General features: G+C 42.7%; 3 protein-coding genes across 3 annotated transcripts; 1 reads left to right on the forward strand and 2 right to left on the reverse strand.

The window, feature by feature from the left end:
• Positions 1 to 58,417: 58,417 nt before the first annotated feature.
• DLX2 (distal-less homeobox 2) lies at positions 58,418 to 59,727 on the forward strand (the record flags this gene model as incomplete). Its single annotated transcript, XM_080346954.1, has 3 exons — positions 58,418 to 58,742; positions 58,970 to 59,157; positions 59,422 to 59,727. The coding sequence occupies 3 exons, from the start codon at positions 58,418 to 58,420 to the stop codon at positions 59,725 to 59,727; spliced, it is 819 nt and encodes a 272-aa protein (XP_080203080.1).
• Positions 59,728 to 67,575: 7,848 nt separating this feature from the next.
• Positions 67,576 to 69,603, reverse strand: DLX1 (distal-less homeobox 1; the record flags this gene model as incomplete). The annotated part of the gene is made up of 3 exons (XM_080346839.1): positions 67,576 to 68,278; positions 68,561 to 68,760; positions 69,291 to 69,603. The coding sequence occupies 3 exons, from the start codon at positions 69,601 to 69,603 to the stop codon at positions 68,024 to 68,026; spliced, it is 768 nt and encodes a 255-aa protein (XP_080202965.1). The 3' UTR covers positions 67,576 to 68,023.
• A 3,960-nt stretch (positions 69,604 to 73,563) lies between these two features.
• Positions 73,564 to 121,367, reverse strand: METAP1D (methionyl aminopeptidase type 1D, mitochondrial). Its single transcript, XM_080346808.1, has 10 exons — positions 121,287 to 121,367; positions 94,828 to 94,994; positions 92,180 to 92,329; positions 88,599 to 88,747; positions 87,864 to 87,906; positions 83,988 to 84,151; positions 75,540 to 75,637; positions 74,965 to 75,012; positions 73,968 to 74,046; positions 73,564 to 73,806 (listed from the first exon to the last, which is right to left on the reverse strand). The coding sequence occupies exons 1-10, from the start codon at positions 121,324 to 121,326 to the stop codon at positions 73,728 to 73,730; spliced, it is 1,017 nt and encodes a 338-aa protein (XP_080202934.1). The 5' UTR covers positions 121,327 to 121,367; the 3' UTR covers positions 73,564 to 73,727.
• Positions 121,368 to 121,896: the final 529 nt, after the last annotated feature.

Below are 121,896 nucleotides of genomic sequence, written 5' to 3' on the forward strand. Positions count from 1 at the left end.
AACCTCATATTTAAGTGTGCTTTTGTAGCCGATAACATGCAACACAGTGTTAATAACAGAACTTCCTCCAGTTGGTACGCGACAGCACTGAGATGCAGCTTTCATGTTGGGTGATTTTACTCTCCCAGTTATTCATGATTTGCCTGCTAATGCATTAAATGACCCCACTGAAGATGTGCAGCCCAACATCCCTGGACTCAGCAGACAGCCCATCAAGCTTCCCAAACTACTTCTCTATTGACATTGTACCAAGCAAATGCTTCTGTGTACTTCCAGTGAGAAGTCAGAAAGTGAACTCAGATTACAGTACCTTTAGAAGGTGTTTAAATTTACTCACTTGCAAGTGATGTCTAACTTGCAGCATTCAGGAGTAGTGTATGTGTATAGAGGCATGATACATAAGGCATGATACAGGCTTAAGTCTGACTGAAGCTGTTCATACAAGGGTATCCCAAGATTTGTCAGTCAGTTGAAACAGATAATGTATTACAGAGGGGTCAAACTCATTTTCATTGGAGGCCACATCAACCTGGCTGTTGCCTTTAAAGGGAAGTCCTAAAATTGTATTTAGCCTTTTGAAGGCAACTGCCAGGCTGATGTGGCCCCCAATGAAAATGAGTTTTGACACCCCTGAACTATTAGCAAATCCACTGACATCCAGAGCCAGTCAAGTTTTCTGGTGTGAATTCCAGGTAAGGGATAGTTAAGCAGCATCCTGATGATCTCAGGCATTCAAGAAGCATCCTGGGTACAATGCTATCACATGAAGTTTAGTCTGTTAGTCTCATAGGCTAATTTAAAGGAAGTTTAAACAAGAAGGTAGGTAAGGTCCACAGGTTTGCTTCATGACTCAGATTGCAACAACAGGGAAAAAAATAAAAAAATCCAAGTCACAGAAGCAGACTCTGACTGTAGCCGTGAGAAAGCTCAGGAGTGCTGAGGATACTGAAATGGAGAACTGCACAAGAGTGCTTCTGTCTGTCATAGTTTCTTGTAATAACTGCAGAACACAGACCAGCTCCATGCTAAGTGCTTTAGCCAACACAAGTCCACAGAGGGTTGCACAGTAAGACAGGACTTCTGGGAGGGGAAGGGTGCAAGGAGGCACAGAGCCAAAGAGGAAGGTGTTGGGTGAATCTGGAACATGCAGCCAGACCATGAAGATCCACTCCCTTAAGGACAAATGAAGTGGAGCAGGATTAGGAAAGCTCCTGTGAAAGGCCACTCTTCAAACATAGGAAAATGAACAAGAGCAGCCTTGGGAAGTCTAGGAGCATGCAACAGACCCAGCAATGCACTGATCTGGTATAAATCTCTCAAGACATGCTTTATGACGGCTGTGACCAAAAAAAAGCCTCTTAAAATGTACAGGTTTTTAAGCCAGCCTTGTGATTTGAAAGCCTGAGTCATGTACTCCAAATGCCAAGAGTTGGCAATGTTTCATGTGTAGGCAACTAAACAAACACACAAGTCGTGTGGGACTTCCATACTTCCCAGATATTAATTATATAAACATCTAAAATAATTAAAAAGGACCTGAGCTAGAGTCTAATTTTCACAAGCATGTAGAAAAAAACATTGATATACAATTTGCTTAATGCTGCTTACCATCCTATAATTTCATTTATGCAACACTGATTCATCATTGCGTTCTTAATTTTTTATGAAACTCAAAGGAGAAAAGAGACTCCAGTCTTACTACCAAAAGAAATATGCTCCTGTTTGCAAAGATCTGTCACTAAGCTCCATCCTATAGAACAAGTTATTTTGATCTTCTTGTTTTCGTTGCTTTCATTTCATTGTTCCTTGCACACAAGGAACAAAATTTAGAGATCACTCCTTGTTTACAATGAGCTAAAGCAGAACATAAAACATTCTTAAAAATTGAAGTGTATCCTTTTTCCCTCCTTGGACATGCATATACAAAACTGTGAGGAGGAGAAACATGTACTCTATTGTTACCTATAGAAAGAACTGTGAAAAGGGATTAATTGTTAACAATAATAAAATTGAAAAGGCAACACCTGCTCAAAAAGTCTCTTGGGGAGATTTACTTCTTCAGAAATATATTATGGGAATAAGTTAAGATAGATAATGGCTAGTCATGGGATGCATAAAAAACTGATTATACCTTGTTCCAAATCTCTGGATTTCATGACTGACATAAATCAAGGCAAGGCATCAGCTTAGCAAGTCTTGAAAGACAATAAAAACACCACCAAAAGAAACTGGCATTTAGAGTTAGCAGAGAATGTTGTGTCCAAAAAACACCAGATGCCTTTATAAAAATAAGGTATGTTTTGCTAGGCAATGTCTGAAAAGTTTCTGCAGCCAAATGGAGCTTGATCTTTATTTAACAGTTGAGCAACAGAGGTCTTTATTGTTTAATTAAACAGTCATTGCAACCCACATTTATTTAAAAGCCTAAAATGAAGTGATTTTGCTGCAAGGCAAGTAGGTGAAATGGAAAGGGTTTATTCATATAAGGCTAGGAGTCATGAATGAAGCAATGGTTTTACCATAAAAAGCATTTGCTGCTAAACAAGGAGTTACTGTGGAACATGAAGTCCAGACTAGCTAGTTTAACAAAATGGCTCTTTGATTTGAAAACCATTTCTGCACCACATTTATGGAGGGACATTTTGCTCTTGTTTTCATTTGTAGTCACTAGTCCTTATGTCCATCAGGATGGCATCCCTCTACCAGGCATAACACATCTACCAGTAATTCCTAGACAACAGCTGAAAAAAAATCTGATTTGATTTGGCAGGGAAGCCATGGATTTTTCAATTATTCCTTTTATTTATACACTCTCTCTATTAAAAATAACACTACTTCCCCCTTTCCAAGCAGTCACGTGCTCCTCAGACAAACACAGAAAACGTTTTGCAGATAATGTGACTCAGTAGCTGCCTTTGAAGCCAACAAGCCTATTTCCTGAAGCACAAACAGTGCTACTTTTAATGTCCAAGCCAAGCCTCAAACTAAGTGCCTGATTTTCCTGAAATCCCTCAAGCTGCAGTTGAACCCATACATCATCTTTACCTCCAAGCACCAGCCATCTGGCTTGTGCATGAGGAGGCAACCAAGCAGGCTAAGTGTGTAGAGGGCAAGGGGATGCCTCCAGCCTGGCACAGCCTGAGGGAAAGGCATCTCTCCGTGAGAGACCAGCCTTGCTTGCCAGGGCACATGCCAGTGGCTATGCACAGCCCACTCACAGACATGGCTCCTCTTCAAGGGGTTGAGGTGCCCCTCCAACTTCCCACTGTAGGACCAGTGGGGAAAGGTCCCCTCATCTACTGGGTATCCTTGCTGCTGTTTTCCCGGCAGAGTCCCTGTCACAAAGGAGGGTCATACCAGTCTTTTGGTTGCTCTCTCCCCACAGGGCAGCAGGATGACACATGACTGCAGACGTGGAAATGGACACAATTTGATTTGGGTGCAAAGCCAAGAGAAAGTCCATGGATCACCCACAACAATACCAGACAGAGACTGGTGTGCATTTTGGAGTCTCTAATGAGCATAATTTCATTAAGCATGCAAAACCTAATAAGCACAAAAAGGAAATAACCAGGCACTGTGTAACAGGAAACACATCAGAGTGCTGCCTAAACTTGAGCTGGCTGGGAAGTGAGCTATTGTCAGAAGCCCAGCGTTTCAGAAACTCTGATATTACCAACTGCCTTGAGCAAGCATAGTGTATTGGCAAAAGACAAACAAGGAGATTGGGTTGATTATTTCAAGGGAATTAGCTCAAAAAATGTCTGAATCCTAAACGTGCACATCCTACAACACGTTGTTGTTCCACTGAAGTGGACAGAAAGAGTAACATGTCAAGTTAAAGGATGGCTTCATTTACAAATAAACATAAACACACACATCTCTCTACATACACCTGTTTTAAATCTGACCGGGGATATGCATACCTCACTGAAGGCATTGTGACTTAATTCACACAGGGTGCATCCTTATCTTCATTTTCACTTCTTTTATGGTCTTCTGTCAAACTATTACATTGCAAAAAGACAACAAATTTGCTTTTACATTCATGGGGAATTTTTGTTGTTGTTATTGTTTTTGTTTGTTTGTGTTCTTTTTTATTATTATTATTTTTATTTTTGTTTTGTTTTGTTTTTTCCTTTTTTTAAGTCCAGAGAATGGAACTGGAGATCATTTTATTGCCAGTTTGTATAGTCGGCTACAATTTATGAATGGTACTGGACTTGGGTTGCGTTCTGTCTACAGGTCAAATTAAATGGATTCATTCTTCGTAATTTTCCAAGTGGCACTGGCATTCTTCATCTGCACGGGACATGCTCTGTTCTAGGAAAGCACTTTACAAAACATTTCCATTCCTGCTAATGTAGTTTCAGTTTCCTGATCCCAGCCATCCTGGAAACTCGTGTGTTGCAGCACGCAGCCCCATCTGCCTTTGAGCTTAAACCTCTGGGCAACCTGCCCACACCAGTTCCTCTTCCCTCTGGCTCCTTGGAACTGACCTATTTCCCTTCACTGGCATGACATGGCTCAGAGGTTACAAAACTCCCCACTGCAACAAATCTGAGGCCTCCCCTGAAGGAAAGGTAGTTAAATGTGTTTAAGAGAAGGTATGGATAGCAAAGCACTAACTACAGACTTGCTAAACCTCCCCTATTATTTACATCATAACACCCTGTCTTATCGCCCTTTTTTTCCTTTTCTGTCTTCATGCTAGAGAAATATATGGTTTTTCATTTTGTGTACAATCTAAATAAAAAATTAAATGCTAATGCACAAACATATCGGGGCAAATAAAACCATAAAACTACTGTTATTTCCCAGTATGAGTCAGTGTGGGCATGGGAATTTCTAAATAGAAACAAAGCAGTACAAATCAAAACATGCCTCCTAAGAGCTGGTGTTGCTCACTGGTAGTCAGCAGAAAGGACACCTTTTACCATTTAGAGATCACGTCAGTTCCATCATTTGGATCTGAAAACTTACTGTGCAGACTATTGGACATGGAGGGAAATCCAGATATAGATACTTATTTCTTTCATGTTCCTACTGTGAAATAGCAAGGCTCGGTGTATCAGAGCTGCATACAGAAGGCTCATTATAGAAGTGACAACTATAATATTAAACTGAATAGAACGATAATATAATTCAAGAAATCTAATTGCTACTGTGCAGGAAATTCATTTTCTAACAATACACAGCAAAAGCTGCCTCAATCACTAAACAAAAATCCACCCCCTTATAATTTTCTTTCATTTTCAATTTTATAAAAATGGCCTTAACTCCTCCTATAGACATCAACACTTAACTAGTCAATCAATCACCACATCTGCTGTCTCCATTGTTATTCCTTAAATAAAAATGTGAGTACAAGAAAACATGTACTGACTAGAATCTACCAGGAGCACATTAAAAAGTATTCTTGTAACAAATAAAATAGCCTTCAAAAACTGTCAATAAAAATTATTCCATCAGAGGAGAAAGAAAAGTTGCAAAATTTACAAATAAAGTATAAATCAGCAAGAAATAAAAATCATCTGAATGTAATACTCCCCTGAAAATAAAAATCCAGCTCTTAATACCTCTGTATGTTCAGTATTGTGAAAACACCTTGCCAAGGAAATCAGTATAATTATTCTTACTTTAGAGATGGTAAAACTGGAAAGATCTCAGCAAAATCAGAAATCTGCAGATTAGTAGAAAAGCTGGGAAAGGAAATCATATATTCAGTGCAGAGTTTTGATTTTAGACCTCACCTTTGCAACAATACCGAACAGATCAAAGACCAATTTCTAAATATTCTGTACTAACATCAAACATCGAATATAGACCTTTTTATTGCCAAGATTTTACTATTCTCACCCCTTAAAAATCAGACACACAGAGAAAAATGACCCAAGACAAGGGAAATGTAGGAATATTAAATAATTTTTCTACCAGTGTGCAAGGTAGATTCCAGATTCCAATTGCACATGAGAAGAATCATGACAATCATTTATCAGGTGTACTCCCCTCTTCATCTGTAGGTTTAATACTTCCTTACAGATATGTCACCATGGACCAGATTCATCTGAGAAATGTGATAATTAACACACAAATCCCTGACAATACATGGTGGGTTTGTATTGCTTTATGGTAATAAAGGGAGAGATTTTCTATGTAGGTGCACCAGCAATTCTCCCAGTGTAACTGACAGCAGTTAGGAGTCTGCATCCCACAGCAGCATATCTCCAAATTATTTAAACAAAGCTTGAAATACAAGTGGAGATGCCATCCTGTAGAGGTGGAATAAAAGCTATCATAGGAAAGAAGGCTGCACCTCATTTTGGCTTTGCAGGATATGCTCGTCAGACAATATCCAAAACAATCCTTGTTTCAGAGCTCATTGTGTGACATAACCACATAATTAGTTTTTCAATCTGCAATTTCTTACTACAGGGATCTATCCAGCCCTGCATGGCATGGCACACACAGGCCTGGGGCTCCATGTGCAAGCAGCAGCACCCAGGGAGGGAGTGTCCCACACTGCAGTGAGGTGAGCATCACAGGCTGCCATGGGGACTGTCCTGCAGTTCCCCACGAAGCTCCTCAAAGCCAGGACTGATGCAGCCATTATCCAGTACCATGTGCAACTGAGAACAGCATTTGGCATTTTGACCTCAATGGGCTACATAGCACCTGATCTTTATTTCATAGTCATGGCAGAAGACCATGCCGATAAACAGCATGCACAGCATTTTTAAAGTTGATAGCACCACCCTTTATGAGTCAATACAGATATAAAACAAGGTCTTTTACAATCGGCCAAAACCTGTTTTCTTGAAGGAAATCCTGATCGTATGAACTACTTACTAAATCGTCTTTTCAAAGTGTACCATGTATTTTTTCCACATCCTGGCAACAAAAAGGGTGTTTCTCATTAAAAATCCTAACTTCCATGTTACAAAATCATGAACGCTTTACAAGGCATAGTCAATGGGATAGCAAAAAGAAATGGACAATTCCCTTCCCATGAAAAAAGCAGCATCTAAATATCCCAGAAAAAGTTTCTTCAGCCAGCATCAGTTTCCTGAGAGCAGCACACACTGCAGATGGGTTTGTTTTAGCATTTTAATACAATGCAATAATTTGAGATAAATGTAACACTTCAGACTATCTAAATCTGCATTGTATTTACCTCAGGATTTATGCTGGGCCAAAAAATGTCCACTGGTCTAGTGATTTGATAAAAGTTGTGCAGCAAATCTTTTTTTAGCCAGTCTTGGAAACTTTGTTGTACTACTTTATACTTTGCCGTAGACATCACAGCAACAACACTGCAGGTGCTATCTGGAAATGGGTAATGTGAAGGTGTTTACCTCCACATGATTCTTTAGAAATATCAGACTGTAGCTGGACCCACTACCAGCTCCATTTCCCCATGACTCCTCCATCTCTGATGGTAGTGTGTTAGACCAAAGGATCGCCTATACCATTAACCAAAAAGGAACAGGTTACGAGGATGTGTCAGTTCCGCTGGAGGATGCACAAAGGCAGTTGGATTTAGACAGATTTTCTTCTCATGCCATGTATCACATCCTGACCCTGCTGCTGGGCAGGGTATCCTGCTACAGGGTGGAGCATTAAATTGTTCAAGAAAAACACTGGCTGGCAGCCAATGGAAATTTCATGTTTTATGGATCACACATATTCTACCATGATTCATCAGCTTCAGCAGCCACTGGTGATGTGTATATGTGGCATGTGCCACAGGGTGCCACAGGATATATTTTCTACTACAGTAATACTTGCCTATGATATATTGTGTCCTTTCTAATCTGTTCAGTCTAGGCTTAGCTAGAGGCAATAGGAGGATCTAACAGCAGCCTACAGCTATTTCAAGGGCAGTTATTAAGACGACGGAGCTAAACTCTTCCCTTAATAATGTGGGACAACAAATTGCAACTGGAAATTGAGGCTTGGGAGATTTAAGCTGGATATGGGGAGGGGAAGGGGGGAAGAAATACCTCCAGCAGGAGGCCACCCCCCTGGAAAACCTGGAAGAGGTTAAACTGTCATCCTTTGAGGTTCTCAGGATTCAGTGATTCAGGTAGACAAAACTACAGCTGGCCCAATGGCAATTGTTCTGCCTCAAGAGGGATGCTGGACTGCATGTCCTTTCCAGGCAACATCCCCATGACTCCACAATTTTATGCATCCTTAGTCAATGTTTCTGACTCTCCAGCCTGAATCAGAAAGTCATTCTTGCCTTGGACTGTGTTGAAAAGACAGACATGTTTAGACACCTGCAAGTGCTGCAAGATACTGCAGTGTGCATCCTCAGAGTACAACATACTGGCCAATAAATATAAGATCACGATCTCAGATGTTAGTCTGCAAAGTTTCCAAAACTTTGAACCAGATTAATCAAAACAAATGAAGTGCTGAAGAACACTGTGTTCACCAGACATAATGGAGAAACACGCTTCTACAAGCATCAGCCTGAATCCGTGAAATTAATTTCCTTCAACCAACCTTGGAGCCAACTTTGTCACCTTTTTCTCCAGATTACAAGTTGGATTCTTCTCATCCTCCCTAATACATGCATGCATTTAAAGAGGAAAAATCACCCTCAAGCTGAAACCTTCCCTTACACATTTTTCACATTGATGAGGAAACAAAAGGACAGAATATATATGTCACTAGTACACAGAAGAGGTACTTTGATTTTATAATAATGAACACAGTATTAGCATCGGTTTAGCATATGTTTAACACAGGTTCTTTTTGTCTTTATATTTAAAATTTAGATTATCTTTTATACATTTGTTGATTGTCTAGGGGTGTATGAGGAGATGGGGTAGGAACCCCAACAAGCATGCATCTAGCTTTGTATTTATGTGCATATGCAACTTCATATTCTTTTAATCCCAGTAAGTTTATAACTACATGCCACTCAATGTGCTCTCTACTGCCGAATGGACCTTCTTCAAATGCACAAAGGCAGACAGGCACTGTGCTGTTCTGACTGAAGTCAGCAGGAGTTGCCAATCGATTTAATTTGAAGCCGGATTAGGACTTCCTTGGAAAGCTTACATATAGAGAACCATGTACTGTAAAAATGTAATCCTTTAGGGGGAAAAAAAAAAAAAGTAATAAAAATCTTCCATTGAATAAAGAAAATGCACACGATTAACTGAGGTAATCATTTAACAAGCTTGACAGCCAAAAGTAAATAATTCTTGGGCAAAGTTTCTGGGATGAAAGGCTTCACCTGCGCTTGTATTCAAGAGCAGCAAGCTGATTGACCTTATGATACTGTGGTTTCATTTCAGGAGCTGCCTTCTCCTCCCCCCAAGCTTTTTTCTGAATTGCATGAATATTTCATGACTAACTGTGCATACCATGGCAGACAAAGAGCTAATAGATTAGTAATTTGACCCGCTATTTATTTGAGGTGCCCCAAACATGCAATGAAAGAGACTCTGATTTTTCTTTAGAATAATCATGAAATGGAATATGGTTGATACTAGAAACTTTATCTTTACTTTAGCTGAGCTAATTGCAGTAGGTAGAAGAGACAAAGAGGGTGGTAAGAATTCACATCTGGGAAGGAAATCACTGAGCAATAGGCATGATAAAGCACTATCTTAATCACTGCAGTAAACCACTGAACTTAACTGAATTACCTAGAAACCTTGTTTATACTGCTTCTGCTAAACTTCAGCAAAAGATTCAAAAAAAACCACAAACAAACAAAAAACAAACAAAAAACAAACAAAAAACAAACAAAAAACAAACAAAAAACAAACAAAAAACAAACAAAAAACAAACAAAAAACAAACAAAAAACAAACAAAAAACAAACAAAAAACAAACAAAAAACAAACAAAAAACAAACAAAAAACAAACAAAAAACAAACAAAAAACAAACAAAAAACAAACAAAAAACAAACAAAAAACAAACAAAAAACAAACAAAAAAACAAACAAAAAAACAAACAAAAAAACAAACAAAAAAACAAACAAAAAAACAAACAAAAAAACAAACAAAAAAACAAACAAAAAACAAACAAAAAACAAACAAAAAAACAAACAAAAAACAAACAAAAAAACAAACAAAAAACAAACAAAAAACAAACAAAAAACAAACAAAAAACAAACAAAAAAACAAACAAAAAAACAAACAAAAAACAAACAAAAAAACAAACAAAAAAACAAACAAAAAAAACAAACAAAAAAAACCACAAAACACCCACACCCCCCCCAAACACTAAAAGAATAAGTGACTTCACATTTATACCATAGAAGTTTAAGGGAGGTTCTTTAGTTGCACAGTTTTCTTACCCAGATTATGAACGTCAGTTAAGATTTGTGGGGAAATCTCTTAAATGACATGTAAAAACTATTGTAAAGCAGTTCTTGGAAATAATCTCTAAAGTTCAAATTATGACTGAGGGATCTTGCTAGTGAAAATCATGCAGCTGTTAGACAAAGCACAGTGGTTTTGGATAACTGAGTATAAAATGGAGAGACTTCATTCATCCCTTTCTTTCCTGTCCCTAGAATAAGACCCACTAAGGAAGACAAGTGAAACAGTAGACTGGGATGGAAGGAAAAATATTTAACTATTAAGCCATTTTTATGTATTTAAAAGGTAAACAAATTCATACATGTACACTCTGAAGCAGAAGAGAGCATTTAACTGAGCCAATTTTTTTTAAAGTGTATTACCCCACTGTGTAGCCAACATCCAACTTCAAAAATTAATGAACAAGTTCAGACAACCAGAAATTGCCAAAAAGAGTGGCTGGAAAATGCTGCACTGCAACATTTAGAGACCCATTTATGCATCAGCACATACCCAGGGTTGATCAGGCACTTTATACCATACTGAGGGTAGTCAGAAGTAGTTATGGCAAGTAACAATTCTGACGTGTTTTGGCTGGTATTTAAATTGTAGCTGGACAAAGAAAAGAAAGCAGTTATAGCTTAAAGGACCTGGGAATCTCAAACCACTTTGGTTACTACAGGAGAAAACTTCAATCAAGCAGTACAGAAGGAAGTACACAGTCCTGAAACTTTCTTCCAGTGTGTATGTGAAATAAATTGTAAGGGGCAGAGAGAGGAGCTGTCAGAGTAGAGATGTGCTAGCTCTACCAGACAGGCTCTGGGAATTCAAGATTTTGTTTTCTGTCTCTTGTCTTACTTATTTCCTGAATGCAAACAAGTAATTTCTCTTTCTCTTCTCTTTTTGTTCAGTAAAACTGATATTATACCATCTTTTGTGCCTTTCAAATGCACAGCAGACTGAAAGGTGGAAGGAAGGAAGCCAAGGAAAGAAAGAAGTCAGACTGACCCTCTCAGCAGATTTGTAAAATGGGAGAAGGTAAAGCTATTTATTCCTGTGCCAGGCTGGTGTGATCTTGTGGCTGACTGACTGGAGCAGGAGGCAGCCAGCTCACAGGCACTAACATGCTGGATGTATCATCAAACCCAACTGAAATGACAACACTGCCATGATTAATGGACACCTCCAAACAACATACAAAATAGCTAGGGAGAGTAATAATAATTAAAAAAAAACCAAAAAAACAAAAAAAAACCCACACCACAAAACAAAACAAAAAACAAACAAACAAAAAAAAACCACGACGAAGAAAAAAAAAAGCGGGGGGGGAAACTCCCATTCTCAAACTGTCAAAAAAACAATCTACTATAAGATATACATCTTGGATGAGAAGATGGCCATCCTTCTTTCTTTGGGCATTGAAATGTTTAGTGAAAACAGTACAAAACTTCTCCTGAAGCAAATTCTCACCCTGGACAGAGCAATATGACAGCATTGTGGGTCATATTTAGAAAACCTAGAAGATGTCTGGCTCAAAATCCACCCTCTTCCCTGGCTAATGGCAGCAGCACAAGGCCGCAGCAGCCCTTGGTGCTCAGTGTGCTGTGGGTGGCTGCCATAAATCAAGCAATACTTCAGCTTTCACCAGTGCCATTTCACCTCTGCCTAGTAATCCTTTCCTTCTCACAAAAGCTACTGACTTCTACCATTTCAGTAAGGCAACATGTGAGTAAACAGCAAGTTCCTTCTTAGCCCCAAGGTCTCTCTTGAACCTCTTGAGTTATAACATTTAGCACTTCATCTTTCAAGTATTTTTTCCAATACCTATTCTATACCTGCTGGTCTGGTCTTGATTATAGGAACACATCATTAAGCCAGACTCATTTTAGCTGTTACAAAAACATTTAAGAATATGTATATCCAGACTTTCAGAGGAGAGCGCTTCTCAAAAAACAAACAGATCAGCTATTTCAGATTTAGAGTGCAGTGCTTTGCTAAGTAATGCTCACTGAAAATCAGGACAGCAATGGGTTTGTGCCACAGCAAGTCAAAAGAAATTTTCTATGTTGTCTCAATATACCAGCACATTTAAGATGCAACTCAAAACTCTGTTGACATTAGAACTGTTTAATTCTATAAATGATCCTCCATTAAATTATAGTAGTGGTAGCTGTAACAGTAACACCATGATAAACAGTAAAAAATATAAACACTTCCACAGTCTCCTTCAGCTCCTAGTCTCACATTATTCTACATATTACCCTCTATTTTGCAGGAAGAAAACAGAGGTGCTGCCATGTAACACCATTTGTTCAACAAGGGCCAGTTGTAGGTCTTGGACATTTCTCTGTTATTGTCTAACTTTCTTATTTTCTCTAATGGGCCATTATATGCTCTACAAAGAATTTGGCAGTTTGATAGTGCTTCCAGCTCTAGCAGCTTCAAAAGATCTGTCACATAACAAAGAGACATTCAACATCTCAGAACTTGGGACTGGCTGAAGCATAACTTCTGCTGATGAGAGGATTCTGAAGAGGTGTGTAATAAGCCAGCCATGTATCAAAGAACAGGATCTACTCTTTGGTTCTCAGCTGTTGAGCAGTAAAAAACAAAAACAAACAAACAAACAAAAAACATATAATGGCGAAACACCTTCATTGGGCATCCTTCCAACTTCTGCTCCAAAAAGCCTGGAAAATTGCTAGAAGCAGCTCAAGTGAAGAGGGCTATGTGTCGGGAGTACTCAAAGTGACCCACTGTGCTTGCCTTTGATCACTCTCACTTCTGTTGTTCTGCAAAGAAGATTGCATCAACATCTTCTATTCAATCTGCACTAAGGTGCCTGCAACATAGCTGAAGCAAAATCACAGACTACATGTGAATTCTACATCACCTTGAAATACTGCGCCGAAAGCTTTATCATTGATTTCCGAAGGAAGATCTTGGTAATACAGGCAGGCAGCAGCAAACAGACACAGGAGACATTTTCCAAACAAGTAACAAATTTTGCAGCTCGGTTTCAGTGCAGAGATTTACCAGAAGGCCCCAGAGCCCCCGTCCCTTATCCCATCTCTCACTCACGCCCAAGCACTGGTACTACTCTTGTTACTAACACTGCATTCAAGTTACTTTCTGGTAAGAGAGAGCTGTCTGTCACAGCGCAACAGTGAAGCAGGAGGAGATGGACAATGTAGGATATAAAAAGAAACACTAAAACTCTTCCTGCAGTTGTAGCATACACAATCGGCAACTATTCCTTCAGAGCATCTGTACTTCAGTCAGCATCCTTCATTTCCACCATGTTACTCACACAGGGAAATGATGGGGCAATGAGGACATACACTAGTGCAAATAAACCAATCCACAAAATTTGTACCAATCTGGAGGGAAGCAGAGCTGCAGTTTGGCTCTGGCATGCAAAGAAAGTTTTACATTGTTGAGATTTTTATTTGGGGTTGCAGATCACTGTCAAAATAACCTCAGACTGAGCCACTACCTACCACCTGGCATTGCTCCAGTGCTCAAGAACTCTGCAGACAGTTTTGCTCTTCTGGCAAAAGCAACACAATGAAATAGGCTGAGCTGTGCAGAAGACAAAATTATTTTGAGAATCAGCTGGATTGTGAAATGTCACAAACCACACTGTTTCTTAGATCATGACCTCTAAGCAAAAGTGCATAGCAACATATGCAAACCTGTATATACACACAGTTGAAAAAAAATCCCAAATAAAACATTCCACTACATACACTTCTCTCTCTGCAATAGAACAGTGAAGGAGAGCATAGCAGATATTAGCCATATCACTTCATTTACTACTGCAGGATGATCAGACACAGCAATGATGAACATAGATTAAGAATCTATACAATAGAAGAGACAACTTAAGCAAGTTTTTTACACCCTTTTACACAAATAGCAATGTTCAACTTTTCCAACACCTGATCTTCCACTTTGATAGTACTAAGAGACACATCATTTTATTAAGAGTCAAAATGCATATTTCCCCCATTATTCCTACCTAGAGTTGTGGTCTGAAAATACTAGCTTTTTAAGCAGCACAATAAGATTATTTTTTAAAATGCATTTATAAAGCAAAGAAGGACAAGATTGAAATAATATTTCCTGCACATTCATCATATGGTTACCTTCACCTTGTAGAAACGTAGCATTGCCATTCAACAGAAGCGCTTAGTGTAAAGAAAAGGCTTATAAAGCCATGTCTGAGCATGTATCACACCCATGTTCCTTCTAATAAGTCATAGCATCTTTATGACACCCTTTCAGAAGGGCATCCTCAATTCACTTAGGTAATTTCCTACCTTACATTCAAAACATCCATTTCCCCCAAGGACAGTCTGATGCTGAGTTTGGAGGACATAATGAAATAATTATGGTTAGAATATTAGCACCTACACTTGCATCAGAAATTAATTTCCTTTTAGATGCATATAATGTCGGTTAAAACTCCACTTCTGTACATGAAATATGTACTGATGCTGAAGAACAAAGCACCTCATTAGCTCTCCAAGCACAGTGCACTGCAGTTTGCCTTTATCCAATGCATTCCTTGCAAGGCACTGGGTGAGGGATACAACAATGCCTGAGGCAGAGAAATGCAGAGAAATATTATCAACATCCAACCAATACCAGAAACAGAGTTTTGCCCAAAAATATTTGTCATTGGTATTTCCATTAATATTAAAGGTGAAGGGCAAATGGAACAAACTAATGAAAAAAGCACTGGTGAAGTATAGGAATATTACCTTTGAGTTAATATCTTCATAAAAGCCACTTTTGAGACACCTCTCTGCCTCATCTAGGGCCACAACCCAATAGGTAATATATCCTAGGATGAGTCATGGATCAACAGGTTGCAATATGAATTTTTCAGTCTTAATAGAGAGTGCAATAAAACACTAATAGCAAGAGGGAGAAAAAAATACTATTGCAGTCTATAAAGCATTTTAGTGACTTTTCTTCATCTGTGACTGTTCTAAAAATCGTAAAAATTTACCTGCTGTACAAGAGAGGTTTCTGAAAGAAGGCCCACAAAGTCTTTGTATACAACTCCAAAGTGATGCTGGTAACTGCATCACCAATCAGGACTGTCCAATCCTCAGTGCTGCAGTGGCAACAAGATTTCTTGCAGATGAGCTAAGAGCAGATTCAGGAAATGGGCATCTAGGGACTGAAGCTATTAACTTGACTCCAGAGAGTCCTACAGCTGTGCATTGCAGATTAATTCCTCCTCTAGCCCTATCTGCTCCTGTGAACTGGAATAAGCACCCTCTGCAAGGGTCATTCTAAATGACCCCTGTCACCCTCCAAAATCTGGAAACCTGCAAAGCTATTCTGCTATGTATCAGTTGTCTAGGAGTTGGCATATAAAGAAATCCACCAGCACTACAATAGGAAATGCATTCCAGTGCTTTTGCTGCAGGAATTCAACAGCTGGACTTCCTGAGTAACCTTAAATAAGCTACATTCTCCTGTCGCTCAACTGTCATCCTCCACTTGTGGGGGTGCCAAGAGGTATTAGTACTCCTGATACTGAGATACTGACAGCCCGATGTGGCCAAGTGCCAGCATAATGGGACCATCGCAGAATACCCTAATCCTGTGTGCACAACACTTATTTGTAAACTACCTTTCTTTCAAATACTGCCGTAATTATTTATCAATCCAGTCTCATTTTTGCCTATTTATTCTGCCACTTTCTGCTGTGTTTCAGAGGCTTCTGTATATAATCAAGCCACAAACATGTTTTGCTTTGGTTTAAATTTTGTTTAATAACTGTTTCCTCACTAGCTTTAAACAAAACTAATGTCACATACACATAGACGTATACACAAAAAGAAACCACTGTTAACTCTGTTTTTTTTTAAAGAAGACTGTTCAATTATTACATCTTGTAATTAAAATAATTTAAAAAGAAACCCAGCCATCACAAGGCACAGAAATGCAGAAATCATGCCACTCTGGCACAGAAGACTCCTACCTTTGAACTAAATTTCCTACCACCAGGAGTGTTCAAGCAATGCATTTTTCCCTTGCACAGACTATTTGTGAAATTCTCGGGTGTTTGGAAGTTCTAGAAGTCTAGTGGGAAGGACAAGCTAGAGGGAAAGAAGTGACCCACAAATCTGTGATGTGTTATGCTGCGAGTCAGGCAGGACAGACAACAACCAAGTCCCACTTCCCAAGAGCCTTGCCCACATCCCACGCCCCAAAGCTGCCAAGGAGGGTCCGCAGCCCAGCGTGGCAAGGACACAAAGTGGAGAACAAGCTGCCTTAGGGCTGGATGTTTCTGGTGTTACAGACTGACAGGCAAGCTTGTCAGGACATAATTCATTGTCCTAAAGCTTGAATCATTCACAACAAAGGATGGTCGCAGGACAGTATTTTCAAGCATCCCACTGCTCTAACAGTTCTTCTCTGTGTGTTTTTTGGGCCAACAAGGCAGCCCCTCTCTTGAGCACTCTAAGTAACTCACTCTTTGCTGGCTGAAGTTAATAACATTTCCATAGACATCTGTGACCCCAAGATTTCTCCCCTTGCTCTTTCGTGACACTAGGGGCACAGGAAGACTATTTCCTAACAATAAGCCAGAAAAACCAGTTACAAACCAAAGCCAAACAGCAAATCAAACTCTGATCTCCCTTTCCCTGCCCATCTTTTGCCTTCAGTTTTTTTTTTAATCAGTAAGCACAGCCAAGAGAGACCTTTTCCTTGTTTTTAATTTGCTTATTTCTTTGTTTCTGACAGAAGAAATACGTTCTTCCTGCAGGAGAACCAACTCCGCTCTTCCATAAATAAAATCCACTTGTGTAGATAGAAGTTCCTTTAAGACGTTTCCTAAGACAACTAATTTTAAAAATGGAAGATCGGAAGAACCAGAAGCAAAAATATTTTGTCTCACAAAGGTATTGAGAAGCAAGGACATTTATTTTGGTAAGTTTTCAAAGGAACATTTAGGTAATATGAAGCCACTACTTTATGTGAAGCACAGTAGTTGACAAGCATAGGGTTAAACTTATCAGTAACCTACTGAAGCAGACTAAAGATAAATTTACTCAAGTGCATGGTGAGACACTGTTAACCAAATATTGTTCTTTCCTGAATAAATGCTCACATACAGAAACATATCACCTATTGCTGTGCTAGGCAAGCAGATTTCAATACTGAACATCCCAGCGATTTACAGAGGCATGTGTTATAGAAGAGAAAACACACAGATGGCTCTTGTCAGCACTATAGAAGGGTTTGGCAGAAGACCTGAAAAGACAGGGAAGCTGTTAAGGGTGAACTGAACATACTTGGTGGCCCTTTCATACCATATCTGAATTATGAACTACAATTGTGAATTAGTCCAAGTCCATATAAGTTCTTGAATTTCACAGAAACATTTAGTATCTTACCATTTTAACTGTATACTCTTGTTTCTAAAATTTTACTTTGAATTTCGCATGGATAAAAAAGAATTGTTAATTTCCAATAATAATTGTGCACCCAAAAAAAAAATAAATCTCTGTACATGTCTCTTTCTGTTTTGTATGAAGGATTTGATGTGTGAAATGTCACCATCCCAAGCTCTGCTAAGAAATAGAACAAACTAGACAATTGCAATTACACATTACAGAAAGTGGAAGAAAAAAAATCAGTGTCAGGCACACAGAAGTTATTCACAGTGAAACAAAAAGAAAATTAATGCCCCTCTGTCTATGGACTGATGATAGGTTTGCCATGATTGTTTTTTCCCCCTGGGAGATTATGTCTCTCAGGAGGTGACATCCACTTAAGGGACAATGAACCACTATTTATATAAATGTCCATCAAGGAAACTCTCTAAACAATTGCAAATATTGACCGACATGCAGCAGATTAATTTGGCTTCACTGTCATCAGGATATATCGTAGGCAGCTATTGTGGAATAGCAGATCTTTTACATTCATACTTGACACATCACAATTGAACATAGAATTTCCATCAACAACAAAAGAAGCATTTAATAGTCACTTTGCTTCCCTAACAGAGACATATGCCTTCCTAATAATGTAAAGGCAAGCAGGATTTTTTCTAACAAATACTAACAGATTTTTGTCATAATACTAGACATTACCGATGTAAACAGTACAATCCCATGCTAACAGTAGGTTTCTGCTTTCTGTCCACACAGAGTATCTCCAGTAGATCCCGAAACACAAATCTGTGTTCTACTACAATAATTTAAGCGTAAGGGGACATAAAGGTCTATAACGTGCAGAAGCATTTTCCTCAGTTGCAAGAGCTACTTCAATGTGGAATTTGTTTATTTTAATACAGCAAGTCCTTGAATTCAACTACAAAGCAATTACAACAGTCTCAGTTAAGGAAGTGTACGATGCCATGGCAAAATAGTACTGAGAGGAGCATATTGCATCCCACTGCTGCCTCTGAGCTAAAAAGATCACAAGCTCCGCCTCTCCTCACCTTCACAGCTTTCCTTACAGAACTGTAGCTTTACAACCATGGGACAAACAGATATTTGTCAGACTTACTGCAAGACATTCATTGCCATGGCACAGGCAGGACAGTATTTGGAATAGGATCCAGAAGAGTAACTAATACCTGATTTTTGGAAACACCAAGCAGGTACAGTTTCTTTGACCTCTGCACAGTTTTGGATGTTCAACACCTGAAAACCAGGCCATGAGAGGAAGTCAGAAAACAAAACCACACAACCGCTTTGTCTTTCACTTAGCTACACCCTTTTTGGGTCTAGTTGTTCTAGCATTGTACCCCTAATTTGCATTATACTCATTCCCATCTGAGGTTTAAAGGAAGAGTGTGTGTGTACACTAGTGTTAAACAGGAGGATGTAGCAGCAGCAGGAAACTGATAATCAAAACATTTTTATTTTGTAATGCATTTTAGTTTGTCATCAGGCCTTAATTTTGAGCAAGTTTCAGAGTTGTAAATCCCTGTTTTATTCTACTTACTTCACCCTTTCAAGCGCTCCAGCAGGAGAGAAGGAAAGTTGTTGTGAAGCAGGATAATTAGGGACTTAAACTGTAATTGTTAAGAGCACTGAGCACAAAGGCAATACTAAGACAAGCTGCCTGAAGCTTTTTTGGCTGTGGGAAGTGGTGTTTCCAAGGTAATCACTTTCAAACTGTCCAGCAAGACTGCTGGGAACTCTGAACAGAGAGGGATGTGTAAGCCAAAGTGTACTTCCTGAAAAAGAGAACATGGGCATTCACTGATGATTTGTAGGACTTCCATGTTTTGTCTTAAATGCTTATTTCTAGCTTGCTGAAAGTTGGAAAGCTGACCTCATTGTGAACATTTAAGATCCTTCCCCATCACATCCTGAACCTTGCAGTTGATTTAAAAATCAGATGGGGGTAAAGGAAAATAACTTGAGAATCAATGAGATGCTAATCAAATTCGATAGAGACAGGTTGATTATCGCCTATGTAGAAATACTCAGGGGTGAAAGCGCAAAGAACCACACTTTTCCCACAAATCAGATAAATAAATCGTGCTTTCCTGCGTCAACCCCTTGTAGCAGCCCCTTAGGTGTCAGTGCTGCTGTTGTGTGTGCTGCAGGAATACAGCCCATCACTCAGCTGCTCTGTCCCTCCATGTGACGAGGATGCAAGCCTGACAGCGACTATACTTAACTCCTGGGTTCCACACAGAGGTTGTGCTTTTGACTCCAGAGATCCACAGCAAAGCATCCGGTCTTCCCCAGGATAGCAGTTGTTACACTAATCTTATGCCTCCCTGTGCTAATTGCTGCATGAACAAGTCATGGTAGAGGCAACTCCTGCCCCACACTATCTAGCTGTTAGATTATCCTGCTATGAAAAGCTGACAAAACCACACACATCATTTGCAGATGGAAGGAGGTGACATAAAAAGAAGGGTGACAGTAACAACAAAAGGGCAGATGCTGGTTTCCTGACCAGCAGCAAAAGAAGAGGGGTGTATGTTGCAGGAGGTGCCCTGCACTTTTCACATGGTGACATGGCACAACCCCAGCCTGCTGGGGATGTGTCTGAATACTGCAGGAGGGACACCACAGCCTAAAAATTACTCTGTCACTCCAGCATCACAACAACACAGCTTCCCTGGAAAGAGCAGTGTTGATTTGCCTCCTCTTTGCTGTGTTTTCCACTTGCAGAAAACTATCACACTCATCCCAAGGTATGAAAACAAACAAACAAAAAACCCTCAGACACAAGATGCAGTCTCATTTTAGATGATGCTTAGATTTTTCCATTTTATGTGAATCAAGCCATGCCACAAAATTATCTAGGAGTCACATAAAAGGTTTTCAGCTCATTAACAAAAGTTGTCAGAGATCCCATTTGCACAGGGCCTATGGATACAGTTACACAAAGGTGAAAGGATCTCCAAAATTTTTCCTCCTAATGCCCTCCACCCAAAGCTAGAAGTAACTGTCTTTATGTACACAATTTTAACTGTATTTCTATGCACAGGCTGCACAGGGCATTTCCCACGTAATATATTTTCTCAAGCCTATGTATCCTAGCCTCAAGTTATCAATTAACCCTTTACCTCAACACTAGAAAAGTAAACAGCTAGTAAACAGCTTACTGGAATTTTCTCATCCTAACCAAATGTGAACCCCCATTATAAGGAGAGAAGCATGTTTTAGAGCTAAGAAGCCTTTGTTAAAGACATAACAGTTGCCATGACCTCTCTCTTCCTAAATTTATACAGCTGTGAGTTCAGCACCTCAAATTATCTCAGCTGCCACTTTACCCAGTTTTGGAAAGCACACTCCTGCATTTCTAGCATTTTTTGTCCACTTCAGTTATTTAGAAGTTTACATTAAAAACCAAACAAACAAAAACAACAGCACTCACTAGAATGTGAACAAGTCTTAAAAGTATTTAAAAGATACTTGAATGTCTTCTCTTCCCACCTCTAAAATTATTGGGGGGGGGGGGGGGGGAGTGTGTGTTGTTTTTTTTAGTACCAATGAGTATAGAATACAGGTTTTTTTCATGCTTAAAGGGTCCAACTCTATCGGATTTAAAGCACAGCAGAGACAAGATAGACTGTAAAATTGTAGGCAGTCTTCATTCCTTATTGACATCTTTCTTGAAAAATGGTAATCCTTTAACCTTGCAACATCATTTCTCAGGGGGCTGATTAAATGAAAAGTCTGTTTTGGTCAATGGTAATTATAGCTGCAGACCTCAAGGTAACCTTTAGTGCGTACATTCTGCCTTGCACACAATGCCAATTAAATGGTTGACTGTCATTCCTTAGGTTCATTTAAAATTACATTCTCTTGGAAGATAAACTCTTGCCAATACAATTTACAGTATGTCTGTCCAAACTGCAATACCCCACTAACATTTATTTCTTCCAGGTCAAGAAAAGTTGAAAGAAGATAAAAAAATATATATCTAAAACTTAATTTGTAAAATATATTTTAAATTGAGGAAATGTAGGTTTAAGACATAGGGCAGTTTGAAGTTTTTTCCTTCCCTTCATAGAGGGGTTGTTTGGGTTAGAGTGGGGTGGGTTTTTTGTTTGGGATGGCTGACTGGGTTTATTTTGGTTTGGTTTGTTTTTAGTTTCCTGACATGTATCATTTATCTCTCTTTCTGCATAGCTAACTCTTCCTCTGTTGCTCTTGTGCTAAGCTAAACCTCTCAGAGGTTCAGAAAAGCATTGATCTTTTAAATTCACAGTGTCTCAGGCCATATAACGTTCCTCTATCTTGCCATCAGTGTTGTAGTTACAACATTTTAGGAAAAACTAATTTGCAAATTTGTGCCAGAGAGAAATCAAAGAACTTACACAAGAAAGTTGCCGTAGAGTAACTCAGGGCACCAGGTCACAGACCATCAGTTTACTGACCTTTGCCTTCCCACACAGGAAAGCCTAGAAAGTTTGTATCTGCTTTGTTCTTCCCTATCAGTTTTACATGAGTGAAGTATTGGAGGTTGGTAACATGTTTCTTCCAGCCACCTCTAATAGGAAAACAAAGTGAGGCCCCACTGTTTTCCTAACAGTTTCACTTGACAGTAATTTGAGTACCAATTTCAAATTTCTCACTGAAAGTGTTTGTTCTTTACTCTTTAATAACAATTCTTCAAAGACAAAGCAGATTTTAAATAGTTTGTAGTTAATTTTGTTAGGGTCTGCTTGACTGCTAGAGATTCTAATACCATTACATTTATACTCCATTCTCCACTATGCACAAAGAAATACTGTACTTTACAAAAGACAAACTTGTGAGTCAAGACAGGAGTCAGAGCAAAGGGAACATCATTTCAGAGCACAGCCCTCCTTTCAATATCTCATCACAAACATATTGCCAGTCTCATATGGATTTTCTGTTGCTTTCAGTCAAACTTGTTCCAGCTGGCCTAACACAAAAAAATTATTTCTACATCCCTATCTAGCAATGCCCTTTGCCTAGCTGTTTTTCTGTTACTGCTTCCCATTAGGATAATTACATAGTATGACTTCTGTCAGCCTAGATCAGCTTCCATCCAGAATACCTTTATTCATATTATTTTACCTCCACTCATTACTGTAACTCTATGTTTTAAGAATTTTAAAACCTATTAAGTAGCACAATATCACAGAAGTCTGCTTTGGGGGATCATGGCTTACTGAATGAGAAATTTGTTATCTAATTTATGGTGGTGATCAAAAACAACGGCGTAAAACCTCAAAAATATTTAAAAAGCAAACACAGAGGATCTAACCGAATGAGATTAACAGGTATTTGACTCTACAACACTGACAGCCAAATGTAAGCATGATTATGAACATAAAGTGATCTTTTCCATTAATGAAAAAAGCACCACCTTGTCTTAAACTCCCAGTTATGGTTTCCTCTTAACACCTTCCCCCAAAACCTATCTTCAATGCCTCAGCACCTTTATTTATCATTAACATGGAAAACAGTACTACCAAGTGAATCTCCAGAACTTCCTGAAGTGCAGAGATGATGACACACATACTGTTTGTCTTTTGTTCACTTGTCTTAAGGAAAGACCAGACACTCACTCATGGTGAATATAAGTATAGAGTAGTTCATCACCAAATAATGGGAGGACATTTCCTGTTCCCTTTTACTCTACTACAATCTATCAGTTTCTGTTGATTTCATCTCTTTGCTAAATGAATTTTAAAACTACAATGTAAACATTTTGCTAAACAAACTTCCTTTTTTTTTTGCTACATGCTCTTTTCTCCAACAAAACAATGGGTAAACATAGGCAACTATAGCACTTGTAAATTCAGACTTATGTTTTTCAACATGTGACATTTTTCAAACACTTCCCAAGCTTGACTGTGAAAGACACAGCCATATTTATAGAAGTGCTATAGGTATCAAAGATGCGCTCCTTCCACTGTAAAAATATTTGAGCCCTGTCATTAACCAGTATATCCTATGGGTGCCAACATTCTGCAGAAATTGATATTTTTATTTTACAATCCTTTGTAGTTTGAAATACATCACTTCATATCATATGTTTGAGAGCAAACCACCTCTCAAACAAGTTAAGTATGTTTATCATCAATATGTTTAGTCCTGTTCACACATATATATGTGATTAAAATAAAGCAAGCCTTCCAACCCCCAACATAAGACAAATTATCATAAAACCAACTGTATTTATATTTCATGTAATACTTAAACATATATATTTCAATTGAACTATCAGGAATAAATCTGCAAGACAGAGTAATCTCTTGTTCATAATCACACTAGTTTCAAAGGTATTGGAGGAAACTGTTTCCCATGTATTTACACAGATCTTCCTAAGTGCTTGGTAATAATCTCCTAACACTTCCGAGAAAAGCTGACATCAATGGCATAATTTCACAGATCACATCACCACCCCTACGACGCTGACAATAAGGATGACCATCAGCCATGTGATTGTTATGAAGCCCTAGGTGAGGAGCACTGTTCCCATAGCAGGGGGCTGGGATGGTGGCAGGAGTTCCCACAGCCTCTGCAGTGACCACCAGGTTTGCTCCCTCTTTCCAGCACAAGACAAAAAATTCCCAGATTCAACCCATGCATTAGGGACTGGAACATACACTACACCAATTTTAGAAACCGGCATTTTAGCAAAAATGTGGGAACATCACAGAATGAAGATGCTTGTTGTGTTAAAGCAGTCAATGCGCCCCTGAACCAGAGTGGCAGCAACAGAAAGGCCATCACTTTGGAATTCCTCATAGATGCTGGTTCCCTTCTAGTTCTTCAAATAATTTATAGGTTTAATAGGGGTGTTCCCCCCACCATTCTCTTCATTAAAATCATCTCACCACCACCAATATACTACTCTATTAAGGCAGGTTTACCTGGGTAAACTGAATAAAGAATAAGTAAGTGCCTTGATACCAGAAAGAGAGGCTACATGGAAAAGCGGCATCGCTGTAATTAAAATGGAAAGTGCATTTCCTCAAAAATATGCTGGCCAAACTTCCTATTCCTTCTTTTGAGTAAAAATGAATTTGCATACATTAAGAGTTATAAAAATAATATTTTAATAGAAGAATCCACCAAAAATGTTTGAAGAAAATACCCTCTTGATCAAAAAAAAGTGCTAATGGCAATATTTACTGCATTTTTCTCCATTTCTCCAACTTTCCTTTGGCAGCATCTCTACAAAGAGACTGAGAAAATTTGGCAATATTTCATATCACTTCATGTCTAGATAAGTTTAATTTTCTTTTCATAAAAGTGAAAAGCACATGCATCATGCATAAATCGGCTGACATAACTGAAATGACGACACAGTGACTGTTCCTCCTCCATTAAAGCAGAGTGGGAGCTCCAGCAGTACTTTCAGAGGCTTGTGGGACTTGACCATGAGGTTCTCAAGATTACACATCTAGAAGCCTCCTAAGTGCACATTAGTTGACAAGAGGTAAAGCATCACATCCTAGTTACTACTAAAACAAGATGATGTTCCATGAGCCACTGGAAATGTGATGCCTGGTTTCCTATAGACTTGTCCCAGATTTCTTAACCCACTTAGCCCAAGCACTCTGTTCAGCCAGACAAGCGACATATGGGCCATGGTGTTTCACAGCCACATGCGTGCCAGCTGACTGGCCAGTGCAGGACACACGTGCTCATTGACCAGCTGGTGGATGCCTGGCAGAGGTGACTGGGGAGCCAAGATGTAGCTGCCTTTTCCTCAGCAGGAAGCACTAATCAGGCTGTTCTCTTTTACCCAGCTGCTGTTTTTGTTAAATTTGTAGGAACTTAGGTATATCTGAAACATCTCATTCTCTGTTAAAGCAAATAGGTTCAAAAGAGAAAGAATCTGACAGACACACAGTGCAAACATACACGTTTCTTTGCCATTGCAAACCTGGCTGTCCATATGCCATCAGCGCCCACCACATATCTCTAGCTAATTTTCACTTTTTTTTCCACTTGTATACTTTTTGATTTCATTATCACAAATGCTACCCATCCTTACTAAATCTTGCCCTACTATTTTTCACTGTCTTGAAACGCTCCTCCTTCTGTTTAGAAAACATTTCTGTTTCCCTTTCAACTAGGCTTAATAGGCAAGTAGCAATCAGACAGTGGAAACACATTAAAAGCATAAAATTAATAGAAGTATAGTAATATACTTCACATTTGCCTTATGTGTTTCAGATTGAGGGATTTTTATAGATAAGATTTATATGAGATTTGTATGTATGTATTTTAGATAGAGGGAGAGAAAATACCTGTTAATCATGCCATTGTTTAACCACAAATTCTGCATCTAATTGTTTGTTCACTATCCTGCCATGTTGAGCACTCATACGGCTACAGCTCTTTGGCACTATTGTATTACCTTCACTGAACAGCAGTAATGCAGGAACAACCTTGTGCCCAGTTGCTGAGTGTTTCACGGAACAGTTGTCAGCATTTCAAGCTCCGAATCTTCCCCAATGTGACACAGGACAGCCTGTGCGCAGTCTGCCAGTACCGCAAGCTTCTTGCTGGCCCCCATCAATCATGGTGTAGTTTACATATCCTTTTAGAAATAAACACTCTGGAGTTTAGGCCCATCATGTAAGGCCATAGAAAACACATTGCCAGGTTCATGCCTGCTACACAGTAGGCATTTCCATAATATAAAATGTTTATAATATTTCCAGCAAATGCAGTCAAGCATGCATTTCCAGAATTGTGTGAATAAGGGTGATTCTCCAGAGCTGATATAAGCAAAAAGATGGCTCACAAAGCTCATAGGGCTCATATCTGCTGACATTTATAACAGTAAGTTTTGTTATTCAAATGTATAGCATAACTGAATGCAATTGCTAGACCATCTCTGACAACCAAGTCAACTGCAAAAAAAGTGCCATTTTATAAACAAATCCATATGAAGATACATTCAAGATGTAGCAATGACAGATTTGCATGATACTGGAATATTATGAGCAAGCCACTTTAAGAAGACTGCAGACTGTCGAGATGATTGCTTTAAAGTTACTAGGTCCAAACTCTCTTCAGAATAGGTATGACCCTGATGTTCCCACTGTATAAAAGACCAGATTCTCTCACTTCAGAGAAGGAAGAGAGTACTCCCAGCCAGTACCTCTCTAAAGGCTGGCCTGGGGTTATGATACTTCCATGAAAACATCAGCTCAGTGCTTGGCCACCACCAAAAACCAACTGAGTTATTAACAAGAGAACAGTGAGCAAAAGACAACATTATATTGCCGAATAATTCCATACTTTTTCCAGACCTTGAGCACAGTTCAGACTAGTCCCCTTATCTCGGCAAGTGAAAGGTTCAGAGGAAACAACAGGGAAGAACAGAGGGCTGGGCAGGTTATGGTTCTTCAGCCTGGGAAAGTGATGGCTTCAGGAGCAGGTGGCAAAAAAGTGGAAAGGATGAAGAAGAAGTTGAAGAACATTGTTCACGGTCTCTTCTGATATTGGAGATAGGGTCCAGCAAATAAAGCCAAACAAAGATGCAGAGCATTTGCTCACACAGCTGACCAAACTGCAGTGATCTGAGCCAAGCTGTGCCCTGCAGGCATTTAAATAGATCTAGGGTGGTGTGGAGGAGCAAACACACACTTGGAAGGGAGCCTGTCTTGTGCTGCTAGACAGACAAAGCACATCAAGCTCAGGAAACCATCGTGGGCTCAAAACAGAGTAGGGCAAGCTACCAGAGGAGGAGAGGTGTGGGGAAAAGGCAGTGCCATGTACATTTGACACTTTTCCTATGAGTTACAGTCATCATTGGCCCAGACAGGCTGTGATAGCTGCCGCTGCTTCCCTGGGTTTGTACTCACAAGCTGGCTTGCAGCACAGCAGTAAACTCACTACAGATGCTTTCTAACTCAGGCTCAGCCCTGTTGGTTTTGCTGAAGTAGTTAGAAATTGCCATGAATAGAAAATGTTGCCCTAAAACATAGTTACCAAGGCCTGTCCTGGCTGTGTTCTCAGTGCCTGCAAAAAGCTGAGGCCACAGGAGGCAGAGGGTGAGGGAGGTGGGACACAGAAACAAACTACCAAACCATTCACTTACAGTTCTGAATAAGCCAAGCCAGATAAAGTAATAACATTTTCCAATGTGCTGTCAGCTAAAATGGGCTACCCAGCCTTGAAAAAATATTTCGCCATTTCAGTTTTCAGAATGTCATAATGATACAACTCCACACTCGGATACCATCCACTTACTGATCAGGCCAGATCTGCCGGACTGCTGTTGCAGAGCAAAGTCAGAGCAACTCCGCCATACTCTCAGAAAGTGTAAAAGTAGTAAAGCAGGGAAGCAGTCCTAGCAACTCTTATTTTGAAGATGCAGAGAAGAAAAAAAGTCCAGGAGGTACTAGAGCATTTCCATTTGTAACTGATAAAACTGAAAGCAAAATACTTATACTGCCCACAGGCACATCAGCAGATCTCCTGCCCCAACAATTTCCAGCCAAAAACCATCATAGCACCACTCAGCCACACTCCCTTCTGGTCCAGCATTATCAACTGCTTTGCACAAAGCCAGGCTGATGTGGACTGGATTATCACAACAATTCTCTACAATACAACTCAAATTCATCAAAATAATTTTACTGCTTTACAGGAGTTTTGTACAACCCTCCCTCCATGACCTGTTGCATAAAGAGAGTGCAGCTGTTTCGTCCTTCCACCTGTAGGTTGTTTGTCTTCTATTATAATATTGCACAGGCAGTTTCTTTTAGACAAAAGCATATAGCTATATTAAGAAATCTTGTCACTATCCTAAACCCAATGCATAACTATTCTATATATATTTGATACACACTTCCCACACTTGTGAAACAAAAATGTTACCAGACACAGCAGGCAGACCCAGAAAAAACATGAGCCAACAAACCTGTGTCATAAGCCTTGAAAATCTACAGAGATCCTTTTGGGAAAGGCAGAGGCGGCCAGGTGCGGTCAGTGCTTGCATGGGAGGATTTCCAGCTTTCTGTGCCACCATCTGGGCAAGGCCCACTTCTGTTACACCACATGCATTACTCACTGGGTGATAACTATCACAGCAGCTGTGATGTCTGTGCAATATCCAGGGGGAAAAAAAAATATTACAGCAATAAGTCATTAGAATGATAATTCTATCAACTTTAAAGGATGTATACGACTCTCAAAAATGTATCAGCTGTTAAACTCAAACTCCTCCTGCAAGTTACAATGCCTGCTATGCAGCTGACATCTTTGGAACATAAAATAAAATTTCACACTGGAACATTTAATCTCCAGTGGAAGCAGATTACTGCTGTATCTTCCAATAATAATTTCAGCTGATGCAGCATGATAGTCTTTGTAAGAAATGCGACCCTGACTTTGAAATTAGAAGCCAGCTGTGAACATTGCCTTTTGAATACAGGAGGTTATTTGACTCTTATCAAGACCGATAAGGAAGTTGTTTGTCTAGAGGGAAACACAATACAGTAGGATGTTGGATTTCAGACTCCACTTCAGATAGAATGAATATTCACATTGGCTGGAGAGAAGAAGAAAAGCTTTTTGTCTTATTTTTAATAGCTCCTAAACCCACAAAAAGCATTTCTAATTCCTAAAACATTTCTAACACCATCAGTACTGCACGCTAGCCATGAGATAAGCACCTGCATTTCCCCTTGCCAGTACAGTATCATTTGATCTTACTGGCCTAAACTACAGGCACAAGACATTACAAGCTCTGCAGCTCACTCTATTCATATGCCATTCTGTAGCCCCGCAAGACGCTGTACTACCTCCTAAGCACACTCACAGGACATCACAGCAAAACTTGTCCATTTTGCCTTGCAATCATAGGAAGAAAGGGTTCAGGCCTGCAAAATCCATTTCCCAGCAACAGGCTACAGCTGCATGGCATAAGCTTCTATGTGTTAGGGAAATCAATCCTACCGTCCCTAATTACCAGAACCACACACTGCTACTTTTCATGAAACCAGTATTTCTTTTCCCTGCTTCTGCACAAGCAACTAGTAAGGTTGATAAGCCTCAAATGCTAGTCTGAGGACAGAGAGATACCTTGTGTTCAGAGCAACTTAAAGAGGACACAGAAACAAGCTGTGCTTGTACAACCACACTACAAATGGACACACAGCAACATGCACTGTGCTCAGAACTTTCAAATAAGAAAAGACATTTTCATGAGGTTTCAAGAGGTTTACCTCACATATGTTAGCAATGATCAGAAGAGGACTGATAATGGCTCAGCAACCCTGTGACAACCAACAGCCCATACTGTCAGAGATGTGCTAGCCACCTGTCCAGATATGGTTAAAGTTCAGGGTTGGCACAGATGTCCTGCATGTTTGCAGTGCCATTAGTGCTATGCTGTCTCCACCACCTGTCAACACTGGAAGTGTTCCTGAACTAGCTGCAAGGTTTGAAGAGAGAACCGCATGCCGTGTGGACAGTATTAACAGGATGTCTACAATACTCCTATCCCTGCTGTTTCAAGTAGGGCAGTAAGTTCCCTACAAGCTCATGTGGATCCTTCTGCTGCACTTCACTGCATCAAGGAAGTTGCTAGAGGGAAACCATAAAAGTAGCTTAAAACAATTATTCCAGCTCCATCCAATATTCTGCTCTCTTATGTTCTCACCTCAACAAAACTGATGTGTTAGAGGGACATTTTAGATATTGAAAACTGGGGATCTGACTCCTCCTCTTACTCTACTCACAAACACATGAACTTTAAATTCTGTTTAAGGAACTTCTGCTTCTGGCAGTCACAGAAGCTGATCCCACTTACTTCATGCTGTCTTTTGCTGAATCTTATTTTCTTGCTGGGAGTCTGACCTTGCTTATGGCCAGTTTCTTCCATGTGAGCAGGCACAGCTACAGATGATTGTAAGCGATACTTTTTCTTTATTCACAATTAAACAACTTCATAAACAAATATTAAAAATTCACACAGATTTAGAACCACCAAGTTCACCAAAAGCCCGGACATTCTCTAATTTCAGTTCTGTAAAAAAATGTGGGCTCAGGGAAGAAAAAAAGGCAGAAGCAGTGAGACAGGTACTACTCCGGCTCCCAGTGCTCAGAGGCTTAGGCACATACCCCAGCCAGTCTGCTGCAGGCAGATCTGCCACCATAGCACCAGCCTCCTCTACCACTTAGTGCCTCCAAACTGGTGGCCGATGAAGAGAAGTTGCAGAGTTGTAGTATTTTCTGAACCTCTACTATAGTATTAGTACCTAGTTACAAATACAGTATCTGTGTTCAGATCTTTGGCGGGTTTAAGACAACCCTTTATTCCATGTTCGTGGTATAGAAATCATACCATAATATTCAATAATTTGAGTTATTATACACTTGATAAATGTATACAAACCACTCATAGCTTCCCATTTGTTAAGTCTACAGAACATTCCAGGTTATACTTCAATGTAAATGCAGTCTTTTAACTATGAATCAATCACTTTCATCTTTTGTCGCAAGTATAACAGCAGTGAAGTATACAAAAGCTACTTTCATTACAGAAGTATAATAGGAAATCCAGTAGAGGACACCTAACTGGTAATTATATATTAATATAACAACTTTAAAAAGTTCAGTATGCATTACAACAAAGAGAGAAATGGAAAGCATTTCACTATATCAAAGCAGTTGTTTCAGGTTTACATACCAGCAAGGGCTAATTGTATTGTATAGTACAAAGTGACAATGAAAGCTGTTCGTTATTCATATTTCTACAGAACCCCAAAAGCTGAAGCAAAGAATAATCATCTACATTCATTTAGGTTTATTATTTCTAATAAAATGACTCATTGAAAAAAGTTGATTAGACTACAGACACACCCAAAGAAAAGTTGTATGTGCAACCTCAGGTGACTCTCTTTGCATGCTCGTTAGGCTATAATTCTCTAATTATATGACTGGAGCATTGTTTTCTCTGTTGCACTCCTCCATTTAGTATTTGAGCATTCAGTATTTATTTTTAACCTCTACAGTAAGTATGTAGCTGATGCTGCTGTCACTCACTCCCTCTAAACTACTGAACCCAAGTTACAGAGGAAAATTTCATTCTCATATGTCCTAAAAATGCTTCACTCTGCATTTAACATATGTTCTTTTAACATAATTTCTTCAAATGTGATTTCCTAACTCCTAAAAAAAAAAAATAAAACTAAATTCCATTATATGGAACCAATAAAAGCCCCATTCAGAAAAATAATTTCCCTGAAATGTATGCATACAAGTTTTCACCCTCAAGCATAGATCAAACATAGAAAATATAGGCCCAAAATATTAAAATTTGGTAAAGTTATAAGCATCTGAAAAGTGACTTTTTACAGGGAAGTGCCAAACATCTTTAATTTCAAGCAATGCAATCAGCTCTATTGTTAACACTTAAGTATATACGCTGGATATAGTACTCCTGTACTTCGCACACTTTGAACACTAAGACTGCAGTTCTCATGCTTGACAACCAAAACCAGACACTCAAAATCAAAGCATATGACATAATGAACATTATTTATCAAATGCCTGTACCATATTTGTTGCTATGAACAAAGCACCTACGAATTTATTGACAGCTAAAAATTTACTTGTTCTTGACCACAAAAGGTAGGTATGCTTGACTTTACTTTCAAAAAACACATGCCATTTTATTTGTTATATAATTCATTGCTAAGAAGACATGTCCTGTAATAATCATTATCAGTTTCCATAGGTGCATCTGCAAACAGAAAATCATGCCTAGTCCACATTTCGCAAGAGGTCATCTGCCAATGGCCATTTTTCATAAGTAGCTTTTGTCACATATTTCATTCTTATAATAATGACATTATGGCAATGTCTGGCATATAGCTCAAGGCAAACAGATACAAATTCTCCTTGTGGCAATGGAGAAAGAGGAGAAATCATTCCCAATCTTCCAAACACACTGAGGTTAATGAATTAAAATATTTTAAGAGTCAAGTTAGCCTAATCTTAAGAAATCCTCCAAAATATGGGTAGCTTCTCCTAAACTAAACCCTCCTGTTTCATTTCCTCTTCATCCTACTATGTTCAAGCTGAAGCTTTGGAAAATCGTATTTATATTGCAACACTTTTCCGCTTGCTAATCTGTCTTTTGCAGAGCCATTCTGATGCAAGGACAAAGCTACCACTGAGGCGGCTAGTAGTAACATGTCACAAGGGAAAGAATAAAACACCCTAAGGCTCTGTAAAAGCAGCCCAAAATTTCTATTCATACAACAAGCTGGACCAATGGCAAAATACTGATTTTCTGAAACACTGATTTGCATCAACAGTAAAGCAATTTAGACATGGATTTACAGTCTTAATAACTGATGGGATGAATGCAGAATGAAACAGACTAGGAACATGTGCTTGCACGTTGTACCATGCCCAAAGAACATTTCTTTCCCAGAACAGCATCCGCCAGGCCTAGGAAGCTGATTCATCATGATATACGTGAGTCAGATGCCTATTACGAAGGCATCATTACTTACTTCTGTATTCTGAATCATATTCAAAATGCACACACAGCACAGGAAAAGCATTCTTATGCCATGAGTAAGATAAGCTCTTTCAGCATGCAGTCACTATCAAAATTTTATTTACACACAAACCAAAAAAAAAAAAAAAAAAAAAAAAAGAGGAGAAGAGAACCAAGGGAAAATAAATTGCAAACTAGTTTGACAATTCTGATTTCATCAAAATACTGATAATAATGTGATATTTCTCATTAAAAACAAAAGTAGCTTCCCTGCAAGCTGGCTGGTTACCCAATAAACCTAACTGTGCTGGCTTAGTGACTTCAGCCTTTGTTCAAATGAGACCACAGTCCCAGCCAAGCAGTGCTATGGACACACTTCTCCAAAGGGCATACTATAACATTTTCTGTTTCTACAAGATTCATTCAAATAGGACAGCAGCACTTCCTGGCTGCAAGAAGGTAAAATAAATAGATATTAATATTCCATCAATATACGATACCATTAACATGCAAAACTCAAAGCCTTATATCAAGTACTCCCAAATTTTATAATGCTGACATCCATAGAAGGGATTCGGCATTTTCATATATTATATCCTGTCCTAAGGTCCATTCTGTCATATAGTTGTCTCATAAAATATTAAGATAATTTGGCTATGCTAACCGGCAAGGAATAGCAAGGGTCTGAAGGAACTATTGTCAGTGCTCCAGGTTCAGATGACACAAATGCAACAAACAAAACAATACTATCTTTAGTAAAAAACAAGCTCATTTCATTCCAAGGCACACTCAGGCTATCCTAAATTTCTAGAACATTCACCCACCACAACAGCTTCTCGTCTTGCACTGCTCTCCCAACCTGCATGCCTAAGGATGGGATGAGATGGAGTCCTGATACAGAGCCCAAAGCTGAAGTGCAGACACTGTGCTTGTAGACTTCCTGAATGTGCCACAGCCAGAACAAAAAGGAAAAGCACAGCTCTTACCCACAGTGTTGCAGAGGAACAACCCAGACCAGCAAAAGACCTTATAAGCCCCTAGGACTGTTCTCCCCTCTCAAACAAGGAAGTCAGCTTTGCACAGGCATCCCCAACAGCCTCTTCAGTAACTACCTCAAGGTGTCCAGGACTTGGAGGTGTTACCACAGCAGGTAGGAATCAGCTGTGTTTAGACAGGTGTGACAGCAGGCTACTGCTTCACAGGCTGTAGCTGCACCTGGACCCCTCACTGCAAGACAGCAGCACTATGCAAGGTAGGGCAACAAGAGTTAATGCAGAGGGGAACTGGTGGGTAGATTAGTACTGCTATTAGTACTGCTATTCCCAGACTAAGAGGGTTATTTAAAAAGAGAAAGAAGAAGTCTGACTCAGAAACTAAATAAAACCACAGAGAAGTCTTAATGTGGCAGAAGTGTTAATCAGAAAAAAAAAGGCAGTTTAAGGAAAGGATCCCTTCAACTAATTTTGCTGCTTGAAAGCTAAGTTTGGCAGAAATGCTGCAACAACTACTTTGTGATAGTATTGTTCTCCTCCCTGTAGAACTATTTTTAAAGCCACATACTAATGCCAGATTATGTTTTGCCAAAGGCATCACATTTCCTTACAGTGTGCCTGCTCCTTCTTTAAGCCATTCCCACTTGGGCTTACCATGCCAGGAGATAGCAGCAGTTGTCTCTCTCCTCTGCAGAACCAGCCAAAAGACCTTCCCAGAGGGGAAGCAGCAACTAGCAGTTGCTAAATAAGAGCTTCACAAAATAATTACGGATGGGCTTCTTCATGTAAATTGTTAAGGTGCAAGGTACAGCTTGTAGCAAGTCAAGTGTTCTGCATCCCAGCCTGCAGAGAGTGGGCACCAGCCCCCCGATGCTGCAGGACTGAGGCAGCTTACTGGGAGTAACAAGTTGCTCAGCAAGTAACCCACTGCTTTCTTCAAACAAATTGTGTAATTAAGGGAGGCAAATTGTCCTGCTTCATATGAAGCAGCCTCCAGAAGGCAAACATTCACAGGACTTCACTTCCAGCTTTTCTTTTGATAAGGCTGCAATGGCATATTTCATTCAATACAGATAGGCTTGTGTCATTTATGAACGATGGAAAAACACTGAAGCAATTAAGACTTTTCCCTATAAACTTCTCAATAACTGCTTCCCTTCCTTCAGAACCCTGTCATTCCCTTCTAAATCAAAATACAGGGCAGCAAGACAACCTGTGCTTTAAGAATTTCTCTTAGAATATGACCACCACTTCCTTCTCTGGACCACAAAAGAAGTCCAAGTTTAATTTAACCTTAATTTTTTTTTTAATCGCTTATTAGATGAGAGTGTTCTTTTGGAACTGTTATTAGGAGCTCCTGGTATCAAAGTCAGGCACTAAATTTTTTCAAAAGTAAAAGCAAATGTCCCTGTATCTAGAACATTGTTGTACACATAGTGTAAAATACATGCAAACATCCCTGTAAGAGTGGATACCTGAAGGAATATTCTGTTTCCACGAGCTTATTGATGAAGGGGCTGTAATGGTTAGTATGCAAACATTGTGGTTCCTTTAGGGTTCTTCACCTTAATGGGACAAACTATGATTGTCCCATCAGCCTACGATTGTGAAACAGAGACAGTAACAGCTAGCATTCTTACAGATGAGAAAATATACAGTATCACTAACGTAGGATACATCCTACACACAGGATACAGTGTTATCCCTAATAACGCTTATGCTCACCAATAGATAGCTGCTTTATGACAACCTTGTGTCAGCTGTCCCTTGACTCTTCATCTCTTGCATACATATGACCTTCTGGAGTCAAGTGAAATTGTTGGTATGCTCTAACAATTACTTACCATTGCTATGTTGTGCACAGAAGGCTAATTTTTTGGTGACATACAGAGCTGAGGGCTGTCTTTCCTCAGTTATTGCCATCACTTGCCTCTCTTCTTCCAAAGATGACCAAGGGACATGATAGCAGCCTGTATAAAAGAAGCTGTGTAGAAAATGACTATTTGGTCTCTCATAAATGGTTTCATTCACTAGTACAAATTCTCATCAGGTGCCAGAATTTAAATAAATAAAAAGGCTTTTTTCATGTAAAAAATACTTAAATGTCTAAGCTTTTAAGCTTCCATGGTATCCTGTGTCAAAAATATAAACGCTTTCAAAAAGTTATTAGGCACGTTCTCGGAGGGTAAGTCTATCAGTGGATAGTAAAACTTACCAGTTCACATGCAACATCTCACTTCAGGATCTCTCTCAGCTGCTGACTGCTTCACACTGCAGAACATAGAAGAGGGAATCTGTAGTTCCCTTACTTTGTTTTTACATGTCTCCCCCAGTCTGTCACTGGCAATTGCTGGAGAAAGCACCCATGTAAGCCTTTTAATTCCATGGCCATTCCCATATTAGCGTTCAGCCGTCCTTTCAGCACGTTTACTTTTCAGCATCCATAGAAACTTACAGCTGTTCATGCCTCTATTTCTAGAGGCTACTTAGAGGTTTTCTAAATCTCATTATCCCATATCCACAAACCATATATGAGAAGTAGCCTTTTAGAGCAATTTTAAGTCTTCAGTGCCTTTAGTATAAAGAATACAGGCATGAAATTATTGACTGAGATAGTCAGTACTTCATTATTAACAGCTGTAACAAGAAACAGGGCCATATTTCATTGCTTGCATTTAATTTGCATTTGGCACTTCTGCAATAACTCCTCCATCCACATAAAAAAAAAGAAAAAAGGCATGGCACCCCTGGCCTTCTTCCCCATCAAAGCTAAGCACAGCACCTGCACTCTTCAACCACAAAACACTAAATGAGAAACTGCCTGGACTGCCTGGGACATGGGTCAGTTGGGAATTATGAACCCAGACTCCAATTCAGGCAGTGAGATGGAGCTGGCTGACAGTGGACTGGGCACACTGCATCAGCTGGGGCCTCTAGACAGGGCACCATGCAGCAAGTTCACAAGTAGCACCAGGCCACACATTATAAACATACAACACAAAATGAACCAGCAAAAAAGGATCCAAAGATGGCATGTGCTAGAAGTCATGTTTACAGATAGCAGACACAAGTGAAGGGACACAAAAAACAGGGCAGCCTATAGACACCAGTCTGGCATTTTTCTGGATGCTGAGCTTGCTGAATCATGGAAACTGCATTAAATATAAATGATAAGGAACAAAAGCTGAGATTCCCAGGAAAAGAGAACATTTGATAATTCATCCAGTCTGGTCCCCAATGCTCTCCTCTAGTCACTGTCCCTAATTCATCTTTTAGATTAAATCAGAGTAAGCGGCTGCAAAGGCCCATCTGTCATATTGTGTGGGCTATTTCTGAATGACCTGAGTGTCCAAACCAAAATGGTTTCTGATTCCCATCATTAAGCTAAAGGCTCTTAATTGTACTGCAGACCATGATGATATTCCAACTGATACCAGACTGGAAGACTCTCAGCCTGAACACACAAGTTGTCAAGCAGAAGATCCACTACATTTAGTTTTTGGAGATTTGAGGCAAAGAAAAAGGAAGTGGCTTTTTTCATACCATACTAAATGGTCACCTAACTCAGCTGCAAAATGTACAATCACAGTCCATCTACCCAGATCCCACTATGGCCTTAGTCACAAAATCACACTTCTTATACGATGGAGGTTTCTTCCAGTATTTGCTGTTGTTCAGTAGGATGAATCCTATGCTATCACTACTAAATGTAGCGTGTTAACTATTATGAACTTTTTAGTTTTCAAAAGAAAAAAAAAAAAACAAAAAACAAAACAACAGAAAAGAGAAAGAAATTCTTAACATCATTATAAATCAAAGGTCCTTCAGTTGTGATTCAGAGTATGGATACTGGGAAATGCAATTAATGTTAACATTGAAGGTCAGAACAATGTGCTTGTGTTAGAAACACCTTCACTTTTAAGCAAGTGCAGGTAAATAAGAATGCATTACATTAAATGGATTCTGTTATTTATCATAGTAAATAGGTTGGACTGAGTTCATACCATGTAGAGATCTAGGAAGTACTTTTCTGCCTCTTTCCAAACTACTCTCTATCTCCACATCCAAAAGTAAACAGACATAAAAGCCAGCTCTTACCCAGCTGGTGGCCTATCGCTATTATTCCGACATCAGTTTCCACCTTAAGCCTGTGCAGCAGTTTTCTTTCAGTCTCAAACTCTGTTTTGTCACTGGTCAGCAATACTGTTCGTTTAATGATTAACTCAGTCAATTAGCACCAGAGTCACATCTGAACATTGTGGAAAAAGTCACTATCACAAAGGCTTTATTTTAAACTGTAAGAGCAAACAGTTACTCACAGCTTAGGTGAACACTAGTCAAGAGATAAAAGTGTGTGCAGTCCTTTTAAAAAATTAAAAAAAAAAAAAAAAGGAACAAAAACCAAAACTTAAAAAGCTTTAATCAGCTTTGCTACTTAAAAATCCATTTTCCCATGAAGAGGCAGCAAGAGATTAAAGCATACCTAAAAATCCACATAACAACTCTAAGGATAATAATCTGCTAATATACGCTCCAGCATCTTAAGGGCAGCTTATTGCTACACACATCCATCGACATAGATTCTAAATGAGACCAGTCTGCACCAAAACAAGATGCACCAAGCAGCTCTTGAAAACAGCATAAATGTAGCTGGCTATTTAATATGAAACCTCTGATCACCTATCGCAGAAGAAAAAAAAAGGGCAATCCTGTTTTGCAAATCTGTTAAAGTAACTCTATGCATCAATACCTATTTACTGATGGCCTACATCTCCTTGTATCTGTCCAGCACAAGGATAATGCGACTGGGGTCCCTAACTGACTCTTACGTGTCTGGATAATGCAATTTCTAAAAAATAAATTATTACAAATGGAAGCAGACTCTTCTGGTCATGGAGATTTTATATCGCTGTCTTCAAAACAAACACAATAAAATCTTCCTGGGAGTACCCGAATTTCATCTGCCAGTCAATCACAGACAATGCAGTAGTCATCAGCCTTGTTGTAGCTGTAGCTCCCATGGTGCTGTGTGAACATCATTCTGCTGTTTCTTATTTCCTTTTTTTTTTAAACATCAAGAGTGTGGATAAAAACTCTCAAACTCTAGACAAAGCAATTTAACCTTGTTCAACTGGCTGCTGGTCTTATATGTCCACAGGTGGTCAATTTTTGTGCCAATAGCTTGCAGGTTGCTCTGTCTGGGATAAGATGAAGACATTGCTCAGCTGAACAGCAATTTTCTTTCCTACATTTAAGCATGCCCAAGCCGCACCTCTTGTCTTTCCTTTAATCTTGGTACAGAGCTGGAAGATAAAGTTTAAACTAGAACTCTGTCACTCATTTTAGCTCCATACACACCCCAAGCAGCTTTCCACAGATGGTTCAGACACTTCAACCATTCAACAGAATGGTTGAACCATTCTGAACTGCTGCCACGGTCTGGGAGTGCACCATGGCAGGTGCTTCCCAGCTCCTCCCCAGCCTTCTTGTACTCCAGAAATACGCTGCTGGGAATACACAGCGTTGCAGTCACATTCAGACCAAGTGAGATATTTTGGCAACTAGAGACACTAAATGCTAATTTCATGCCCTTTTCTCTCCTCTTCATGAATAGGTCCAATATGGGGCATTTTCTCTCCTTGCCAATTCCTTTACAGCTGGAGCAAAAAGGTGGCAGCCTCTCTCTGAACTGATTATCATTGCCGCACACCCAGCTCTATCATTTCGTATGCTTTACACACTGCCCTCTGATCTGGCAACAGTCCTGAGTACAAGCTAATTTACACCTTCAGCATAATGGCTTTTGTGTCTTCTGCTACTCTGGAATATATTACATGCAGCTGAAACAGAAGTTCAGCAAGCCACTGCCTGCCATCATCTTGTAAAAACAAAAAACAGGCAAGAGAAATAGATTGATTAAATTTTTAGATGGCTGGGTTTGTTTCCAGACCTTCCTGAGCCCATTTAACAGCTCCTTGCTGTTAAATACTTCTTTCCTGCACACCCCTGGAAGTAACCCAGGGAAGGATACAAATACCAGAGATGCAAGAGATGCAGCATTTCAGTAATAGAAAAATGCTTCTGTGTATTAAAATGTCTTCACTGCATAGAATACGTTTGTACTTTCCTTACTGAAAGAAAAATACATGCTCAGTTCTGTCTCTCCAGGGAGTGCATAAAAGTGCATAAAGAGGCGGGTTTAAACAGCTTACTGTTGAAATCTTCAAAACAATCCTTACAGCTCAAACCTGTGTTCCCAAGTCAAAGGGAAAAACCATGGGAGGAGGAAGCCAATTCTCCCTTTTTCCCTGCCTCCTCCCCAAAAATTTGGAATACATTTCTCACCTAAGTCCTATGCCTCAGGCCACACAATTGCCTCACACTGCTTCTTGGACACACCTTAAGGTTTATGTAACACCATGTGTGCCAACCGCTCATGAAAATGTACTACTTAAGAGCACCTAGGCTGTCATTTCAGTATTAAGCCACACAGTTTACCACTAGTACACCAACTCCCGCACACAAGGAGTCAGTACAGCAGAGGATAGAGCAACCAGGGCAGCAGGACCACCTCTCTGGGCCACAGTGCCAGCCTCTGCCAGGCTAACGTGACCACAAACCTGAGGTGTTAGTGTACAAGGACAAACTCAACCAGGAGAGAAACAGAAAATAGCTGAGGGGCTTGGCTCACTACAGAGAGCCCAGGCTGAGCACCCAGGCCATGTCCAGAGGTCTACCTGCCTATCCCCACCCTAAGCAGGAATGTCTCAGAACTGGTTCATTACTGATTCAAATGATCAGGATGACTTTACGGTTGCTTGGGCAGGTTTGCCCTTTGTAGCACAAACACAAGGCTGTCACACCTGTGGGATCCCAGCCAGCTTCGGGACATGAGGACATACCTTTGCACCGCTAAGCAGTGGAAAATTATAAAGGAAGAGAAACGCCACCTCCAGTGTCTCCATCGTTCTAACTCCCCACTCGCACAGCAGACTAGCTGGGCTCAGTGACGCAAGTTACTGGCTTTTAAGAGCATTGGGCATGCTTCTTCCTGCAGAGGGAACATTCTGCCTCCTCTCGTTTCCAGCGTCCCGCTTCACTTTACCTGTTCTGAATAGCACAGGCACAGCATGCTGACTGCAGTTTTCACATACCGGGCTCTAAAGAAGACTCTGTATACCATAACCAACTCTTAACAATATGCATACGAAAAACTATTTCCAACTAGTAAACAAACCAGACTCATACCCTACTCAGCTCCACCAGCCTCCTCTATTCACAAACAAAACTGGCAGTCACTGCAACAGAGCAGCCAATTTCCACAAGAAGTTTGATCCCCCTGAGCTGGATATTCATTTCCACAAACCCACATAGATCAAATCTAGTGTAGCCAAGGATAAGCACCCACAGCTGTGCGGTACCGCTGCAGCGAGACAAGCCAAATTCACAGGGCTGCAGCTTCCTTATTTTGTTAAAGAACCTTAACTTTTCAATGCCATGTTGTCAGGCACTGTGATGCGCTGCTTAAGTGACAGTGCTTAAATAACAACAACAACAACATGAAATTAATAGTTTCACTCTTCAAACCGAACAAAGCAAGATACAGGATATAAAATTAAGTGCTCTGACTGACAGTACTAAGTTACTGATCCAGCTCTTTGAACCCAAAAGGAGGGCTGCCACTAACTGAAATAAATCCCCAGTTACTGGACTCTGTTAAAGGTCTACCACTACCAGAGACAGCTGTCCCTGGTCAGAGTATTCGCAGTATTCCAGAAAGATTTTCAGTCATTTCCTGGTAAATAGTCTCTGCTTACTGACTCTGTAGGAATATATCAAATCTTAACAGGAAGCCTAGCTGTGCCATCATGCTTCTTTTTTAATAATGGAAAAGCAAATAATTTCCAAATAGAGAAATCTTTGGCAGTGATCTCAGAGAAAAGAAAAAATATTTTTCTATTTTTTTTGTTATTATTTTAAATGGTAACATGGTATTTAAATGGTAACAATGTGACTCCCTAACTTTCCTATTGTTGTTAATGCTTACACTACTCCTAGGATTCCTTCAAATTATAGTTTATTACACATTTTGTAGCTTTGTTTGCTAAGTAAGTTGATAGCTAGGCTAAGTGTCAGATAGTGACCAAGACAGATGATCTAATGGTTCCCTTTGTTTTCACCATTAAAAAGTTGAAAAAAAAAAAAAAAAAAAAAAGGAGATGTAAGGTCACTGAATTGGACTGTCTGAAATGGATTTCATGACACAGACCTTTCAACCTCTGAGACCTCTGATTTCAGTATTTGGTTCCACAGTTACATCTTTGTTTACAGCACAGACATCCTGGGACTCTCCTCTGTAACCCCATGTGAGTCCAGGCACTGGTATGTAGGACAAGACAGAGCCTGCCAGTGGTTAAGGCTGAAAGGCAAGAGTGAGCTTGAATGAGTCTCTCCTGGAGTCAGTACCAATGTGCTTTAAGGCCCTGCCAGCACAGCACACACAGCCTCTGTTTCCATGACTCAGTGCTTCACCCACGCCTCCTGGGTAGGCTCCCTGAGGAACATGGAGAAGGCCCATCTAAACCCAATACAGACAAGAAGGAAGACAAAGAGGTGCTGTAACACCAACAAGATGTCTGTGCTTCAGTCAGAGCTGGTAAGCACTAACACAGGTAACCAAAACTAAGTAACTGCTGCTGTAACAAATAAGAAAGAAACTGCTGTAAGCAGTTTGAAAGCTGTGCTCCTGGGAACCAGTAGCTTACTAGACCCATAGTCCAGATCATCAGTAGTGGTGGAGTGCAATAAAAGCAAAGCTAAGAAAAACCAGGCATTTAATTAGAAGTAGGAAGCAGGCAACATGTTAGCAAATATGTAAGAAAGCAGCCTTGGGTAATTAGGTGACAGAGGTATTTCCAAGTCCCTTTCTTTCACAGCCTAGGGAAAGAGGTTAGAGCTCCCAGGTTGGCCCTACTCCACCAACCAGAACAACCCCAAAGACACCGGGGGAGCCATGGTATTTTCAGTCTGTACATCATACTCCCGAACCTATAGTGATGCTCCTGAATGGTCAGTGATATCTTCAAATGGCCAAGAATCTGGCCCATAATAATCAACAGGGAAGGTAGTCATGAATGGCAATCACAGGAAACCACTAAAGACATTACTACATAACTCACCCAAATACCAAGGGAAAAACAAGTGTTTCCTAAAAATTTAATGGGGAGTGCTTCTCAAGGAATACATACATCCAGCACCTCCCATCCTGACCTAGAGGACACACTTCTCCCTGAGATAGCAGTAATGTCAAGTTAGTCAAGTCTCTAATTAATTAATTGTGCAGAATTTATCAACTCTGATGTTTTTCCAGGAATAACATTATTGGGAGTTACAGCAAAGGTGTCCAAGTTTCCTGACACTTCTAATGCAGTTCAGCATTGCTGGCCACGAGTTCTTGTAATTTCTTGTTGCTGCTCCTCATTCTCTCTCAAGAGCTTTGCTCTCCAATAGTTCTGACCTGACAAAGAACCTCCTTCTCTCTGCCTAATGTGTCACAGGGGGGCTTAGATTATCCATACCTTTTCTTGAGATGCATCTTCCCTCCTGCAAAAAAGCTCCGTTTAAACAAAAAACAATCAGGCCTTATTCACATAACAAAGGCTGTTTTGAGATTAATATACATTGTAGAATGCAGATTGTTGCATTCTTGCAACATAAGCCACTTCTCTTACTCTTCTGTGCTGCATCCATATGTGGGATGTTTAGTACAATGGCCTCATTGTAATCACACAACTCTGGCCTTGTGTTGGAAAAAAATTGAAGAGAGCTACCAGAATTGCAGAAAGATCAAAGGTTGAAGCCAGGCATTAATGACCTAATAGGCAGAGGTCTAAAAGTCAGCAAACCCCCTACCCCTGGAGGACAGTTCTTAGTTCACTTGTTGTTTTCAGATTACTGCTGCATCTTTGTCTCTTTTTGGTTCTCATTCCATATTTTTGTAGGAGATCTACAGATTCTCTCACTTCTTTAAAGTGTAAAAATCAGGATCCTAGAACTTCATTGCTTCTCACTCATTGCTCTTTTGCAGTTACACAGTGACCTCATCTGAGGCTTCTAGAAGCCTTCCAAAAGGCAATGTGAAACTGTGGTGTTTCAGCCAACAGCAGCTGTGGTTGCCTGGTACTACTACCAGCACCTCAGTCAGCCTTAGAAGCAAGCTTACTGATCACGGGTATTGCTTGTCAGTTTGAACACTATCAGCAACAAAAAAACCCACCAAAGTCTTAGCAGCTAAACAAATAAACAAATGCCAAAAAAGTCTCCTGTAAAGTTAAACTGGAGTGCTCATATAGCACTTAACTAAATATACATGCTACCGCTATCTAAGCTGTACAGGGAAGAGCAAGCTGTTATTTTCTGCTGCATAGCTTCCTCTGTAATATTGGAATGTTAATGTTCTCTGTCCAATAGAAAAGGTATAAATACTCACTGATAATAAGAATTGTGAGATGGAAGATGAAGTTGTCATGGAGTCGGGTTGTTCTCAGGGCAGTGCTAGAGTTTTTGAATGACCTCAACCTCTTAAGTTTCCTGAACGCTCCAGACTATTTTGTAAAACAGACTCCTGATTTTCCAGACAGAAGATAATGTTTTGAAGAAATTACTGCTCTAAGTTCTTATAGCTGAAGTCATCAATTATTTTATTGTTGGCTTTAGGTCCAGCCACTGTTTTGCCTAGATATATGGACACATGATGTAAGGTCTTTGATTCTGCCGCAATAACTAAGACGTATTTGAAGTAAACACCATTGGCATGCACGAAAAAGGGAAAAGTGCTCTACATCTACATAATAAATAAGCCATTTAATTTTGTAAATTGAACTTTTTTGAGTTAAAATATTTGTGAAAACCGTCACTCTCAAATCCTAATCAAGCAAATTTTGGAGGAATAAATCCAGGTAATCTATGTGTACTAGACAGCTGGAAACATCAGGTAAGAAGGATAATACTTCTTTTAAGGAATTTGGCAGATGTATCCCAGTTAGCTAAGGAAGAACAAGTTTAGAAAGCTTCTGCTCCTTGTTGTGACTGGTGTTTAGTCAAAATTGGCATTAGCTAAACACAGCAAGTATTAGTGAAAGTACTCAGGCTCAACAGCTGAGACAATATTACACCAAGGAACAGAAGAAAGAAATTAAACATCCAACCATCCACTCACACCCACATCAATCTCCATCTCTTTGATGACTCAGCCAGTACTTAGCACTTCATCTATGATAAGCAGTGTATAATCTTGTTGCACAATGGTGTAGCCTGTTATTTCTATAAGTCTTCTCCTCTCAGAAGTTTTACACAACCATGAAGCAGTGTTGTGGAAAGCATGCTGGCAGCAATACAAAGATCTCACTGATGTGGAAGCCAAAGCCTTTATTATAAGCTGGGTGGTCAGGCTGCCAAGTAATGCTGTTTGTTAATGCTATGCATGACTAAACACTGTTCCTCTATGCATGATCTTTAAAGTTAATACTGTGTTTGATGGAGCAATATGTAGTAATAATAGATAATATTTCAATTAAGTAATCCATAAATGGATAGCTATGGTCTGCTATCCTAAGAAGGGATTCTACTAAAATGTAAATCCCAGTTTACAGTATTTGGTCCTAGAGATAGCTAGCACCTATCAAATCAAAACAATTTTCAAATCATGTGGGATCCAGATCTTTCCTTGGGAACCCGTCAGTAAAGATCACACTAGAGTTCCGTAACAGTGCATTACTCTTGTTTTAATTTTCCTCACCTCAGAAGAGGCTGTAGCATTAGGAGGCTACTGGAGATCAGTCACATCTCACACAACACAGTAAATTATACAGAAAACCACCACAGGGGAGGAAAAGAATGGAGACTAAGGAAAGCCTGCACAACCGTCACAAAGCAAAGAGGTTTCTTCACCTCCTTTCACCCAAGCTGAAGGCTCCCATAGTGGACAAGTCCCACTGGCTTTGCCCACCTGTCTCCATGAGGCCAGTGCCCTGCCAGGATGGACACTGGAGCAGTTTGCCCCACATGGAGCAAGGAGCACGGTGCAGAGCGCTCCTCTTCAGCTGTTTTGGCTGAGTGGGAGGCTCTCCTGTGACTCCCGCCCAGTGGATGCATGCACCCAGAGCCAGAGGCAGCACCCCAGGGAAGTGAGCCCAAGTGGGATGAAGTGCCAGTCCCTGTGACTTTACCCAGTTCATATGCCCCCTACCCTAACTCCAGAGATGGTTTGGCAGAGAAATAATGTTTTTGCCTAAAAACTATGCTGAACATGACACACAGACAGACCAACAAAACTATTGAACTTCACAGTTTCTGTATTCAGCATTATATAAGACCAGATGTGAAAATCTGGCAGAGGATTTAATTTGTAGACCTTTGCACTATGTTCACAATGATTTTCCAAAGTCTTGTTCTCACAGAAGACCTGATGCTGGAACTTTGGAAACAATAAATTAAAGTTTTTTCAAGCTCAGGTGAAGTGCTAATTTAGGAAACAAGCCAGGAGGAAAGATTTTTAAGGTAGCATTTATAAATCTACAGTGCAGCCAAGTGGACACAGGTAGAAAGCACTTAGCCATTAATCAGCTTTTCTGTTAGTGCAAGAGATGCTGCCGTGCTCCAGTAAGAGAGAAGATAAAAACACACCAGACACATTTGATAACAATGTGGTTTTGAAGTTTCAGTCTCATGCAGAAGAAAGTTCAGGCATTGCTCTTCTTCTTGTAAGAAGAGTGCAAATACCTAATGCAAATAGGGAATCAGCCAGGGATGTTTCTCTTCATAAATGTTGTGTGCAGATTCAGTCCTAACACTACCTTCAGGCGATCTCCTGAAGGAACTGTATTCAGTCTGTAAAATCCTTCCTATTCTCTCCGCAAGTTCTGCAGAGGATTGACTGAGATTTCCTGATATTAACTTTAAGCACAATTTAAAGCTGCTTGGTAAAACTGTTAAAACTATTTCTCACATTTTTCATGAAGACTGCTGTGGTTTACACCGATTCAAATTTCAGTCGTCTGTTTTCAACAGTGCATAATGGCAGGGAGTAAGGACATGAGAGTATATCAATGTTACTGCAAAAGAGATTTTTCTGCCAGCTTTATAAATATACAGCTTCATAAGTATTCACCTTCAAATACCACCACCAGGGAGAAAGTCAAACTTTCCAGAACCTCCAGTTAAAACTGTCAATGCAAACCCCACATTTGTGTATGTGAATGAACTGAGTATTGCTATATATCACTTCACAATTAAGCAACAGATATGATGTACATTTGCTTTTAAAATGTCATGTTACATATAACTTCTTCCTTAACAACTCTCATGAGAATGTGGTCCACCCTTACAGTAAAGGAAATAACAGTATAAGAAAGAATGGATACAACAATGAGAATTTAAGATTAACAGAATTTCAACAGATCATGCATCACTGACTTCCTGGCTTAACAACAGACACTAGACTTGTGTTAAAGACAGTATATTAGCTCCATCAAGTGAGCTGCTGTCAAAAAACGAAATGCACAAGAGGCAACAAGAAAACAGCTAGTTGTCAGACATGTTGCTTGAAAAAAAAAAAATCAAGGTCCAATTTATTTACCTCCCTATAATATGCTTAAGTAACTGACGGGCAGCACATCAGGCATACAGGACAGAAGCTTGCAGAGCAGCGTATTTATTTACCTTTGCTATCAGTTCACTGGGCAAATCACCAATGGCAAGACATTTGTTGAAGCTTGTATTTCTTTGAACAACTGCTAATTACAACACGAGGTTATTAAGTCTCTGCAGAACTCAAAAACTTAACTAGTTAACTAGGTCATGCAAACCAGTGACCAACAAAAACACATTTTCATCTTAAAGACAGATGCTCTCACAAACTGCTAAATTATCCCTATCCGATCCTCCAAAACAGTGAGGACAATTTTAGAATTCAAAAGTATTTAGCGTCTTCTTCATACTTAACAAAAATACAGTTCAGTAACAGTAAAGCAAGTTCTTGTTCAACTTAACAGTGTTTATGCTTTAGGTTTGATATCATTAAAAGCAAATCTCTGGACTGCAAAACACATTATTCCTCCACCCCGCTTGAGTGATGACAGTGCTCTCTCCTTCACATTCCCCCTCCAGAGCCAGATAAGTTTCACGTTCAACAGTACTCTTCTCCCCTCCCCAGCTCCCCAACCATTGATATAAGAACAGAATTTAACACACACATATGCTACTCACCTGGCAGCCACAGCTAGTTACCAGTTAGAGGAATGCTTTCTGTCATACCTATTGTATCTTTCCAGAGTTTCCCAGGTAAGGTCTGGCTTCGTCACTGGATGGAAATGTGCCATCTCCTGAAAAAAAGTGGTTTTTTCTGACAATATGGTTATGAAGACACCTTCCTATCTGTCTCTGCTTCTGGGTTTTGCCAACACCAACACTGGACCAGCTAACATAAAGGCCAATAACCTAGACACCCAGTGTTCCCCACTTTGTTTTTCTTTCACCAAGTCAAGCTGGCTGATGACATGGCACACATCTCTTCTGGTCACAAACAGCAATGTCAAAATCCCCATTCCCACAGCAAGCTGATGGCTGCTATACTCCAACCACAGCAATGCTGCATTCCTGTGTCACAGAGACACACACAGAGCAGAAAGAGCCATGCCAGTGATGCCATACTGTAAGTTGAGGGCCTGAGACTATATTTCTTATTGCTGCCTTCTTCTAACTATGTATAGAGCCAGATACACAGAATGAGATGTAGTAAGTGACCTGGACCCACTCAGGCAGGAACTCAATCTCCTGCCTCATTCCTAGCAGGGAATGAGGAAAGCAGGGCATTTATAAACTCTAGGCAGCTGTCTCTCTCACGGAAAGATTGCATTAATTATTACCAATTCCAGAAGTGTATGCATATACAGGAAGAAAAAAGGAAGGCAGCAGTCAATGGGACATTAAAAGTATCATAAAGCACGCATGCAACCCATATACTATATAGTTTATGTCTGAAGGGCAATTATGCCTCCAATATGGGCTGCCTCATGTTGTTCAAGAACAATTGTTCACAGTCCTTCAATTAGAGCACAAAAGTCCCCTGCCTTTGAGGTAGTGCTTTTCTTAGCTGTGGTGCAGTTAGTAATGCACTTACTCTTTCAGCACTAAGATCCATAAGACAGGTTTTTTGATTAGCAGCACTGCAGGCTCCTTACAGAACCTGACCACTCCGAGTCCAGCAGCCCAGCTGCCCATGCATCACCTTCCCAGCCTACAAGTAGCCTGCACACACTACTGCAACTCCAGCTTTTCCAGTCCAGAAGCACTGTAAAAGTTTTATCTACTCAGTGATCAGCTTTCAGCATTGGATCATTTCACATCAGTCAACGCAAGAGCTGAAAGACTCTGTCCAAGTCAAGATTTGCAGTCTCTGGATACATAAGAGTCCCATTGTTTTGAACAGTGCTAGCCTCACTGACAACTCCATCAGTTTTGTCTTTCATGCAAGGGTACCTCTGATGTCAATGAGGCAACTGACTAAGCAGGCACTGGTGGCAGTAGTATGAATCTGGTCTGGTGGAAAACTTCCATATAGTTAAGTGGATGACAGCATAAGCCTCCTTTCTAAACTCCTTTCGCACTGGTCATGAAAACCTTAGATACAAATAAGCTAACTTGTATTTCCACATAAAACACCCAGAAGGCATAGCTTGCTGGAAAAGATAAAACATTTGTCTCCTCCTCCCTTTCAATAATAAAAGCATTTACATTCATATAGATTTGCATAGCATGTCTTCATGGACAATAATACACTTAGTTCATATGTTAACTCAGTGCTGCACTCCAAGCTTACTTCTAGAGTAGTTCTTCTTAAGAACCTAAGTTCACATTCGTCAACTCCCTAGGAAACACATCTAGGTGAAACGCCAGTCATCTGTTGCTTGCAGCATAATTACTGTAGTTATTTAGACAAGTCTGGTCTACAGAGCTATTTAAAATAGGATAGACAATCCAAGCCTGGAAGCTACCGGACAAACAAGACTGCAGAATGCTGCTGGTATTGCAGCATTCAGTTCAGTAAGAAAAGGCAACTGTGCCACTGATACAAAAATATAATTCACAGCTCCTGCACTGCAACAAGTTGCTCGGGGAAGAAGAGTTTCCTTTTCAGGCATTCTCAGAATGCTGAATCACCACACACATGTAAAAAAAGTATGAATGTAGACATACGCCTGTCTGTACCCAGCATACAAAGCCTCAGTGCATGGATTTCCAGGCACAACAGGCTACTCAAAATGTTATTTTTCCTTATCTCAAAGACTATCTGACTTTTCAAAACACAGGCTGTGATTTTCAGAGGTACTGAAAATCTGAAGCAACTGGATATAGTTGCCATAGCTATAAAGAATTCATAAGGAAAACATCACAGCCATAGCCTACATGTAACAGCATGGTCTTAGACATGGGAGTCTGCTGTCACATAAAGTTCCAGCTCTAACACAGAGCTTCTTATGCTCTATAGTTTTCCCTGCATATATCCTTGTGCAGCATCAGCCAGTCTGATCCATCATATATGGTATATACACAGATTTGGGATACATGTTCTTCAGAAGCCAGGGTTTACATTTTATTATTGTAGCTATTCTCTGTACCGTCTTCCTGAATGAATACATTTATTTTGCAGAATGCCTCACTTCTGTTTAAATTAAACCACTTCCACAGTAGGTTACCGTAACACCCAGAAAACATTACTTCTACTCTCACACCTTAGTTTATTTGATGCTGCCAGCCTTGTTCAGACAAGCCCTGAGATAAATACACCCCTTTGCTTTCTTAGTCAACATGCAAACCAACTGTAGCAAGCTTTTAAAAGTAAGCAGAAAATTACCTTTTGGAATAGACACTCATTCTAATTTGAATGACTAAACTGCATTCACATGGAGTTAACATTTGTTACATAAAAAATAATAAAAAAAAAAATCAAGTCTTGTCCATTGGTAATCTTTGGAAATTAAAAGAGAACACAGACCTAAAGCAAGGAAGCCAAGTAAAGCATTCCCCTTTTTCCCTCCTCTATCAGACAAGATGTTAATTGGTTGCCTTGTCAATTAATAAACATTGGGAGAATGAAAATGCACGTTAAACCTCCAACATATAAACTATCACACTGAAGAAATATGTCAAGCTTTGTACTACAAGATAAATAGCCTATCAGGATGCATCAGCATGGATCAGTGGGGACATCCTGTGGCCACTTAGACTCTTTACACGTGAACGTTCCCATTATTAATTTTAATACATTTGTTCAACCGCTTTTGCAAATTAGATGCAAAGTCAGTTAATAGTGTAAGAGGGCCTGAAGGCAACAGAATTTGCTTAGCTAACTTCCCACTTATCACTTTATGTAATCACTTTATGTAATTTTTTCTTAGTAGCTGCTGTGCTCTACTTCCATTTCCAGTATCTTGTTATCTCTCTTCTTCTTGGTTATATAGTTTCGAAGTTAAAAAAAAAAAAAAATATATATATATATATTTTAAGGAGCTTGAGCTGGTCTCGGTGGCAACACTAACCCCTGACAGCCATGCACACAAGTCAAAACCAACATTCTCATTTAATTTATTTAGATTTATAGCAGTCTTCACAAAAGGCAAGTAATTCTCAGATCTCGGCACTCTGCCAACAGCAAAAATACTATCAGATGAAATACATGTGTAAAGCATCTGCCAATATTATAAGCTAAGCAACCAGAAGAAAACAAAATGGCAGTAACTCCTGTAAATGTGAACACAGTTCCTTTAATACCCTTCCCTCCAAAAGAGGAACAGAATAGATATGTGTGCAGAGCCTGAGGTTGAGTACTCCTCACTGCCCAAAACTCCCTCTGTTTCCCTACTTATAAGATGGACTTCAGCTATTAAAGCTCGAGGAAAAGGTCCCCTAGGCAGTTTAAGGGACAGCTATGGCTTCATAAGTCAAGATCGTCTCAATTCACTTCTGATCATGTTGACTTCATCACTCTTAAAAACAAAAAGCAAATTAACTTCAAGGACAATTATTTTTGTGGTTTGTATGTGCATATTTTCTCATTACAGGAAATAAGATTTTCTTTTAAATTTGCATCTTCAAGCAATTCACCATCTCTGCTTAAGTTGCCTGTGAAGGCTGGGGCTAGCCAGTGCCAAATCCCAGAGCATTAAATGTTCCTGGAAAGAGGCTTTGCAGTCTGCATGGCCCATATTTCAAGTCCATTTAGTGTGGCATTCTGGATGGAAATACAGCCATCTAGGGCTTGCCCCAAGTACGTTGCAACTGTATAATCCACGTAGGAGGTCTGTTCTTGAGCATATCTTCTTTGAAGCAAAACAAACATACCATCCTTCCAAGCAAGACATTTATGTTTTCCAGCAGGAACAGACCTTGTTGTTTGCCAGTCAGAAGAGGTGTCAGCTCAGGCAACATGCTTGCAAGGAGAAACTGCACTACATGCCTCAGGCAGTTCACTGGTACTACAAATCAAAACTCATCCAAGCACACTGAGGTGGATATAGCATTTTTCAGCTCCAAATACCACTGTCCACTAAATTGAACTCTTAAACTCATCACATTTAAACCTAAGCAGTCTAGGTTATTCTCTGTGCTGAAAAGTCTGCTTAAACTGTGCTTAGACTGCACAGGCAAAGGTTGTATGGATGTTATCATCAAGGCAAAAAAAATCTGTTCTCCACTACCTGTGCAAAACAAGAGTTCACAGTAACACAAATTATCAACTCAGCGTAAATCTGCTCCCACAAAATACACCTCTCAGCTTCTCTCACACTCGTCATCTACAGCAATATTAGAAATTATCCAATGATTCATCTTGCAAATATTTTTCCTGCATGTTCTTACTAAAGAATTTTTCTATCTAAATATTCACACACTGAACAGTTTCAACAAAGATTTACCTGTGGGCTGATCCTGAGTTTACTCTAATCCACTACAGAGTGGGCTCAGAACCACCTGCTCCAGAGTGTATGTGTACCTGCAGCCACAGTTGCTCAGTCTGTGGCTGGTTAACATTCCCATATAACACTACTAAAAAGATTACCTTCTAGCTGTTCTACCAACCCCCTTCAGGGGGGAAAGGGAGGGGAAAAGAGAAAAAAAAAAAAGTATGTAGCTTTTGTCAGTGCTGTTATTTATGATACAGCTGGTAACAAACAAACAAACAAACAAACAAAAGAAGCTGTAAACACAAGAAGGGCCCTACTTAAGCACTGAGTGGGATTTCACAGTCATAGAAGAGGTGAGAAGGAGTGCTCAGGTATGCTCTGTTTTATTCCCCAAATCCACGTGCCACACATGGTGGATTGCTGCTCTACAGCCTTCACATTCACACAGACCTTCCTTCCCCCTCCTCTGCATCTGTAGCAATAATTAAACCCAAGAATGTACTGATATTAGACACTCACCCCCAATGCATCGCTCTGTGCACTTCCTCAATGTAGTACAAGGAAACAAATGAGAAACACCTGTGCTAAATAACACTGGACTAATCCACTATTAAAAGCCACAGTTTGTGTTTCAGTCTGCAAAGGTTTCTACTGAAGAAAAGTACTGAGCTGCCAGTGAATCTTGACTGAGAAAGATAAACTGAGGCAAAGATAGCTTAATAAACAACTCTGAAAGGATTTTACAGAGCCTATGTCCCCTATCATGCTTGTGTAAGCTGCTTACAACAAGAGGCTAAAAAAAGGAAACCTCGGGAAACCATGCAAGGGGGCATATTCTTCCCAGAACAGTTTTGTGATTTTTGGAAGGAAGTAATCTGATGCACAGATGGATGAGAGAATGAACAGTTTTTACAGAGTAAAACAACAACACTGGATTCTGAAACTAAGCACAGCAGGTACCAAGCTTCTGCATGGGTGTTGAAAAGATTCATACAATTTCCTAAAAGCTGATATGCTTAATCCCTCCTGAAAAGAAGATGTAACTGTTATAATTACTCCAGAATGTAATACCAGATCTCATAGATACAACGCAAGCATATACCCTCCTCATGGTTTCATGTGGCACATGATTTAAATTACTTTCTATTATGAAGACAAATACTCAGAAAAATACCATAAATTTTATCACCATAAAAGTATTTCCCACAACCATTAAAAGAAACCTGTAGTTGTTAACATGCTACTGCAGTAAAGACTACTGTCCAATTACTGTTATGTAATGTTGTCAGACATAATAGGCCTTTTTCCCAAGATCCACCACATGCCCACTGAAATAAGTTGAATGGTTCAGGCAGATGTGTATCATAGCAGATAAAATAATATTAACAACTACGGTGAATTAAAAATTAATCTCTTTCTTAACACCAAGTATGGTTCTCTTCAGTGAAACTTGAGATAAAACGACGTGGAAAAACTTGTTCTGTTGATCCCAAAGTTAAATCTATATTGTATGTAAAGACTGAGGATGCCAGCCTTTAAGTGCTTTCACATTTTTTTACATGAATTCTGTTTTAGGAAGACTATCATAGAAATAATAGTTAATAAAAAATAAAACAAAATATGCCAGGTAGAAGTTATTGTAGCCATTTCTATGAGTCATATACATTTGCCTTGTTCAAAAAAAAAAAAGTTACTACAAACTGATCAGCTGGAGAGGTGATGATTTTGAAGACCGATGGTCCTTTCTTGTGTTTGCACACAGTGTTTAGTATGTTTGATAAACAAAATATGTCCACAGTCCTAGCAGCATGAGGATGCTTCTAAAACAAAAAGTCAATAACAAAGCCAGTTCAATCATTTTGCAGCCTCTGGCAATAAGTGGAGTACATTTATATAAATCTCACAACCAAAACTTCTGAGCACTGAAGTTTAAGCATCTTTCTCCCATGTGCAACTGAATGACTAACCTCCACACAATATCTATTTTGGATCACCCAAACATTCCTTCGCACAGGACATAAACAATTCCATGATCTATTACACCAAGAACAAGCAAGACTGCCAAGTAGTAATAGCAGGTACACAAAACACTCCTCTCTCAGTTCTACCTCACACCCCTGTCTCCCCGAGTCCTTACAGTTGCCTGTTTGGACAGCAATCACAATTCCCAAAGCAGAGATGAAAAAAAGGAGAATTAAAATTATGAACTCAACATGAGAAAACAAAAACACATAAACAAGGGCCAGCCGAATGCCGTTATTTTTTTTAAACTCTTTGCTAATAGCAACACTGATTCAGAGGAGTGTGCTTTAAAACAGTCATGGTAACAGAGTTGTTTCTTACCTAGTAGAACCCTTCCTCATGTCTTTCCTTCCTGATGTCTTCCCTCCCTGCATCATAACCTGTTCACCTTCACAGCCTGGAGTCATGCCCTTATTTAGACAAGTCGGTGTTTAAAACAACGATCTTACACATGAGCAAAGTTCAGGTAAATGAGAAATAATAAAATTAGATCTACAAGATCGGCCATACGAATATAGACATAAGCAGCTCTCCAGTGGTCGTTCCAGCAGAGCCTGTGCCCCTGTGCCTCCACACAGGAAATAAACAAACAAACAAACAAAAAACAAACAGGAACAAAGACATAAGACTCTGGAGCAGCTACCACGTGACAATTCACTTAAATTTGTGAGCCCTGCACTAACTTATGAGGAACAACTTGCATGAGAACGACTATTCATGTAAGCTGAAGTAAACAAACCCGTGCCTTTTACTTTTTGTGTAAATACACGTCCATGGGGCTATATAAGAACTAAAATATTTAACTAAAAAAGTTTTGCTACATAACACGACAAATTTCCAAGAAAGTCTTTAGCATTGTTAAGTCCTCAGAATAAGGTAATGCAAGGTGATATGTCCTTTATCCTTTACAGTTGTGGGGTTTTTTTAATATCCCCACATGCTTCAAAACGCGACTAATGAAGAGTAGCTGATTTCCCTGATCTCTGCTGATGATCACCAAATGCTGTCTGCCTCTCCCGTTCCCTCCCGTGCTGGTCAACAGCCGTTTCAGGCTGCAATGGATAGAAACAGTGAGAAATAGTCGTACAAAGATGTAACTTGGGACAGTGGTAACCTCAAACTGAGGTTCTTTTTCCTTTTTTCCATTAAAAACTAACCGTGTTTAAGAGAGACAACAGTACGTAATCGCTCTGGTACAGGCGCCGTGTCCCCCCTGTAGCCGCTGCTGCATTTCCCGGCCCGTCCGCGGGACCCCGCGGGCTCCGCTGGCCCCGCAGGGCCGAGCGCCAGGTACCAGCGGCGTCACCCCGGATTCTCGGCACTTCGTTTCTTTCGAAGGCCGTATCACGGGCTTACCGCCGGCCTGGCCGAGCACCCCTCCTCCCGCGGCCCCGCGCCCAGGGCCACCTGTCGCCGCCGGTCCGGCCCCGCTCACCTTCGCTCGGCGCCCGCCGCAGCGCCGCCGCCGCCCCCCCCGGGTACAGACGGACGGGCTCCAGCCGCTCTCCGCTTCAAAGCGACCGCAGAAGGGCCGCAGCCGGGATGAGGCCGCCCGCGGCGAGGGCGGGACGTGCGGCGGGGCCGCCCAGCACCGGCACCTGCGCCGTGAGGGGGCGGGCGCGAGGGGGGTCCTGAGGGGGCACGCGCTGGGGCTCGTGACACAGGGCACGCGAGGGGCTCGCGGGGGCACGCCATCGGCGCGCGCGGGGCTCGTGGGGGCATGCAAGTTCCGCCACGGCGGCCGGTCTCTTGTTCCCTTCAGCCCTTTTTTTGTCCGTTCGCAGCCACTCTCACACAAGTGTCGCTTCCTTCCCTGCGCGCTGCGCGGGAGCCCACGGTGAACACCCGTGAGATTCCCGCCAACCCAACTCGTGCAGGGACGCGGCCACCCCGGGCGGCACGGGGACAGTCCGCGTTTAACATTCCCCTATGAAAGAAACGCGTTTCCTGACAATCGGCTCCGCTCCGCGGCGGGACGGTCGAGAGAGAAAAATTAAAATAAAATATTAAAATAAAAAGCAGTTCTGAAAACATTTCCCTGCGCCTCTGAAACACCGCTCCGGCTGCCCACGGACACCACGCCGGTTGCTGCTGCCCCGTGGCGCTGTCCCCGGAAGGGGGCAGTCGAGGGCAGCGCCGCAGCGGCCCCCCACCTTCCTCGACGGCCGGCGCCGGCCTCTGTGCAGCCGCCCGGGCCGGGGCAGGGACACGGGCGGCCGCGCGGGGGTGCCCGGCACCGCCGGTACCGCAGTGTTTCCAGAGCCGCAGCAACGCCTGGTCACCGGCCGCCACGTGAAGGGAGGTCGCGTAGGTGCCGCCAGCAACTGCAGTGTCAAATACACGTGCGTGTGTACCAGACGGAGTGTCACACCCCCGCCTGTAACGTTGCAGAGGTTTCGCTGAAAAGCGCTGCCACTCTGGCACTAAAAGGGGACGGGCAGCAGTTCCCCGACACGGCTAATTCCCCAGGGCCTGGACACCCGAGAGGCACCTCCGACCCGGCGCCCACATCCTCGCCCGCCGCTTGCCTTCCTACCAGCCCTCGCCGCCAGCCGCGCCCGCGCGAGGATGCTGCTCAGGGAGGACGGGCGCCGCGGACCTTTCCCTGGGGTCGCCGGCCGGGCGGGGGCACACACCGGGCACAGCGCGGCAGTAGCGACGGGCCCGAGCCGCAGACCCGTGCGCTCGCTGGTGGCAGTCGGGCCGCCGCGTCGGACTGGGCCGGCGGCGGCAAAGAGGGTGGACGGCATGAGCCGCACGGCGGGTTCGGAGAAGACCCTGGCACCGATGCCGGGGCGGTTCGTGGCGCCGCGCAGCCCCCAGCAGGGTGCAACCCCGTGGCCGCTCGTATCCGCGCCCGGCGCCGCTCCCATCCCGCGAACTCGCGGGGATACGGCGCGCCCGGGCACCCCATTGGCCGTTGCTAGGTGACGTGCGCCGCGCCACGTGACCGGTGTTAAATGCCGTCCCGGCGGCGCGCGGCGCCGCAGAGCCCGTCCCGCTGACGGCGGCAGGAGCGCGGCTGCCCGGCCCGGCCCGGCCCCGCGGGCGCGGAGTGGAGCGCAGCGAGCATGGTGGCGCGGCCCTGACCACCTCTCCCTGGTGGGGACGGCCGCGGGGCGGCGGCAGCCCGTGCCCCGACGGGCGGGGGCACAGGATGACCGGGGTGCTGGAGAGCCTGGTGCCGGACATGCACGCCAGCCAGATCTCCGCCGGCAGCTACCACCAGCACAGCGGCCTGCACAAACCGCAGGAGTCTCCTACCCTGCCCGTCTCCACGGCCACCGACAGCAGCTACTACACCAACCAGCAGCACGGGGCTGCGGGCGGGACGCCCTATGGCCCGGTGGGCTCCTACCCCTACGCGGGCGGTGGCACCGCCCCCTACTCCGCCAAGGCCGGCTACGGCCTGGGCTACGCGGGCGTCTACGGTTCCTACGGGCCCTACGGCAGCAGGGCCTCTCCGGCCAACAACGACTCCGGTACGTCTGAGCCCCGGGGGGCGCAGCTCGGGGGAGCCGGCGGGAGCCGAGCAGCCTCTCCAGGCCTGGCAAGGAAGCAGTCGGAGCTGGGGACCCGGGGTGGGCCGAGAGGGCGCTCATCTCCGCGGCGCCGTCCCGACGGGGCGGGCGGTGATTCCGCCCTGCGGGCAGGGCCCGGGGCGGTGGGGCCCCCACTCTTCACCGGGGCCGCCGTTTTTCTGCCACAGCAGAGAAGGAAGACTGCGAGCCGGAGATCAGGATCGTGAACGGGAAGCCGAAGAAAGTGCGGAAGCCCCGGACCATCTACTCCAGTTTCCAGCTGGCGGCTCTGCAGAGGCGCTTCCAGAAAACCCAGTACCTCGCCCTGCCCGAGAGAGCGGAGCTGGCGGCCTCCCTGGGCCTCACTCAGACACAGGTAGGGCTCTCCCGCCGCGGCGCCCTGAGCGCGTGTCCCCCCGCGGGGCCGCTCACCCTCGACGGGCTCGGGTGCGGGCGTGGGAAGGAGCCTGGTCCGCGGTGCCTCGACGGCCCCAGGGTGGGAGGCGGGAGAAGTGGCCGCAGCGCCGAGGAAGCGCCGGGGCTGCTCAGGGCTTTGCTCGTCCCTGCCCCGCTGTGGGCGGCCCGGGCGCCGGGTCTGCCCGGCAGAGATTGCGGCCGCCTGACACCTCTCTCCCCTCAGGTGAAAATCTGGTTTCAGAACCGCCGCTCCAAGTTCAAGAAGATGTGGAAGAGCGGCGAGATCCCAGCGGAGCCGCCCCCCCGCCGCAGCGCTTCGCCACCGCCCCCCGCCTCGCCCCCGGCCTGGGACTTCGCGCCGCACCCGCGCACGGCGGCCGGCACCGCCAGCCCCAGCCCCGCCGCCGCCTTCCTCGGCAGCTACTCGTGGTACCCGCCGGCACCCGGCGGCCCCGCGCACCTGCCGGCGGCCGCCCCCGTCCCGCAGCCGGCACAAGCGCCGAACCACCACGGCGGCGGCCTCTTCTAGGCGCCGCAGAGACTTGAGCCCGAGGGCCTGCGCCCGGCGGCCGCGGGTACCGAGGTGCAGCACTGGTGTTTAGATGAAGCCTGGCTCCGGCCGTCCCAGCGGAGATGAATCGCTCCACGCTCCGGCAGCGGACCCCGTGTGCGCTCAGCCCCGCAGGGTCCGCCCGCCCGCCGCCAAAATAACTGCGTTGCGGAACACCCACATTCTCTCCTTCTGTCACTCTTCCTCATCCCGGCTTCTTCATCGAACCACCGGTGCCGAACTTTGGTTAACTTTATTTTTATTTTTTTAAAGTTGATAGGTGCCTTTGCGGATGACCTCATTTTGATGTTGGGGAATAAAAAAAAAATAAAATGTTAAGAAAAAAAAGATAAATAATTTTTATATGTAGATTTAAAACAAGAGCCTGCCGTGTTTAGTTATCCTTTTTAGTCGTGTACGAAAGCGTCCAGCGACGACGGCTGGTTGCAGGCGGCGGAGTCGGGGTGGCTCTGCCCCTCCGGCGGGGGAGCTCCCGCCTGCACGGTGCCTCCGGGAAGGTTTGGTGCCCCGACGGGGCCTCCCCGGGGCGAGCGCCGAGCCGTGGCGAGCCCTCCCATCCACCGCCCCGCCAGCAACCCAGCCGCTGGTCCTGCCCCTGCGCCGTTTGATGTCTGCCGTCGTGAAAGAAAACAAAACAAAACAAAAATTAAAAAGGTATTTTCGGTTATTTATTATAGAAAACTTAAACACTCTTTAATGTTTCTTTTACAATAAGCAGAGATTATTTAAATAAATTATTGTTTCCACGGTGTCCGCGCTGAGTTTCTTCAGGGATGAGAGAGGCTGGAGGTGACTCCCTGGCGTTCGCCAGCGGGAGAGCTGTGTCCCTTCCACCTCCTCCCCATTTCAACTGCTGCCGCAAGCGGGCAATCTCCCCACTTCTTCCCCCCGCTCTTCGTCTACAATAAAATCTCGCCCCTGCCAGTCTTCTCGGCAAGGCCATGAATCACTCAGCGCTGCCTGCAGCAGCCCAGAGCCTCCCACCCCCCCGCCTGCTGGCGCCAGCGACATTTCGCATGGGACTGGCTCCTGTGTGGGAGCTTTGCTTGGGCTGGAGCTGGTGGCTGTCTCTGAGCCCCTCTGTGGCCCTTCGAGGCTGGAGGCAGCAGCTGGACCTCTCCGGGATGTACCCCTGGAAGGCTAGACCCCTCAGGATGTACCCCTCTGAAGGGCTACATCCCTCATAGCTGAACGCCTCTGGGATGTATCCATGGAGGGCTGGAGCACTCCTGGATGTACTCTACACCCCTCCGAACTGAACCCTATTCTAGGCTGTCCCCCTTCCCGCTGTGCCACTCCAAGCTGTAACCCTGAGGGGTGTAGTACTCATCGGGGCTGCATCCCTGGAGATCCTGGCGGCTGGAAGAAGGGAGCTAAGAGTAGGGTTTCTACCCCTTGTCGCCTCGAGAGCCCTGCCAATGTGGGAGGGTACGGGGGGAGAGGGACTCGTGCGGAGGATCCCGCTGCAGGCAAAATGATTGAGAGGCCCAGGTCAGCTCGCCCGGGCCAGGGAATGTGCAGCCCGGGCGGGACTTTCCTAACAGGCCATGGCTTGAGGAGCCCGGGCGGGGCCGGGGAAAGCAAGGGGGAAGCTGGCCCCACAGGGACTCGCCGGAGTGGGGGGGCCCGGGAGGGCGGATTGTTCCTGAGAACTTGGGGAAAGCTTAGGGGTGAGGGGAGGAGGTGGGGAAAGGTGCGAAGGAGGAGTGAGGAAAAGAGAAGGGAGGGATGTTGGAAGACAAGAGAGGCAGCGGTATATGAGGCGAAAAGAAGTAGCGGGAGAGACAAAGGGGGAAGCGGCAGCTGACCCCCGGTCCGGCCCTGCCCCAGCGGCGCGGACGGGAAGGAGAGTCCAGATCAGTCCCGGGAACAGCGGGACCGTCCCATCCCTCACCTCTCCCCTCCCTCATCCTTCCCGCGTCCGAGAGCAGACCCGGCGGCAGGAGCCTCGGCCACTCGCTCGGATCGGGGAAAGGAGTTTCCCCGCTGGCAGGCGGTGAAACGCTGGGGCGGCGGGCACGGAGCGAGGAGAGGAAGACAACGGGGCCGCCTCCAGAGGCAAGGGCACGCGTGGCGAGTAGCACCGCGGCTCCCGTGATCTGGCAGAGGCTGTGCTCCCGACAGTGCGCGGTGCCTTCGCAAACCCCGATGGGGTAGGGGGCATAAGAACACTCCTCCGCAAGGTGACAAGTTTTGCTAAACAGCTCGTCCAGGATGCAAAAGGAAACCGTGGGCGCGGGACATGGCCAGGACGGGAACAGAGACAGCCTAAAGCCCCGCGTCGTTTTTGCAGGCCCTTCAAATAAAGTTTCCCCCAAACACCTGAGTTCTATCCCCTTCCCGCCTACCCCCCCTCGCCCAATAGCGCGTCTCCAGCCCGGTGCGCCGGTGCAGTGCGCAGCGCGGCTCGGCCCGGTGGGGTCGGGCAGGATGTGGGGTCCCCGGGGTGGGGCTCTGCCCACCTGCGGACCACTTGTCAACGGTCTGGGAGCAGAGCACAATGGCCCAGGACGGGGAGATACCAGGCTGGCCCTCCACCCTCCGCGCCTTCCTTCTCCTATATAGTTATTTATTATTTTATTATTTATTTATTAGTACTTATTTATTGCCTGCTAGCAGCAGCTCTCCCTGGGCTACTCGCACCTGGTGTGTGGGGGTGGTGTTCGTGCTTCACCCCTGCAGCATCGCCGCAGCTCCCGGAGCCCTTTCAGGCTCCGGATTTCGTCTGCTGCTCGTACGGCTTGGATGCTGTTCACACTGTGCTGGGAACGGCGAAGGCTAGCGGATGCATAGGCTCGCTGCACCGCCGCCCGCACCGTAGATGCACAAGTATACATATGTTTGTAATCTGTTTCCTCATGCTCTTTTCCTGTCCGGTAGGACGGGGCAGACACCGCTGTGAACCATGTGCCCCCGGACAAGGCGGCAGCCACGCGGGGCTCACCGCCCGGGGCCGGGAAAGCCTCGAGGAGGGGGGCAGCCCCGAGGCGAGAACTGCCCCTGCTCCCCCAGCACTCCGGGAAGGCTTGGAGGGGGGACATGGCTTAGCTGATTTCGCTCCGCGCCCCAGCGCCGACGGCTCCCCCGTCGGGCCTGGCCCCGGGGGGGAGGCTGCTGAGAGAGGCCGGCCCCAGGTGGGGCGGCCGGGGTAAGTGACGGTTCCGCAGCCAGTCCGGTCCGGGGGGGCCGGCCTGGCAGCCGCTCCGGGCGAGTGGCACCCTCTGCCTGCCCAGCGCACGGGCGGGGCCGGCCGAGCTTGTGCCGTGGGTAGGCAATTTACTCATTTGCCCCGGTGAAAAGAAAAAACACGAGAAATTCAATTAAAGCGGCTCTGGCAAAAGGAGTTATTTGAGGCATGAATGTCTCCCCTAAAGCTGCAGCAATCATGTGGCATTAGACACTTCCGGAATCCTATAGCCAACTTGAAAAATCCCAGGCCCCTTTTTTCCCTAATTTTTGCTCTGATCTGTAATTTTATCCACATTTGCACTAGTTTGAGCATTCTGGCTCTCCCATCTGAAAGCCTGCAATTACTATATAATTCTTCGCAATTTCACATGTCCTAATATGGACTGTAATTTTTGCGCAAGACAATTTCCTGCTATTTCAAGCATCAACATTGTCAAAGTTGTATGTACATAATAAATGGGAATATCAATGCATAGTTTTTAGCATAACATCTTGACTCCTCGATAATTATATCCGTTCGGAGCCTACGCAGAATTAGCCTGAATTGCATGGTAACTGCTGCTGCTTTAAAATTTTTAAAAATTACTCATAATTTTCCCAAAGATTACCAAGATCTCGAGTGCACAATGTCATCAGCGTAATGAAGAGTAAACATTTATGCTAATAATCTGCAATTTTTTTCATCAGCTATAAAGACAGAGGCTATATAGCAGAAAATTTCAGTCATATTCTGCAAGAGCAGAGCTGCAAAAAGGCTGCTGCGCTCAGAGGCATGTGCATCTCTGGGGGATCTCAATCCACATTTGCACTCTCAGGATATTATTATTGTGCTCGGCTCTTTTTTTTTTTTTTTCCTTCTCCCTCCCCGATCCTCTCCCTCTCTTCCACACTCCTTCGCTCCTGTAACTTTCGCAGCAAAAAGCCGCATTCGGTCCTTTGATTTGTTGTAAAGCAGATACTTGTGTCCAGAGTCTGAGGGACTGAGGTGGAAGGTAAGGGTGGCGGCACAAGCTCCTTTTCGCGGGGGTAGGTGAGTGCACGGGGCGCGATGTGGACGGACGCCCCGGGCGGGCCGCGGGAGGGGAAGAGCCGGCAGCGGCTCCGCCGGCTCCATCTCCCCGCAAAACTTCCCGCCGGCGGCGCCAGGGCGAGGGAAGGGAGCGGGGCGCCGGGCCGGGCGGCGGGGATGCGGCGCGCAGCCGAGCCGCGGAGCGGTGCGCGGGCAGAGCGGCGCCGGGGCGGAGCGAGGGCACTCGCCGCCCGGGGCCTCCGCGGGGCCGGGGGCTCCCGGCGCCGGGGCGCGCTCCTTTTCGGAGGTGGTTTTCGCGGTGTGTGTTTTCGATTCCTTGTGAAGGGGAGTGTTACTGCCCGGTTCCCAGCCGGGAGCCGGGAGCCGGGAGCCGGGAGGGCAGGGCACCGGCGCGGGGGGGCGGACATGGCACTTTGTCACCGGCGTGAGAACGGCGGCGGTGGCGGGAGCGGGAGCTGGTCCGGCGGCCGGCGGCGGGGCGAACGGAGCGGGCGGCGACGATTTCTTATCCCTATCCCGCTTTGTCAAACGAAGGGAGCAAATTCCGAATGCAAAGGGGCTTGGGCTCTGATATTTGATTATTTTTCTAGTTTCAGGGGCCGCTCTGTGCTCCGCAATTAGATTGACACATGTACAACATCCCCAGTCATTCAAGGGGGTTCGCAGGGACACTCCAAAGGGATTTTTTTTTTCATTTTTCTTTTTGGGTGGAAGATATTAAAGAGGTATCTGTTGTTTGGCAATTTTGCTAAGTCTGTCTTCATTACTTCAACATTGTGCATTTGCTAATTTGGAAGCCCCTTCCTATTGACAGCTCTGCTCCATACACCTGCAAGCAATTTGCAGAGCTCCAATATAGGAGAATTGCAGAGATGGCAGCTCGCACCTATTTTATTTTTTTTTCTTCGCTTTTCTCAATGCACAGCAAATTTGGCTTTCAGTGCGTTATCTCTTTTGTTAATGCAAAAAGATTCCCTGGGCGAAAAAATTGCTCATAATTACCAGAGAGATGGGGAAACTGCATTAGAATAAATAAACCTGAAATTACTGTAATTATGTTGTGTTTGATGGGCTCGGCTTGTAATCAAGAAGAGAATACAGTGAAATGATGCTGACCCTCTTGGGTTTGCAGCTGTACGCGCACTTTGGGGTCTTTTTTTGCAGAAAAGAGTCATTTTGATCATCATTAAGCTGTGTGTAACCTATTTCAGAAGTGTTTGAAAATGAGGGGCACTTTTTTTTTTTCCCCAACAAGGAAAAAATATATCCCAAAATTACATTTTGCCATTTACAGACTCATCCATAAGGTTGTGTTTGCGGGGTGACAATTGTTAAAGGTATAATATTCGAAATCAGGACTTAATCATTGTAATGAGGTATTGTTTCAATATAAGCACCTTTGGATTATTCATAGTTTAATTAATATCCTCATTATGAAAATCTTCGAATCAGATATTTGATGAACTACTTGTCAGCAACAAGGCAGAATTAATTAGGCCTGTATTGAGATTAACATTTTCAAATGTAGCATTATAATAGACTCTAACTCAAGACCGCCTCGCTGAGATAAAACTAATAATTTCTCTATTTGAACGGTTAGCAAGACGTTATTGAATTAGGAGAAGCTAATACGTCTTTAAAGTGCTCCAAGCTGCTTGACCACCCCATTCCTGTCCGGTCAAAAGCGTTTGGCCTCCGGCTGCAGCCGCCGCCGGAGCTGCGCCGGTCCCGCTCCGCTCGGGGGTTCAGGCTGCTCGGGACCGGGCTCGGGCCGTGGCATCGAGGGAAATACAGAGCTGGGAAGTATTTTCCAGGCCGGATCCAGCACCCCAGCGGGCCGCCCTGGGTGCGCCGCCGCAGACACCCGTGTCGTGCGCCCGGACGGATGCTGCGCTGCCGCCCATCGGCTGCGCACCGGCCCCGCGCACTGGGGAGGGGATGCGTATGTCCGGGAGGGTGAGCACTGACCCCGCGGGGCGGGACACCCGCTCCCCCCGGGGAACCTGCGCGCAGAGCCGCGCACGGTCAGCCAACCGAACCCGGCTGCTCCGGGCTCCCCTCCGCTCTGCGGGAGCTGCTGCGGGCTGTGGTCGGCGCAGAGCCACCCCGGGGAGCGGACACAGCCAAACCTGCTACCGGGAAAGCCGGGGCGGCACCAGGAAGGCTCAGCGCCGAGGGGATGCGAGGCCCAGGGCTCTGGACTGGGTGTCGGATCGGGGAACGGGGCTGTCCCGGGCCGCTCGATCCCCCTCCCGACCCACGAGCTGGTCCCGGGTGCCCCCGGAGCATCCCTCCGCGAAGCGTTCCGAGGTTCATCGCGGCGTCCGCCGCCGCCTGGCCGGGTCCCCCCGGGCGCACCCGGGGACGGTCTGCACGCCCCGGGACGCACCGCTCCCCTGCCCCCGGCTCGCCACCCGCTTACGGCCGCAGCCATCCCGCCGCGTAGCACAGAGCATGGCCCGAGCCCCGCTCCCGGCAGCGCTGCGATACAGGGAACACGCGTGTTTCTTTTCCAAACCATAATTTTACTGTCTCAAAGAAACTTTATAACTTATGTACAAAGATTTGTGTGGTGGTGGTGTTTTGTTTGGTTGGTTGTGGTTTTTTTTTTTTTTTTTTTTTTTTTTCCTTCTTCCCCAGATACAAAGCAATAAGTTAACATTCTCAATATAAAACTAAATTTTGACATATAGAACACTAAACACAGCCGAGCTCAGTTTATCACATCTTCCGAGTTTCACAAGTAAAATGTCAAGATCTCAGTACACAAAGCATCATGTTTTACAGCCACACGAAACAGAACGGAAATAATAATAATAATTATAATTAAAAAAAGCTAAATTTGTGCAACATGTTTACAGAACAATAATAATAATAATAATAATAAAGAATAAAATATGTACAGCGAGTAGCTCCTGCACGTCGGTTTGTGCATTTGGACTTGGGGCCGGCTTTCCGCAGGGAAGCCTCGTCGGGGCTCCGCGGCGCTGCGCGGGTGCATCCGCCCGCCCGGCGGGTTCCCCCCCGCCGCCTCCGCCGCCCTCGGGACTCTCGATCCGTCCTCCGCGCTGTGCTTCACCTCAGCAAAGTGCACGGCAGCTGCTGCGATTCCACTTCAGAGTACCGAACAATGTGCATTTATTTCAATTGTTAAATACACGAGAAATGCAAATCGTTCAGACCAAACCTCTCCACACCAGTGAAGTATAAAAGTTATTGTAAAAGTTAAAAATCGCATCCTTCTCTTGTGGTGATTTATTTGGGAGCTGGGGCGGGGGGGGGGGGGGGGGATACACACACATCGTGTGTGGTTTTGTTTAAAGTAAACTGTGCGTCCGAGCAGTGCACTCAGCAAGCCGGATTGTCCGTTTCTTTCTAGTATTCTCATAGTGGTAATTTAAGTTAATAAATAAAACCCCTGTCTTCCCCTTTTAACAACAACAAAAAAAATGTACAGATGGAACGTGAAAGGTACAGAAAATGTCGAGGGAAAGAAGCTCTGGAAATCGTACGGCTTCCTTCCCCCTTGTAATTGAAGAGACCGTCAGATTGGGGTAGTAAATAAGTGACCTACATTTCAACAGACACAGACAGACAGACAGGACAGAGGAGAGGGCTTCCCTCCCCCCAACATCTTTTTCTGATTGTCCCACAAAGCCGCGGCTGGCACTCGCTCTGCTCCCAGGCTGTTGTGCGGTGCTCGGGGCCGCTCCGTCAGCTGTCAGCGCTGGGAACCGGCCCGCATCACATCTGTGCTCTCCTGCACCGCGCTGCAGTGCAGCGTCCTAATGGCTGGGTGGGCAAGAGACCTCCTGTTTGTTTGTTTGGGTTTCTTTTGTGGTTTTGCCTCTCTCTCTTTCCCCTATTTTGTCTTTTGTTGTTTGTTGTTTGTTTTTTTTTTCCTCCTTTCTTTCTTTCTTGCTTTCTTTCTTCCCCCCCCCCCTTCCTTTTATTTTTCTTATATTTTTTTTCCGCAATAATTTAAATTATTTTCGGGACCGGTAGTGCTTGCGGCAGGGGAAAACGGGTTTATAATCACATCAGCTGCGGCTGCTGCATAGCTTCTTGGTGGGCCGAAGGATACCACGACGTGTAGCTGGGGATGTAGGTGCCCGGGGTCCCCGACGAGGCCTTACCGGAGGCAGAGGTGGTATTCCACACCGGGGGCACCGGTGGCGAGCTGCCCGAGAGAGCCCTGCCGTTGGTCAAGGCGCTGCTCTCCAAGGCGGCCCCTCCTTGCTTCATCAGCTTCTTGAACTTGGAGCGCTTATTCTGAAACCAAATCTTCACCTGCAAACGAGAACGGGGCAGGGCTCAGCATCCCGGTACGGGCTAAGGTACCCTCGTGGTACGACGCGCCCAGCGCCCCTCTACCTTCTTCCCCTTATCCGTCCGTGGCTGCTGTGCCCATTGCCATTTTATTCTGCCAAAGCAACCGGCGAACCGCCCCCCCCCCCGCCCGCCTCGTTGCCCGTGACCGTGACCCATCTGCATCACGCGTGGGGTCTCCCACGCCGACGGTGGGGACAGGGAGAGGACACGGGAGAGGGGCCGGCCCAGTCAGAGCTGTACCTGAGTCTGGGTGAGTCCCAGAGACGCAGCGAGCTCGGCTCTTTCGGGGAGAGCCAGGTATTGAGTTTGCTGGAACCTCCTGTTCAAAGCCTGCAGCTGCAAACTGGAATAAATAGTCCTGGGTTTGCGGATTTTTTTCCCTTTCCCATTAAAGCGAACTTCCCCTCCTTCTACCACAGTGCTTTTCTCCGATTCGGCCCCTACAAACCACAAACGATGCAGAATAAATAATAATAATAATAGCAGCGATAGTAATAATAGCAGCGATAGTAATAATAACAGTAAAAGCAACAGCAGCAGCACTAGTAAAAATAACAGCAGCAACAACAACAATAACAATAATGAGAAGGAAGAAAAGTGAAGCTCGAGTAACGCTAACAAAGGCTCCGGGCGATTATGGCAGCCCAGGCTTCTTCCCAGAGAAAGTTTGCTATTTTTACAGGCTGCAGTTTAGGTTTAATTACCCTTAATTGCATACATTGTTTATAGCGCTACGCAATAAATAATTACGAAGACTAATACGTGCACATCTGGGTTGATTTATTTTCCAGCCGGGCATTGTGTGCTCTGTGGACTGCTCCCCTGTGATACTCAGCCTCTCCTGACTAATATTTTGTAATTTAATTTAATTTTCATCCCCCAATAGATTTTTTTTTTTTTAATACAAGCACCCTCCCTCCCTTCTTGCCTTCCCTTCCCCCCCCCCCACCCCAAAGCCGAGTGCACCTACCTGTCTCCTCTAACCGGGTCTGAGTCAGGCTGGAGCTGTTGGGGTAGGACTGCACTGAACTGATGTAGGGGTTGGTCGAGTGGCTGCTGACCGAGTTCACATAGGGGTAGCCCAGCGGTCGGGAGAAGGACGAAGCTGTGCTGTACGAGCTGTCAGGCTGAGAGTGGCCCGCGGAGTGTAAACAGTGCATGGAATAGTGTCCGTGGGACATGGGAGAAGGAGACATTTGCTGGCTGGGCGGCCCAAACTCCATAAAGACAGCCTTCCCTGAGACGGGGCTATTTAGACTCTCTGGCATGGTAGTCATGGTCATTTCTTGTCGCTTGGTCTGTGTGTGTGTTCTCTCTTCAGCTTGCCTTTTTGGGGTCTGTTGTGTTTCTCAGGACAGGAAAGAACCCAATTTAAGCGGAACAGGGTTTTTCACTTTCCATTCATAAGAAAATGGAGTTTGTCTCTTTGAAAAGTCTAAGCATGATGCTGTAGATCTACACAAACTCGCCTAAAAGCTTTGACTCAGCCAAGTCTATGAATATTCATAAGCTGGCGGAGCTGATTGGTCCGCCGTCTTGCATAATCGCTTTGGATTGGTCCAAGGAGCTCGGGGCTCGCCCGGACCCCGGTGAGCGCGGAGAGCCGGACCGGCAACGCCGCGCGTCCCCGAGCGCCGGCCGCACGCCCCGACGGCACCGGCGGCACCTCTCAGGGCCTCCGCTCCGCCGGCTCTCCGGCACCACTGCCCGGCCAGTCCCGGGCGAGGAGCTGCCTGGAGCCCCCGCTCCCACCCCGGGCCGCCCGCTCCCGCCGCCGGCCACGGATGGCGCCGAGACGGGGCACGGCAGGAGGCAGCGTGCCTCCTTTTCCCTTCTCTTCCGCTCCTCGCCGTGCGGCGGCGCGGAGGGGACGGCAGCCGCGTTCCGCGGGCCCGGGCGGCTGCTGGGGTGTCCTGCTCCGCACCTCGCTCCGGCAGACGGCGGGACCCGCAGACAAAGCGGGCGTCCCCCGCCCGCCGGCGGCGAACACTCCGCGGGCGCGCAGGGGCTCTCCGCTGTGGCGCGAGGGTCCCAGTGCCGCCCGCACCTCCGGAGCGCGTCGCCTCGTTATTGCCGTTATTTTTCTTAAAAGCTAAAAAAAACACAAAAAACAAACACCCGAAAGCCAGCGAAACAACAATCCCCCTGAATGGGCCAAACAGCGCATTTGAGCTTAAAATGAAAACTTCCGCGTGCGTGATCGGTAAATGAGGTGGGACTTAGGAGATCCTCCCCAGAAAGCCCACGATGAATCCCAAATTACTTTGTTAGATAATTAGAAAGTGTTGATAATTATTTCTTTCATAATTCAGCGGTGTGACTGTAACAGGAAAATGATCTTGTGAAAGTTCACACGTGCAGATGTATTAGTTACTGATTCATTTGATTAAATGCTAGTCTCAAGTGCTCTGATCCACAGCTGAAGGCGGCCCCATTAGCATAACACTGATGTTTAATTTTCATACGCATAATTAGCCATATATTTAACACTAATAGCAACATGCAGCCTTTCAGCATTAAACAGCCTGGGATTTGATCTGGCCTGGGCTGAACTTTCCCGGTTACACCTAGGCTGTCTAGGGTGCGCAGTTATCGCGGTACCACATCTATGTAATCAAGCGGATTTTGGCAAAGAGAGAACACTAGTAAAAGTGAACATTCAAAACAAATCGTAGCGCTGCTGTCGCTAGAGGTATTAGAGCCGACTCGTCTTCCCCGCTGGCACCCCTGGCAGCGGGTCTGGAGCACCGGGCAGCGTCCGCACGGTGCTCGGCCCTGCCGGGCAGCGACGGTCCCTGAAGCAACCTGTTAATGCCCATGCCAGCTGACAAGAGCGAGCCTCTCTGCCCTTGGCCTGTTTTGTTGTTTTTTTGTTGGTTTTTTTTTTCCATTTTTTCAATTTTTTCATTAGTGGCTCTGTCGGTTTTAATTGCCCATTTCCTAACGCCTCTTTTACTTCCTCTTCCTCCCCCCTCTTTTTTTTTTTCTCCTGATGCGCAAAGTTCATTTTCACAAACTCGCCGCGGCTTGGCGCGGGAAGGGGCAGTGGCGGTGTGTCCCCGCAAGAACTCCTCCGGCAGCCGGCTCTGCCCCCCTGGCGATGTAAGTGACCACCCGAAGAGGGTCCGAGGATGGGTCGGGGTGCACCGGCAGCTCCAGCACCTTCGCTGGACTCGAGCCCGGCGGCTGCGGGGAGGGGAGGCTGCTCCGTGCTCGCCGGGTCTTCCGACATCTCCTCGGGTTGGCCGGGCGTAGGCAATCCCGGGGCGAACCACAGTCCCGTGGACCCCGCCAAAACCCCGCAGACCCGACGGCGTGGCTCTGCTCACAGCCGTCCTGTGGAGCGGACACGCCGCGGCCGCTCCATGCAACGCCCGTCCCGGGCAGCGCGCCTTCGGCGGGCGCGGAGGGGCCGCGGCCACGGGACGCCCAGACACCGTGGGGGCGAGCGCCCCGTCGATGTTCTCGTCCTGCTTGCTCCGCAACACGTCCCGTGCGATGGGCTTGTGCGAGGTGTTGGCTGACCCCTCACAGCCGAGGCATCTCTTTCACCTCGGTCATAATTAGGATTACAAATGTGAGCCATCAGTGCCTGCGCCTGGCCACCACCGCTCCGCAGCGGCCGATAAAACCCGCAACCCCATCAGAGTTACCGGGGGGACTTCAGAGCAAACAGCGTCTACCGGGAGTCAGCAGCTCCCTTTCACCGGCCTGCGGGAGGGTTCCCTGTCCCTGGCTGCCCTGTTCCCGCCTCACCCCGCGCCGCGGGGTAATCGCGGGACGGGAGGCGGAGGCGGCTCGGCGGAGGGGCAGGGGACGGGAGCAGTTTAGCACCAGCTGTGCCACCCAGGGGCTCCCGGCGAGGCCGAACTCGTGGGGACGCGTCCCTGATGTGTCCCCGGGAAGCGCGGGACCCCGGCTGCCCCACCATCCCTCGGATGGGGCAGCGCGGCCGGGCGGGGGATGTCAGGCAATAAAATATATCCCCCCCGCCTCGGGCAGTGCTGGGCGTCCCTCGCCTCCCGCGGCCACAGCGCCCTATTTCACCTCTCTGTATTTGTAAACCTATCGGCTGCCTCACTTGTTTTTACAGGTTTTAAGGCCTTCCAAGCTCCTCTCGGGGAGGACGGAGCTGAGCGGCTGCCCCGCGGTGTCAGCCGTGTTCTGGGGAGGGGTCCTGCTTTTTGAAAAGATGCTGTTAGAAACTATTAGAGCTGACAGCTCGATGTACTCAAGTGAAAACAAACAGCAGAGTAAAGCTGTAAGAAGGCGGCTTACTTCTACGCTGAACCGCTGAGGGAGCTGGTGCTGGGCAGCCCCGTCCGCCAGCGAGCGCAGCCAGCCCTCGGCACAGGACCGCATCTGCCTACAATTAGGGGCAAATTATTTGTACCAAAACCGCACCGCTGTTGCCGCGGTTCTGGGGCACTTCTGGATGTCACTTGCTTATCTCCAAGGCTACCCTGCGTTTCACAGGACCAGTCCTGCTCCGGTAGCTTTCAAGTACCTAGGCCAGACCTGGCCGGCCCGCCGGGGTAGTCAGCAACGGGCTAATTGCAAATGAAAGTTGCCAGCCCGTCTGGCCCGGGACGGGACGGCTGCGAGCGCGAGGCCGAACGAGACGCACAGCTCATGAGCACCATCAGCCCCAAAGTCCGGGCAGGAGGCAGGCTCATCCCCTTGACTGCAAACTCCCCCGTTTCTGTTAAATTCTTAAACTGTGGAGTGCCTCTCCCTTAACTACCGTGGGCACCGCAAAGCAGTGATTACCCCAAGCCGGCTAATTCTTCAAGCTGGGCAATTATTGATCTCCAGAGAAGCGCGCTTTGCATCTCATTTTTAATAACTTTTTGTGCTGTGCAAAGAGAAATTAGCCGAGGCAGGAAGGGGGAGAGCTGCTGGCATGCCTGCGAGGGAAGAGGGGGCTGCCTCTGCCTTCCACCCTCGGGAAACTTTTTTCCATCCTAGCAGAAGTTACAGCCTGTGCTAATCGCAGTGAAGACGAATTGACTCCATAGCTCAGCTATAAAGGGAAAAGGTGATGTTCCTCTGTCCTTTCAGCTGCACCGACACTGTGTCATCCCATATGAGGTTGTCCCATAGAGGATTTGAAAGAGATGGGACCGGCTTTCTGCTCCTCACCCCAAATAACCCCCTTTGCACTTGTGTGCCGTGCATGGGTGCTTCCATGTTCACAAACTAGCCAAGGGACTTTTATTAAATACTCACCAGATAACACATACAAAAGACTATATCCAGAGCTGACCTCTCAAGCTGCTTTTTCTGTCCCCTGCAGCGACTTATGCAGCACCTATTCCCCACAGAAATTACAGAAACCTTTTCTCTGTCCCGAGTGAAACTGGAAATCACAGAAGCACAGCGCTTTCCTCCACTCCTTGCTCCATCTTTAGGCTTCTTCCACCAGTTTAGAGAGGATTTCTGCTCCTTCTGAGGTAATCACAATGGTATGTTCAAACTGTGCTGATCTGAAATAAATGCACATTTAACAGTTATTAGGGGGCAAATGCATCCACTACACCCGTAAAACTCACCCTTTTTTTTTTCTTTCCTGTCAGTGCTCAGTTCTATGGCATTGGAAAAAAAAAAAAAACAAACCAAAAACCAAACCCAAAATAAAATCAGGCACCTTTTATTGTCTACAGAAATTGCAGTCCATTTATCCTTCAGAATTTTAAATTCAGGGGATCCTTCCATTATTATTGGCTCTGCAACAAGAAAACCAAAATGTTTTCTACAGTTAGCTGCAGTCCTGTATGCACTGTGAAGCAAGCAAGAAAGGGGGGTGTCCCAGCAGGTAGCTCCCCTTCCACATAGGCCCTGTCCTCCCTAGACCCGCACTCTCTTGCAACACTAAAATGTGAACTAAAGAGGAAGATGAAATACCAAGGTAGGAATTTGCCCATTCCTCTTTTGTAAAAGCAAGGAATTTTAATCAAGCATTAATTAAGACCCCGTGGATAATAACTAAAGCACGAACCACACTTACAAACAGCAGATAGTTTTAAATATTTGATTTTTTTTTTTAACACGCTTAAAATGTTCATTAAATCAGCAAAACACCAATTTTCTTGTTTCCCTCTAATTGCTGCGCCATTTAGTCCCACAGTGAGACAGAGGGCTTTTCCCCCCGCATCTCCATGATTGGTATGTGGCACATCCCGGCTGCGGGGCGAGGCTCTCACTGGTTCCCGGCGCCGCAGTCCCTGAGCCCCAACAGCAGCTCTGGCAGCAGCGAATGACATCAGAGCCACCAGGCAGCTCGTTGGTGAACCGCGGCTTTGGGGACACCATCGCACCGTGCTCATCCTCCACAGCCCAAGTATGTTGGCTGAGTCCCCGCCTTGCCAAAAGATGCATAAAATATGTCATTTAGTAAGATTTATAATAAACATTTCGTTTTCCAAATCTTATAATTTGGAAGCTATTTCACCCCATTGGTCCCTAAATGCGTTTTTTTTCTTTCTTTTTTTTCAAAGATATTTTAATGTGCTTCCCAAGGGGTCAGTGTCGCCGACATCCCCGTATCTGCATGCGTATTTCTATATCCCAATATAGAAATGGTACGGATCTGTGCTACTCTGTGTGTGCATTTTGAAAGAAAACCATAGCAGAGAGTTACTAACCTATTGTGAACGCCATTCCTTCTTCCATTAACAAATCACTGTCATTGGCTACAAAAGAAAATAAAAAACGCGTTTATGGCTGTTGAGGCTTTTTTTAATTTTTTTTTTTTATTTCGAGTAAACGCAACCAGCACTCAGTTTAAGCCCCTTTTTGGCTCACAGGTACCATGCCCGCCGGTTCCCGCTATGAACTGGAGCACCCGCCGAAAGTGATCCCACCCCGGCCGCAGCGGGACCGCCCCGATGGCGGCTCCTTCCTGGCCGGGTCCGAGGGCTTTAACGTTTCAGCAGCGGCTCTTCTTTGCCCCCTGACAAGCTTTGCCGGCCTGGTTCGGGCGGGATGCGGGGGTATCGGGGTTCGGGGAAGCGGCACACAGCGGCTGCCTCCCGGAGCGGGGCGGGGAAAGAGGCCCGCGGGGCCCAGCTGCCCCAACGACTCCGTTAAACGAGCGATTCGTCCTCAAAAATACACATGCGACGCTCAGAAAGCGAGGCCAGGGCTGCCCGCCAGCTTTCGCAGCGTCGTTTTCTCGCCGGCGGCGGAGCCAGCGGGGGGGGGGGCGGATCCTGCTTACCGTGGTGCCACACCTCGGGGTGCCCGTGAAAGTACGACCCAATGCCGTGGCCAACGAAGGATGGGCAGACCTGGAAGCCTCCCCGCCGCGCCACGGAGCTGTGGGGCAAAGAGGACACTGTGAGGCAGCATGTCATGACCACTGCTGCTGCTAGCTGGCACCTGTCCTGGCCCCTGCCACCACACTGCTGCTGGCAGCCACATCACCTGAATCCCGCAAGCTTTCGCCTCCACTCCAGCACTGAGTCACTGCTTTGCTTCTGCTCCGAATGACCACAGCCATCAGAGCTAGCACTGGTGAGCCATCGTTAGGTTTCAGAGTTAACACACCTGCCATCAGAGGCTGGTAGCTCCTCTGCCAGCCTCGATGTCTAGGCGAGATGGCAGCATGTCATCTCCCTGTCCAGTAATCTTTTCCATGAGCTCACTGGGAACTCATTGTAACGCTGACAGCCAAGTTGTGTAGCGGAAGCCCCAGCACATCACCAGCCTGCAGCCTTTGCTGAGCCCTCCCTAAGCGCAGAGGTCGTGCTGGGCCATGTACCCACTGCCTGCATGAGGCTTTCTGCAGGAGAAGAGGGTCCTGCTGCTGCTGGGGAGAGTTAAGAAGCTTCCTTTTTGAAAAACTGCAAACATTCAATGTCAAAATGTAGTGCAACTCCAGCAAATCTGTTCATGCTAATTAACAATGTATTTCTAATGAATGTATCACCACAGTGGCAAAACCAATTTGTAAGCATTATGGCATTTCAGTTCTGCCTAGGAGACCTGTCCTGTCCTTCATGGCCTGCCTCAGGGAGAAGCATCTCTGACAGCTGCCTGAAGGAACACAACCCAGCACTGATCCCTACCTGTGTTGGGAAAGCAAAGCCCTATCCCAATCCCTAAAAAATTATTTCGCCTACAACATTAAAAGATTTATTTGTTTGTTTTGAATCAAGGTAGGCACTTAAAAACTTCAGGTTTGCCTATATTTACACCCTAACAAATACTTTATCAGAGTCTAACTGCAGGCAGAAAAGCAGGAAAGTTAAGAAACTCAAATAGAGCCGCAAGTTCTCACAGAAATGAAAGCATGTTAAACCCCATGAGAAGGCTCTTATTGAGGTGCAAAGCGGTGTCAGCTTGCTGTAGGCAGTAACCCGTTTGCACAGACCTTGTAGGGGCTGCTCCAGTGCCCATGGGTCACTGTCCCAGAATGCGATGCCACTGCAATTGAGGGACATGGTGCTCCACCACAGCGAAACAGTAATGAGAGAGTAGAGTTGGGTCAATGGTTAATAACGCTGTAGTATTCAGACCTTAAGAGCACGTTTTAACAGGATTTGTATATTAGCTTTTACCCACACATCTCCCTGATACAAGACTCATGACATTTCTTTCATTAACTCTAGAGAAGAATGGAAACTTCAAGTTTAGCTGCTCCCAAACTCCTAAGTACTGACAAAGAGGGCTACTGACAGGGCTAGAAGTTGCGCTTCATTTTGTTGTATTAAAAGTCCAGGTTTCTACCTTATACATCATTTATGCGGAAAAATATCATGAAGGTTTATGCAGTGAAAAGTCTTACTAGCAATGGAAAAGACCTGCCTTTCTATCATGTCACCCACATCTGGGTTAGAGAGTCAGCCCACTGGTTATGGCAATGCTGAAAGCCAAGGAAGAAGCATGGGGAACAGTGAGGAGCTGGAAAGCCACATTACTCAGAAACACAGAACAAAACGGAAGATCTCTGGTGACCAAGCCCAGAGCAATGCAGATAATTATTCTCATATGGGTGAAGCAATTCTCTGAAGAGAGATGGGAGAAGTCATCCATGCAACATGTGATAAGCTTTTCTTTCACCTTCTTCTGCAAGTCTTTTTGTAAAAGCATAAACAATTGCACTGACTATTCATGGTATTCATGGCCACTGAAACAGCAGGGTCATTTTTTGAGATGTTTTGTATTATTACAGCTTTTCCCCCCGCCCCACCAATCCATCCTCTGTAGCAAGACAGAAAACTTTTTCTCTGTGCAGCTATTCTGAGCACAACGGCTCCGCACTCTCCCGTGGGCAGGGGAAGCTCTTGCCACAGCACCCAGCTGGTGACAAGGACGGTGGCAGCGGCAGCAGCTGCGTGCTGGGCACTGGGCACAGAGGAGGGAGTGTTAAGACAGCATCCCATCCTCAGGCGGTGAAAGAAGTGCTTCTCCTGCATTTCAGTGGTGAATTCTGTCACTTTCTTGCCAAACAGCTTGAAAACAACTGTTGGCATCAGTAATTCAGTGGTTACTGTCTGTGATCAAAACAGAGGATCTTGGAGCTCACAGGGCTTTGACACCTGCTTTGACAGGTGCCCATTCCCCCCGCTTTCCCACTTAATAATGTCCACGTAGAGAGCTTGGGTATTCTTTACATAAAATGTAATGTGGTCAACAAACCTGAAGTTACACAGAGAAAACCTGTGGAGAAAATAAGCTGCAGGTATGAAACTCAGCCATGTACAATCTGGTTTTACTATTTGGAAGCACCTTATGAGGAACTGTACTCCACAACTACTAGCTTTACTTTGGAGTATTTAAAAAATCCTAGTGAGTTCTTACATCCTTGTGTAGTTGTGGTAAAACACCCAGCTTTCGTAAAAAAAGAAAGCTACTAACCCCAGCTAAAACTTGCAAAGCTAATGTTCATCTGCACGGTGGCTGTCAATGCTGGCATGGAAGACTTCGAAGCAGCTCTGAGAAGAGTGAATTGAAGTGTTGATCTTGGTTGGCCTCTCCAGCCTCCAGGATTCCAAGGCTGTGGAATCTGGTTTAAAAATTGGGATACCATGGAGAGGAGCATTTTTGCAGGAGTTTGACATTTTCTGCTAACAACAGCTCAACATTTTGGTCTGTCTGTCTCATTGCCCAGCCCAGGATCTGTCAGCAGTGGCCTTTCTCTCCACCTTTCCCTGGAAGGCAACCTGACAAGATCGCAGCCCCAGCTCCATGCACTGCTCCTTGCAGACAGGCAGCTTAAGATCAGGCAGCTGGAGGAGCCCTGATTGCAAGTGGGAAAGCAGTGAAGGTGGGAGGCAGGAGCTGGCACAGTTGTGCTGGGCTGCCTGGCATCTGCCATGGGAAAGGAGAGCTGCACCACTGGGGGCATGTGCCGGTCTGCCGGTTCCCCTCGCACGCAGGGCCGCCCCCAGCCAAATCACTTCCAGAGCAAAGGCTGGGGCAGCAGAGCCATGCTGCATCAACAGCACCAAAAATGAAAAGAAAGATTCTTCAGAATCATCATAGTCAAAAATATCCATTGACAACATTTATCATCACACATTTTGAGTCATGTTGCATGCTCGGGCAGAGGTGAATTGGGCAGGATTAAAAGCATAATCATTTAATGAGCCCAGTACTGGATTTTATGTTTTGTTGCCACATGTTCCAGCCCAGTGGCTGTGGAGTCAAGAGTACCTGCAGCGTTTCTTCTCTTTTGTGGATGGCAAAACCAGGCAAAGCATCTGGCATCAGGATGGACCAGCAGCAGCCCAGCTGGCAAAGGACCATCACTGAGGGCCAGGCTGTCCACCTAAACCCATAGGCAGAACCTCTCCTGTGGTGGCATCATGCTTCTGAGAGTGGACAGAGACGGGAGAGTTGGGTGTCAGTTCCCTCCTGAGCATCCTCTTACCATGTTGCCAGACAACAGCCCATTCTGTGACAGGAGGGATGAGCGTGGAGTCACGCATTGCTGTCCCACCAGCAGCCCAACAGGGAAACCACAGCAAAGCAGCAACAGGCACGACCAACTTTCTACAAAACTCTCCCTGATACTCTGGAGACTCCCCTGAAAGGAGTTCTTGGGTGAATGGGATAAATTCCTTCTGCTAAGGAGCTGAGAAGCAGGTTAAAAGAATTTCCATGAGGGGCTGGCCCTGTGCAGGCAGCCTCTAGGAAAGCCTACGGGCTAAGAGGCAGCCCGGCTCCAGAGGGAAAAACACCCACTCAGTCTTAGACTGGAACTCTTTTTTTCTTTTTTTTTTTCTTTTTTTTTTTTTTTTTTAAAAAAAACCAAATCCACAACCTGCATTTTCTTTTTACCAAATTTTGTCGCTTTTTCCTCAAAGCATGTCTGGTCCAGTATTTTAAGCCCTTACTGAAGAAACACATCCCATTTTCAGCATTGGTAGCAACTGTCTCTCTGGGCTTGTGGTGGTAAATGGGAAGAATTTGGCTGATGAGCGAAGATGGCACAGACCACTGATCGCTCAACAGCCCCGTGAACTGATTCCCAGCTGGGGACACTTTCCCCCAGCGCCAGCTTCTCTCCCCAGGGATGAACCTTTATCACACAGCAGCATGACGTGAACGGCTGACGTTGCTAAACAAATCTGTCTCACACTTCAGGGCAGTGAACAAGCTCAGGAAGCACTGAAAGCCATAACAGATCTATGATAATTGTTCTGTTACTTGGGGATCTGTATGAATACCTTTTTTTTTTTTTTTTTTTAAATTAGAACTAATAATGTTTTTCTTAGATACATTGTTAGCAAAATCACATTGAATGGCATATTTGTCTTTTTTCTTTTTCCTTTTTAATTCTTGAAAACAGCATCAGCCTAAACTAGATTTGCTCGTGGTAAAAATATTTTGAATAGTAGCATATTGTCTAATTTGAGAAATTACAAAATTCTACTGGGAAAATATGAAAGTATTTTTTTCTTCAATAGCAATCCTAGACTAAGGGAATGCACAAGTTCAGGGATTCCCTATAATGACAATAAATGCTGAGGTATAATTAGTAATATTTTTGAAAGCCAACAATTGTTTTTTGAAAGAAAGGTACATTTTAGTTTCAAACTGGAACACAAATTACTGTATTTTTCTTACAATAGTGCTGAACTTTTATTTGAGGTTCTCTGTTTCTGAAAGCAGACATGATGGATTGAAATAAAAGATAATTTATTGCAATGCTTACTTTCAAGTGCAGAGAGAAGCAGTGTAATTGTAATTTACAGTAGCTGTCAAGGAAAATCTATCACAGATGACATTAAAATGACTTATTTTGCCTGAGCCACTTATTGTTTAAATGTGCATAATCTGATAGAAACAGATTTTTTAAAAATCTGCTTTATATTGTTCTAAATTAATATCAAAACATATACTTATGAGTTAAACATTTTAAACCATTTATTAATACTTTCATCACTACTATTTTTCCCTAGGAGCTGGAAGTTGGTTTATTTAATTACATCACATGTACGTTTTTTAGCTTTCTACACTCACAACATTTCTACATCCCTAAACTCACTGTCTAAAAAGTAGACGTCAAACTAGATTTGTTTCTGTCTGAGAGAGAAGTGTCAGAAATGGCAGCAGAAAATGGAGCACAGGGCCCAATTCTGCCTTCACCGGAGCTGAACGATAGTTTTGCCACTACCTTCAATAAGAACGAGTTAGCAAAGGTTCAGATTTTTCTAAGCTAAGAAACTCACAAATCCATGCAATCTTGTATTTGCAACTTGCAGCTGTTGAGGGAAGGAACTGTTGTCCGTGAAATGCTCAGTGTCGGCTATCGAGCTTCCACAACAAACACTATGTTGGAACACTGAATGCGAACTTACCTCTGTGATACAATTGTTCCCAAAACTATTGTAAAATTGAAATATTTGTATTTGAAATATTGTAAAATATGAAATATTCTGACTATTTGTGCCTAAGAGAGGTTCTGCATATCACTCAAGCACCTTTACAGAAATACTGATGGAAGAAACATAGACATGTTTCCATTCTGACAGGCCTAAATGTTTTTAGCTTGTAGGTGCTTGTTCTCAGGTATTTATGTCTAAGTCTCCTGAAACATAAGATTTTGATGTCTGTTTGTATTCTACATGCCTGCCTGCATGCAAATATCAAACGCCGAATAACCAGAAACACCAAGCTTCAGCAAACCAAGGCGATCTTTCAGCAGAGGCAGTGTTAAAGTAGTTCTAAATAAATCAGCACATTGAAATCGTCGACACAATAAAATCTCGAGAAATAAAGTTAATGACCTGCTATTTCATATATAGTTTTGAACAGCCACTAGCTTTGATTAATCTGCTTTTCAAAGGGGGCGCTGAATATATATTTACACTTTGCAAGTAAACTGACCTCCGCAACTCGGCAAAAATCCAATGTCACATTCATTTCTGTTCTTTTTCGTCTCCCCCTTTTTTTTTTTTAATACAGCTAGAATTAATGTAGTGAATCTGTAATGAAATGCATTATCCTGCATGGAGATTTATCAGATTTTCCAATTGAATGCCGTGCTTTGCTAGCACTAGCTGGAGTTCACCTGCATGTTGGTGTGGCGTGTGGCTCTTTTTTGTAAAGAGTTAAGTTGAACACAAAAAAAGGGAACAAAGGTCAGCACCCAGCCGCCACTTGAATGTGAGATTTTTCTTTTTATTCCCCTTGATGTATACTAGGCTCTGTGTTATTAGTCTTAATGATGGAAAATTGTAGTGTTGATACAAATCTTTTTTTCAAAGTAGTAGGCGGGAGCTCCATTTGTTAGTAAGTTTTTTTGTGACTAAAAGCCACGGACAGTACATTTATGTAGCAGTAAAAGGCCTAGATGCTCTTTCCATAGCAGAGCTAATTATTCCTACTGTGACCTTACTGATCTACCCTGTTCCTAGTACATCTCATCTGCACGCCTGTTCCTCTGTGTAGATGGTGTCAGAGAATATGAAAAACCCTATAATGAAACCATTTTCATGATGGAGAAAGGCTACTGGAGTTGCACTTGCTACAAAGAGGCTCAATTATATGAGTAATTGTGATAATTTTCTACATTCATAGCCTTCAATGGGGAAAAAAGAATGAGAGCCACAAAGGAAAATTACTTTAACAAGAAAGTACAGAGAGTAAAAATGGAAGAAGAGACAAAAAGGGGGAAAAAAATAACTAGAAAAAAAGTTTAAAAAATAGATCTGGAGGGAGGAATAGCAAGACAGGGAGAACAACAGAAATGCTCAAAAAGCCTATGTGCAGCTGTGTTGCACAATTAAATTGAATTTTTTTTCTGCAGTTGATGAATGTGACTACTGCAAATGTGCCTCTGTAGTTAGCTATCATTTGTTGTTCCGTGACAGGAAAAGGATAATTACCTCTCAGAGAGAATCAAAGGCTGACATGCCCTTTAGACACAGTCATGAATGCAGAGCTCGATAGAATGCTTGAATAAGAATCCAGTGTTCTGTGCCCCCTTCTACTCAAGAATAAATTTTGTTAAAATGCAAGAGCACCACCAGTAAATTTGTTGAACCCTAGGTGTTCAAAAATACGAGGTGCATCTATCGACTCATCCCATTTGCAAAAATAAAACTACATTTTGAATTCACTTCTATTATATTCATGGACAGTAAGATAGTGAGATATGCATTAAATTTCTTTTCCCAGTAGGGGTCTGATTCAACATTTCCTATGAAAGAACAGAAAGACACTATCCTTTTTCTCCAGGCTAGTTAGCCTATAATTTTAAACTGTCAAAAACACAATTTTATACAAAGTCTTCAATAAAAGCTTCTCAGATATAACCCAAAGAGGTTTTACTAAAGTTTGATTCAGACCCTGTTACAATATTTTTAAAGCTATAAATACATCTAACTGATATTTTGCCGTTCTCTTTTTTCCTCAAAGTATTTGAAGATTTACAAAGAGAAAAAAAGCAGCATCCTTTCAAGGTGACTAAGCCTTGCAGCTTTTAAGTAATCAGAATGTATTCAATAGCATGTTGGGACCATTAATAGTCCAGAGGAGTATTGCTTAATGAAATGTATATGATTTATGTCTATTTTTTCAGCAAACATTTTAAAATAATCCATAGGTACCTTCAAAAAACGAAGCCTTTTTTTTATTCAAAACCGCCAGCAGAAGAAGCAGGACTGCATTTATGTGAAGCCTTGAAGACATGCAAAATAGGGAAAAATCTCTGAATGTGAGCTCTTTTTTCCCTGTGACATTAGCATGCATTGCTCTTTGTAAGATCAGAAGCTCTTGAGTTAAATATTTTCGTACTTTTTAAACAAAGAGTCTTATTTATGATGACTAATTCCTTTGTAACATTCCTTATCACTATACAACGAAAACAATGCTTTGTAACCTTCTTACATCACTAGACAGATGTGGTGTACTTTCACAGACAAATAAAAAATAAACAAAAACCTACCGCAAATTATATCTGTTAATTTAAATCTACCTTATGAATATCTTTGGCTCTTTCTACAGCTATCTTTGCTGACCCTAGTGTAATTCACTTTAAAAAAAAAATCTCTCTTACCCAAGGAACAACATTATAGCTTGGCAGTTCACATACTGATATCAGACTGAAATGATGGTTTTGAATCATAAAACATGTCATCAGCTTTATACCAAACCACCAATAACCTTTGTCCCACTTGCCAGCCCTCCCTTTACTTGTCAATATAAGGCTTACCTGATTGTGTTTCCAATTACAGAGAAGGGAGCCCCTGGTCTGCAAGCTGCAATTGCTTCATCTCTACATTTCCTGGCAACCTCCACTAACTTTTGACCAGATTTATCCACATTGCCCACCAAAAAGGTTTCAGAAGTGTCACCATGGTAGCCGTTGTAATACACCTAAACATATGCAGAAATGTAAAGACATTTTCTTGTTTTGCATCCAGAAACAGACAGTCTCCTTAATTAATCCACTCTTCCTAGGAACAAGTTATATATTGCAACACACAGACCACAGGTGAGCTGCATTTGCAAGAGTGAGACTGGAAAAGCGAAACATTGCAGACGGAAAAACAAAAAAAATAGCACGAAAGACTGCGAGGTGCGCAAGGGCTGCCAATTAAAAATTCAGGAAATGCAAAGGTTGTGCACCTCTGCCCAGCAGCGCACCAGACGGTGACACTGCTCAGCGGCAGGACCTGAGGGCAGCTGGGCTGCGTGCGAGGGGACGGGCTGGGGACGTGCAGAGGCTGGAGGGGCTTTGGGGGCCACTGGGTGCTCCCTGTGCTGGCTGCCCACCCCGGGGCAGGGACCCACTCGCACCCCGCAGGGCCAGCGGGGTGTGAGACCTGTCCCCCCGAGGCAGCATCCCCGGCAGGGTGTGAGGTGATGCTGTGCGCAGCGGGGTAAGGGGCGCATGTGCTGCCAACACTCAGAGGGAGCCCCACGGAAAGCATGGGTCAAATCCACCACCTGCTGCTGCACATTTTCTTTCATCTCACTTTTAAACTACAACGTGGCATTAACATCCAATTTTATTTCTGATTTCCAGAGGCGAATTTTGAAAGAGAATAAACATACTGTTCTGGCACTGCGAAGTTTCACGTGCTGAAAACGTGGCACTCTGGTGAATTCATTATCTACTTTTTTTTTTTTTTTGACATTTCACAGGTTTTAAACCTCCGTTCTCCAGAAATTCTCTGCTGGGCACAGGAAACCCTGGCTCTGCAGCACCCCATTAAAGTGGGGTTTGCAGCTCTGCAGCGTGGCAGGCAGGCACATACTTGTAAGACCAAGCCACATTTCCCTATGGAACGACAAATCATAATGTGCATAGTTTTGGCATTCTAAAACACATTTTTTTTCCCCCGAACAGTGAACAAGTAGTCCTAGAATCTAGGACTAACAACTCACCAAGCTTGAAGCACTGAACTTTTGCCACCGGTGAGCTATTTTCAAAGACAGACTCATTTTTTTTTGGTTGATTCCAGACTGAAAAAAAACCCAACAACCTGTCTACAGACAGCTTAACGCAAGGCCAGGTTTGTGTTCAGGCCGAGATATGAGGAAAATGCAGGCAGTTCGGAGAGAGGGCTGTTTAAAAGAAAGCTGAGTGCCAGCAAGGGCCCTGCTGTATTTGCCCCCACTCGGGCAGAGACCAGCTGTGGTCCCGGGCTCTGCACCTTGCTCTGCCCGTCCAGACTGCCAAACATTTTGTTTTGTTTGTTTTAAATTATAATTCAATGTCTGTTGGACGGGTTTTAACCTAGCTAGTTCATATTTAAACGGAACTAGTTCATTTTCTGCTCTAGGAAGCACAATGCGCAACCCCCCAGCATTAAACATCATCGTCCTGGAAAAGCAAATATGGATTTAAAACACAGAAGAGCTTAAAAAGAATAATAATATTTATTGCAGCCCATCAAGTGCAATTACATATTTTTGATGTTAATAAGCTACAACCACAGCAACTGTAACACACTAATTCCTCAAAAGTCAAGGAAAGAACCAAGTTGTAAAAAATGTTAACCTGGTAATGGTAGGCCGAGAATTGCATTATGCTAAGGATTCAGTGACGGATAATGCTTTTGTTTCTATGCTAAAATACATTTTAAAGGCTCTATGATTCAGGCCAATAAAATCTGTATTTCATCTATGAAATTCTACCATCTTAATTGTGCAAAAATGGATTTTTTCTTCAAATAATTTGTACATAGTATGAAGCATTTAGAGTTAATAACCAGAATATTATTTAATAATTTTATAGAACCTGAATGCAATTATAAACAATTTGTTGGGGAATGTTTACTTTGAGTTTTATTTTGTCCACCTGTGAAACATTCCAGTTTTGCTCATTAAAGATAAGCTAAAATATAATTAGCAACATTGTAACGTAATATTTTTCCTCAGATATTTTGGAATCGAGTGATAGTCAAACAGAGCAACGTTCAGTTTTAAATGATAAGAAAAATCTTTACAACGATAATCAGCAATTCCCATCCTTGCAGGAATCTTCACATTCACAGAAACTTCAAGATTTATTTTATTTTATGAGGGTAAACAGAAAACAAATAAAAATAAATATTAAAAAAGATCACTAATTTTTAGTCAGACATTATTTGTGAAGTAGAGCAGACAAAACATGTACACTCTATTAATATAAAAATGTTTGGTTTGGTTTCTCATGGAAAGTACCTGTGACAGGAACCTACACCTTTTTTTTTAATCTAAGGAGTCACTATTATCCTGACAGATAAAACAAAAAAAAAATCAAATGAAAAATACAAAGAAACCAGACGTTAAAACCTTTGCTATTGCAAACAGATTTAGTCTAATATAATGAGCAAAGATACACCGGTTTACCAAAGTAAAAATTGAGGCCAAAAATATACTTTAAAAAGAATACATTGCACTGTGTAAACCTGATATTCAGAATTCTATAATTGGAAAGTATGGAGATAGGGAAGAATGTAGTAAGATTGAAAAAACCCAGCAAACCCAGTTGTGGATCACACATAAGTATACCATTGGAAAAAGGTCACACATCCTGATTTTCATAGAAAAAATATTTTAGAAAGCTTGAGCCTCGTGCTCAGAGGTGGGTCTGCTGGACATTTCTTTGCTTCTGCCAGTATGCAATTTGGGCCCATGAAAAACACTATCAAGTTACCAGGAGTTTCTTTAACAATTGAAAAAGTCGTTTCTTATAAGATGTTACTCCCTTGTGTGTGACTTAGTATTGCAAAATAATGGTGGACTTAAAAAGACATCTGTGTTCATATTAGAAATAAGCTGCACTTTCGAAATATCAAAACATACACAGTAAAAAGAAAAAAAGCTTCTGCGAGAGATTTTTTTTTCCCCATAAATGAAACACAAATTAGGTTTCCAGTTTCTGTACTTTCTTGCTCCTAAGAAAATCCAGCCAGTGTTTATTTAAATAGCTATAATTGACCATTCCCTGGAAATATTAAGTCATGGTTATATCACACTCTTTCTGTTTCTGCGCAAAAGGTTCAGGGCTTTTTACCAGAAATGGAACACAACACTACCTTCAGGGATTTTAATAAATGTAGGGAACACTGCTAGCAAAAGAGTTGCTGTCCAAATAGACTGACACACACAGGCCAATGTAGCCTCTAATGACAGAGTAAGATAATGACAGGCCCCACTCAAAATCAGCAGGAAGAGGAAGATCAATCTTGGCAGAGTGAAGGAAAAATGCTGGCTTTCTTCATGTTAGCTCATCTCATACATATCTATCTTCAGCTGCTGCCCAGTACTGTGGTGCTCTGCATTAACTACACAGTGGATCAATAACAATTACACCTTCTCAAAAACATGACACATAGCAGGATTGGGTTGACATTTCACTTAGGCCAACATTGATCTCAGTGCATCTGATTCCAGTCCTAAATTCAAGTCAGGCCTGGGTCTAGCTGGAATAAACACACAGTTAAAAACAAAAAAGGAAACCAGCTGCTTGTGCCTTGGCTCAGAAGTAAACAGCACATCCATCTGTGCATCCCCCATCTCCAATCCACTATTCTTCCTGTTGCTACTAGTGATTCTAAAGTTGATCAAAGACTATTTTTTTATATGAATTACTCACCGTGACATCAATGTTGATAATATCTCCATCCTGAAGAGGTCGACTGAAACATAAACAGAAAAAGAAAAAAGGGGAATAATGGTGACAGACAGTTCCCAACAAAGGGAAAATAAGAATAAACACCTAATGACACATACATAAAAAATCAGAGGGCAGATATTTTGTGATGGAGCAAGGCAGAGGCAAACAGAATAACTATTTTTAATGTTCAGCTCTAACTACTTAGAGAACAAGTATAGCTGAATATAAAATAATGAGAAACAACTACCAGAAAAACATATCAACACCTGAAAAACCTACCATTGTATTTATTCTTTTTCTCTCACTAGGGTTCATATTTTCTTTGTGAGTAGCTGAATGTATTGCAAATAAATAAATAAATAAATAAATATGTAACAAAAAAACAAAACACCACATAAATTCAAAACTATTTATTCCTTATCCTATATTTATTTTGCTAGAGGAAAAAAATATCAGACTGTACTGATTTTTTTCCCCACACACTCAACTCTAAAGGCATTATGCTATTTTTAAAAAGTATTTGGGCAAACAGAATAACATTTTTTTCCTACTTCATATAATACCTATCAGCACCATGTGGTAACACAGTAAGCATCTGCAATAGGTTTCCATATGACATTCAGTTAAGTTGAACTATATTCAATATTTAACGCAATTAATTTCAGTTTAACATTTCCATTCTTGATGGCAAAATGTATATTATTGAGGAAATACCTGTCAGGAATACCATGACATACCACGTTGTTTACAGAAGTACAAACAGATTTTGGAAAACCTCCGTAGCCCAGAGGTGAAGGATAGGCATTCTGTCTGATTATTTCATGATGAACAATGGAATCTATTTCTTCAGTTGTCATGCCAACCTAAAATATCAAACATAACATCCTGTTAAAAAAGCAGAGTTCCTCATATTTACTGAATGTGATTGCAGCCAAGCATTTCAACGAAATATTGGATGTTTCAAATATGCTGCTTTGATACAAAGCACTAAACTGTATGATACACTTTATTGATATATTGGACCTTTCTTTTTAAAGAGAAAAAGGTTTTAAATAAAGCATGCAGTAGAAATGAGCACTCAAAGGTTCCTAGAAAACCTAAAATACTGTCTGCTTCTTTTCAGTTCTTCTTTCCACATTTGCTTTCTCAAAGACACCGATTTTCCATGGCATTTTGTTTCAGTAGCTGCTATAGGAATGTCTGATTTCAATGCCTTCAGTCCTTTAAAACACATCACTTTCCCTTTTTATTTGTAAAAGAAAGGATCTTAATTCATGTAACTGCCCAGTACATTTATCCTAATGTACTTGTGTATTTTATGAAATTGTTTTTCAAAGTATTCTTTAATTTTAGAAAAGATTTAAATATTTGGCTTTGTATCTTGAGGATATTTTACTTAAAGTTACCATAGCCTGGATGATCACAGTGAATCTACAAGCACTTATCCATAATTTTTAGAAATATTCATTTTTATGCTTGACAGTTTCTATATTCATTTTTTTTCTCATGATTTTACATATTAAAAAAAACCCTCTCATAAATCATTCAGCCATTTCTGAGTATCTGTGGAGTGGAAAACGTACACATTTAAAATAACATTCTTGTCACTTTTCTTTCGGATCAGCCCTCTGTCTGGAATGGTTAGAGCTGAAATTTGAAATTTGGTAGAGAAACCTCCCTCATTGAGAAGAAGTGCCTTGGAGGGTTCCTCTGCAAATTGATTTTGATTTGAATGAGTTTTGAGTCTTTGAAAATCATACTTTGTACACATACACTACAGTGGCTGTGATTTTGGAGGACTTTTTAGGAACAAGTGGAATATAGGTAGGCTGTGGCACAGGAGGCATTACTTATCCATATATTGAAATATTCCGTGATCACGCATGGTGAATACCACAAAGTGCACTCGTGTACTGTGCTGAGGATAAAACCAGGTCTATTTGCTCAGCTTGCAAGTTGTTCAGCACAAAAACATGGCTGGGCAGATGAGGAATGAATGAACCCACTCAAGGCCAGGATTTGGGGTTACTGTGCAACCCTCCTGCCTCGCAGTAGCTGCTGCAGCCTCTGTGCTGGGACGGCAGCTGCACCCCCGCGTGCTGTCTATTGGGATACTGCAGCCATCGGTTCTGGATAAATACAAGTTTGCTGCTCCTGCCTTCACTTGCCCATCTATCATCTCCAGCCTACAGACAACCTGAACCGCTATGCACCAGACTGGGTGCTGTCTGCTGCTGCTCGGCTCAAGGAATTCAACGTGGCTTTTGGACACTCAGCAGACAGATCTGTGCTCTCTGCATGGGAGGCTCACACGCTGTGAAAAGTTCTGCTTTTAACAGTATCTGCGTTACTTTTAAAGGAGATTTTGCTAGCTGGGCAATATTGGGGAGGCCTCTGCCATGCACCTCATCTTTTATTTTGGACAGGGCAATGTGATGGTATTTAACAAAATACTTCCATGTAATAGAATTTGCTGCTTTATTTCCAAATCTTTTCCTCAAGCCCAGTAAATGCTATCATATATAACACCATATTGTATCTTTAAGTCCCATGGGCACTAAATGGTAATATCAAAACTACACTCAGCCCAAACTTTGTCCCTCTGCATCCATGCATCATAATGCATCTTTGTTATACTGGGGCATGTTGCGGCCATTAGCTGAAGCACAAGTGAGAGCTGGTTTGGAGGGCTGTGATGCAAGAGGGGTTCAGCAAGACAACGGGAACAGGTGGAGGGATGGGGCTCTTCATATAAAGTACAAATGCAGAGTTTACCTTCTGAGAACAGCCTAAAGGAGCTCAGTTTGTTTAGTCTGGCACAGTGAAAGCTGTAATAGCTCTATTACTGCATCAAGGGGACAGACTGAAGGAAAGGCAGGAAGCTGTTTAAATTATAGCGGTGTTGGCACAAGAACAAATGAGTATAAACTGGCCACGTGCAGCATCAGGCTGGAAAGTAGAAGACTCTCCCTTGTCGATGAGGGAGGGTTTTGGAGCCTCCTCCCAATCAGGGGGGTCTTGGCCAAACACTTACTGGTGTAAAATGGAGTTCACCCCTTGGCTGACCCAGGCAGCAGTCTTGGCACTGCAACTCCAAGCGCCACCTCCCGCCCAGTCCACAGCTCCCGGTCATGTAATGCTTATCTTACACACCTTGCTTCAAAATATTAGTTACATGTACGTAGCATCTTGCTATTATGTACGATTTGGCACATACTATGATCTGCATCATAAGCTACACTGTGCTGCATATGTATGGATTTTATATATGACCATAACCAAAGAGTATTAGTGAAAAATTGCTCTTGTTCAGAACTCACATTGCATCCTGATCCTTCAGAAACATGTATATGCCCTTAACTTCACATGAGTAAGTTTTACTGTACTGGGAAATATTTGCATATAAAGAAGTTAAACATGCATGAGCATATGTAATATTAAAGCTTCAGGCAGTTTTGTTATTGACCACCCCAGCTCCACAATTAGACTTCTGGGAAAATGTGATGATAGCTGAAAGAAAAATGCATGGTAAACTGATAATTTTTTTCCCCTTTTCAGTCAATAGCATTGACCTATAGTCCACATCTATTTCTGCATCTCATAGCCACTCAACCCATTTTACCCTATCCAGTATGCTATTACATGAAATACCAAGGTAAGGCTAAAAAAGCACTCCTTCATCTGCAAAACCTTGTAGCAGTACATTTTAACTTGGAAGGTGTCCCAAAAACATACTGTAGAAACATTACTGGAAACCATGAGGCTTTATTATTGATGCATTTTGGAAAATTTTGTGGAATTTGGCAGCTGTTTTTGCCAACAGCAGTTCTACGACTTGTGTTGTGCCAGACCCTGCAGGACAGCAAAGGGCTGAAGGATGGATGGGAATGGAGGAGGGAAACCAGTCCTCTGGACATGCACACACGTGGAGCTGGAAAGCAGGATGAGGACAGGCCATGAAACGAAAGGGAAAAATGTAGCATGGGCCTTATAAGCAACTCATGTGATTTGGCACAATCTGACCAGAGGGAAATTGCAGACAGAGATATTACACCTGAGCCAGTAACTCACTCTAAGTACTACATAGGTCCAAAATATAGAAATAACTAAACAGGCATAACATGGACTAGATCAAAAGTTAATAAAATCTTCTTTATTCAGGATCTAACTTAAAGCTGGATACACATTGAAAGGGAAAGTAAAAAAAAAAAAAAGTAGTAGAAAAAACTCAAATAAGTGAATAAGTGAAGGCATAAAAGATATCCAAGTTGCTATGGGACTTCTGTAATTGTTACCTTTAAGTCCTTTCCAGCCAGAAGCAGGACATGACGGGCCAATTGACAAGCTTGACGAAGCCCTTGAATCTGATCTTCATTCTTAATTTCTATGTCATCCCCCCAGTCTGGTAGAATGCCTGTCGTCACATAGTCTGGCTTCTTTATGTGCTTAGAGAAAAAGGATTGAAAATGAAGATCAGAAAACTGAGCATGACAATGGGATCATTTTCTCAGATACTGCCTCCTGCTTCATGGCAGCTTGCCCTTTCTGTCGTAGTATCGACCTTCCTAAGCCATCAGGGCAAACCCTCAAGGCTGCCTCAGTATTTCTTCCACTGCCCTTTTGAACTTAACATTGCCTGTTACTACTGACTTGTACAGTCTGTTAACCTTCCCGGGCTGAAACCCCAGATACTGCACCCGACTTCCAGCACAGACAGCCGCAAGTTTTAAAACACTGAGAAAGGGATTTAAAAACTCTTTCATTTTATTTTGCAAATAGGCACATTTTTTTAAAAAGGCAACTAAACACTAGAAATGATGGGACAAATGTACAGAATTAGGTTCAAATAGTAAACTGATCAAATCCTCAGTTTCTCACCCAGATGAAACTCCTGTTAACTTCCACAAGATTGTTTTTTGACTGAGAACCTTAGGATTTAACTTACTTTAATTTAGAGATTTTACCTATTAATCTAGTTCATATGCTGCCCGTCTACAATACTATGCGAGGGTGTCCAGATTCGTTGTGTCAAGGAAAGTATAATAAATTTTCTTTTTTTTCTGCCCAGAAAGTTCTCAGCAATCATGTAGAAGTAAAATTTCACTCTTGATTTTTTAAAATCCACAATAATTTCTTGACAAGTGCATGAACACAACAAACTAATAATAACTGTAACATCTTGCACAGAGATGGAAATGGACTTTCTCTTGGAGAGCCAGGGGCTGCTTCACTGGCTGGGGCAGGGTCCCTTCGTCCACCACAGCCAGGCCATGGGGCAAGTTTTGCACTGACTTCACAACATACAGAATCAGGCTGGTGCGCAAAATCAAAATGGGTACTTGGGCTGTATACAGCAAGACCATACAACATCAGACTGTACGAGCGAAGAAGAGCAGTGCAACCAATTAGCTCTAGTGGGACTTTAAATAGGAAGATTTTTTATTCCTACAGGTATTTCATTTCTACTCTGATGAAAAGTGAAACTATCTTCAGTGGATTCAGGTCAACAGAATTTCACATTTACATTTCATTCAAATTAATGGCATATCGACCCTAGCAACATCCTATTGCACAGTTTGGGACTTAATTTAGAAGAAAAAAAAATATATTTGCTGTATTAGCAACTCTGGCTTTCCCCTGATCAAGTAACTGCTGAGACCTGACTGTGCTGACCTGTCAGTCTGTTAAGGGAGAAGCCCAAAGCAGCAGACATGCAAGTCTGTGCATGCAGCTTCACACCAACATCTTGGAAAAAAAAGACACGTTATTCCAATGTGATTTTGGGCATACTCTCTATAAAGTAATCACTTTGCCCTCAAGATTTTTACACAGTCTGAGAACCCAGAGATCTGTGAAGACAACTTTTCAGTGTGACAACATATTTCTCCATCTTCATCCTAAAAGAAGCAGCTAAATACAGAAAAAAAAAAAAAACCCAAAACTTTTTAAGTTCTATAATTTTTAAACCTTCGAAAATACATAAAGCATGTAACCCTTTGTTCTTCCTGCACACAGAGTTTTCACAGCCTTTTAGGTATAGAAGCCTTACATACCGCACCCTTATGTGCTTTCCTATCTAACAACTTTTTACTGTTTCTGGCCCATGGAAATATCCTGTATTTTGCATAAGAAATTTATAATCAAATGAAAAATAAAATTTAAAGAAGCACTAATACACATCCTGAAAAGCACTGTTTAGAAAGGGTACCTTGGTTTTCTTTTGGGTAAAGGAAACATACTAAGCAGTTAATCTGTATGCTGTAAATAAACAAAAAAAAATGGAAGGGAAGGGAAAGAGGGAAGGGAAGGGAAGGGAAGGGAAGGGAAGGGACCTGGGAAAGGGAAGGGACCTAGGAAAGGGAAGGGACCTAGGAAAGGGAAGGGACGGAACCTAGGAATGAAACACAGGCTAAAATTGCATTAAAAAGGTCCTTTTGAGTTTAGAATGTGCAGTGGGGTTGCATGGCAGCTACCAGCAGGTATTCTGTGTTCTCTTCCTAAATCTGACAAAACCAATTAGCAAAACTTTCAGTAGAATGTAAATAGTTTTATAATTAGCTTGCTAGAGATTTATACATAAAAGGACTCAGACCATCATGAATGATTCCTACTGACTTTTGGTAGGACCGACTGTAATTGTCCAAAATGAGAGTCTGGGCCCAGAAGTGCTAAGTGCTGACAGACGATTATAATATTCCACATTTATACTATCGTAACTGAATGAGCCCTGGGTTTAAACTCCCTAATAATGAGATATGCCACTGTGTAGGCATGGCAGGCAGCTGAAAATGCCTCTCGCCAATGCTTCTATTTCAAATACCAGACCAAGCCACAGGATGGTGATCGAAACCTCCAGCTGCTGGACAGCAAATACACTTGATCATGCCTACAGTCGAACTTTATATTGACTGAAGAACAGATTAGATAATAGAAATTGCAATACCTTAGGAACTGGGTGAGCTGGAGAAACCATGGCTGGCCAGACTATACTATAAGCAGTATTTCTTTGTCTCTGAAGAAAGAAGCATCTTCGCTGTTGATTGCTTGACTGCCTGTGCAGGTAGACATGATCGCACGAAGTAAAGATTATGTGGCAGCCAGTCACAGAACCTGTTAACAGAGAAATTAAAAATGGTAAACCTGTTTTTCTGCTACCACATCACAAAATGGAAAGTAGGCAAAAAGAAAGGCATCATGTACAACAAACCACAAAACTCATGTAGCAGCCAAGGGCAGTTCGAATTGTTCCAATCTTGTGCTGTTAAAGACAGAGCATTAACATTGAGAAGCAATGAGAACAAAAAACCTCCCCAAACAACACATAGAAACTTTCTAAAATACCAGTTCTATTTTGGTTCGGTGCATTAAAAAGTAGTATGGAGACATTCTCCAAAGCTCACAGCCAGGAGTGATGCTCCCACCGGCTCCTGCTTGCCACAATTTGCATGGCTAGAAGCTGCACTGTTCATGGCAATGGGAAACGGTGAATAAGGGACAATGCAAGAAAGGAGGTGAGAAAAAAATGATTTAATGTTGATTTCAGGTACCTGCATTTTTGCTGAACCAGTCACACATTTGAGCATAACCGAGTTAATCTTGTGGCAAGACACAAGGAACAGGGTTCAGTTTGTCCTGCCTAGCAGGGCAACGGGACACACTTCAAGAGATGCTTTTAATCTTGGCCAAAGGCAATTGAAGGGATTAAAATTTGTAACTGACTTGGAATATTCTAATCAGATTTCCATGTAAGTCACATGGGAATTCAGGATGACAGTTCATCAGAGTATTCATTGCTCAAACTTAGTTGTTGGGCAATGACACATTTTGCCTCAAAAAAAAAAATAAAAAGGAAGGAAAAAAAAAAAGGAAAAAGAAAGGCATCGAGGCCCAAAGGTTGTCAGAGACATCAAAATCAAAATAATGCATCACAAAAGACAATGCTAGCATCACAACCGGGAAATATACTCAATTCAAAAGGATTATTGACACTGCCCAATTAAACTACAATTACATGTAGTGCATATTTCCATTACTCAAACATTCTACAATCTAAACAGAAGGGTTTTTTGAAACGTAAGTTTCACATAATAGTTAATCTGCTTCTGAAAAATGTCATATGTATATAAACACAAGAGCAATCTTTTGTGGCAACTAACCCATATGAATAAATTTAGCAAAAAGAAAGTGGTTTCATTTAAACAGAACTAAACTTTTTTTTTTTTAATCACAGAAATTAAGAAAATAATCTATTGCACATTTCGTAACTACGTAGAAATGATTTATTTTTTACTTTATAAGAAAAGCTTCTTCTGTAACTTGCATGTTTTTTTGTCCCTTCCTTTGGTTGTATTTATCATGTCCAGATGCAGAAATTTTCCTTCCACATGTACACTTGGCTTCATAGACAGCCCTTTTACAGCATTCCATGATATACAGGAGATTCAAGTTACACACCTTTTTTGGAGCCCCAACTCAGAATGAATGAAGAGTTGCACAGGGTTTGCTTTAGAAGTGTTCCCGACTGTCTCTTTGCACACTGATCAGTGCTATGTTTACTTACCAATATCAGAATTTGTATAACACCTGGAAAGTTGTAGAGACTTTTACTCAATGCAAATTTTTATTGTTGTTTTAAATTGGCTATAAGTACTATGGTGGAGTTGGAGAGTGAAGCTCAGATCAAGCTCTCAGTATAAGCTGGTACCCCAATGGATGTTGCCTCCTTCAAGTGTCTCCATGGAAGTGGGGCTGCTCAGTTAACCGAGGGTGGATTGGTTTGGTCATGTTTTAATTATCATTTAATCAACAAGCTCGTCATCTACTGCTTCCCTAGGGTCTCCTTCACAAGAAAAATAATAATTGTCCATTGAAAAAATAAAAAATCTGAGCCATCTAACCTGCACAATGTAAAAGTGCATCCAAAGACTCCAAAGCATCCTACAAACTCCCTGGCCAGTTTGCACTCTTTTCTGAAAGCTGAAAGCATAGAATTTGCTGGGGCAGCAACTTTTGGGCCATCAGAAGTAGTAATCAGTCCACCAGTGTAAGCTGAGTTAGCTCTTCTACCGAGCGCAGTGCAAGTACCTTGCTCTTATCGCAGCTGAAGGCATTATAAGTAAATTGAAAACCCGCACTCACTGACGTGGTCAGCTAAAGTCCACGTGGATATCGATGTGTGAACGTGTATTCCAAATGCTCTCCGCGACACACAGCGTGCTGCCCAAGCACCTAGTCTACCACATCGAAGTTTAACTGGGGAAGGTGCAAGTGTGCTTGTTAATTATCAACAATAAAACTCCAAATGTCCCAAATACACATTATCAAATACATTAAGCCAGTTTATACTCATGGGTGCATACCTATTGACTATCCCACATTCAGAAGGGATACCTTTTTATTTGGAATAAAATTTTTACCTCTATTTTCCCAAAGATACACTGTAAGTGTTGTCACAAGATTACAGGATAATAAGGTACTGTAGTCTGTTGTTATTCTACTAACTATTCATTAGAAACCAGATGCATACAAAAATATCTACTACTTGAACAGGTGAAATGCGACAACCAAATAAATATCACCACAGTATAATAAGACTCCTAAAATACAACGCAAGAATTATAAACACTGGACAACCAAACCTTTATTTGGAATACAAAAAATTACAACAGAAAACATTCTCCTAGAAAGTAAAAATAAAATGAAATAAAGTGGCATTAAAACATAATGAAGTTACTGTTTTATAATGAAAATCTGGACTACATCCACACACTTCCTTCCTTAAGAAGGCCTTCCTAATGTCTCCACAGCTCCTTTTATTTTTTAAGCTCCCATATTCACAGCTAATTCGATATAGCAACATCATCAATCACTGGAGACAGGAACAACTGGCTGTATTCTCCACGTCTGGCTCAGATATCCCCTCCTCCCCATGCCTTACACCTACCAAAGCTTTTCTCAGTGCCTTAGTTACTTCTGCAACACTGGCGGCTCAGGCACATAATTTTTGTTAAGCTTTTTGTGTATATTAATTACTGCAAGAGAGTTTATAAGTGTGGGGTTTGTGCAGCTTCCCGTGGAACCTGCAGCTGTCGGAGCGAGCCCTGGGTTTGAGGCTGGCCAGTTGGTAACACACCAGCACAGCCGGGACGCAAAGTTGTCCCTTCATGCGTTTCTTCTCTCCCCCAACAGCGTGGCTATGTCACTTGCCACAAACAGCAGAATGTTTACTATCAGCTGCAATAAGAAGAATTATCAGCAGCGTAACTGAAATCACATCAGCAGACACGATGGACGAGCACAGATTACACAGAACTGCTCCCCTGACTCGCAGTGACTCACCCTGCGCCATGTGCCACACGCGTGTCCTGCCGGAGCCGCTGGATTCCGCAGCATACCTTCCAGACCTTAATTTGTACTAATAATATAAATATACACTACGAGCTTTTGTGAATTACCAGATGAATTTATCTTGTGTGGAGATTACGTTTTCTTTTTCTTTTAAATGAGTCAGCCAAAGGGGCTGAATACAGAATTCAAGTGAGATGATGGGTGGGAGCATTTTAAGTGACTGATTTTGCAGCACAATGTGCCCTATATTTATTAGCCTTTTACTCTAGGTCTATTTTAATTGTTATCTGTTCATGCATGCTACACTATATAATGAAATGCTCCCATTTCACTCACAGAGTAGAGAGTTTTTTATGTGTATCTCTATTAATGACCCTTAATTAAGTTGATTTTAGTCATTTAAATGTGATTTCCCTCTGGTCAAGAAGTATTTTTAAAGGGAGATGTTGGAAATGAACTCTCACGTAAGCCCTTTTCTAATGCTTCTTGTTTAACAGTTACAGCAATTTATCTGCTATGTTTTCAATTAATGAGGTATGGAGTAGCCATGCAAAAAACTGCTCATCTACATAATTCATCAAATGTGATTGTAAGCAACCATTTTTCTAGTATTTCTTTTTGAAAGAATTCATATTTCCAAGCAATCAGCAAAAATGTTACCAAAGCGTAACCTTCATGGCAGATCTAAGCTACAATAAATACAATGGTACATCTTGAAAGAGCCAAGAAATAAAATGAACATATTTTAAAATAATTTTGTCATAGTATCAACAGAAGCACAGTACCAAAATTACTTAGGATTACAAGAATTAATATCCAACCAATTTAGGAAATAAAAACAACTTGCTCTTGACAAAGTAAATCTTACTGAATATATATGAACAATTAACAACATCAAAAGTCTTGTTCTGATAACTCTTTTCAAAATATGTGAATATTTTTCTTTAAACTGAAAAAAAAAATGACTGTGGAGATTTTCTTGGTATATATGCATTTGAGTGTAAAACTCTACAGATCTTTAATTTAGCTTGTCAGGTCATTTTTATAATATATCATCATTTTGCTTCTTGTGCAAGTGTTCATTTTGCTGAAACTTCAGAGGAATAAAGTTTAAAGTGAGGTATTAAAAATCACTAGGGGTAACAATATGTGGAATCCAACCAATGCAACTAGGTAAGAACATACAGTTTTTTACTGTTAATTAACAAATGTTCCTATTTTTCAATCTGAAATAATGGTTGTGGTTTTAAAGATCTTTACCTGTAATTGTAATTCTGTCTAATAAAACACTGACTTTGTAATCCCTATATCGCAAAGGTACATCCAAGCTTCAAAAACAGGATAGGAAAGATTAAAGAATCTCTCCAACTGTGTAACCTGTGTAGCAGAAGAGCAGCTCACATTTCACAAGCAATAACCTGTGCATTTGCTATGAAAAAAATAAGGGGGGAAAAAAGAACAACATAGGGAAATGCCTGAGGCAGGAGTAGAAACGGATTGGGCAAAGCAGGAGGACAAGAGCCCTTGAAATTAAACAAAAGCAAATTCATTCTGTTGACAGATGTTGATTACATCAAAGCTAAGAAAGAACTTTTTTTTTTCCCCTTTTTTGCAACTAATATCTCAACGTTTTCTGTACATTAAGGATATAACATATCTTAATCAACATAACCCAACATGTAATAATTTTTAAATTGGGTAAAAGTATATTGTAAAGCGGTCTTAACGACAGGCTTCTCCAAACAAAAGTGCATTCACATGGTCATGTCTGCATACCCGTGCTGGTCACGCCATCACCAGCCCCTTACTTCCAGGGGTTAACTGCTCTGGCAGCCAAATAAAATACAGAGCGCGCTGTGTAATTATGGAGACAGTCAAAGGGCAGACTCTATTTTGAAATCTATTTGCACAGACAAGGTCTTCCAATTTCGCTTACAGGAAACAAGCTGGTAAAGGGGGTCTCCTCCTCTCCAGATGCTTTCCACACTTTTTTCCCACATCAGGAAATCAGGGACATGGACACCATGCAGCACTGTTTCCTGGATTGCAGGACTATGTCATTACAAGAAGAGCAAGTCCATGCTCGTGAGAAATATTTCCTCCTAATTGCCCATATTAAGGGAAAGCAAAATCCACAAGGACTACTGAAAATGTGACTAGCAGCAATTTGTAAACAGGACGCAGCCACAGCTGTCATGATGGTACTGGAAAAGAGAAAACAGAAATGAAAGGGTAAAAACACTCTGGTTTTAATAGCATGATTGGAGAAATGAAATATTCATCAGGATAGATATGACTTCAGTTACAACAGCAACACATTTGTGAAACCCTCCTCAACAGCATGCTTATGACTGCACCCTGATAAACCAAAATGCAGACCAGTCTCTTGCAAACACTATATTCTAATTGGCATTGTTTTCTTTAATTATTGACATTAACTGGAAATTAACGACAGAAGTAGCTTAGTTAATAAAGGCATTAACAGAATTGCTGTTCTCATTATGCTCGTAAAAACCAATAAAGCAAGGCAATGGCCAAACGCTGAGCGACTCCAGGGGAGCACAGTCAGTCCCTCTGCCGGCACCGCTGCGGCTCCTCCATGACATGGGAAAAAGTCATGTTTGGCCCTCAGGACCAGCTACGCTCCCTTCTTATTGTAGTTTTGCTCTTACTTCATGGAGGGTGGAACACAGTAATTTGTTTGTTGTATGCTAATACAAAGGAGTTTTAAAATTGGGTGTAAATTTATAAACTACATGGAAATACATTCTTGTGTGGCTTTCCTTATTATGACTCAGTCTAGACCAGCATACTAAAATGATGAATCGGTGTCTTCTGCAATAATGCCATTCTTCTAATTCATTATTCAGTAAAACTTAGGGCCGACAAAATAGCTGTTCTACAAGTTGGTAAACTGGGAAAGCACAGAGAATCAGAACCTCTTCTATTTACAGGAAGGATGACAGCCTAAGGGTACTTCATCCCAATAATAACAACATTCAAGCAATGGTGCCCAGGTCATGACAAGCCATGACCCTCCCCATAGCTCCTGCAGGAAACTGCCTCGGTGCCACCTTTTATCAGCAGCAACCGACAGTGCAACTTTAACAACAACAAGAAAAGGAAAAATTAATTTTATATCCTCAAAAATCTCTTAAATCAACTGAGCAGTTGTGTATATGTATATGTGTACATATATACATACATATATATATATGTACACACACACACAGAGTCACACCAAACCAGCATAAAAAAATAAAGTCACTGATTGAGTAAAATTCTGGTATCATTAAACAGCACTTTCTCATTTTATTATAGGATTTAAAAAATAGAGAGTACAATCTAACTATATCTGAATGATATTCTTTCATATACCAAAGGAAATTAATTGTTACAGAAAACGGGACTGGGCTGTGCAGGCTTAACTTTGGGAACAGGGCATTGCAGTTCTCCAACAGAGCTTTCTGCACTAGTGTTATTTCTACCATATTTTCCCTCTCGGATAGAGTAACAGAGTAGAAAATAAAAAGAAACTGTTGCCTAATTAAGTGTCACAGCAAAATAAACAAGTTAGATACAAAAACTGGACAAAACAATATTAAGACTTTCACACACAGCTAATATGAGGGGAATTTAGGCTCCAGATCACACCATCTGGTAAGTTTCAACTTCTGTGACTAGCAGGAGAAACATTCCTCTTACGTTACCGCATTCCTATATTGCGTACATTAATTTATCATAAAATGAATAAATTAGAATGAGAAGCATATCTGCTCAGGTTTGCATATTTAAATACATCTTTCAGTCACTTTCTATCTATCTTTAGTTTTTTTAAAAGATCAGAGAAATTACTTTCGTTTGAAAGATTGGTCATTGTATTAGTTATTTTGACTTTACAGGGAAGTAGCAACTGTTAGAACAAGTTACTCAGTTTAAAAAAAAAGCAGTTGTTTCAGGTTAAACAAATAAGCTTTTCAGATAGTCCTTACGCACACACACACAATACCAAATCTTGTTGTTAATATACACCCACCCACAGCTTTAACATCCATTGAATGCTACGGGGATAAAATCTTTTCAGGTGCTCTGTAAAACAACTGTTTTTCAACTGGCATGTTTGTGTCCTATATACACACCTGATAAGGTATTAAATGTTAAAAATAAACCCTACTTTAACCTCTTAAATTTCCAGCTGAAAAGGAAAAAATATGTCTGAATCACCATCAAAAAACCAACCAACTAACTAAAATGTTTCCCACAGAAACCCTTTCAGTGGGTGAGCAAGGCTGCTGAAATCAGAGCAGTCTTTGCACAGAAAATTTAGGAGTGCTCCTGAATAGTGTATCAGGATTCACCACGTAGCCTGAGACACGGGAAGAGAATGGGCAGTCAGGAGTCTTCTTCCTGCACAAAATATAAGACTCATTGCAATAATTATTTTCAATACACCTGCAGCCAAATCTCTACAGTTACAAGATCACTCCTGAATCTTGAGCCAGTCTTACCTCAAAATTCTAAGAAATGTGTACACTGCTAGCAATTTTGGGATTAACACCTTAACAAAATAAGGCTACATTACTACTTGTTTGGTAAAAACGACAGCCAGCAGTGTTTCTTGCCTTGTATTAAATGTTGTTAACTACTTTTATTGTCTTGATTTTACATGAAAACACAAGCTACATTATGCCAGTGAGTCTTTACTGAGAAAACACGTACGTGTCCTTTGCTAGAGTGGAGAACGTAAGGTTGGAGAATTACATCCTATAGCCTCGACCTCAAAATACATGAGGTCTAAACTACTAAACTACTGCAGTGGTGGTGAAAGCAAGCTCTTATTTTTTTTTTTGAGAAGATGCTCTACTCAAGGATGATGTTCCAATCAAGAGCTTGCTGCAGAAAACTTGTAGCATCCTTATGAAAAATATTTATTTTTAAATCTGTCAGTTATTTGTATGTGCTATTAATGCATAACTTGAAATCTTATTCATAAACATTTGGGTCACAAAATTAATTCTAATGATAGGATTATGGATCAAATTGGAAGAGTAAGGTACAATGCTTGGGAGCTGTTTTAATTTTATTTTTTTAAATACATTTTACTTATCTCTGTGCTTAACATTTACAAAGACCTCTTTCTTATCATAAAAGTCCCTGTTTATCAAACAGCGATGCAGGAAGAAGTTGTTTACATTTTCAGAAGTACCAACATGCATCACTTGCGACAAAAAGACCCAAGCACTCCATAAGAAATGCTCAATCACTGTCAATCATAAGCACTAAAATATACATAAACCAAAGCATGTGGTGTGAACTATATTAGATTCAAACTGAACACAGAATTACAACTATCACAAACAAAAAACAAATAATTGCAAGTGACTCATAGGCCTATTTACACATCTCACCAAACTGCTGGAAAGGCAGGTAACCATAGAAACCTGAAAGCCTAAGTTCAGTACTTTAAAATTTGTATTTAGTTTAAAATGCTGAAAATGATGTTTCTATTTGATGAAATCCATATTTTTAAAGGCCTCAGTTTTTCCTTCAGTACTTAAATAAATGCTTAAAATTATTTCATCTCTTCTTTGCTAATAACTTGCCTTTTCCAGTTGTTTTTATCCAAGTTAAAATTACAGTTTACTCTTAGTAATAGAAAATGCTAATATATTTTAATACTGCAAATTAGTATTTCTAACATCAGTGATTGAAGTTAAAAAATCATATAAAACAAATACTCCTGCACTTACTACTAAATGTTTTGTATACAGTGCTTCACACTAGCAAAAAAAAAAAGACAAAAACAAAAATCAAATTAACTGTTAAAGCTGAAATGCTAATAGCCTTTTCAACTTATAGTTCTTTTTCACTGAGAATTACAATTTGCATGGCTTAAAATTTAATACTGTGATTAGTACTCATGTCCTATATTTTACTTCATAATCTAAATGAGTAAAATATTATTTTTGTAGTTCACTGACTCTTATACTTAGGTTGTAATGTTCAGTGTGTATTTCATTATGCAGATGAGCAATGGATGTTGTCTAACATGATTTAAATGGGTCAACAGTATTTTCCTATTCACATTAATCATCCAGACAGCCATCAAAAAAAAAAAAGTGCCTTGAAAAGTAACGTCGGAAATCTCTTTTTATCTCTGACTCTTCCCAGTAGTCGAACAACAGCAACCAGATGCTGGAGCGGGAGCCTTTTGGAGCAGGGAGCCTGGGCTGGGCGCTGCTGCCCTGGCTGGTGCTCAGCTCTGGCCGCAGCCGCTGCTCGTGGCCCCCTGCCAAGAATGATTCTTGTCCCGTGGAGCTCAATGGGAACTGTGTGTTGACAAACGGAGCAAATCTGAATCGGCAAAATTCATTCTTGGCACCAGGACATGCAACTGCGGTGAATGCAAAGGCGTGCTGCCCGCTGACGCTGCGCTGGCAGCCGGGCTCTTCTTGCGTAAATACACTTGTCAAAGAATTCACACTAGAGTCAAAGGACAGAGGATCAGGCCATTTATTGCCAATTGTTTATAAACCACATCAAAATTAAGGGCTCGATTCTCAACCCATGTAACCATCATCTACAGTCCATTTCATACATGGCATATTGCAAATAAAATGGTAATTTATAAATAATATAGCACTCCCATGGAAAGGGGAGCTGCTCTATTAAGTGCTAAAGAAGAAGAACATAAGTACAAAACAAGCAGAAAGTAAAAGGAGGACTCAGTGCCACACATTTAGACTCATTTATTCAATGAATATAAAATTAGGGTTAAAAAAAGCACCAGCAGTCAAGATTCCCTCAAATACAAAGTACTGCCATGGCATAAAATCTCTCTAAAGGCAGAGATGACACGTTTGATCACATTACAGTGTAGCAGGGCTGGCAGAGCTTGCCTGGGAAAGCCCACTGTGTCCGGACCACGCAGCAAATCCTGCTGGACAACATGCAGGACGTCCGAGCTCCTCAGAGACGGGATGTGAGGCTGCAGGCCATGGGACTCTCAACCTCCTCCCTACCGCTGCGGGACAGTGGCTTTACCAGCAACCACTGTCTACATCCACCCTTCTTTAGACAAACTGATATCAGCACAGCCATCAATATTTCAGTTTATTTTATAGTAACAAAAACTTAGCCTCTTGAACCTTTGGCTTCAGCTACCACTGAAAGCAGCTGTTATTTGCCAAATAGGTGTCAGTGACACAGCACACATAACATCTATTCTCCAGAAGATACACTGGCCACTTACCCGCCAACACAACCCCAAATTTCTGATTCTGAGATACAAAACCCAATAATATGGCTGCAAAAGATTTCCTGGCAGAACTGCAAGCAGCACTTGTCTTGTTGAAACAAAGACCATAAACCCCAAGTTACAGCAGCAGCTTAATCCCTGGAGAGGGGGATCATGCAGCCCAGTTGCACTGCAGGCAGAGCTGCTCACCTTCAAATCCTGACCTGGCTACTCATCACTTCTGTCAGCGCACACTTCACAGCTGTCAGTCACCCACCTAACACCTCCCTGTCACATACGGTGCTCCAAGGATGGGTATGGCAAGGCCCACAACAGACACTCCCCACACATGCAGACTTAAAAAAAAAATAGAATACTTCATTTCTAAATTATCCACACCAAGCTACTCACTCACTATGTACAGTTTATTGGACTACTCCACCATCTGATTTTTTACAATAGAGTAAGCAAAGGGTCTTCACAAGATATTATTAAGTCTCCACCTCCTTTTTCTAGACTGAAAAGGATTTACTGCACAGATAGTAAATCTATAAGAAGCAATGAATGTTCTGCTTTCCACAAGGTGAAGATTATCTAACTTGCCAGCTAAATATGACAGGCATTTCTTCAGTGAAGGCTTAGCTACCCTGTCTGCAAAGCTGGGCAGCAATCCACGGAATTCTCCACAGGGGCATCCCACTTAACCAGTTACTAATTTGCAAACTCAACTCAGAACTTTTACATTATCTTGCGTGATTTGTCAAATATCCACCTCAACTCTCTTTTTTTTTGTTGTTGTTACAGGTCTGTAGTTTAAATATACAGATTTGCAATCCTGTTGCCCACTGGAGAGACAGACCTGTGTGGGCAGCAACCGGAGCCCACAGCTGGATCTCCCAGTTGCTCTGACAGGTGCCAGGTGCTTGCAAGTGAGGAAAAGTTTCAACCAGAACACAGCTCACTTATGTATTTATTTATTTGGAGCTTTGGTTAGATAGAAAGAGCTCTGGAGGCAGAAATGACACAAGAGACAAAATTTGTAAAGATATTAATTGGATAAAAAGTTTTGCAAAGGCTTCCCATTCAATTTGATACAAAAAAGAAAGTGCCTTTTTACTTCTAAGCAAAATCTAACATGACTGGAACAGAAGGCTGCATAGCCTTTGATGTTAAAGTATAAGAAAGAAGTGAAAATAGAAGTCATGTGTATTGACAAAATCATAGCCAAGACATGCACAGGAGGTTGTCTCACCTCCTTTTCACTCTAAAGTCATTCTCAAGTCAGCAAATTCAGTCAATTACGCGCTAAGACTCCTGCTGCATATTTTAATCATGGAAAACGTAAAGTCCATTTCAATGCCCCTGCACAGCCTATTGCAAAGTGATGTAACTGTGAATCCAAATTTTATGACCCTGGCCACAACTTTATACACATCAGGGCTCCTGACCCACATTCACTGAGCAAACAGCTACAGCAAAGTTGACTCTGACTTGGCTGCTGCCGCTGCAGCTGCAGCTGCACAGTCAGCAGAAGAGATGTGCCTGTGCCTCCACTGTGCCCATTCACCGTGTGATGCCTGGTAGTCCAGCATCACCACTTCTCACACCAGAGGTGACAGAATTGGTGCCTTTATTCCATCCACCCCAGCAGATTATTTTCAGCTGGCTGAACATCCAGCTGGCAACCTCCCACCAACCCTTTTGCAAGCTCCAGCCTGGTTCTACAGCTGGGGATACTGTCACAGCAAAAGCTGCCGAAGTTTGTCTAGCCTATACCTGATTTTGTGAAACAGTTTTGACAGAAGAGTTATTTGGACACAACAGACCTTGAATGAACAAATGCAGGACTGTCTTTAAGTCTTCTGTCTTCTCCTGCAGACCTTGGGTTGCTCTGCAATTAAAGTTTTGCCAGAAAACATGTATTAATTAAGGAGAGTACTCTACAACCCAAACCTCTTCAACAGTGTAATGATAGGACTCAGAAAACCCCTGGGACAGAGCTATACCAGCAAAATAATTCGTGCTGGTACAACTTGATCTTTCAGAGGAACCAATGTAAGCTTTCCTGGAAGAGAATTCTTCTCATGAGCTGACCTTCTGCTGAAATAGTAGGGTCTACCAGAGCATGAACAAATCTTCATAAACTGTGACAAGTCCCACTACTTTATTTATTTACTTAAAGAACACCCATTTCCTTTAAGTCTCTGTTATGAGTCATAAGAAGTATGTTAATAATAATCCATGCAGAACAACCAGAAATAGCTCTGAGGTGAGACCTGCCTTGTCACCTCATAGGTGTTAGTTCAGAAAGCACACGGCAATGAAATTAAGCCTTGTCACCACCTCCCATTTTATCCACGATGCAAGAGTGTGACTTGATTCTCAGACCTCCACAAACCACTGTGGGCAAAACCTCATCTCAGCATCAAACCAACATGTCTTTGCAAGACGACTCATCAGTTTGTCCAGTGGAGAAGGACCTCAACAACTCTAGAGGAGTTCACAAGCACATTTAAACCCAAGCCGCACACAAGCAGATCTACAGTGACCGCACCATCTATTACATAAAGTACCTCATTTTCATGACTTGCTGAAGGAAGTTAGGAGCTCATTGTTGCCATTTTCCAACTCAATCTTCACCTGTATCTATCAGAAAATCTGAAACTGAACAACTGGAATTTATGTGAGAAACAAACAATTTCTTTGCCATTTTCTTTCAATGTTATGCCATGTCTGTTGACTTTCATAATTTAAAAAATACACAAGGCAGGACCTTAATTAAATTTATGTACAACTTAACATGAAATAGATAACCTGAGAAATCTACACATTCCTTTAGAGAACATTGGACATGCCGTAAGTGTTAATGTATAAATTTAGATCATGTTAATTACTGCAATAGGCCTTCGTGGTTCAAAATGAACTTGAATTAAAATTGAAACAAAGCTTTAAACAGAGGTATTTATGGTTGAAATTCCTAAGTAAACATCTTTAAAATGTGAAAGTTGGAGGCTTTATACAGCTGGTTAGAGTGCCTGGTTATTTGTTATCTAAATCCAAAAGAGAACAGTACAACTTTCAAAAACACTCATGAAAGTTTTCTCAGGCTGCACGCTACAGAGTGCGTCTGCCAAAAGACCTCTGAGGAGCTCTGAAGAGCCCTTTATTCCCCTTTTCTAAAGCTTCCATGCAGTGGAGCAGTCTGTTGAACACTTCATTTTCAACATTTTCCTCTTTGTTCAGAAATTAAGAAGAGAAAGACATCTATCTACCGATTTGGAAAGGACAACAGCTCTAAAAAGAGAATTCCCCACGGAATCGGTCATTTAACAAAATAAACAAACAAACTTTCCATACTTTGTTTCTGTCATAAAACATTTCCAGATTGTTTTCCACTAAAATAATGTTTTTAATATGAACTATCTTAAAGGAATTAAAAAGAAACAAAAAAAAAGTCAAACTTCTCTTGTCCAGGAAGGTCTGCAGGAGCTAACGCCGAGGAACAGCCAGTGATCATACAGATAATGCCGTTTGCCAATGAAGAGTGCAGCTTGTAAATGTTACCTGAAATGATTTCTCCTAGATCCTTTTAAAAACATAGCAAGATAATGCAATAACTAAGACAAAATAGAGAATTCTGACACTTCTTATCATACTAAACATAGCCACATACTGTATTTTCCTGCCTGAATTGCACCTAATAAACTATAAGACCCCACCCTGTGGCATATGAATTTTCATGCTCACTCTCTCACGTTTTACAATTAAAACATGTACTATTCTGGTTATGTGACATGTATTAAAAAGTGAAGGGGACTGCTCTTATGGAATTATATATGAGTGTGAATCTTTTTAAGATGGGGCACTTGTTTCTTTCACATCTCTAACGTGACGCATAAACCAAGATTGGGGCCAAAGTGAGTATTTTATTATACAAGCCAGATAGACTATATGGTGCTGATACATAATAAACAAGATGCAGTTGTTTTCAACTTGTTTTTCAAGGAAACCTTGAAATTTGACAGCCACATCCAAAGACTGTGAAAAGACTTTTTTTTAGAAAGCAAGTTCATGTCAATTTGTTCCAGCTCCCAACATGGGTGTCAACATCACCGCTGGAGGATGCTTAGCAAAACCCATGCTCAAAAAGCTTGAAGATCAATGAACGAAGAGGTCACAGGCAGGCAGATCTGCTCTCAGACACAGAGCAATGTTGTCCCATCTGTGGATATTTCTGCCAGTCTGGCAGGCAGTTCACTCTGGTGTTTATCGGAGAAGCGCCTGAAGAAGAGCATCTTACTGTGCAGCACTGGCTGGCAGCGAGTGCCCAGGGTGGAAGAGTTCCTGGGGCAGGAGCACCGGGGAAGCCTGGGTGCAGGAATGCCCAAAGTGAGGGACAGGTAGATGAAGGGCTGAGGAAACCTGTGCAACATGGCAAGAGCTGCTGAGCAGAGGGGGTGCAAACAGGAGCTTTGGTGACAACTGTGGAGATGGATGGAAAGGTCAGGGACAGAAAAGTTACAGCAGTTCAGACAGAAGCATAAGAAGGGACAGAAAAATAATTTGGTAAAATGGGGGAAGGTAGAAGATCTGGGAATTTGGCAAATGAAACCAAAGACATATTGAGAGGGTAAGAAATGATTGAAAGAGAAGAAACTTCTTTTATATAATAACCTGGTTTTAAAACTTTTGAAACAGTTCCTCTTAAAAAAGTCTTCTAGAGTCTGTTTTCACTCTAGATAATATCGAAGAACAATGGTGTGACCTGAATCGCTGAACACAAAATATGAGTGACTTTTCTTAAATGGAAACTAGAACTTGACTTCATACAGTGCCTTTCATACTAAGTGTGCAACAAATTGCTTTAAATACTGGCAGGCAAACAGCCATTATGCACTCAAGAGCTCATACATAATACTACTTAGCATTTTTATAGTGCTTTTCATCTTCAAAGTGCTTTACAAACAACTCATTAATCTCAACCAACACACCTGGAAGGTAGATAAATATCTGCATTGTAGGTGTAGAAAGACACAGAAAGTTCAATGGTTTACCTGAGGCCACCCAAACCATCAGCCCCAAAACCCAGGTCCCACCAGGAGCACTGATCCCAGCAAGTGGGAAGTTCATGAGACACAAAGGTGAGATTTGTGACGTAGGTTCTCAAACTGATCTGCCACTGAGCAGTGAGCTGACAGAGCCCCTGTGCTGCCAAAAGCCTCTGCCTCCCTCACCTACTTATTTCGTAAACTGCTGCACAGCCTCCAGAACAGGAGACTCCTACAGTTCAGACAACAGAAACCTGAAGCCACCGGCCTCTGATGCAAGAAAACAACTTCACTCCTTAGGCATTTGCTAATTAATAAAAAGAGAATGAACTTTGTCCAGCAAGAACAGTGACTCGTTCCCTTGCTGGTGACTGGAAAAATATTCTTAATGTGACTATACCACAATTGTACTTTGACCTTTTTGAGGTTTAAAAAGATCTGATATGATTTTTTTTTCATGCCTTTTTTTTTTTTTTCTTTTTAAACATCAGAAATGTCAATGGTGCAGACAAGAAGCCTGGAAGATATGAACTGTAATACAATACCTGGACTGTGCTACAGCAGACCCTCTATTCCCCTACCCAGGGACAAAGAATAATTAATTTTTAGTAATTATATCTTTATTTCAGATGTTTGTTACTCACTAGATTTAAATAAGTAAACCTGAGAATCCTTATCTGTTCAGTCTTCACATTCATGAATGCAGAGCTTTACAAGTTCTCCAGCCACTGTAGTTACTCCCAGGGTAAACAACTCATGTTTAGAAAAACAGTCAGATAAACTGTTACAACAACAGAAAATCCCAAAATAGTTGAAGGCAAATTTTCCCACACTTTTTCCTAGTACATAAGGGAAAAAAGTAATGGTATAACATGTTAGTAAGGTAAATACGAGCAGTAAAAGATAAAATGACCAATGGCAAAAATGTATGTAGCTAAAAGAGTAATGAACGTGTTCTGTCTGCCTGTCCAGTTGACCTGGAAATCAAAGTTAGAACAAGAAGCAGCTTTTAATCACTCTTCTTCATCTTAATTTTTTAAACTTACAAAAGAAAACAAACTAACAAGGTCACACAATCCAAAACAACATAAAGATACAGGTCTTGATTATTAAGCAGAAACCACGTTACCCACATGTAGAAGAATTTTAAGAAAATTATTTCATTTGCTTTAAAGTGGGCTCGTATCTGACTGCCAACTCCACGCTTTAAAAAAAAAAAAAGATGTCAGATTTACAAATCCTGAAGAAAATAAAGGCATAAGAGCAAACGAAAAATAAAATGATACAGGAAATACAATTAAATTTAATTAGACTAAACACTAACGCTCACTGTTGAATCATAAAAAATTTCTACAAACATTTTCTAAATGAAAAAATCCACCAGGATAGCATTCTGCAGCTAAAATAATATATAATGTTTATGTAATGCAGCTTTTATAACAGAATGAGACAGATTAAAGGGAAACATACAAGAACAGAATGAAAATATGCAATTACCTCCACTAAAATCTGGAAGTATGAAAATGATAACGCAGTAAAAAAACTTCACTTCATGCTAACACTAGTGCTGCAACATTTTTTGTTATTTTGTTTAATAACTTGTCACTTTATTTGTAAGCAGAAATCAAGAGATGTCAGAGTATCTTCTGTTGCTGCCTCTGTTCTTGCTCTTCCCTGCTTCTGTTTTCAGTCTGGGTTAAAAAGAATCTTTTCTCCTAATTACCAACGAACTAAAACCAGATTTTACTCACGGAGAGGTACACTACCCATCAGTACAAGGCAATACTACAAAAAAACAACAAAAAAAATTAAAAATGCAGGAGGCGAGGCCTGAACACAGTTTTCTTTCAATTCCCTTGGGAACTGTGGTACTACAGGTCTTGGATTCCAGCACAGAGAGGATCATGTTCATCAGTTACAGCAGCTCCTCTGGGCCTAAGTCCAGGTAGACTGCTTGTCTAAACTTGATGAAATATAGGCGCCATCAGGTAACAGTCGTGGTCAGGGAGACTCCAGAAATGTGTAACTGAAAACTAAAAAATGAAATTAAAACACTGCTCTAGCCAAAGAGCCTCTTCCTACAGGATGCAATAACTATAAGGTAGAGAGTCTACAATGTACAGGCTGCTCCTTCTATACTTTCTCTTTTCATATATGTAATATGAAAGACTGGGCACACAAGTATATTTTAACAAACACTGATTTTACATAGAAATACTTAGGAAAGAAACCACTGTGATAAATGCGCACAGCTTGAACAAGCACAATGTCAAAAAGAAAAAAAAGAATAAGGCAAAAAAAAGAAGAGGCAGTTGCCCTGTAACCTACTCCCCCTCCCATCGCATTACTTCAAAATATTTTCAAATTAAATTTTAATGCTAATAAATATTGCTAGATTGACAGCAGTGGGATGTGGTGTCTAGAAGCAATGCAAGCTATCCAGGGTTGGCACATCACCACGTCAAACTGTCAGAGAAAAAGAGGCAGCAAGTCTGTCTTGACAGTGGTGCCTTTCCACGTGCTGTAGGAATGTGCTTGTTTGAGAGTGGGAGAGAAGGAAGGAGGAATAAAAACAAGGGGGAAAATTATACAATCCCAAATGGAGAAGATCACTGTAACCAGGGGTCCCACAGGTGGTGTCAGCACGGAAAAGACATACAGACAGCATGCACAAACAAGTACTGCTTTGAAATCATAGTTTTCAATGGACCAGCAGATCTGTCACTGAAGACTGCTCAAAAATTCTTAAGCTTCCGCTTAAATTTCCTCAGGATTCACAACTATTACAACCAGATTATATCTAATATGACTGAATACCATGGGAAGGAAAAATAGCTTAGGTTTCACGACACAGACCTCCACTGTAGCTTTAGCACCAGAAAAGATTCAAAACGAGAAGCAGCCAGTCTTCAGTGTGACTTCAGCAGAAACCCAGGTTCTCTCCAGCATAAGAAATAAAAGCATCATGACATGATGGTATGGCCATTCAACTAATGAAACAGTTTGGTTTTTTTTTTTTGGTAGCCTCAACCTTACACTCCAGCTCTACATAGAAAACCACGCAAGAAACATGGGAAAGCATGTCAGACCAGCTCAGTTCACTATCCCCTACACAACTAGAGGACACCCACAACACACAATTGCTAAACTTCACAGACACATGGTATGTTGATTTTGTGTATGCCTTAAATCCAGCTCCTGGTCTAGGTAGGGTAATCCAGTGCACGAGCCTGAGTAAAAGGAATGCGTTGTCTAAATGTAGAAAGCTACTTCACGTACGTCCATGGTTAAACTGCATGTTAGCCTGGTAGCTTGGGAGCACAGGCGTCAGGGCAGCCCCCAGGCCTCATTTCATTCTGTCAATGCTGCGCTGCCACCAGACCCTCCACAAATTACTCCCTCGGCACTACAGTTTCTCCATCCATCAGCCAGTGCTCACAATTTCAGTCCCTTTTGTCTGCCATAGCTTCCTGTGCTGCCAGCTCTCGGAGGCAAAAAAATGTTATATTATATACTCACAGGGCATCTGATCCTGTGATTTTGGTTAGAGGAGTTATCTGCTCTAAAATATAATTCACAATTTGAAGCCCAGAGTTTCTTTAGGGATGATTCAGTTCTCCGTTCTTTCTCTTCAAAGGCTACATATTACAGTAAACAAGCTTAGAGACCAGCAGAGCCCTGTGATACACTCTGCTGCTATTCCTGACGTTTTAAGTAATAGAACGTGGAAGAACCAAGAAGCCAGAGACTTCACTTGTAGTTTGATCCTGTATGTAGGCTCGGCAGGGTCATCTGGTGTAGAATTTAAGAGTCTGTATCTTTCTTCTCTTTGATTTAACCTCTAGAGATTGCAAAGCAGTATCCTTTATTCCATTGATTTGCTGTATGAGTACAGAGAAGTTAAATCCGTCATTCGCTTCCCTGCAGAGCCACACTAAGAGTTGTGTGTTTGTTAATGCCGCATTTGTGAGCCTGAAGAGACCTACTCCTTCAGTAAGAGACAAAGTTTTCCTTTTGTGCTGCCCAAAACCAGCATGGAACTGCGCATCTGGAATACAAATCACAGACGTGACTTTTCACCCTATTACATGGTATTATGTTGAGCCTTGGCTTCTATAGCTGAATCCAGGTAAGGAAAAGTCAGACAAGGACAACAGCCTCTGGCAGGTGACACAGAAGTTGTTCATGCAAACAGGGAGTGCTCCTTGTTCAGCGACATCCCCACGTCTAACTCTGAGGACAGAGAACACTGTAAAACCTGTTTTGGAAACATGTCAGCAAGTCAAGTCCCTATGATGGGGCATCTCAGTTTCTTGGTAGAGGCTTTTCCAGAGCTTTCTGGTATTTTCTTTCAGGGCCGGTAGCCAGATGGACACCAGCACTTATGGAGAATCACTGCACCAGGGCGGTGAGCTGCTGCAGAGAGTGGCAAAGTTTCAGAGTTCTGTGATGGGAATGGAAAGAGAAAGCAGTTCCCTTCTGGTTAGGGAAAGGTCCAAGTGAACTTTAAGGAAAATGCTGCAAAATTGAAAATTATACATGTAAATACATATTTCCAAAACAGTTAAATTGCCTGCAGGATTACAGCTAGGCTTGTCTCACTTAACTTCTTGTACCTGTGCAATGTATTTGTCACAAGCTCAGTACTGGCAGATGTAGGGCACTACCTGGGCTCTGGCCACACAAGACGCAAGGCACACAGAGCAGAGGAAGTATTCACAAAAGGCTGAAACTAAGTATTCTTCAGAATTTGTCACAAATTTTGTCTCTATGTGTGTTTTAGTTGTAACTGCAATGGTGGCGCTCCAGCACCAGGTCAATGGGCACCTTCCTACAAAAAAGAAAAGACCTTTTATGTATGGTGATGAACGGCTACCTGAGCAGGCGTGGGTCAGCAAAGCTGCTGCTTTATAAGCCACTCTCCTCCCTCCTGCATCAAACAGGAGCAGGGAGTTGCCAACCTGGACATAGCTCCCACCGCGGCGGCTGGTTTTCACGTAGATCCACAAGCTGATCCCTCTCAGCCATGGCTGGATATCCGTGAATGACTTCCCTTCGTTTAAAGGCAATCTCAGCTAATGCTGATTGAGAAACCACACCCTACAAATCCACCCACAGCCAGAAGTGATAGATCTTGTCAGAACAAAGGGACTGTGTGCTGCCAACAATACATTACCTCTCAACTGAAAGAAGAGAACAATTAAACACTTTATTGAAAGGGGAATATTTTTTCTCTCATGCCTCAAACCATGAAAGTGCATGTCTCCCCCAGAGTTACTCATTGCTGCACTGTTGAAATGGGAATAATTCCTTGTCTGCTTGATTATTTTCAAGGCAGGGATGAAACTGCCTTAGGATCATTTGAAAAATGCTAAAACTGTACTACAATCAAGTGGTTTGAACTTGCACCGTGCATCATTTACAGCTGATAATGCTAATGTTAAATTCTGGAGACATGAGTCTGTCTACAAATTAATGGAAAATGTGAATTAATATTTTCTTCCAGCTAATTGCCCATCTCATATATTGCACAGTGTAGCCAAACATCATTTGATCTTGAAAACTCCAGCAGAAGTTTTAAATCACTTTTTCTCATCTGCCAAAAGATGTCAGAAATACAGGACATATTTCATTACCATTCTGGAGTACTAGTAGACATTTAGTCAAGTCTCCCCAAAACGGTTATCTGTATCTGCTATGGTCAATTTTTGAAAAGCATTAGCTTAACAGTATTTAAAGTCATAATTGATTAATTTTTTGAATTGTAAATTTTTAAGTTTCTTTTCAACTGTGATGAAGATATGGATGAAGAAATACTTTTAGAATTTGAGTATTAATAGTGCTAAGGAGATTTTTATGATCTATTCTCAACAAGAGAATAATCTCGTATATGTTGAAGTTTATGGTTAAATACACTTATTAAAGAGTAAGCCACAACAATTTTTAAAAATAAATGTAACTCCTATTTCAAAACACATCAATAAAAAGATGGAAACATTGATTCATTAGTATATGGCAGTTTAAAATGTGGCATACATGCTTTGATTTCAGAAAAAAAAAAAGAAAATTACCTCATTTTGAGTCCTTTCCTCACTTCCTCTTAAAAATATTGAACAGTTTTCATTTCATGAGACTGTGAACTTTATCAAGGGTTGCAAACTAACAAAACGCAAAGTATGGACTGTGTGTATCAGAATAACTGCTTAGTAAAGATTCAGCAAAGTTTTTACGGAAAACTCAAGAGACAAGAGTCTTTTATGAGGCAGTCATTACTGCTCCATCTTCTAACTCAAATTCACTCAATTTCTTAACTTTGGTTAAATGTTTTATGTCAACTCCAATTCCAAAGCAGGAGGAAAAAAAAGACAGGTTCCCATTTGGACAGAATGCACAAACCAGCTAAATATCAATAATGATATGTATCAACTTCAAATTAAGGTTAAGGTAATGGAAATTACATTCCCCTAAAATACAGCTTGGTACCTTATTTTTCACAGGGGTGACCCCTGCTTCCACAAGGACCAGTAGGCACCCTCAGCTGTGTTCATGAAACAAAGCTGACCACAGGTATTTAATAAATTCTGGATCATGAGTAAATATTTAATAAGTAAAAGAAATATAAAAGGAAAGGAAACTAAGCACACTGGGCAAAGGATGCCTCATCTCAGCTCACATGCTGCTTCTGCTAACAGTTCAGAAAGGTGCCAGATTCTCTGCAGAAGGCTGTGTGGGTGAGGAGGTGACTTTCTGGCCAGTCCTGGTTCCCATCTATGGAAGAAGTGGGTTAGTGGCAGCAATGGGATATCAGAAACTGCTGCAAAAAAGATTCCCAGAGATTGAAGACAGTTCTCTCCCCTTGCAGGTGGTGGAAACTGCAATGGTTTTGGATAGATATGATTCAGTAAGGTAAATTATTTCATCTTGACCATGTTTCTGGAAATCAAAAAGCCAAGGAAATGGAGATTTGCAGAGATTTACAGCAGGCACTTGATTTATTTAACCACCTCCCAGCTGGAGACTCCATAGCACACTCTGTACACTAACATGCAGAGTTCAATATCAAATGGTAATGTATAAGCTGACTACCAGTTTTACCATTGTCAATGGCAAAGCCATGTCTAATGACAAAGAAAAACACTAAGTAAAATTAAATATAGGCACTTTACCTACAGGATGTAAACCAAATCAACTCATATTGCCTCAGTCACTTGCTACACCTTCTTCTATTAGTCCACCCTCTGCAGGGTCTGAACTAATGTTTCTAACTTCTGTAATGCTTCAGAATAGTTTGACAATTTCCATATAAATACCTTGCTGGAGAAGTGTTTATTATTCCTTTGAAATACTCCATTTTGCCTAGACTAACTATGAAGTATAGACAACACTGAACCATGCATTACTGACAAGACCCATGAACCAAACTGGTGATCTATATAGCCCAAATAAGAATGTTCTTTAATATGTAAAAAAACCCCAAACAAACTGATTTCTAATGAGAGTTGGCACTTCAGACAGACTCAGAAGCGCAAGGATATGAAGCCGTATTCCAACAAAACCGAACTCCAGCTATGCCCCCCTCCTTTTTTTGAAAGAGGTTTTAAAAACACATTTATGTATTAATATCTCCAGTTTACTAAGGGAGGGGAAAAGAGTAACGTTCTCAGAAAAATCTTGACAACAACCATTTCTAAGGCTCTGCATCCGCAGAAAAGTATCTCTCAACATCTCACATACTGTGGTGCTGGAAACAGCTACAGCTTTATACAAGTGTGGAATTTCCAGGTTTACTGGCACCCATTTAGGAACCTGCATGTGTACCCCCAGTTCTGCACGTGGCTTAACAAGGCGTGTATGAGCAAATGCATGCAGACTACATGTCTAAGCGATGTATCACATATCTAGGAGACGTATCACACACCATCAGCGTACTGTAGATTAACTTTAAAAGTCTGGCCAATAATACACCACACAGATTATTACACAATACTTATTCATTGTTAGAGATACAGAAGCAAGATAAGAAATCATTTTATCAGCAATTAACACAGTAAGTAACTAATTTTACAAGGGATGTCTTATCAACAATTATTTTCCAGTGGCTGAAAGTCCTGAAACTTCATTACAAGAAATTAGGGGCTTCTACTCTAGTAATTTATTTGCCTAAAAATTAATAAATCAATAGGAGATTGTTATGCCATAAACCATTTAAGTTGTATTTGTAGACATGCAGTTCTTTGATGTCTTCTACTTTATTTTATTACTCAATGAAGTATCACAGATGCAATTACTGGAATACCTGAAACTGTCATGATATGTAATTAGACCATTTACAAGTCAATGGATCACCATAAAATCCACACTATTTGTAGGTACAAGCCATGACAAGACACACCGATTTGATGTGTCCATGTTCTGGATGTTTCTTGTTTTTGTTTTACAAAATGGTAAATGCAATTCACACATTCGTGAATCACCTGTAAAATTATTTTCAAATACTGTTCAAGAAGGAGTGACAGCTAAAACTCAGTTCAACCACTGCAAGGCCACTCTGAAGTCAGAGCGTGCAGAGTTTCACAAAGGTTTGTGCAAACCGCTCACACTCTTACAACGTCAGGTACCTTCTCCTTGGGTTGACAGTGCTGCAATTCTGACACATTCTGCAAAGAATATTCCAATGAACTCTCAATATACCTACTGAAAAGACACAGACTGTCCTTTTAGCTTCCTGCAATCTTTTGTCCAACTTATTTTCTTTTTTCAAATATAATAAAGATTTTTTTTTTTTTTTGCTAGCCTAAGTCATTCTGATATGTGGAGGAAGTGTTTAACCAGTATAAAAACTTCCAAGATCTCTGCTGTTCAAATGCACTTATCTAGAAACAGTTCCATAATAAAGAAAACTTTCCTTTCGTAATTTATAAAAACATGACAGCAGAAATAAAGAAAAAAACCCACAAAAGAGGCTATAAAAAGCAATTTTTATTCCATTTAGGTAGAATAGATTCCCTTAGGTGAGCAGAAATCTAATTTAAATTACCTCTGTCTTTCAGTATTTGCAAATTAAATTATACTGAACTGTCCAATTCAGAGAAAATTGGATTTAGTTTAATCAGTCTTGTCTGAACTATGACAGTTTTGCTTTTTCAACTTCTGGAAATGCATATCCACTGAGGGAGCTGAACAAGGTCTGATGCCTGAAGGGACGGTGTGAGGGCTTAACAAATTTAAACGGTTTGGCTCTTTTAACTGGATGACAGACATTGGGTTTCTAGGTGTGGAGGGGGCCAGAGGAGCCGGCAGGGCACAGACACGTGACCAAAACAATATCCACAGCAAAAACATGGCAGACACAGAACTGCTGAGGCAAATAATGAAGAGCAGTATGAAGCTGCACACCAAATTTTAATCCATTTAAGACTAAAACTAATAAACTATTGTTTGTATGGTATTATATACTAAAAAATGTGATTCTGTTCCACACACTTGCACACATGTGAAAGAGTGAAGGTTTTGACAGCTGTTAGAAATATAACAAATAGGAGACTCTGAAGGCCAAATGTTGCAGCTCTTCCCAGAGTTCAGCTGAGGCTCAGACTCCAAAAGTCCAGTCAAACTGAAATTTCTTTATGGGAACATGAGTCACTGAAAAAAAAATTACATGGCATTTCTGCCCTGCTAAATTCAGGATTAACTATGAAGAAAAAGTCTTTACATTTTCCACTGTTTTTCAAGAATATTGGATAGAATGAAAAGTAAAAGCACAGTATAAGATCAGGATCAACAACATGAGAAAAAGGAATTGATACTTTGTTATGCCAGCTGAAAAGCATGGCAATATTATGCTTTAGCTGAAAACACAGCGCAGCTTAATATTTAAGTTAAGATTAGTCTGGGATCACTCTGCCCCATATTACAACACTAAATGTCTGACAGTCTCAAAAAAAAGTAATCATATAAAAGTCTCTCGTCAAGATCATTGTGAGGTATTTCCTTCTGTTTACACATTTAAGATTTTACAATAAGTGTTAAAAAGAAACACAGAATGGTGCCCCAAGAGGTTCCAATCTTATTTAACACAAGACACTGAAACGTTGAGGGAAAGGAATGAGAGATAAATAACATTACGTGCATAACGTAACACATTTCTCAGTGGAGTAGAGCATCTTGTACAATTGTTCTTACATGTTAACAAGTCAGTAAGACACACGGGAGTGATTCACTTGTGACCGGTTAGGTGGCAGAAAAGCTGCTTTTGGGAGGACATGGGAGAGCGAGGGACCTGAAAAGCCGTCACATACACTGAGGCGCCAGCGTGCAGTAAGTTCTGCGGCTGAGTGCGTTGGCAGAGGAAACAAACGCACTTCTGACAGATTACTTTTTGCCAAGCACTGAAATTATCCCAGCAAGAATTATCCCAGCAAAACGGGTGCGAAACGCTCCCGTGTCTCACCCGTGCGGTGCGGGCCCCGGGCTGTTCACCCCCGCAAGCCGGCGGGCGCTGTGCCGCTCTGACCGGCGCCAGCCAGGTGAGGAGCCCGGGCGCCCAGGGCCCGCGCAGCGCTGGCAGCGCTGACACCGCACAGGCGGCAGCGCTGACACCGCACAGGCGGCAGCGCTGACACCGCACAGGCGGCAGCGCTGACACCGCACAGGCGGCAGCGCTGACACCGCACAGGCGGCAGCCACGGCCGCGCCGGCTCGCGCGCGCCTCTCCCCGCTCCGCCCCGCGCCTCCCTCCCTCACCCCGGTCCCGTGGCGGCGCGCGCTCACCTCCACTCCGCAGCGCGCTGACAGCTCTGGGCGCCGCCATCTTGCCCCTGCGCGGCAGGTCACGTGGCGGCGGGAGGCACGGCGGGCGGCAGCGGGAGAGCTCTGGGAGCCTCGCGCCAGGCGCGGGCGGGACGTGCCGGGCGCGCGGCCGCCTCGCGCGCGGCTGTTGTTGAGGCAGCGGGGGCGCCGTGCGAGTCCCGGCGCGTGCCGCCCCGCCCCCGCGGCGCTCGGGCGGGTGCGCGGCCCCTCGGGCCCCCGGCACCGCGCGGAGCCGGGCGGCGTCACCCCGCGCGCCCGTGCTCGCCGCCCCGTAGCCCTCGCAGGGCGCAGCTCGCCAGCCGGCGGGCATGGAGCGCGGCTGCTCCTCGGCTGTGGCGGGAGCGCCCCCTTCCCGCCCTTCCACGATGGCTTTCAGCGGGGCGCTGGGGCGGCAGCGTGGGGCAGGGCGGGCTGTGCCTGGCAGGGCGGGCTGTGCCGCGGGCCCCGCGGGACGGGGTGTGCAGGTGACAGCCCTCCCGGGCGCTGGCATGCCCAGCGAACTTCAGGCTGTTCCTCTGCGGTACTGCTGAACTGCCCTTCTCTGTACCTCCATCCCGCTCAGCTTCACAGC

This window comes from Nesoenas mayeri (genome assembly GCF_963082525.1).
Source record: "Nesoenas mayeri genome assembly, chromosome: 6".
NCBI classification, from domain to species: Eukaryota; Metazoa; Chordata; class Aves; order Columbiformes; family Columbidae; genus Nesoenas; species Nesoenas mayeri.

Coding starts and splice junctions, on each gene's coding strand:
- METAP1D (XM_080346808.1), bottom strand. CDS start 121,326: ATGGCGGCGCCCAGAGCTGTCAGCGCGCTGCGGAGTGGAG. Junction 94,995..121,286: donor CAGCGCGCTGCGGAGTGGAG/GTGAGCGCGCGC, acceptor CTCTGTTAACAG/GTTCTGTGACTGGCTGCCAC. Junction 88,748..92,179: donor TGGCTGGAAAGGACTTAAAG/GTAACAATTACA, acceptor TTGATATTTTAG/GTTGGCATGACAACTGAAGA.